Genomic DNA, 144179 nt, shown 5'->3' on the forward strand with positions numbered 1-144179 from the left:
TTTTTTTTTAATTATTTACAAGGTTTTGTGTGTAAGTATAAGGCAATTTGCTACAGCATTGAGAATTATACTGGTAGTTCTGTCTCATCCTCCTGAGAGTAGTGAACTTACACTCATACATTACCAATTCTGCATGCCCTAGAGGTGACTGTAACCTTTTATTGATCAGCTGATTGAAGATAAATGACAGAGATGCTGGTACTGCAGTTTACATCATTAACATGGTCAGTAAAGCATGAATTGTTCAATAAGGAGTTTATCTTTTTTCATTTTACACTGCTCTTTTATCATTTTTACGATAGAGAACAAATTTTCAGACACTAACCAGGTAGATGAACTTTAAAGATCAGATATGTGTGTGTGGTAGTTGTCAGAACAAAGTGAAATCTGATATTTTAAAGATATTTAATAAATGTATTTCACATGAAGAAAATAAAGTTCAATGATCATTTTTCTTACTCTGTTTCTTTTTCAGTTTCCTTTTGCCTCATACTTAATGGATGCTATTCTGGAAAAATTAAATGAGAAGAAGAAATGGGTAGAAGAGTACAGTTCTCTCATGAAGCACATTGTATGATATTGCTAAGATTTATGTTTGCAAAGTGATAGTAAAATTGTGTTGTTTCCTCATGTTTTTCATCTTCTCCTAAAGAACTGTCAATATGCATGTTCAATACATACACAGAAACCATGAACTAATTAATTGTTGAACAAGAGGAATTAATTAAATTTCTATTAGAAAGCAGTATGGTATTTGATTCCTGAAGAGAAAATTGCTGCAAATCAATGCAAAGCTCAAAATTATTTTCCTTGAAATGCATTGGCAGTGAACACATGTCCAGGCTTTGTAGAGACAGGACATCTTTGTTATGATTAATACACATCTGTACAATTTTCAAAGAACAAACAGCAGCCAAGTAACACCTGATTATACTAATCAGAACAGTAGAAGTAGGATTTACAAAGGAACTGGGAATATCACTGGGATTTTGAATACCTAATTTCTTTTAGCTTCTTTGTAAAGCTCGACTTTATGATATATGCTACATAAAAAGATACAATTTTATGTTAGAAAAAAATAATGTAGAATAAAAATATTCTGTGTGGAGTAATACAGGAAAAGCTGTATTTTCTTCTGAGTATATTGGAGCATAATGTGTGCAATGTATTTTAAAAATTCAATAAAATAAAGTTTTTTCAATTATGGTTTTTTTCACTAGTAGGTCCGGTTCTTTCTCAGATGAAAAGTAGCTATAAGCTCTCACTTGTCTTGGGAAAGTAGTGTAGAGTTTAAGTCAGTTATTTCCACCAAGATTACTAATTAATAATTGCTGCTTCTTCACATTTTTGAACTTAGAGTTTGAATTCCTCTGGACCAACCCACCTGATAAAAAAACAAGATTCAGGTTTCTGAGTTCACATGTTAATGATGTTTAGCTCTTATATAAGCCTCATTTATGGATATCAAGTTGTTTTACAACAGATATCATTATCCATATTCGGTGGGAAATCAGAATAAAGATCTATTTGGACTAAGTTCACTTAAATGAAGCATGAAGCAGGTTTTCTGCATGTCAGTCCAGTGCTTTTTCTAGGATGTAATAATGTATCTCCTTATTTATGGAGTTCACTGTTTGGTATCGCTGACAAAAGGAAGACATCTCTAATTTCCTGGTTAGTTGCACCTGGTGAAGACAGGGGCTTGAGAGAACTTTTACTGGAATTAGAGAAAATCATGCAAACATATTCCACCTGCACCTGTAAATTAAAACTGGGATCTAGCCCCATATAAAAAAACCTGCCACATCTTTAGGAATAGTTGACCACCACCTTTTTCAATGCAAGAGGTAAGGGCCATCATATGAAATTATGTGAAATATATTCAAAGTAAGCAAAAGGATGCCACTTACATGCAAATGAAACTGAGCTGATGGAACTGTTTGCTTCAGGTTTTACAGAAACTAAAAATTTACATGGACTCCAACGTCAATAAAATAAAGACAACAAAAATTAAGGAAGATAAATCCATCAAGATGTGGAAACCGTGCTCTTATGTTGTTCAGTAATTCCAGCAAGATGTATTTGAACATAATTTCAACAAAATGGCAGCTTAATGAAAAGAGGTTCAGGAAGCCAAGAATCTCTGAAAACTATCCCCATTGTCTTCGTTTCCACGTTGCTAAAGACCTGCTGGCGCAAGTCTGAGCTTGGTGCTGATCTTCGACTCTTGTTCTTTTGTCATAGTGAAAATGCAAGTAGCATCAGGTAATTCGTGCTGAAAATGTGTCTCAAAATTAGGGAATTTTACAGGCTACTATATTTTTCTCATAACTTAAACATCTTGCTTTACTGTCCCTGCAAATTTCTATATCTCCTGGGCAACTGGGTACGAAGAGATGTCTTTTCTTGGTGCAAGAGCAAACAAGAACACTCCATAAAGAAATTATTATCTACTTCATCTGAAAAGAGAAAGCAAAATGAAATCCTTAAACCCAGCTGGAGACAGATATAAGCACAAATGCTCCTGACAGTATAACACTGCTGTCTTTCTGAACACTTTGATCAAGAGTTTGCCAAATATCTTTGAAGATCTTTCTTAATCTTTTAAAGGTATTTTAATGGTATTTTCAAAAATTATTTTCTTCTCTAATTTGATATAAACAAACAAAAATGGAAATATCAGTCAACATTTTTCAGAGATTAAAAAGTCATGTAGTTTGAGAGATATTTCTAAGGACAACAAAAAGGATGATACTCCAAAGAAATTAAATGTTTGCCTTTTGCTCAACAAATGTTGAGTTCTGTCTGCGATTAACATACTTGTTTTTACTACTTATTTGATCTTTCCTGCACCAGCAGAGAAGAATATGGTCTCTGAAAAGCTCTTTATTACTGTTAAAAGATTTAAAATTATTATTTTGGTTATCTTTTATGAATATTTTTTAAATCCCCTTACACTAGAACCAAGCTCATTACACTGAGTGAAGAACTCATTCTGATTTGGGGAAAAGCATTAGCTCAACACTTCCGAGATGATATTGCTAACCAAGCTAAACATTAAATCTATTAAAGGCAGTGCTTTTTTTAACTAACGATGCCTACATACAACCAGAAAACCCACTTACTCGTTTTCCTTTTGGCAGGGTAGTTTTCTCTCCTGATACAGCCTCTAGATGGCAAACTTCCCCAAAAAATGAGCTCGGTGCTCGGATCCCTGCAGCCCCTGAGATTCTGTCAGGCAGTACTGTCCCTCGGGCAGCAGCCGCTGACGTCTGTGCATGTGAAATTAATGGGCTGTTTACGGTCATTACGTATACAAGGGTGAAATACTGCAACTTTTATAGTCATACAAAAAATTATGTGTATATATACACACAATTGTGTATGTGTCCTTGTGTGTGTTCATGCACACATTCATTAAATGTGAAATACGTGAAGTCGTACGGTGCTTCAAAGTTGTTTTAATGTTTAGTCCTTTAAAAAATCTTCATTATGCACTAGCAGGTCCACGTGAGGGTGCGAGAGACTGAAACATTAATGGTTTATGTCTCAAACAATCGGGTGTTTTGCTGTCGATGCTCAAGGAAACAACTCGTGTGCAGGGGATGTGAGCACCAGAGGATGACCATGACAAATCAGCCTTTGCTTAGCAAGAAGCTGGGGTTTGAGCTAGATAAGGGAAGAGGCTGATAAGCAGATCCTGCGAGGTGGGATAATGCTTTTAATTCCAGCAGTGTCATCCCTTGCACAACTGTTTCAGTTGTAAAAGTCCTCTCCTTCCTCCTGCCAGGAAAAGCTACAAGGACATTCACATTATTCATCCCTTCTGATGGAGTGTAATCGGCTCCATTATGCTGACATGGGAGAATTTATCATAAACCATCAAAGACCCCCAAAACACCCCTAGAGTCATTTCTGGGGCCTTCCATCAGAGGAATGGGCATGATCCACAGTTTTACAACATGATTCAGTGTTGCAGCAGTGTAAAAGTCTGCACTGCAGGGGAAGTGCTTGGATGTTCCACCTCAGCTTGACTGTGTATTAACCCAGTGAACTTTGTGTTTATGGTCTTCACCTGCCTCAGTTTAATAAAGACTGTGACCATCACTGTGACCAATGGATATTGAAATTGCAACAGTGAAGCCTCATTGATGGATCCACAGATGGTGACGTTTTTCTACCATTATCCTGTCTTTCTCTTTCTTTCTCTTTTTCTTCTCCTAACTTTTTCTCAAAATACATTGTAAGCTAGACTAAAAAATTCCAGTCAATGCCTTAGTAAATCCCTTATTGTGTCTGGATATGTTGAAATTGGTGAATTGAAAGTTTTGTAAGTTCAAGTTTGTAAAGTGCCTTACTTACTTTGTTGGTGTTTTAAAATTTGCTGCATTGCCCAAGTGAATTAAACAAGGTCCCCCTAAATCTGCTGAAGGGATCAAGGCATAACTGAGATCCTCAAAGATAATCTGAGGGCTGGAGGGCCTTTCCTGTGAAGAGAGTTGGGGTGGTTCAGGGTGGAGAAGAGGAGGCTCTGAGGAAACCTCGGAGCAGCCTTCCAGTGCCTAAAGGGGGGCAACAAGAGGGCTGGAGAGAAAGGGTATGTTGTAGTAGTAGGACAAGGGGGAATGGCTTTAAGCTGAAGGAGAATGTGTTTAGGTTAGATATTAGGAGGAAGTTCTTTACTGTGAGGATGCTGAGGCACTGGCACAGGTTGCCCAGGGAAGTTGTGGATGCCCCATCCCTGGAATTGTCCAAGGTCAGGCTGGATGGGGCTCTGAGCAACCTGTAGAAGGTATCCCTGCCAACAGCAGGAGGTTGGAATGATAATCTTTAAGGTCCCTTCAAACCCAAACCATTCTATGATTTTGTACTCTAAAACGTCAAAATAAAATGGAAGTATCTGGTAATAGTCACTTCTCACAGTATGTTTCTGTAGTGTCATCTGTTTAACCTGCACAAATCCTAATTTGCCTTGATAGAAACAAAGATACAAGTCTTCTTAAATGTGAATCTCTTGCACAAATGAGATCCATTTTCTTCTGAACTGAGGATTCTCTGTTAGGGGAGGCACTGTGTCTATCTCCCCATGGGCCGCTGGACTTCCTCGTTGGGTCTGAATGGGGTGCAATTTTCAAGGCTAGGTATTCTAAATGAGACTGAAGTGTAAGTGTCAAACCTAATAGGAAGAGATTTAAAACATCTCATAGCATTCATGTAGCCATCATCTCTTTTTTTGTATTCTTGAAAGGAAGAAACTTGTTTGAAGCATTATTTTTTCTTTATAGTGTCTATGTTCTCATACATAGAGTAAGGATCTATTTTTGAGGTTTCCTAATTTGAGAATTCCCAAGGTGTAACTATTTGAAATGCCTTGTAGCATAATAAATGATTGAGAGAGCTGGGAACACTTCTTGACTTCTGCTATAATCACGTATTTAGAAATTAATTAATTTGTGTTGCTGGCTATGTTAAGTTTTTGGCTTTTATCTTCAGGATTGCAGAAAGGCTATGGAGTCAGGAAGGTCTGAATTTTAATTCTGTCATACCTTCAGCTAGTTTAATTATCTTTTCTGTTTCACTTCTACAACTGAATTAATATCTAGCTACACTACAAGCTAAATACCAGAACAAGGAAAACAAAAGCTAATTTCCGTAGTTGTGCGCCATTGTACACTGTTTGAGCATCACCATTGGATTGCTTCATGTGACTTAAAATTGATATGTAACTAGTATCTGAAGGGAATATAACTCCAAATTAGTCCAGAGCCAGGTAAGCAAAGGGTCCAGCTCTTTGAGAATATTGACTCAGTATCTTCATTTTTAGGTCAAGATAACAACCTTTCTGAGATAAGTGGAGAAGTACTCACATCTTGCTCTGATATATATAAGTTCAGCATTCTGTGAGGGTTACTTTACAGCTTGTTTAACAGGCTGGGGAAGTTTAAGGCTCCCATCTTTGTGAAAGAATAAGATTATCAGATTAAGACTCTATTTGTAAACCTCTATCAGACGGTATAAAGGAGAAGTTCAAGTTACTCTGACCTATTGAACCCATTGCAGAGCACAGATTTGAAACTTTTCTGGTATAGGAAAATACTCCCTTGGTAAAGGAATCACACAACACTATCTGTAATTCGACAAATCCCGGCTTTTGAGAGATGACAGATTTCCCTCATGATTGTTGTGGAGGAAAACTGAACTTTTACATAAAACAGTTCAATTGTCTTTAAAAACAGTTCTCAACCTGGGCTGAAGAAATTATGTGACAGAGAACCCAGCAGAGTAGCTCTATGATCAAGAATTCTCACATCCCAAGATTTACAATTGAAATTTTCTAGATTCAGTTTCAAAGCCTGATATTCATGTGTGTCAAGAAAAAAATCCCTCCACACTGATAATGAAGGTTGTGAGCTAGACAGAACTAGTCATGGTGAGCATGTGGGGACAAAGGGCATAAGTGGACTTCAAGCCTTACAAGGCATCTTTGATGTATATCTTTACACATTGCTCATTCTGGAGAAAAAGTTTTTCAAATATGTGTCAAGCAATAACCTCAGTATGTGAAGATAATTATTGAAAAAATAGTGCTATTTCCTTATTCTCTTTGATCTTTCTCTAGTTATACATGCACAGACTACATTTATCCTCTCAGCTACACCTTTGTATTAGGAACCCATGTTTAACTGATGTTTTCAAGGAATTAGCCTTTATTCTATAAGGAATTTTTCTTCTGTTGATAACCACACATCAGAAACAACTATAGCAAACAGGAGCTCTAACTTATCCATGTGAAAATCAAGATTTGAAGGTGTCAGTTGAAAAGGTCATTATTTTTACGCTGAAAATATTGATTTTTTTTGAATGATCTACCTTTTGTGAATGCAAATTGGAGAACAACATTGCCCTTCTAGAAAAGCTTAGGTGAATGGTTAGCTGAATGCTTATTTATGTAACTCACTATCTCTATTAAATTGAATTTGTAATGTTCATGTAGTGAAGCTGCAGATTCTGAACTTGTGTTTAAAATCAGAATTTTTAACATCTGAAGAAAAATAATACATGAAAAATGAAATCTGTTGTTTTATGAGCAGAATACCATATACATCAGAAATTTAGTGATTTTGGGAGTGCAATTCTATGTTCTTGATACTGCCTACCCTTGAGCATCTGGCTCACAACAGGAATTTCTCTTGTTAATGTCATTGTTGTGGCTATTGTTGCGTTCATTTTTTACTTTAGAAGTAATCTGTATTTGACAAGAACGCCTGTGAAGTGTTAATCTGAACTAGAGCTCATTAAAAAATCTAGTACACCAGTTCAACACTGATTGAAGGTCATGATCTTTAAAGAGAGTAAAATTAAATGCCATGGTCCCTTCCTCATGGAAGAGATTCCATGGTATGTCAGTTCAAAGGGAAAATAAGCAGTGATAATTTTTTAAATATTTTGCCAATAAAATTCCTTCAGAGGAAGTTTTTAGTGGGGCTTCTTATGGAACGAAGTGGCCACAGAGTAGGTTCTCAGCCTTCTAATATGGAGACATGTCGCGGTGCCGTCACCGAAGCCCCTCGGCTTCGCCCCGAGCTAGCCCAGGCACCGGAGCAAGCGTGATCTTGGGCTGCTCCTCAGTACTCTATGAGGAGTCAGCTTTCGTGGATTCTTTTTCCCTGAGGGAAGCCTCACGATGATAAAAGGTATCAGGCGACACGGCAGAGAGGAAGAAAGGAGGATCCAGCCAGCCAGACAGTTAAACAGTAACTTTAATCCCAGTGAACACTGTCAGGGCCAGGCGGAGCTGGACCCAGAACAAAGAAATGCAAGGGCTTATAAGGTCTCGGGGAAGGGGAGGAGAAATGGGAGTTCCTCTTTGTGGCCACCAATAGAAACTTGACACCTGGGAAATAAGAGGAGGGGTTGCAAGCTTTGAACCAATTGGGGAGTAGGGGAGGGATAACACAGTGGCGGGAAAAGGAAACATGTAACCAAGGGGAGCTAAGAATAGGAGCTTGTAGGGAGGATGTAGCAACTTATGAATTTCAATTAGGGGGGAGTACAGAACACACAGCAGCATACAGAACATACAATATAGGACCCGCTAGTCTTTTTCTTTTCTCTTTTCTCATATCTAAATCTATTCCACTTGGTAAACCACCCACAAATCTTTCATCTTTACTCTGTCTCAAACTCTCTCTCTTATATCCTTCTTTCAGCACCCTTTCCTTCTTTCTTGAGCCTCTCTTTAAATCTTCTCCCTCGTCTGTCCTTCTTTTTTCCTGACACTGTCCTTCAAGCACTTACTTTCACTTGCTTATACAGTCCAGCTTCCTCTGGAGGGTCCAACTGGGGTTTAACATATAAAAATAGGGAAAGTCCAACTGTCCACACCACCACATCGACAGCCATTCCCTGCAGGTCATATAGGCTTCTCCTCCAAACAATGAATGAACAGAGCGCACATTGTTTGCAACTGATACTGGTTGCAAGCTGCCACTAAGAGAAATAGGATGATCTTTTATTTTTTCAGGGCACATAATTTCTCAGATCACTGTGGTCCTCTTCCTTTTCTATGTTTACCATTTACAACTCTGTAATTGAATTTAAAAACCTAATGTTTCTACAAGATTGTAAATTGTTGTGTATTGGACATATTTGCTATACACTGGGAAAGGTAAATTAGGAATTGAAGTATTAAAGCATCAGATTGCTTTTTAAGGTAAATCACCTCATGTCTAACACTGGATGGCTCTGAACTACACACTATGAAGCCAAGTAGGGTACAGGAAGTGGCTAAGTTCCATTATAAAGCTTCATTCTGCATGGAACTAACTGGATAAGGGGTTTTCATGGTATTAACCTCTCCCAAAATAGTATTTCTTTAAGGTGCTATGCAAAGAGGATTTGTAAGTCGTCTGTGAGGTCTGGCTCAGATTTTATCCTGGCATTATGACAAAAACTTAGTGGGCACTTGATATAGTGACAATTTAAAAATTTATACTGAGAATTCAGGGCAGAGTGCAAACTCTATCCTGACACAATGCAGGCTAAGTTTCTGTCTGGTCTCATGTGAAGCTATCTTACCTACTGACTGACATATGCAGTTTGCTGAGAGTTGAATATATGCTTTCTATTTAAATGGCTATATCAATGTTCATTAATATGAAAAATTTACAGTGGTGCAATCCAGATGAAGATGTGAACTGAGCATGCGCTGAATTTTAAGCACACTAGAAGTCCACTGGGTATTAAATATTCTCTTGCTTCAGAGCTGACCATGTGAGAAGAATGAAGAATGAAGAATGATGCTGCAATGCAAGCATCAGATAACTGTCAAGGCCTCCTTCCTGCCTTCTCATATCTTTGCCTACTGTGTATTCTACAGAAAAAAGTCTCAAAGCATTCCATTTTCGGGTAATTTTGAAGAAATCGTCTAGCCCGAATTTTAAGTTTAGCATTTTTCTCACTCTCAGAATTTCTGTGTCTTCAGAAGTCTTGTATTTGGCAGAGCAATAAAAGGGCAGGATCCCTCCTATTTTGTACATGGCAAAGACCTTGTCAAGTCCCTTGTTGTTTGCTATGACACAGAGGCCATCTGCAGGAGCTGGGCTGATTCCTTCATGTCACTCCCTTAAAAAAATAATATTTCAAACAAGGAAAACACGTCATTGGTGTTGCAAGGAATACAAGTATTTCCCTTATTTCATTGTTCTTTTTGAAACTGTAATGGTTAATTTTTAGTTGTGCTGCTGTTACTCTTGATATTTGTACTACCTTGGAATATGATCCTATATTTTCTCAGAGATACATAAAGTATCAGAGACTGCTCAGTTCATACAAAAAAAAAAATAAATTTCTCGAACAGTAAGCATAGCCCTGTAATAATATTAAGATTATAATTTTTATAGCAATCATTACCTGGATGAGGTCTTCCAGCTTCCTGTTTATGCAAAGTTTATTTTTCAACAACCTTTCAGGGACCTTCAAAACACTTTCTTAGTTGTGACTTCAGACTGGAAGATCCTGTGTTGGCAATATAAACAAATCAAAGCCTAATTTTGGTACCTTTGTCCACAAATTACTGAAATCAGCAATTTTTTTATCTTGTATGATGGAGACTGGCACATGGCAGCAGCATCTGGAACCATACTAGCATCAGCATCTGGCTAGTAATTAATATTTAAACTGACTGAATAAAGCCAACACACAGATGTAAAGTAGTAGAAGATCCAGTAGTATTTATGTCTTACACTCAAAACGTGAGATTTGGAGACAGGACTACTGTGTCCATGCAAAGGTGAGGAATAAGTCAGTTGTAGTCCAAGACAGACATGAAAACCAGAGCTGTGTTTTTCAAGTGCTGCACCACACCAATCACAGATCATAATAAGATACAATAGACTATGGAGTTCCTCTTTCTGATGGACACCCACACTGCTTTTCCTACATTGTAATTCTCCTGTCCTGCTGTGTTGTTGCAGTCTCGTGTGCTGGTAGGTTATACATGACATACCTGACCTAGAAGGCTGGCGATTGTTTTGAATCTGTGATCAAAGAACATCAATTTGTGCAGATGCTATGGCAAGGATGGGAAAACTATCCAACAAGGAGATAAACTTAGAAGCTCTTTTTAGTAGTTAAGAATTTGTCTTACAAACAGTTCCAAGAAAAAAAGCACACTAATATAGAATATGATTTAAAGATATATCTATATAATTCATAAAGTGAGATGCAAACATGTAATAACATACTTTTTAGATTATTCAGTTTTAAATTTGAACATCAGTGAGTCATTCCTTCACTTCCTATTCACTCAAAACTTTTACAAATATTTTGTGACAGGGACAGGGACAAGTAATGGCTATTCACTTTTAAGCTCTATTCTTCTCAAACCTGCCGACTAAAAAACCAATAGTGACTTATTGTTCTTGTGTGTGGTTCTTTGCTGCACGGTATTTTTTGACAGTGTGTGAAATGCCAGATACATAAACCAAAATAAATATGCCCCTCATTATGGTCTGTAGTTTGAAGTCATAAATCCTGAAACACTGCTAAATATGCAGTGACTTTCCTATGAGTGAATGAAAAGTGTCTCACCTTTTCATCAGCTGCTGATGTCCCTAAGTAAACAATTACTTGGTCTAAAAGGATGTGTAGATGGATAGAAAAACAAGCCTTCCTTCTTGTGAGATATCCAATGGCATTTACAGGGGTTACACAGAAGTCTATCAAACTAGGGAGAGAAAAATAAATCAATGGTAACATGTCTATATATTGTCCCACAAAATAATCCTGATCGATGCTCATGAAATTTTCAGTATAGTTCAACCCTGAGAAGCCTTAAATTGTTTCTGACATGGCAGTGGTTTATATATCATTTTTATTGGCTTAATGAAATATACATGTGTACATTCTTCCTTGCCTGCCCTTGACTCTTCCTAATGAGCTCATTTTTTGCAGCCTTCATTTGCCATAACAATCACCTTAAAAAAAAAAGAAGCATAAATAATTTGCTAACTAGTGGAAGTTAAACTTGATATTAAGATGTATAGTAAGCATTCTATGTATTCTAGGCTTCATACAGTCACCCATTCAAGCTATCTGTCCTAACCCTGTTTATGAAAAAAATTAGATTTCAAAGATAAAAAAAAATCTTAGATAAAATTATTTGACCACAATTATGCTGATCATCTTATTTACTGCTTACTAGTATTTATATTAAAATTTTGTAACCCACTGTCAACCCAAGAAAACAATCAGCAAGAAGAAGCTGTTTTTAATAAAGAACAGGACTAAGCTTTAGGTTTTTAATCAAACCCAAGTCACAGGATCAATAATTGTATTCATTTTGAATATGGGATAATGTTGAGATCTTTGAGTTTAGGGAACCAAAAGCAGCAGTGTATACCTTGTTGGTTGTTCAACCAACAAATGACATTCATTTACACCACCTCTAGTATGATACTATAGATACCAGAAGGGGAAAGTGCAAAGAACATAATTAACTTATTTAAATTCTGATGGTATTGCTACATCAGGACAGACTCATCACTATATTTTACTTGCCTCCTTTGTCATATTTTCTGTTTTGCAGTGACACTGGTTTTGCCTCTAGTGTCTGATGCATAAGTGCCACAATTGTACAGCCTTTTCCATTGACAGAGCTTATCTGAGCACATATATGTACAATGAACATGCTTTGTTGATGTTTGTAAACTTACCAATTTTATTTCTTGGTTGATTATCTTGGCTAGTATGAATTGAAAGAAAGAGGGAGCAAGAGGAAGTTACAGTATTTGATCTTCCCAAGTCATAGCTAAATGTCATGGGGCCCTACCTTCCTGGGGATGGCTGAACACCACATGGGAAGTGGTGAATAAATTCCTTGTTTTGATTTGTTTGTGTGCACAGCCTTTGCTTTATCTATTAGGCTGGTTTTGCCTCAAGCCATGACTTTTCTCACTTTTACTCTTCCAATTCTCTCCCTCATTCTGCCAGAGTGGTTGTGAATGATCAGCAGTTGGGACTCAGCTGCTCACTAAGGTGAAATTTGGCACCTGTCTTTTCAGATACTGTTTCTTGTCAAATTGGATGCTCAGTTACAGAGTGCTGTGAACTCTTGCATAGCTCCATTACAGACTCTGACTTCCTGCCCCTGACAGTCTTATTGCTCTGTCAGAAATTCATTGTGTTTGCTGCCCCTCACCTGATCCGTGACGTTTCTGAACTTCTTGTCCCAGAATCTGCTCCTGATCTGCTCTCTCAATAGGTGTTCAGTCCTTCAAAATCACAAGACTGTTTCTTTTTTAGTGAGGTTAGCACATGCTCTTTTTAGCCCTTTCCTTAAAATAGAACATTTTTCTTACATTTCACTTTCTGTATGAAGTGCTATTCTCTCTGGTTTCATGGAATTCAGTTACCATTGCCCAACAACTAAAAGGCATTTAATTTATTATGTGCTTCAAAACCAAATATCATCCTTTATTCTGCTTGCACAGTGAGGTTTTGTTTAAAATTTTTTCAACACTCATGTCTACAGCCCCAAAGTCTGTACTCATCTCTACAAATTTTAAACTATATTTGGGGTATTAGCTGCTCCATCTTTCCCATTAGGATTTCTTTCCTCTGTAAGTGATGACCAGGTAGTATGATTTTACAGTCTCCCTAAACCAACAGAATAACTGTTACCATTAAAGATAAAGATCTCTCCATTACTCCCCCGCTTTGGCTGCACATCCTGCTACTGTCTATGGCCTGGTGCTAGCAGCTATCTAGATAAGTGAAAACTCATCCTTTTTCCTTTTCTTTAGCTTCTTTTCAGCTGTGTAAGTTTCCTGGTCCAGACTGTTGTACAGATGCAGAAATCCAGTCTGCCATAGCATAGAGGAAATAGGAGAGAAAGCAGAAAATCCACAGGCCTGGGGAGAAGGAAAAAGTGTCAGAAACTTTATGTCTTAATCTTTCTGCTAGAAATCTGTACAGCAAGATGCCTCATCGAGATTCAGATAAAATACACAGCTTTTGAATTCTGTTTTTTCTATGTGGCAAGTCTTTTGACAACAGATGTAAAAATCCTTTTGATTTAAAATTTCACTTTGGGCAACACAGAAATCAAAGTAGTCCTTGTTGGTTGTTGTGTGTCTAACATATTTCAATCTGTTTAGGCATGTTTAGACTGCATGGGCAGGAGAAGATCCTGCAAGCAGAATTTGGAACCTGTAGAAAACTAATTAGTTTGCATATGACATGGGCAAAGTAGTTCAGGCAAACTGGTTTCATTGTTAATACTGAGCTTTATAAACACAGTCCTCAATTTAGCCTTTGGGTGTATGGATGGCTCCACCTCTGATTCTGACCTTGTGGCTATGTCTACACTGCAGATTTTATAGGTCTCCTCACAGCAGTGTAATGGCATAGTGGTGGATACCCAGTGCCCTCTCAAGTTGCTGCATCCCCCCCTACCCCAATTCCTCAGCCAGATGGGAGAGAGAAAATACAATGAAAGTCTCACAGGTTGGGATCAGGATGGAAAGAGATCACTCACCAATTACCTTGACAGGCAAAATAGAGTCAGCTTAGGGAAACTGACTTAATTTGTTGCCAATCAAGTCACAGTAGGATAATAAGAAATAAAAACAAATTTTAAAACACCTTCACCCCATCCCTCCCTTCTTCCCAGGCTCAACTTTTCTTCATTTATTTCTCTACCCCTCCTCAAGAGCAGCACAGGTGCACTGGAAATGAAGGTTGCAGTCAGTTCAAAACTCATCTGTTCAGCTCCTTCCTCCTGTCTCTTTCCTTCCTCCAGTGTGGTGTCCTTCCCATGGGAGACAGTTCTCTATGAACTTTTTCAACATGGATCCTTACCACAGGCTGCAGCTCCTCACCAAGTACTCCGCATGAGTCCCTCATGGTTTGCCACTCTTCAAGAACAGGCTGCTCCAGTGTGGGTTCCCTGCAGGGTCAACAGTCCTGCCACATACCTGCTCCAGCCTGCACTCCTTTCCATGGGGTCACAGCTTTGTTTGGGCATTTACCTGCTCTGGTGTGGGATTTTGCATGAGTTGTAGCTGGGTATCTCCTCTGCCCTGGGGCACAGCTGCCTCATCATGGTCTGCACTGCGGGCTACAGGGGAATCTCATCTCTGCTGCCCAGAGCACCTCCTCCCCCTTTTCTCCACGGACCTTTGTGTCTGCAGGGCAGCTTCTCCCACATGCCCTCACTCTTCTCTCCAGCTGCAGTTGCTGTTGCACAGTTTGATTTCACTCCCTGCTCTGCTCCCCCTCCTTCCACTTCTTACACAAGTTATCTCAGAGGTGCTGCCACTGCCACCCGAGTGGGCTGGCATTGGCTCTGTCAGACATAGGGACAGGTGCTGGCAGCTTCTCAAAAAGTCAAAAAACAACCAAAACCTTGCCATGCCAACCCAAGACAAATGGCAAAAGTTTAGCAGGAGCATCACAAAACTTTTCATGTGCCTTCTGCAAGTGTACCATCACGTAGCAATGCCCTGTGAGGTCCTAGTTCACAAAAGAACAAATCAGTCTCAAATTCAACAGGAAAATTGTTGCCTCCAGGAAGTTTTGGATTAAGTAGGACCCAAAGTTCTATTTCAATAAGTTTTCAAAATAATGATTGCATCATCTCATTAAAAAAACAAAACAAACAAAAACCCAAACAAACAGAAAACTCAAAAGCAAATGCAAGAACAAGAAAAATCACCACTGTTGCTACAGCAATGTTAAAAAGTATTTTGTGACACAGTTTCAAAATGTTTTACTCTACCAGGACAAAAAAAAATTTGTATCTGTAGAACTTTTTTTCCTTTCAGATCTGTTTTCAAAACACCGAAAGAGTGCATGTTTGGTTTTCTTTTTCCTGGAGAAAGATATTAGAGTCCAAGGGATATATGAAGATTTCACATCCTCACTGTAACGATCATGACACAAAGGACTGTGCCTTAAGGTTAGCTAACGTTGTTGTAACTGCTCCTACCTCAGCTAGCTGTTTTAATTTGAAATCTGAACACAGAACACTGCTGCCGAATTTGTAAATATACAGGGAATAGAAATGAAGGAAAACTATTCTTCATATAAGTGTTTAAAAAGATAAATAGAAATGTTTTCTTTCTCTATTTCTGGCTGAAAAACAAAGTTGCTCATCCACTCATAACTAGTTCATGGCGGATTTGAAGCTGGTAAAAGAATTTTTCTCTTGTGCTCAGTTTTCTCTCTGGAAGCTTCATGCAGATTATGAACACTGCACAAATCAAAGAGGAGACCACTTTGGGAACCATCCAGTAATTCTCTCTTCCCTTTGGAAATTACCAAATCTTACAGAGGTAATATCCTATTTCTTATATTTAACGAAACATTTAGCAGTATTCAAAATCTCTCACTAATCTTTCATACAAAATAAGGCAATATGTAAATTTCCATCTGAAGCCTCTCCATACATTGACTTTTATATTAAGAATAAAAAAATAAGTTGGTAACCATATCTGATAGGAGCACATATATGAAAATTTTACTCATGGGATGAGTGAGACCAGACACCACAGTAATCCACTTCTTCTAGGTGATAATGTGTTTGGTGCCACTAATGCCATTGCTTTATCTCTCAAGGAACCCATAAACACGGGGCATTATTTTTAAGACGTTTGTTTGATGACTTGGACATTCATTTTTCTAGTTTTCTTTCTACCTACCATTAGAAAGAATGGTATCATCCCAGGTGCAGGTAACTTCCTACTGCATCCTCGTGACTGAAGGGAAAGAAACAGAAAGATCAAAGATGGCATACAGATGAAGAAAAATCTATCATGTAAATTGGAGAGCAAAAGAGCTGTCAAGATGAATCAAGACAAAAGTATAACAGTGCACCAAAAAGATAAAATAAACAGGGAAAGAATGATTATGAAAGAACAAAGAGAAAAAGACAGTAAGAAAATAGTTTAGTGAATGAGGGTCAGGAAAAAATACACAAGGGAAAACAGATTTCATGGTTGTGGATTTGTCAACGACTGCTTTGAAAATGTATATGAAAGACTGTTCATTGAATGATTAATACAAGTTGGGTGTCTGATATGATGCATATTTTAGCCTCTTTCTACAGTGGCATAACAGAAACTGTCTAATCTCTTGATAAAAATAATGTTAAAAAATAATGTAGTAGAGAGATCAGAATAGGAATAGGCAAGATTTGGATTTGGGGCTCTTCTTGAGTACTCCATGGAGTAACAATGGTGTTTGGTCTTTTCCCATATGCTATGAATAACTTCTGAAAGCACAATGTTGAGATTTTGGAAGTGATCTAAGGGTGTGTTAATAGCTGTAAGAACAAAGCTGCAAAATTTTTAGCCTAATATTCTTTGAGCACAGAATCCCCATATACAGTTTCAGTACTTAATCTCTCTGTGGCAGTTATTCTGTACTGTTTTTTGCTTTCTAAACATGTCTACTAATTGTGATGATATGAGAGTTTAATGCACTGAGGGTTTTTTTTGTACTGTTAATGCTAATCCACTGACCTTAAGCAGCTTGAACTGAAGATATTTATAGTTTAGCACTGTCTGAATTCTTGGATGTTGAATGGGAAAGCAGTAAGTGCTTCCTTCAATTGTTTGTTTCTGACTATCACCTTAGACTTTTGACATTCAATCAACATCTAGGAGCAGGTGGCCTGCTTTGTCTTGTATTCACTAATGTTGCTGAAGTATTTAAAATTACATTAGCCCAGAATGGTCTGATGACAGCACTGTGCTACATGACCCATGATTCGAGGTCAATTTCCAATTTTCAGGCATTATGACAGAAGCAAGTGCACAGCAGTTCTACTTTGAGCAGTTCTGAAGACCCTAGGGGGCTCTGAAATACCAAAAAACAGATGGAAAAGAGCATTTAAGTGCTTCTCTTTATAGCAGGCCTAAGGCAAGTCTTCTTATTCTTTTTCATTGTCCTTCTTCAAAAGAAAATAAAGAATTCCTTTTTAATACTTGAATGAATTTATTGCAGAATCCGCTTTTTTATTGTTCTTTTTTGGTTTTTTACATTTAAATTCATGAAGCCAAATGAAATCTTGGCAGATAAAAATGATTCTGCACAATTTCTATCTCCTCTGCAGCAGGTCTGACTTTCTCACTAGTCTTAAGTTTCAGTTTCAAATGAAACTGTGCACAAAAATAGGGATTCTTAAAATGGATCTTACTTTTAATCTGGATATTTAATTTAAGAATTATAGACAAATATTAGTAGAAGTAGTAGAAGAAGAGTTTGGGGCAGAATGTCAGTAATACATTTTAGTTAATCTGCTGAGCAAGGACTGCACCCCTGAAAGTTTAAAATCATCTTTTAGAAAGTCCTTCAAGTCTGCAGGGAAGACCCTTATATTGGATGTCCAGACTGGCCTACTTGGAAAAATAAGCCTTCTGCAAAAAGTTACTGACACTTTAAATGTACCAAAACCCTGCCTGATTTTGCCAATGTTATCATTTGTTCTGACAACCTACTTATAAAATATGGTCTGTGTGCATTTCAACAAAATATTATAGGTACCTTATTAAATACCATTTACTTTTGGTTTTTATGTACACATCTTATGGAAGTCTCTTTGGGACTTCAGCAAAGCTTGCCTCTCTTTGTTTAACTGGGATGGGAGATACCTCCCATGTTAACCAGATTTCTCTTTCCTTCCTCACTCCCACATAATATTTCATTTACAAAATATTTTCAAAATAGTTTCCAGCAAAATTATTTTTTCAAAATGTTGAATGTTTATACCAACATATTTTTATTGATTCTGAGGTGTTGTTTTGGCAGTTTAGCAGTGCCTCAGCATAAATTGCTGCTACATTTAAAAGACAAATTGACTGATTGCAGTGAATGTGACATTACTGGCAAAGAGGTTATGTTTCATGCATAATAAACCCACAAAAGATCTTTCTTTCAAGCTATGAGAAAAAAGAGATGATTAGAAAGAGATTCTTGCTTCAAAAAGTATAATAAATTTTTAAGTTATTGTCTTATTTTTTCTTCTAGAAGGCAGCCTTCAAAACTTACCCCTCTAAACTTGCTATTTAATAAAAAATAAAGGTCACTTACAAGTTAAAAAACATCAGACAAGTTTTTCAACAAGCAGCTGCAGTCTTGTAATGGCAAATTATGAAGACTATCTGAAATAGATGCAAACTAAAAAAGGAAGAAAGAAGTATTGATGAAAAGAGGGGAGGAAATTTCAGATTACAAGGATTCCCCAAATATTATAAAATAGGCTACTCAAATTAAAATGCTTCTGCCTCTAACTATTTTTATAATTAGCTCTTCAGTCTCTCTTTTCCCCCTCCATCATTATGAGGTTTTCAGGCTATTTTTGTAATGAATTATATAATCTCTTTATAGCAGTTTGCAGTCTTTCTAGGGAAACAAAAGTATTATGAAGATCCAGAGGATTTATCAGGTAAGCTGTGAATTCTGTGCCTTGAAAATCTAATGTTATCTGCTATAAGTGTGTCAACAACTGGTTTAGTTACACAACCTTCAGTTAGTAACAAGTGGAAAGATCTGTCTACATTTGTCCCATTGTAACAATCTGTTTTCTGCATATCTTTTGGTTTTTTAATACAATAAACAAATGTACTTCCCTCCCTCTATCCATGCATTCTTCTCTTCTACTCTGCCCCCAGAAATATTATAATTTTGCCTAATTTTAGGCATTTAATTACTAAAGAATCCACATCTAAGGTAACAATCTAGTTATTTTTTAGACACTACTGACAGAGTGGAAGGCAGTCTTGTCACCTGAAAACAGACATGAATTAGCTAACTTCTGCTTTAGAAGTAGAACTATCTCTTAGCTAATTAAATAGGTACAGAGATAGCTTAGATGTACCTCCAGTGACTTTGCAGATGAAAACAAGGTGAGTGAGGTAGTTGATACTTCAGAGGGAAGAGATGTCATCCAGGGGCACACTGACAGGCTTGAGAATGTGAACCTCATGAAGTTCAACAAGGACAAGTGTAAGAAACTGCATTTCTTTTGGGGCAAACCCAAACATGAATTAAGACTGGGAAATGAGTGGGTTGAGAGAAGCCCTGCAGAGGACTTGGGGTATTGATGGACACAAGACTGAATACAACCTGTAAATGTGTACTCACAGCCCAGAAAGCCAGTTGTGTCCTGTATCCAAAGCAGTGTGGTCAGCAGGATGAGGGAGGGGATTTTGCCCCTCTGCTCTGCTCTGCTGAGACCTCTCCTGCAGTGCTGCATCCAGCTCTGGGGTCCCAAATAAGAAGGACTTCAACCTCTTGGAGCTAGTCCATAGCTAGCTAGTCATAGGAGAGAGAGCCACCAAGCTGACCAGAGGACTGGAATTCCTGTCCTGTGAGGAAAGACAGAGAGCTGGGGTTGTTCAGCCCAGAGAACAGAAGGCTTCATGGAAGCCTTATGGGAGCTTTCCAGTTCCTGAAGGGGGCTTACAAGAGAGCTGGGGGGACTTTTGAAAAGGCATGTAGTGGTAGGACATAGGGCAGTGGCTGGTGTAGATTAGATGTTAGGGAGAAATTCTTTACTGTGAGGCTGGTGAGGCACTGGAACAGATCGCCCAGAGAAGCTGTGGATGTCCCATCCCTGGCAGTGTTCAAGGCCAGGCTAGATGAGGTTCTGAACAATCTGCTCTAGGGAAAGGTGTCCCTGCCCATGGGAGGGGCTTTGGAAAAAATGATCTTTAAGGTTCTTTCCAATCCATTCTATGTCTCTTCTGTATATATCTAAATTTGGGTGAGGAGATCATTATTCCTCAATATTTAATAACTTTTCTTGTTTTCAATGCAATTTGCTTACAGGAATTGAGAAAATTCATTTAGTTCAAAGTTAATTTTTTCCACCTTAGGGATTTCCATAGTCTCCTATACTGCAGCAGTTTTATGTAAATCAGAGTTGTACTAAAAACGTAATATGGATTTAGCTTTGTGACACTGGACTTGAACAAAAAGAAGAGGAGGGCTATTTACACTGAAAAAAATGGGAAGATGCTTATTAGTCTGCTAAATACTGTCTCTTTGGACTGTATAATGCGCCAATGACTTGCAAAACCCACTTTTTTCCCTTTTTTTTTTTTGTGCAAGGCCTGGTGATTCAAATATGATACAGAAGACTGTGAAAGAACAAAGAAACGTGATAATGGCATGTGGAAAAAATGTATGGTTCTCAAATAACAAGTGGAAGTGGTTGTGAATCCCTGCTTGGTTGGATATTAAACCTCTGACATAAGCATATCCATGAGAACTAGCTAGTATCTGAATTGTTCTCAAAACACTATCACTCTCTGGCATAAAGATGATTGTTGTGGGTCTGTATGTCAGAGATAAATCAGGAAACAAACAAAAAAAAAAAAGTGCCTTTTGCTAAAATCTGAACAGGAATGAATGAAATGAGCTAGCCACTGTGCTTCAAAGAAACCATGTGTTACAGAGTTCCAGAGATGATGTAATATTATAAAATATTGTCTAGGTAACATTGATTGACCCCTTTAGGGGTCTCTTTTACTCAGAAAGAGATGAGTTGAGGAGTTTGAAGAGTTCTCAAGATCCATTCTTTTCTCATTGATATTCTGCTCCCACTTCTTTGTGGGCATTTACATTTATTGCATTTTAAATGCTAAAAGGCTAAAGACTGCAGCCTTTCTGGAAAGATATTGTGCTCTGCAAGGAATCTGCTGCCTGCTGTTATGATGCTCTGTCTTGCCTACAATGCAGTGCAAGCTCATAAGAGACACCAGGAACTTTGCCCATTTCACCCTGTCTTGCCTTCTGAGGTTGCAACTGAGTCCCTCATGCAGGTATAGAAAAGGTTATGAGAAAATACATCTTGATAATCCCACAACATTTTTGTGAGTTACTTTGTCATGCTTTTGGGGAAAATGCCTGAGAGGTCCTGCAGAGAAGAAGCACAAGCTGCAGAGAAGAGACAGGTAATCTTTGTTTCTGCAGGGTAAGACTGGGTTTTGTGGGTTTTTTTATAGTCAGTGGAGCAGAGGGACTTGTTTGTTACCTGTTTTGTGTTTGTAGAAGCAGAAAAATTCATTAAATTTTCTTCTTCTCTCTAGTTTAAGCCTTGAGTTTAGTCCAAACAACGGCTCCTAATCAATTAAAATAAACCAATTTCATTAATTGTATGACTTAACTTTAGCTGTAGAGGCTTTGGCGGTCAATTTCATACAACTGTACAAACACTGTTATAACTCAAGCCCAGTCATGCAAATGGTGGACAAAAAACCTACCTGGGAATTCTGAAAGCCCCTCTTGTGTAGGGAAGAGAAGGAATATGAATCATCTTGACAGCTGAGAGAAGTGTCCCGGTTACTTAACTATCAGAAAGGAGTCTATAAAGTGAAAGCTGTGTGGGTGATGCCAACCTATGGCTTGGATGCTCTCTCTGTTTCAGCTTCTCTTACTCAGTGAGGGGATGGAAACACAAGGCTGAGAATCTGGGAAGTTCTAGGTTCCTATTAACACTGGTGCTTGTACAGTAGCAAGCCTAGTGAGTTTAGAACAGTCAGCTTAATGAGGGCATGATGTACAAAGGCTTCTTTCTTTCCAGCTTGAACATCAAGGCTAGAGAACTCAAGGCACATGTATCTGTGATTGAGGTCCCTGGCTCAGTGCTTACCTGGGATCAGTTACATGGTGCAGTACATAGCATTATTAGATGATAATTATTGCAAGATTTTTAGTGAAGCTCTTAATCTTTACGTAACTAGTGGAAGGAGAAAAACAGACAACATGAACTCAGAATGGAGTGAGAGGGATCTGGATGCCTCCCTCACAGTACTTAACATCCAAAGCAAAATGTCAAAATCAAGGTGTTCAAGGATCATCTTGTTTCATGTGAAGCATTTGAGTGCACCAATCACCCTTGCATTGTTTCTTTTGTCCATAGTCTGGCCTTTTTGATCCATTCAAAAACCTCAAAAATTATCTTTCTTCAATTAGGTCAAACCCATGTTAATTTTCAAGCTTGTGGAGCCACAGACTTGCTTTGCATTATTCTTTCAGTAAGGACTGCTGGGAATAGGTCACAACATCTGTGAACTTTGTTGCTAATCTCTGTCAAGGGTGGCAAATAAGCACAGAAGGGGTAGCCTCTATACCCACAGACAGCAAGATGAACAGCTGGACACAAGACTGACAGTTACTGGATATTCAATAGTACAGAAAGGCCAGTTGGTGCCGAAACCTCAAACAGATTTGTGGTAATTGAAACACAAATATCTGGGCGAGAAATTGTAATGACAGAAGTTAAGAGTTAATGGCACATCACTGAACCAGAATTCATTGCTTCAGTGACTGCTGCAAACCTGAAAGATCTGTTTGTAATTTAAAGCTCATATTCTAATATAATTTGTTATGAAACTTTGGATGTTTCATGCTGATTGCACTGGTTATTTGAATCTTTGAATATTATTTTCACTGTAATGAAGTCCCTCAAAAAGGGTACATTGGAAGGTTCTGCAGTTTCATCTAGTATTTTTTAATTCCCTCCCAAATATCTCCCAACACAACTTGGCTGTAATGTTTTGTCCTTACCAAACAACCTATGTTTCCATAAAAGAAAGATTTGAAAAGTGAGCAGAATCCTAGAATGGTTTGGGTTGGAAAGGATCTTAGAGATCATCTAGTTCCAAACCCCGTGCCATGGGCAAGGAAACCTTTTACTAGACCAGGTCGCTCAAAGCCCAATCCAACCTGGCCTTGGATGCCTGCAGAGAAGGGTTATCCAAAACTTCTCTGGGAAAGCTGTGCCAATGTCTCATCACCCTCACAGTAAAGAATTCCTGTCTAATATCTAATCAAATCTACTCTCTTTCAGTTTAAAGCCATCCCCCTTTGTCCTGTCACTACATGCTCTTGTAAACAGTCTGTCTCCATCTTTCTTGTAGGCTCCCTTCAGATACTGGAAGTCTGCAACTAGGTCACCCCAAACCCTTCTCTTCTTCTGGCTGAACAATGCCAATTCTCTCAGTCTTCCCTCATACAAGAGGTGTTCCATCCCTCTGATCATCTGGGTGGCCCATTCTGGACCCTCTCCAAGTTCCATGTCCTTCCTGTGCTGGGACCCCAGAGCTGGATGCAGCCCTGCAGGTGGGGTCTCAGCAGAGCAGAGCAGAGGGGCAGAATCCCCTCCCTCCCCTGCTGCCCACGCTGCTCTGGATGCAGCCCAGGACACGTTTGGCTTTCTGGGCTGTGAGTGCCCATGGCTGGGTCATGTCCAGCCTCTCATCCACCAGTACCCCCAAGTCCTTCTCAGCAGGGCTGCTCTCCATCTGTTCATCCCCAGCCTGCGTTGACACTGGGGGTTGCCCTGACTGAGATACAGCACCTTGCACCTGGCCTTGTTAAATTTCATTAGATTACCTTGGGTCCACTTCTCAAGCTTATCCAGGTCCCTCTGGATGGCATTTCTAGTGTCCTAAGATGTTTTTTTAGCAAGTGGAGAAAAAATGGCTTGTCATTTATTCTCAAGCCTAAGAATCTCAAAAGCCAGAATTTTCTTTAGAAGGTATGCATTGGCTTGTGTTAGCTGCTTGTGCATTCTAATGAGACAAAGACAAATATCTCCACTGGGATTAAAAATAAAAGTAAATTATAAATATAAATATAAAAATATAAAAAAAAGTAAAATAAAAAAAAGTAAATATAAAACAGTCACTTTGGTACAACTGGAATTACAGCACAGAACTGAAAATCTGAGTAAGATTTTTTTCAACATGAATAGAATTGTGATAAGTTCTCACTCTGTATGATCTCTATCTCAACATAGTTATACATCTATATGAAATGAAGCTGTTATTAAGCAAACAGATGAAATATATCATTATGCTGACATTAGATTAAGTCATCTGAAATAGATCTACCCTTGCTGCAGTGCTTTATTTTTAACAGTCTTGCTGATATGATATTGCAGAAAACTGCTTACCAACACAGAGATCAGAAGGAGCACTCATTAATTTATGAAGAACAAATGATGCTTACCTTTCCATGTGCTCAGGTTCCTGGGAGTTGGGGACGTGGCCACGCTGACATCTGTGCAGCTTAGTAGCTCATCTGTTGCAAGGAGACAAGGGACAGAATATGAGCAATTTAGCCTAACTCTTCTGCTGATTAAAATTTTTGATTCAAAAATCTAAGTTAGCTGCATGCCTAAGGTATGCTTCTTGTTTTTTTGTATGCACACAAACACAGATATATATGTGCATGCCTCTTGTCTACACCAGAAACAACCTGAAGATATACAAAATCCACTTTCAGGACTTCTGGCTACTAGGACACAAGACAAGTATATATCGAGTATACAACTGTGTAAGGTGCTCCAGCATCTCTGAGATTGATCCAGGTTATTCTGTGCTGTTAGATGCCCCAGCTGTAGACTGGTTCTAGGTTTATTGGCCAAAGACTGTGTCATGTTTGCAGGTATTTTTCTGATATTTCATGGTTTTTGTGCTGAAGCTGCCGCTCCTACAAAACGCAGCTAAAAGCTGCTGCTTAAAGAAATGAAGGTGGCTGAAAATTAATTTTAGATGTGATTCTTAAAGATCTATCTATTATCCAGACTAGGAAGTATTTAGTAAATGAGAGCTCTAACTACTTATTTAACTTCTTGCAAAATCAAAATTACAGATTTGAAGCTTGAAAAGAACCAGTCCATGTTCTCTCTTCATAATTAATAGAGCAATAAACTTACTAGTTTACTGCTGGTAGTAAACCACAAAGACAAGATTCAAGATTGCATTGTCCTGCATTTTTCAATCATGTCATTATAATGGACAAGGCATCACCATGCAGAGCAGCAGGATTAATAGCACACCTCGTAGAACATGGATTGGAAGTAAATAGGTATCTTTGGGAACAGACAGGACAGAGCTCAGTAATAATCTTATCAGAAGCATCCTGACAGAAAAGGTTCTCAAAGACAACGGTTCTCAAGACAAACAAAACCTGCTTGTTACTAAGGTACAATGGAAAGAACACAGACCTTGTTTTCTTTAGAGCATGGAGACAAAAAAACTTGCTATGCTTTAATGAACAGTGCTTGAGGAAGAATACTGTGAGAGTAATGGTATTGTGTCCTGTCAAGCTTTTCGCACTTTTATAAAGGAGAACTCTTGGACATTGTAGGCAACGTCATCTGTTGATCACCTATTAAGGAAGAAAATAGAAGTTGTAAATTCATGAGACCGGGGGCAGATGATTTGGGAGGGTGAACCTACCAAACCTGGATAATCTATGTTATGTTTGAAACACAAAAAAAATCAGCTATTCAATATATATCTACTAGTGGTTGGAAGAGTAATAATACTTAACTGATAAGGACAATGCCATTACTCCTTCTTTATTTTATTGGTTTGTGTGAAATGAAATTAAAGGGCTCCTGTAATCCAAACAAAACACTAGGGGATTTTGATATTTTTCTGCCTTGATTCTTTCCTTCTTGGATGTTTCCATCTTCCCTTGCTTGTAACTTATTACCTATGTCTTGTTCAGTTTTTTACCTTCACAAGCTGACAAAATATTTCCTAATCTGCGAAGGAATTATTTTTTTAAAACATAATACAATATCAGGGGTTTTTTGTTTGCTTCCTTTATATCTCACACTTACATAGCCATTGTTCACTCTTTAAAAGTCAGCATTATTTTAATGTTCATGCAATTATTCACTGCCTGATGATTTACAGAGCTTGGATTTAGATGTCTTTGCCAGCTGACCTGTAGTAGTGTAGCCCAGGCTAAATTTCAAATGAGGACTCAGATTTTTAATTTCTGGCTTAATTTCTGACTGAGATCAGTTGTGGGTGCTTGACCAAACTTTCTGTTGAGCCTTTCCTATTCATAAGGATGTTTCTCTGTCTTACACATGTATTGTGAAAATATCAACAAATATTTCATATAAAATTATTGATGTAGCACCACAGAGAACCTTATAAATACCCAAATTCTTCCCCAGTAAAATATGAATGAAAGCTCTAAGAATATTTTGATATTTTTTGGTATACTTATCTGGAAAAGTTCATATTCATAATGCCATTTAGTTTCTTTTTTATGTCATTATATTACCTTTGGTGTTCAATGTGATTTTATTATGCAAATTCTGCACAGAGTGACTTGCTTCCACTACAATTTCTGCAAGGACTTAGCATCCATACCATCTTCTCCTTGAATTAGTTTTGTGTTTTTGCAAACACTTTTGCTAATGTTTTAATTGGATTTTTAGCATTTTATTTTATTTTGGTAGGCAACTCATCAAGTGGATTTTATTATGCTATACATGAGTTTATGCTGTTGAAATATTATCTTTTTTAAGATAATAAAAGAGAAAAAAATTTAGAAAGCTGTATAAATTGAAGTATGAATCAAGTTCCTGAAGACCTATTGAAGTGAATATTTCCTCTTATTTCACTAAATTACTGTCAGAATGAGAATGCAGTTCTAAATTTGCAGATTCAACTCTATGTTATGTAAGAACTACAGTGATTTACAACCTAATGTCATAACATTCCATGAAAGAAAAGGACTAGGCTTGCACCTACAAAAGTCTTTGTCTTTCCTGCACTTGATTATTTCTTGCAGCTGCAACAATGGCAACGTTCCTAAGTTATTGCTAGGTTTTTTTTTCCCCAAGTGAAATAAAAAGAAGTACTTAGCCTAGTACACTTCCTCATTTTAAAATGGGGTTTGGACTTATAGGTATAGATCTCATAAATACATGAAAATATTTTAGAATCAGATGTGATACATTGTAGGCAAACATAAGTTGCTATTCTTTGCTATAGTTTATTAAAACCAGAAATCATCTCACTAAAGCTGATTTCAAAGCATTATTTAGATTCCTCCAGGAGAAGAAATCACAAATGACATGTTACACCAAAGAGCAGGCACTAAATAAATTTCCCTTTGTCCAAAAAGTATCAGTATTTAATTTACACAAAGGGGTTTTAAGTCCATTGACACTGATACACACAAACTGTGTTTTAATAAAGATAATACTTTCCACTCCCAGAAATATAGATATTCAAGAAGAAGACAAAAAAAAAAAAAAAAAAAAAAAAAAAAAAAAAAAAAAAAAAAAAAAAAAAGTGTGAGCAGAAGTAGAAGTGTCAGATTCAACTATGAGAACACACAGACAATAATATAGGTGAGTCAGGGCCTTCAGCTATGATTTGGGCTGACTTATAGCCAGGCATTAACAGGCAGTGGTAACAAAAGGGGTCTAATATCCTTGAAAATGAGGGACACCTTGTATCTTCAGCTTATCACCCCAATATTGAATTTGGCAAACATTTACCTGTCTATTTTTCTATTCTTTATTTATAAAATTTTCACATTAAGTTTGTAGTGGACAGGAATGTACTCTTTTGAAATAGCCAGCAAAAGTTAGATCCTGAAATGTTATATCTGAATTCCAGTTATTTAGTGACATACAAATATATTTTTAATTTTACAAAAAAAAATTTAAATTATTACATTTATAAATATCATAGGTTTACTTATTAGTTCTCACTGTTTTTCCTGACTGAAATGCCCTTTCCCAAGTACTAGGTACAATAGGAGTTTTCTATTAAAAGTACAATGACTGGCACAAGAGACTCCCACTCTCTGACTAGCATCTCCATATGCTCTCACTTTTCATCCTTTAAAACAATATCACTACTAGAGTGGATGGAAATGTTTCTGTGCAGAGCTGGGACTAGGCCAGATAGCAGTGCTCAGCACGAGTTTGTTACCACCTCGCACTCTCCAGTGAGAGGAGAGGTACTCTCATTTTGCCATTCTTGATGATGAGCAACTTTATAACGCTTCCAAAAGCACTCACAGGACTTCCATTTCCTTTTCTTCACTTCAAGTCACTTCCAGGCACTGCACTGTATCAGTGATCTGGAGGCATGGCTCTGCCTCTGGATGCCCCGAAATGTGGTATCATCCCTTTCCCCGCACCTGGTAAGGCTGAGATGGTTATGTGTGCCCAGAGCTTGGCTAGGTGCAACAAGCCTGCGTGGAGCACCATGGCAAGCCCTCAGAGAGTTTATAAACAGCTTTAGCTGCTTCTGAAAATGCTGTCTAACTAGCTGGAGTGATGAGTGTTTGTTGTGATGGAATTAAACACCAATGGAGCACGGCTGCTTTCGAACAGCTGAGGAGCTGTGAGTGTGCATCTCCGTTGTGCTAATTTGCAGCACACATACGCAGTGACTGGTTCAGCCTGCAGAGAAGGATCATTGTGTTTGGATCACATTGCTCATGTTGTTTAGTCTTTTGCTGGCAGAGCCTAATAATGGCTAATGACTGTTCTGCTAGTGTTTGTAACACTGAACTGCTGAAGTACATGACTTTTATCTGGGTTCTAGGCTTTTACTCTCCAGCCAACAGCCACACCAGCAAGCTGGAACAGTCAAGAATTAGAAGTGCTTTTCTATGCATCACCGACAATCTGACGGGAGAAGAAAATAGCATTTGTTGAGAGAATCCCAGTTAACCGGGGTTTGACTACCAACTGTCCTCCGATCAGACCCAAAGAAGCTGGCGTGGCTAGAAGCGTTTTTTCAGAAAGCTGGCCAACATACTCCCTTTGCTACTGCTTTCCTCTCTTGCCCCCATTACTGCTCCGCCAGTTTCTTTTCGGGTTCATTTCCACGGATGATGTCCCAAGGGGACGAGTATCCCGATCCCTGCCGAGGAGGCTGCTGAAGCCAGGTCCGCGCAGGGTGGGGAGGATGGACAAACCCCACGCCCGTGATCCGGACATACACGGCGGGGCGTGGGTGCCCATCCCGGGGGTCTCTGCACCGGACGAGCGCTCGGTCCACTGCCCGGACGCGCGGCTGCGAGCGCTGCCCGCCACAGGGGGGGCGGGCGGGCCGCGGGTCCCCGGGCCGGCGGCGGCGCTGCGGCGGCCCCGGGAGCCCCGCGGCGGCCACAGCCGGGGCACCTGCGGGGCGGGGGCGGCCGGAGGCGGCGCGTCCCGCCCTGACGTCACGGCGCTCCCGCATCGCCGCGCCGTCTGACAGCCTCCGCCGGGCGCGGTGTGGGCAGGCAGGCACAGCGTCCCGGCTGCGCGGCGCGGCGCGGCTCGGCTCGGCTCGGCTCGGCTCGGCTCGGCTCGGCTCGGCTCGGCTCGGCTCGGCTCGGCTCGGCTCGGCGCGGCGCGGCTCGGCGCGGCGCGGCTCGGCTTGGCTCGGCGCGGCGCGGCTCGGCTTGGCTCGGCTCGGCTCGGCGCGGTTCGACTCGGCTCGGCTCGGCTCGGCTGCAGCGCGCTGCCCTCGCCATGTCGGTGGCCGGGCTGAAGAAGCAGTTCCACAAAGCCACGCAGGTACCGAGCCCTGTCCCCGCCCGTGGGGCTGCGGCCGGCGTGTGCGTGGGCGCGCCCCGGTGTGCGCCGTGCGGGGCCGTGCGCGGGACTCCGCTCCGCGGAGTGCGGGCGAGGGACTTTGCGCGGATGCCGCGCTCGGCCGTGCACGATGAGCGAGCGTGCGAGGGGCCGTGTGTCCGCAGGGCGGGTGTGCGCAGGGATGGATGTGTGCCGTACGTGGATGTGCCCGGGGGGCGGTGGGTCTGCAGGGGGCTCCATCTGCGGAGGGCAGGGGCTGGCCGGGCCGCCGCGCCGCCCCCGCTCGGCTCCGGCCGCGTTGCGACAGCGGCCAGGGCGGCCCGGCGTGCGGGAGTAGCTCCTGGGCTGCCCTGACCTCCGCGCTTGGAGCCCGCGGGGGCGTTTGCAGGAGCAAATACCCGCCGTGGGCTCGGACCTTCCCTACTGGGGTCTGTGCACCGTGATTCCATAGGCATTGTTTTAGCCTGACCTGGGGAAAACAGCAGTAGTTTGTTTTGTGGGTCTAGACCACAGCTGAAATCCGAGTAATGAGGTTTGATTCTGTTGCTTTAGGCATGGTGTGATATTGCAAGAAGGTCAGAGTGAGTGTTTCACCAGTGGTTGTTTCATAATAAAAAATCTGTGTGTTACGGTCTGCAGGGGTACAGTTTCTGACTCAGTGTGCTTTGGGGCTAAATCTAAAACGGTTTCATAGAAGTCAAAGGAATTGCTTTGGATCTAGAGAGCTGTCACCAAGACCTGTGTAGTTTGTTGAGTTTTTTATTTGTTTGTTTGTTGGTTTGTTTTGGTTTGTAACTAAATACAAAATCTCCAGTTATTTCCTTCTACTTGCCATTGCAGGCATCTTCAGGTAGGAGTCTTGGTCACTGTAAACAGTCCATAGATGCGGGCACACAAGACACATTCAGCTGTAAGACTTTTCAACACCCGTGTATTTCCCTTTCTCAAGCATCACATCTCTTGACCACTATGGGGAAGTACGCCCTGAAAGAATAATCCTCAATCCAAGGACTTGTCCAAATTCTGCTTTTCCATACCTTGCAGTTACACCGGTACACATTGTAGTTCTGAATGCAATGATTTTGTGCGAAGTCCTGCATGGGCGCATGCAGTCATTGAATAACACTGTGTCTCAGTTTTCATGCCAAATTGTGCTGCATCATTGGTAAAATAAGCCTTGCATGAAGACGGCTGCACTCAAAACAGATGCTATTAGGAGTAGGTAAGGATGCCTGAGCCCATCCAGCAGTGCCCATCTGCTGCCACTTACTTTGTTGTTTCTTCCCCTGCTGCCTATGGTGCCACAAGAAGCCCAGGAATCACTCATTACTGCAATGAGTTCTGGTACTGAAAATATGAATTTCAGTGTCTGTACTGTCCTAGTTCAAGAAGCAGGCAAGCTTTAGTCGTAGAAGTCTCACTTTTCCATTAATGAGAATGCAACTGCGGCAGCAGAGGTAAACGTCTTTTTTTGAGGCAGCATGGTGTGAAAGGTCTGTGCGTGCTGTTTTGTTCTTCAGATGACACTCTCACTCTGATTGTCAGCAGTACTGTCATTTAGAAGGAAGAGTTTTAGCTGTATGGAACCAAAATATTTGAGTCTCTGATGCCAGATTTAGCAGCCTGACGTCTGATGACCCAGGGAGTTTTGGCCTCAGCCTTGACTTTCTCGGATTGTTTTCATGCAGGAAAGACACATTCATGTATGAGAATGACTCACTAGTATGTTAAAGACAGATCTGCTTATTGGCTTGTTTGCATTATGAGTGAGAAATCTGTGACATAGTTGTGCTGACCTTGCTCCAGGGAGAGTAATCCTTTTGACTAGCGATTAAACCCCAGGTGAAATACAGATTGACATTGCTGGCATGAGTGAAGCTTTCCAGATAGGAAACCAGACCAATAGGAAGTTTTAAAAATTCTAAATTCTTCTTTTGGTTCTTATTTATGTTTATTTATATGATGTGCTGTTTTAATAGAGTACTAAGTTGTATCAAGAACACCTCTGGATTGTTTTGTAGAATGTAAACTATTTATTTCATCTATTGTTTTCTGACTTGTGAAATGTCAAACTAACCTGCATGAAGTACGGCCAGTTTAGAAGCCGTGCTGAGGAACTTCATGCCTGTCAACTTTCATAGACCAACTGCAACAGCAGTGAGTCACTGAAGAGCAGGAGGATACTTTGCACCTTCTGGAATGAGTCGACAGTTCACCCTATTGCCTTTCAGAAAAACAAACGGGTTTACCTCCATGCAGCAGAGAAATAAAGTTTAGAGAAATATTCCTGAGTTTGTAAAAACAGGGTGAGTCTGGAAGTCCTAATGTTAATATAGAATTGCAAGATGTTAGGCTGGCCAGTGTGGAGCAGGTTAGGTTATTCATTTACTTCTAGTACTCACAAAGCCCCTAAGAAGGAGAAATAGCCCTGTTCGAATGTTAACATGCTGCTGCAGATCTATCATACACCTTGAAGCTAGGGAGATTGATCTAAAGAGTGTTTTTCCAGAAATGGGCAACAAAGTGCTTTGCCACTAAAAGGTTCTTTTTCCTTTAGGTGTGTAGACTCCTTTGCCAGGAGTGCTGTGCCAGTGTGACCAAGAGAATATTGCTTCCTACAGATTTATGTACAGTTTTAAAACTACCACAATCGCTTTGGGTGATGCAGATTTGATGGTCTGGGGCATTTAAACAGCCTTGTTTTAAAATAGCATTAGCTTTGTTTCCACATGACTGCATTGATTGGATAAAATGGCTCTTGTGAGGCACAGTCAAAACCTTTCAGAAAGTAATGTGAATGAAAATAAACATTCAGAAAGTAATAATTTCATAGCGAAAGAGATTAACAAAAAATCTGGGAATGGCCACATCTGTTATTCCATTTGAAACAAATTAATAAATGGGACTGACATTTAAATAGCAGTATGAATGTGGTGATTTGAACCAAAAGCCTGTAACAGCGTTTATTTTCTACCACTGTATTCTGCTTTTATGATGCATCATGATTAAATTTGTCTCAACACCAAGAGCAAATTAACCAGTTTATACAGTTTTATAGAGAAAAATGTGTGATATTGAAAGAAACATCTGAAGAAATTACTTCCACTGCACTCATCATTGTCAGTAGCTTGTGAGATGCCCTTACTTCAGGTGGAGAGTACTGTGCTTCTGTCTTTAACAAAGTAACCTGCGAATGGTGCAGTAAGAGAATGACTCTGCTTAAGATGCAGATGGGACTCCTGCCTAGTTGTGCTGTTTTTCACAAAATTCTGTGGTCTTCCTAGGGATTCTGTGCGGATTCAGAGCCTGTCTACACAGGTTGTCTTGTGAAAAGGAGAATATTTGGGTTCATCTGCCTGAATGTTTTTTTAATTCCTTAGTCAGAAGTACGTAAAATGTTTTTCACTGGAATGTGTGATGCAATCCACTTACTAAACAAACTGCAACTAACCAGTTTTTACTGTTCTCTGTTGATATCAATATCTTCCTAAATCTCTAGCACACTGTGTATTCGTAACATGTTCCTGACTGTCCTGCAGTGTTGAGTGGGAGCTCTGTGTGCTTTTCTAGTGATAGCACATCACCTGTCTTTTCCAGCTGACTGTGATTGAAGCTCTACTCACACTGGGTCTGCATTTCTCCTTCCATGTATCCTCATAGCCTCATCCACCAGATGATGGTCAGTTCCAATGTATGTGAAGGTACCTGTGGGCGTTGGGGTGGAAAGCTAGGCACCATTGTATTTTTATTAGTGCAGATGCTGCACCGTGTGTCGCTTTTGAGGAACTTAAGGAGCTCCCTTCTCATGTGGTGTGTAAACCTGTAAACAGTCTGAGGAAGGCAGAAGGAGAGCTTTTTTTAGTTTGTTTGTTTGTTTTTGTTTGGGGGGGTGGTGTGGCTCTGAGGATAGTGCCCAAACAGGCTGCTGGAAACCTCTGCCCGAGCGGCGTGCACCACTGGCAGTCTGTTCATTTCTCTCAGTGTGGAGCACTACCTTTTGAGATCAGGGAAAGGGAGCAAATTTTGAAATCTGAAAATAAAGACTATTTTTAGAAAAAAATACTTACTTAGCTGCAGAGGGGATTATTTCCACAGCAGGTAGGGAAATTCCTTCTGTTTGTGCACTCTAGCTTGATTGCCAGATACATTATTCACATTTGGCATCATTCCCATGTGTTCTTTCATTGATATTACATAATTGAAAGGGTGAAAAATTGACTTCAATCTAAATTGTCCTTTAGTTGGATACTCTGTAACCCTTCTGAGTTGTTGATAGCTTAAACAGTCTGTGCCAGTTCCAAACCCTGTTTCTAAATCTGATTGGAGAAACTGCTGCTTTGTGTACTAAAAAGATGATGTTTTTTTTTGTTTTAAGATTTCCCAAACATCTATCACCATAGTATCTTTCCAACTGATGGATACACTTTCCACTTTTATGTATGTATTTAAAAGCTGGAGTACTAAATGACACTCATCTCTAAGTTTTCTCCCAGTGATGTCTGAAGGCAAAGAATATGCATGGATGCTGTGCTCAAAACACAGCCTGCACCAGATTTTTGTTTCATATTCTGCCCTCCATCTTAACTGGAATTATTACATAGCAAAGAAGAACTGGATGCTCTTGGTCATTCATCCAAAACTGTCTTTGAGTTTGAAGTGTGTCCTCATGAGTAGCATACTGATAGACAGCATGCTTAATAAAAGTGCTTGGAGCAGCATAACCAATTTCAATTGAAGGAGATTTTGCAGAGTGTGCAGAAAATTCTGTAGTTTTATGTGGCTCCTAATTGCAGATGGAAGGGAGGTGCTGGGTTGGTCTGATGTATTTCTTGTGAAGTATGGAGGATTGAGGAGCTTGAACGTTGACTGTCATGACCTAGCCATGTACCAGTGAAGTCTTTGGCTTTTAAACGCTGGGCAAGAGGGATGGAGTTGAAAATCTGTTTTGCGGGCCCCGAGGAGATGCTGCCACTCTGTGAGTACATCTGAAGAGGAGGTGCCTTGATGAAGCAGACTCTTGGCCCTCTTATCAGTGAAAGTCTGTGGCATGTTCTGGGACAGCCAAAACGTCCTCCAAACCTCTTCTCTTAGAACTAAAAGAACCTTCCTTCTGCTGCTTTCCAGAAACTTCTGTGACTGATTCTCAATTTCTTCTTGGGTAGTGGCCCCTGATGGACAGTGGTGGTGCTTATCGTTTCTTAAGTATATGGAGATAATCAAATGAAAGAAAATTGAGCTAGAGTATGGTATTATTGTGATGATGTTTGCCACAGCACAATTACCTTGCTTTCAGTACTTATCTAATCCTGCACTTAATCTTGGAGACAAAACAGTAGTGCTTTTATAATCTGAGGTTATAGCATGTTACAGGAATCCATCCAATCTGTCATAGAAGTGCTAGGAGTTAAAATTATTTTTTTTTCTCCCAGAGCAGAGAAAAAAATTAATTTATTGTTACTATGCTTACATTTTTCATAAGATTTCGAGGCTCTACAGACCTGCATAGTAGAAAATGAAAAATTAGAAGAGTTTGTTCGAAGTTCAGCATGTTTTCAGTTCATCTGTATGTGGAAATCACTGTGATGGACATGGACAGAATTATTTGTGGGTATGTAGTTGCACTTGATGTGTTAGAGATGATGTTTCTGTGTCCGTGATGGAGGATGTCTCTTTATTAATAAACATATTTCATTTTTTAAAAAATTCTGTAGACTAAAATTGGACTGACGTAGTTGTTGCAGCATCATATGGTTCACACTGAGTGCAGCAGTTTACTCTCACCTTCTTTGCCCGTCATCATTCGCCACAAGAAAGGGAGTGTTATTTGATCCCAGCAAAGGTGCTGCTGAGGCAGCAGCAGTATAACCTTGTGGTTTGGTGTGATGCCAGAGGACCTTTTGAAAGAACAAGAAATTCAACCACTCATTTGGCTATTGCACCTCGTACTGGAGGAGGGCTGGAGAATTGAATGCATATCTATTTCAGAGTAGATAGGTGCCTCTAGCTGGGATCCTTGTCAGCATTGATGTGATTTTCATTAGGCTGTGTGTTGGTCCCGTGTTCCTTAGATTTTTTTATTACTGTCAAAAGTGGTTACTGTGCTGAATCCTTTGCAAGCAGAAATGCTAAAATAGAGAAAAATATTGGTTTTCCCTGCCTTTCCCTCCACAACTCTATGGCAGCAGAACACTTCACACTGTTAAAATGTTCACATTCCCCTCTGCCTTCGTCGTATTTTTTGTGGATTTCAGTTTGATGTTTTTAATAACCTGTGTTATTTATATCTCAATTGTTACTCTTGATTGCCTAATTTGTGGTTTCTATTGGCTGAAAAAGCTCTTTACATGTGAAAAGAGTTGATCTAAACATTTTGATATAGGGCTTGTTTTTCACCTTTGTGTTATGAAATTCAGTGCAGAAACACCAAATACACTGTTTGTCTTTCAATTTAAAGTATCCTTAAGCACAAAGACATCACTTCTGTTCTGCTTCTGTGGGAAGGAGTGCAACTACAATGGAACAGAGTGGTAGGAGAACAAGTTTCATTAGAGATAAAAACTGGGGTTTTTTCTCTAGAAGGAAAATTTTCCTGCAGATCTTCTTGATTTAATCTTCTGTGACTTTTAGTAGACTAACAGAATTTGCTCTTTTAAGCAACACTAGACAGACAGATATTTTTGCTGAGTTATTTTCCAATCTGTACACTTTTCAGCTTTAAGGTATGTGCCAGAAATTTCTTTTCATGCAAAATCAATCTAGATGCACAAAACCAGTTAATAATTCATAAGGTATAAATGTCAAAAATAAATGGTATTTGCTTTGCCAGATGAGTCACTTAGAGCTTGTCTGCCTTGGGAAGTTATGGTTTTGTAATCTAAGGGCTGAATTGGAAGTGCTGCAATTTTACAAGTATAACTCTGCAATGAATGGGTTTTCTTTCTGCTTGTAGAAGAACAGCTTTTTTATTGTCTTTTTTTGAAAAGAGAATTGAGGGCATCAGACTAAGCCCCATCGTTCCACTGCAATGAAGGTGCTTGCACAGAACTGGCTTAGGCATTACAGATGACCAGTTAGAGTATTTTTCTCTACTAATTCACCATATTAATTTGTTTTTCTCTGGGAATGTTATCTTTGACATCCAAACACAGTTAGCTAAAACTGTGGTTTGCTTCAATTGAAGTGAAAAGTGGTTTCAGTACATGCCAGCATGTCCTAACTGAGTCTTCTGTTGGTTGCTTCATCCCCTTTCTTGCATTGGTGAGGCATTAATGGAATTTGATTTTTTCTACTATTATGAAAGGAGTTAAGAACTTCTAAAATAGAGTAAGGCATGAAGAATGTTCCAACCAAATGCAAACTTTTTTTAGGAACCAGAATGTTCGAATGTGGAAATGTACCTTGATGTGCAGAATAACCACACGAGTGCACATTTACTGGCTAGACTCCGTCATCCAAGGAGCCTTTCACTAGTAAGAACAAATGGAAGTTTGTCTTTCAGGAAGAGTGGTTGGATCTTATGTTATTATTTGCAGTCTAAATTTTGGGTTTAAATATGCCCATAGTATTCTAAGGCTGGCAGGGAATCTTCCTTTCTCACAAAATTGCTGAAAAACATATTGACAAATAATGAGACAAATTCACCACTGTCAGAAGTGAATAAGAACTGTTGCAAGCAGTAAACATAATATGCCTTTTTTCTAGACTGCCATAAGTAATGACAGATAAAATAGGAATTTTTGAAGCATGGGAAGATGTAGTTGCTGAAAGCTGAAGCAAGCCGAGATAAATTATAAAAATCTTTAGCTTTTTAATGCAGAAAAGTATTTTTTCCTCTATCAGACTTTTTCTGGTTTTTTTCACCTATGTAAGCTGCGGCAAAAAAAGGCATATAGGAGCAATAATTAAGCTTTGCGTGATAGGAATGGGATTTTCTTACTAGAGAGAGTAAGAGGCAAAAATATATACAACATCAAAACACATAAAATATCAAAAGGTGAATAACTTTTTTTTCTTTATTTTACAGTGTTTTCATTCAAAATATGTAAGTTGGTGATTTTGGACCTGTGACTTTTCAAGGGCCTGAACTGGCATGTTTTAGGAAGGCTGTACTTTAATGGCCAAAAATCTGTAACACTTGAAGTGGAATAACAAATACTCTACAGCTTCTGGAAAGTATCCTGGTTTTTATTTAACGATAGACGTGGGTGAGAGTAAAATACTAGAAAGGAAGATGAGTGCTTATGAAAGCCTGGAGAGGTGCACAACAGAAATCCTTGAAAACTGAGCAGAGGCAAATTGTCTGCTCTGGTATGTATGGATGGCTGACTAGAAGAAGGAATGGCAGATGTTAGTGAATGAGCTAGCAATTTCTGTTTCCCGCTTCATTAGCCTACTATTTTCAGGATTCCAGTTCCTGATCTGCACACAGTGATAATGTGTGTTGTTCCAGCTCAGGAGAAAAGACGACTGTTCCCAAAACCCATACAGCTTAAGTATCACTAATGGGTTAATGAGGTCAGCATGAATTTAATGGTGTCTGTCAGTATAGGTGGAATCGAATGTGGCTAACAAGGGAAAAAGCCAACATTGTTTCTAAGATGACAACCCCAGCTACTGCAGATTTCCTGTCTCACAGGGAGAAAGACTAAGGAAAAGGCAAAATTCCTCTGCTGCTTGATTTCAGGATAGTCTTTTAACAAGAACTGCTGGACAGCCACTGAAAAACAAGATTTCCATGACTTAGTTCTTCTTTCTTTCCCTAGGGAGAGTTTGCTGTTCTGACTGAGCCTTTATGTTTTGTGTGTGGAAAGTTTCCCCAGTGCTGGCTGCCAAAGGTTCTGCTAGGTTTTGATCAGCCAAGTCCCTGCATCAAATCAGTGACTCATTCAGGCAGTCAGTCCGGTGAGTCTCAAAACTCTGCCAGGCAGAAGCTGAGCTCTGGGCTGGCGTGGTCCTGGGCTCCCTGCAGTGCCGTGGTGTGCTGGGGCCCAAGGTGCTGTCAGTGACAGAGAGTACCCAGCCAGGCTGCAAAAGCAGAATGCAGTAACACGTACTGGCTATGCAGATGTATAGCTTTTGGGGAAGAAAGACAAGATTTTCCCAGTATGTCTTGCTTCTCTGTAACCCTGAAGGAGGGGAAGACCCTTATACTTTAACACGAGATAGCATTGCTGCAGACTTTTAAGATGAGTTTCAGTATGTCTGTAGAAAAGGAGCTGTCCTTCTCATCTGTGGTTCAGTGCATGTCTTAAGTGACTGAAGCACATATGTGCTCCTTTGTCAGAAGAACAAAGGTCTCTGGACGTGTGTGCAGTTGCAGTGCTTGAGGTCTAGAGAGACTGGACAGCAGGAGCTGGGGTTTGACTGTCTTGTTTCTTGATGCACAACCTGAATGTATTAGCCAAGGGAGGAGACGAGCATGCTTGTATTGAGCTTCTGAGTTCCACTGCAGAACCTATTTGAATAATAAAAATAAGTTCCTACGACAAAACCAGTTTGAAATGTGGATGGATTTCTATTTGAAAATGTCTGCCGGACTACAGGAGAAAATGCTGATGCCCAAGGGCTGACCTTACACTCATTTCTTTTGGGCTCATAGAATAATTGCTGATTTACCCCTCTCATCTTAAGAACAAGACCACTTCCCAAATTATATATTAAAACTAGCTAGATGGGGTTTCTAGCAATTTCTATAAAATGCAGGCAGTCTTCCTGAGCAAATTTGAAAGCTTCTCTAGAGGCTTACAGACATGGTGCTGTTGTATCTTATTCCTTGTAAAAGACTTTCTCTCTTTTCTTCCACGGCACATTGGAGCAAGAGAGATTTGAAAATTTAATGAAGCTGTAATAAAACAGCCCTAAACAGTTCCATATTTTTCTCATTTCTGTTTGCAGATTAACTACATGTGTGCCCAGGGAAACTTCTTGACCTACAAACAGATTGACTGCTGTAGACTTTTTTTTCCTGATTTCCTCCTGATGTTTCTTTAAAATCTTTGGAAAATATTATTACAGTAAATTGCATTTTATTTAAATGCTATATTAATTTTCTTGCAATGAAATTAAAATTGGGAAGGTAAATTAAGCAGCTGAGGGAGAAACCATGGATGTGAAATGAGCTGTTTGTTAAAGAATGAAGACCAGATCAGGAGTATTAGTAACAGCTTTGTGGATGGCTGAGCCAGAGGGCCAGGGCTAGAAACTTAGGGATTTTTGAAGCCTGTGATGCAGCAGGTAGCAGGGAGCTACAGCAGCTGGGGAGAGTGGGATCAAGTGTTGTCCTTGTATGCTGTGTTGTAGCAATTTTATTAATACTACACAGAGGACTTAGCAGAAGAGAATGTGAAGAATATGTTTTTCCCTACTCTATTGCAACGTCACGTATGTAGTCATGGTACCACAGCACACCATGCCTGTATCACTATCAGAAATCATCAGGTGTCTGTTATGTCCATTGCCTGGCCTAAAGTCCCCACTGTTGCCCTTGAGAATGACTGGTTGTGTAGTTATAGGTTTAAGATGTGAAATATTAAAGCTTAGAAGCGTTAAAAGGCATGGATGAGATAATGCCACCTTGCTCCTTAGTATTCCCAGGTGAGAGATGAGTGCTCTAAAATGCTGTTGCCCTGTTTTTGCTTTCATGGTCTTGCCTTGGAGGTTACTTGCTATGCACTGAAGAAGAAAGTAGTAGTCATTTCTGGTGCCTATGTTAAGCTGCAGGGAATACTTGAGAGAAAGGTAAAGGAATTCTGTCCTATCATAGATAAACCTAAGTCTCTAACAGAAAATCCCAGGGAAGAATGGAAGTGGCTGGGGGAAAAGACAAATTAAAGTACGTTTACAGGTACTTTGTTTCCACGACCTTCCTGAGCCTGTGCCAACAAGAAAAGCTCTGCAGTGCCCTCTTCTGCAACCATTCCTTTTCCTACATCTCTGCTGCAAAGTGACCAGGAGGGCAGAAAAAGTGACTTTTGCTCTTTTTCTGTGCCAGTCTTTGATATCTGAGGAATTTCTTCGTAGGGTTTCTTCTGCAGCAGGTCAGGGTGAGCAAGGAGCTGAGACTTAAGCAATTAATTAATTGTTTCTATTATTGTGACTCCTTGGCTCTACTGAAATACAGTATTTGGTTAGCGGGCTGGAAAGGTTGGGGTTTGTTCTGATAGCTTATTTTTTTTAAAAAAGCAAGAGTCCTGTCATTACCTATTGCTCCAAATTATAAAACAGTGTAGTATAGCTCTTAATTTTTAATATAATATTTTAAAAGATGGATAAATCAGTTAAGGAAAGCAGGAAGCATTTATGTATTATCACAGATTTTGCAAGCAAGCAGTGCATAATCAAGATTTACAAAAATTTTCCCAGTATTTTGTTTTTAAAGGAGACTTGATATGAATGTACAATGGAGGTGACCTTGTTCTTAATATGAGACATTCACTAATGCATGTGATATATGCCTTTACTCAGCAGCAAGGAAACAGTCTGCAGACTAAATTCTGCAGATCTGGGTATTTTTGTTCATTTATCTTAAGTGTTCAGAGGTCATTTTAAACCAAGCTTTTAATAATAATAATAACAATAATAACAACAACAACAATAATAATAATAATATATAGCAGCATACAATCCCAAACATTAAGGAGACATTACAGAATCCAGATGTTTTAAAATTAGTAATGCAGGAGCAAAACCAAAGGGTTTCTTTATAACCACATGGTTATAAGACTTCTATGTTTTGAGGAGGAAACAACACATAACAGTAGACAAATGACAGGCACTGCAAAGAACCATCAGTAATTCCTCTGAGCCATTTTGTCTTCTTAAAGTTTACCTCCTTTGAGAGCTGTTTCAGTTTAAAATGTGTGCCAGATCTCTGACAATGTGTGATTGTGCCCCTCCCTCTTGCCTTCTTTCAGACAGAGTGATGTAGCAGCTGACCTGAACTTCTGAGGCGGTGTCGATGTTGGAAAGTCACACAGTACAAAAGCTTGTGAAAATTGCAAGAAATATTCCAGTTCCGGACCGGTTTTTCTATGTCATGCAAATATTTAAAGTGGTTTTTTTTTCAGGCACCTGTGAAGACCGCTCTGTTCAGCTGATGGGTTGACTTGAATTTTAAATTTAGTAAATTGGTTGGCTGCTACTACCTTCCTTTGCAAGCAAGGGGGTAGGTAGATGCAAGAAGAAAAGTAACATTATGCACACAGAAAAGAAATCATGTAGATTTATGGACCAAGATGTCTGTATTTTAAGAAATGGTGTAACGATGAGTAGATGTGGCAGAGCGGGTTTCTTTACCTTCGTCTCATTTTAAAGAACTAGATTGTACTTTCTGAAGCACAGAAAACACTTTAAAAAGACCAGGATGGAACTCCTGAAGCACTCCCTGCGATCTCTGGTGGTCTTAGTAGCACTGCTGATTTGCCATCTAGGAGTGTCATCTTCAGGAAATCTGAAGTACTGGTACTGGAAACCTGCTGCAGCGCTGATCGTTCACATCTCCAAGGTTTGAATAGTGGCATCCAGGAGGCTGGTGAGGAGCCACTTCTGTGCTCCATCATGAATTTTGATGAGTGAAGTGAAGGATCCTTAACCACTTTGTTTCTGTGCACCCAGACATAAGCTAGGCAGTAGGTAGCTGTGGTAACCTAGGGATCCACACCGGCAGTGCAAGCTTTGTTCAGAATTCCTCTCCCTTTGCATCATGTCTGTCTCACCAGTGTGCAAAAGTTGACAGTGGAAAAGCAGCTGCAAGCTCATGAGGAAACTGTGAATTCGTGATCTCTGAGTATGCCAAAGAGGGTAGCTGTTGTTAATGTGGCCCTGAAGGCAAATGTCTATTTATCCTGCTTTTTTACTTTGTATTTCTTAGTATTTTGGTGATCTGAGCCATTGCTCTCATGCAGCCAGAACCCAGTGACTAGAGTGGTGTGTGACCTTGACTGATGCTGGTCTTGCTGAAGATGCATGCTGTGTAATTCTGACTTGCTAATTTACCCAAATGTGCAGTGCTGGTGTGTAATGGTACTGCCATACCTGTTTCTTGACAGTGATTTGAAATACATGTTTTAAAACCACGCTTTGCAGACAAAGATAGACCTGTGATTTCTCCTTGACGGCAGAACTGTAGTTTTGCTGTTGATCAAGTAATCAGTGGGACTGGAAGAGCTGATGAATTTAATCTGCGCTCAACAGGTGAAGCTCATTGTAGAAACTGAAATATTTTAGGTGAGTATGGGAAGACCCTGGATTCTGCATCCCTCTGAAGAGTCAAGAACATGATGCTTCCTGGCCTCTGGAGGTTCATCTTTCTAGATACTTCCAGTAAAGCAATGCACTTCATCAGAGCCACGTGCCATGAATTTTAATCACCTTCAAATTCTTTATTTGCACCACAACCTGTTTTTGTTGTGTGGTAGCGGAAGGATGTATATCTGTTATTTGTAAGGTCTTATATTTAATTTCTTTAAAGAGTTGAAGATTTAAACGAAGAGAGTGTATTTGGAAAGGTAAACTTTCAGCACTGAGAATGAATCGATCATCTGTTTTAAATTTGGGCTGTTTGGCTGCACTTTCCAAAGTTCACACAAAAGCTTGATAAATTGTAATAAATACAGTTTCTGATGAATAATACTTTAAATAATCAGGGAATTCATGGTTTTGTTCACATGTGTGGGTGAGAGCCATTCTATATTTAAACTGATTGGTATACCTTCTATTTAATCACAGCTTTCCTCATGTCATTACGTATCTGTCTGGTTCTGTAGAGTCATTGTGATCTCTGCAGTCTTGCTTGGTAGGGGCATGGGGATGGCAAAACTTTGAAGGCTGCATGGACTTCTGAGGTTTTCAGAAAGCCCTCTTTGTTACAGAGAGCGGTCATGTAAAGTGGAGAAAGTGGAGTGTTTTTTCCTTTAAATCTTCCTAAAGCAAATGTCATCATTGGTGTACTTTAGTGTCATGCTGCGGAAAGGATGCTTACCTCTACTTATGCAGATAGCCTTTATGGGAGCTCTGTTCCTTCTGTTTATTTGTGTTTCTAGGGCTGTTACAACTTTTCTTCCCTTAAGACCCAATGACATCACTGAGACCATTACAAGTGCTCGTCAATCTTCAGTAGGAACTAAACAGTCACACAGAATTGCCCAAGACCACAACCTGAATAACCTGTGTTGTGTTTTTTCAGTGGAGTGTTCAACAGAGTTGCATGCAGCAAGGTCCAAGATCATGTGTCTTAAGTAACAACACAGAGATTGCTTTGACTTCAGACTGCCATAGCTGATGCTGCAAGTCACTATAAAGATTGATATATCCCAGTGGAATTGTGCATGTACACCCAGCCCTCTACCTGTGTCCTTGCTGCTATGAGGGCAAAATCAGACAAAACTAGACTGTGACAGATACTTTCTTAATATACTTCCATCAGACTGAGCATATATATACACTGACATGGTATGCACAATTTAATGTCTTCATTTCTTGAGTGATATAATGAAAAGTAACTGTCTCCCTGAGACTAACCCAGCTTTGCCTGTGTTCAGATGTCTTAGTATTTGTCTGCTTCTGGGGTGTGACATGTGTGTAGCAATTACTCATCTTCTGGTCCTCACCCTCTCTCAGGAACTATGAAGCTCTTAGGAGCCATATAAATACATTACTTGTACTTGCTTTCTTACACTACAAATGCATTTGCGTTTATAGCATTTCTTCTGCCCATGTAACCTGAATTTTTCCTGCTAATTTCACATACTCATTCTCAGTGGAAAGACAAGTGAGTCAGTCTTGGCTTCTCTGCATTTGCAGATGAATTTGAAATTTTTTAATAGAATTAGGCTACCTGTAGACATACAAGCCTTTTTAATTTCATGTTCTTCTGGTTTACTTGTCCTTGTGAAACTAGCAGTGAAATTATTGTGGTGCATCCCTATTCACATATCTGTATATGGTTATGTGTCAAGCAGCCATTAGGGATGGGAATGTAATATTCAGACAAAGGAGATACATAATTTTGTGTGTATGTCCATATTATTTATGTATCAGTATAGGAGATATTTAGATATAGACACCCTGTCCCTGGAGTCTGAAGGTCCTCTTTAGATGATGAAGTGGTACATCAGAGAGAATGACTAGCTATTGTTACCATCTGACCAGTGCAGAAAATCTGAAAATGGTGCGTCCATTGTATAGATGTGTGCTGCAAACATAAACAGAAAGGCAGACGTGGATACTAGTAGAAAAGAGGTCATCAAGCTTTTTGTAGCAGTCTTAAGCTTGAGCATTCAAATCAAGGGATGAAAGTGCCTTCTGAAGTGATAATTAATATTTTATGTTTTGCATCCAAGTAGCAAATCATGCTAGTTTAATGAGACAAGCAGTACTATTTTGATATATAGTGTAATCAGCTGTGAACATTTAAAAGTCTTGAGGTGGGCCATTATGATACTGGGAGGCTGAATTAAAAACATGATTTTAAAAAAATACACCAGACTGAGTTTGCATTGTTCTATATTTGAAAGGTTTTGTGTTCATGTTTCCAAACCTTTCAAGAAGTTCAGGGTCCAAATGTATAATCTAAAACTCAATGAAGTAGATATTTTCAAGTAAATTGTTTGCCTCCAAGTTCTGAAGCTTTTATGAGAATAGTAAATAAAATTGCAAGATTTCAAAGTTTAAAAATCACAGACATTTCATAATCAAAGTGAATTCCTCTGTAGACTAAGTGTTATATATGGTCTTTTCTTCCCAGTGGTGGCATTGGGATAATGACCTTCCCAATAAGTGACGTCAGCTACTCTTTGGAACTCTTTCTCTCAAGATCTTTCACCCCCATGGACACCTTCCTTGGTCACAAATCTAATAGTTTGCTGTCTTTGAACCGAGGTCCCAGAACTCGAGGTGAGGCTGCACCAGCACAGAGTAAAGAAGGACAATCATTTCTCTTGCCCAGCTGGTGATGCTATGCCTGAGGGACCCCAGAACACAGTTACCCTCCTGGCTGACAGGGCACTGCTGGCTCATGGTTAACTTGCCGTCAATCCAAACTCTCTCTTGTTTTTCCATGAGGCTGCTTTCCAGGCTGCTGTCCCCCAGCTTGTGCGTACACCCTGGATTACCTCATCACAAGTAGAAAATACACCTCTTTGTCTTGGTCGGTTTCATGTAGCTGATGATTGCCCACCTCTCTAGTTTTATCCATATCTCTCTGTAAGGCCTCTCCACCTTCGAGGAAATTCACAGCTTTTCCTCTTTTGGTAACATCAGCAAAGTGCTTGACATACTTTCAATGTCTGTGTCCAGATAATTTATAAAAACATCAAAGAGCACTGGCCCTAGAGCTGAGCCCCATGAAGCCTGCTGGTGACTGTCTGCCAGCCTGATGTGATGTGATTTACAGTAAGCCCTACCCATCAGTCAATCTCTCACCCAACATGTTATCGATTTTCCTATCTCTGTGCTGGACATTTTGTCCAGCAGGCTACTGTGAGAAATGGTATATTCACACATAATGAGTGCTTTCATTAAGTGCTATACTTCACATCCTCTCCATTATATAACGTGTTTTAACTATTTATATTCACAACAGAGCGAGAAACTTCTCTAGCCAGTTCTTAAGACTGTTAAATAAAGTTTTCTTGACTGGTCTATAAAATTGGCATTAAATTCACCTCTTCCAGTTCTACTCTGTGAATTATTTTCCCATGTCTAAAACTGCAGAGATGATTCACCTGTGCTGGGTGATATCTTGACACCAATTAAGTAGTTTTATAAAAGTATTGCATTTTTTTTCTGCACTGAGGCAGATAGCTGCAGATGTGCTGACTGTTGTTCAGTGGCAGAAGGAAAGGGAGGCTCTAGCAAGAGAATGGTCACTGAACCAGTATGGAAATATTAGCATGTGGCACTGATAAATAACTGTGATTGATGTATTAAAAACATTCTGGAATTAAAGCCATTACAAAGCTCTTACAAATAAAATGAACTGTGGAAGAAAAAATTGTTTTGCTGTTTCTGTGTGAGTGGTTTCTTTTGGCAGAGGTCTGGAGATCGTGAGTCAAGTCAATTCCCAGCCAACACTTAGCTGTGTTAGGGGAAATATGCAGTGTAGATCTGCCTGAATGGTGGGCGAGAAAAAGGAGGGACAGGAGTCTGGTCACGTAGTGTTACGTATGCTGGCCAAAGACCCTGAAGCAGTAATGAGTTATGAGCAGCTTGTGGGCAAGACCAGGCTGCAGGGGGCTGCTGAGAGGGTTTGTGTCAGCTTGTCTCATGGGGGTCAACACACATCTGCAGGTTCTTGAAGCATGCAGGGCCTGGTCTTCAGGTACTGTGCATTTAAGAAAATAGGAGGCTTTGTGAAACACTCAATTATGCTTCCAGATTTTTCATCTAGGTTTAAGGTTTTGATTTAAGGCTAGGAAGACATTTAACACTGAAGTAAATCAAAACTTGTGGCGTAGATATTTATACATAACATATCAAACATTAATGTATTGGCACTTTTTCTAGATTAATTAATTCCGACTACAGAAAGCATGCAGATGTTTTAAGTTCTTAGTATCCTAATGTTTATTATTAATTTATTATAATGTATAATAGAACGTCTGTTTTACATAACTTAGGAAAGAAAATGCATTAATTTTCTAACTCAAGTTCTGCGTGTTGTTTTTTTCTTTGAATTGAATTCTCAAGTAAAAGCTTCTTAGGCTTCAGATGTGTTAAAACCCAAATACTTCCAGAATTGGGTGAGGAAATAAAAATATATAAAATAAAATAGTATATCCAGTGATGATGCCAGCTGTTGTGATTGTAGTAGGAGCAACTGTCTGGTATTCTGAGGGAAAAGATAAGTAAAACTGGAAGGTTTATGACATCTTTCACTACTGAGTGATAATTGAGCAATAGTTAAAGCCTTGTTAATCTTGTGGAATATTTAAAGCACAGATATGTATGGGAGATTAAGTATGCTTTTTTATGTCTATGTGAAATACAAGTTGACTGTTAAGTTCTTAATTCAGTGCTTCTTCTTTTTGCTGGTGGAGCCACTGGATGATTTGTCCTGTAGAGATGGTTCTTGCTAATGAATAATCACATGATACAGGAGTTATGTTTTAACACCATCTGTAGAATGGAGCAGTTTTGCTAAGAAATACAGATTTTCACAAAATTTTTGACAATTATTGATAAACTGCAACATTTATCAATTAGATGTAGAGTATGTAGAATGAAGTTCTTATAAGTATTCGACTGGGGAGCAGAAGTTTCAGTTTGTGTTTCAAGCAGTTTGTAAGACAGTATTTCACTGATCTTCTGCTTCAGTTTCTTAGAGTAGAAGAGGTAATTTATAAGTGACAGGCTCTGAAAGCAAGAATGATCTTCAGTGATACAGCTTACTTGTGAGGAAGTAGATGTAGTGTTGTAAGAGCAAAGGAGCTTACCTGCTGAAAAATTCTGTCTCTCCTTCCACAATGGCAAAGAGGACCATATCATCTGGACCTTTGCCTGAAGTCTTCAAGCTGCTGCCATCAGCAAAGTCAGTTTTGATTCAGATGTCCAAGTGAGGGACCCCCTCACCATCAGAGATGCAAGTGGCAGCAGAATCACTTTTGGGAGAAAAGAAGGAGAGGGCTTCATGGAGTATCACTCTTGAAAACACTGTTGTCAGGAGACAAATCATGATGATGATGAGCACAATGGTGAGGATTAGTGGACAGGGCTGGTAAATGGAGCCTCACTGGCATTTTAAACCAAATAACAGTATTTATTTTCCTTCTTCACAGCACCTCGTGTGTAAAGCCCTCTAGTTGTGCAAATACGAGAATTGAGGATTTAATTCAAATAAAAAAGAGATATGGAGTAAGTCCTTTCACGTAAATAATGGCTTTTTCATAGGAACAGGAAAAAGACCTCTTTAAAATTCGTGTTTCCATTCTAAGCTGAATAAAAGGGCAATGCAAACATTCTAAGGACACATTCTGGGATTAAAAAAATTATTTTTTAGAGTTGTTTTGAGGGAGGAAAAATACTGATGCATTTACAAATGGGGATGCAGTATTTATAGGAACTTCTGTTATGCCACTATAATCCCCTTAATGTTCACAAAAGTAACTTTAGGAAATGGTAGTAAACAATTAGTTAAGAAATGAGTAATGCATGGTAATAGACAAATACTTTTGACTGTACAGTCCAAATTACACCAAAAACAATTGGTCTTTCAATAACAGTCTTGTTTTGTGTGATGAGAGTTCTTTTGTGATGTGATGGTGGCTAAAGTTCTGACACATATCAGGCTTTGAGACAGTCAGTTATGCTCATTCTCAAAATGCCACAGCACAGCAAAGCCATAGTGCCTGCTGTGCTGCATCTTTTACTCTGCAACAGGCACAATCCAACTTAATTTGGTAAATTGCTTTAAACTCCTTTTGAGTACTCTGCAGAAGCAAGCACTGTCAAAGAGGTTGTTCATTGTTCAAGGTTCCACTATGTGCAGGCCTGCAGAGGAAATCTGAAGAAAGTAGATCTGGATGGGAGATTCAAGAAAACTGTTTTGTTAGAATGGCATATCTAATTAGGACAGAAATGGGAATACTTTGAAGGATATTTTAGATGTTCACCAGTATAAAAAAAAAAACGATTTTGTAATTAAACTATATATAGAAAAGTCTATGTGATATTTCAGGCATATTCAAAATACCTAATTCTCAGTGTGCATACTTGAGATTTAGGTGGTAGCTATGCCAAGTAGAGGAATTGTCAGTAAACTAACTAAGGGTTAAAAGAGCTCTGATTTATTGCAATCCAAAGGTAGAGGAACACTAAAAAAGGTTACCACATTTGTCACAGAAGTCTTCAAATAAGACAGTAAAATAAAATACATTGATTTGTTGTCTTTATGGACAAGTTTATAAAAATATGAGCTTTTTATTTTGAGCTTTGGCAATTGAGAAATCAGTGTAAAAGATATTCAGTAGAAAAGCCAATACTGACGTGAAATTTGTATCATTATGGTAATGACCCTTTTCTGCAGGAAATTTCAAGGTCGTGTTTCTTCTAGGGTTCCCCCGAACATTGCTGATTTAAAAATGGAGTCTTCCACTGTTTTTTTCCTTTCTACTTGCTTGTGCAGACATCACTGACATTGGAACAGTGATGTCTGTTCTGGCACTCCCATCAAATCTGTGGTTTCCAGAATAGAGTGTGCTGTGTGTTGGAGTCCCAGAGCATATTGCTCCTCTGTGACCTCTCCTTCAAAGAAGCTTCACTTACTTTCAGTTCTTGCTTTTGTTTATTTCAGCCTAAGAAAAAATTCTCTGTCTTTAGTCTGCTTTTGCCTTTTTTCCAGCAGAACACTATTTATTTCACATTCCTTTTCCATTAAGATATATTTAAAATGTCCACTAAAAGAGGGGTACTCAAGGAACTGCTGTCTTGTATTTCCCTGTTCCATCGTTCCTTTGAACTCCCACAATGCTGTGAGGAGCCACTGAAAAAGTATTGATTAGCAGGAAACACTATAAGCTAAGAGAAGAAGTCAGACTTTTTGAGAAGTCTGTCTAGGCATAGTAATGTTTCAACAGACTGGAGCTGACTACAGGAGTGGCTGGTGCTTTGAACAGCTATGTGAACTGGGGCTCCCTGAGGGAAACAATGACGTGGTCAGTGTAAGTGAGTTATTCAATGTTATTTTCCATTCCAACCTCACACTCTTGCAAAGATGTAGAAAGTTAATAACACTTTGCTGTTTGGACATGGTATTTTCAGGATACAGAGAAAACATCTACACGTCCTTATTCTTGCTATTCCTTCTTGCCACTGATAGCTTGGAAGCAGAAGCACTTGGGAATTTGCAGATAAAATGGTTCCTGCAAGGAATCACTAAAGAAAAAGGAGTTCTCTGCAATGCTTTGCCTCTCTTTGCATTTCTGGCTATAGATGGATGAACACCACATTGAAGACTATATTTTGAAATGAAAATATCACTTTTTCAGTGTTAAGTGGTCAATTAATTTTATATGCATATAAATAGAAAGACTTACTGTGGTCTCAGCCAGAAACCTTGGCTCTGACTCCTGCTTAAATGGTGATTACTGTTATGGCTGACTGTAAATGAGGAACATCCATGGCTAAAGGTGCAAGATGGTTTAGCTTAATCTTGGATGTGTAGGCTCCCTGTCTGGGTTTATAGTCAGTTTACATGATGCAGAGTTACAGGATGGGAAGGAGCCAGTGTTATTGGATCAGAGCTGATTCATTCCTTCAAAAAAAAGTTGTACTCTTTGTGGCTGGCTCAAGCTGGGGTGCTGACAACAGAAAAAAATTGCCATTGTTTTTTCTAAGAGGCACAAGTCATTCAGTTCCTGGTGAGCTGTACTTAAAACATATTTCTGCTGTAAAGAGCTTGTCAGCATCCCCATCTCCAGACAGTCAAATATGCTGTTGAGACTGTGTCAGCAGCACTAATTAACATGTTCTCTCCTGCTAGGAGTTACAGCAACTATGCTAAAATATTTTAAACTCATTTCTCAAAGACCCACATTAGTCTATTTTTAAGGAGTTGAGCAGCACATCAGCATTGTTTGGAAAGTTTTAAAGCTGGCACCTTTGATTCCTGCAATGTCTGTACCTGTATGAGATTTATTTCCTATGTCTTGCACTGTGAGCACCGTTTTGCCTGTGTTTGGTGTGAGATGAGGCAGCAGAAGGCAAGGGCTGATTGCTGGGGACTGGCACTGCCTTCCTGGCAGCTGGGAGCTGCTTGGTGACTTCAGCACAGCATCAGTTCAGGCCCCCACTTAACAATTTCTGTTACCATCAGTTTTGAGCGCTCAGGGAGAAGTGGGGCGTGGGAGACACACTTCACCCTGTGTCTAGCCTTTTCCAGTTGATTTAAGAGTATTACAGTGGTTATATAATGCAGTGTCCTGGGAGGCATGGGCAGCAGATCGCGTGCAGGAGGTTGCCTGATCAGAGAAATTGTGGCTTATGAACCATTGTTGGGCAGCCTTGTCTGCTACACTCCTGAACTGATTTATTGTCAGCTCACAAAGCAACACAAGCTACTTTTATTCTCCTGATTTGTCTGATAGGATGTTAAGACTGTATTTAGTCACAGGGTATGATAAGCTCTGTATGGCTTACCTGTAGGTTATGTAATGTCCCACAAACACAGGCCGGGGTCTCAGTTGGTCCTGGGCTGGCTGTGCAGGGCTTGTGCTGCAGCACTTGTCATGGCCCGTATTTATCCATTTATTTAGATACAGCTCATCTGTTTTATGGCCTTTATAAAAGATGCTAAGGACAACTATTAAGAAGCCAAGGCATCTGGAATAAGTCCTTTTTTTCCCGTTTTTAAAGCTATAATGCCACATACATAGAAAGTGAAAAGATGATATAGTTGTCATCAGTTTGCCATTCTTAAACGTCCATCTTTAAATATTTAAGAGCATCGTGATGAAAAGCTGATACAGTATTCAGTAATAAAAGCCTGAATACTTGAACAGTTGACATAAATATCTTTATTGAAATTTAACCCTGACAGGATTTTTAAGCTGTTTTCATTGTGCTTTATGAGCACTGCCCTTTGACCTTTCAAAAATCTGTTTATTAAAAGTGAACACAAATCAGATATTGTTGTGGGTATTTATTAACTTTGTGTTCCTTCTGCAGTTCATTTATCTTTTTATCTTTAGAAGGCACTGTTTTTTTAAGGCAACTTCTGTATTTCCTTGAAGTATTCAAGGCTGATTTGAAGAGTTTTGCTCTTAATTAAAAAAAAGCGAACAACAGATATGGAAAGAGAACAGTAGGTATGGAATGATATTATACTGTTTGGATGCTGTTTAAAGACTTTTCCTGTGAGAAGCTTGTATATGGAAGTGTTTTTGTATATGCATTTTCTCCTGCTTGGTATACACTGCCTTATGATTGTATACCTTTTGGAAAATCACTGTTTCTGAAATACATTTCTTGCAAACACAGCATCTTATGACAGAGCACTATTGTAATGATGCTGAGGAAGAGGCTGTGGATGTTGTCTGCCTGGACTTCAGCAATATTTTTGACGCTATCCCCCACAGCACTGTTCTGGAAAAGAACAGGTTCAGCCTTCATTCTGTTAAGATGGCTGGGCTGGACAGCCAGGCCTAGAGAGTGGTGGTGAATTCAGTTGGCATTCAGTTGGCATCCAGGCACTGGTAGCATTCCCTAGGGATCAGTGTTGAGCCCAGTCCCAGTTAATATCTCCATTGACGATCTGGATGAGGGGAGTGAGTGTGCCCTGAAAAAATTCACAGATGACACGAAGCTGGGCAGAAGTGTTGATCTGCTGGAGGGCTGGAAGGCTCTGCGAGGGGTCTGTTTAGGCTGGAGACCAACCACATGGCGTTCAACAAGGCCTGATGCTGTGTCGTGCCCTCGAGTCACAGCAACCCCAGACAGTGCCACAGCCTGGGTGGAAAGTGACCAGGCAGAAAAGGACCTGGGAGTGCTGGTGACAGTGGCTGGCCATGAGCCAGCTGTGCCCAGGTTGCCAAGAAGGCCAACACCATCCTGGCCTGTACCAGCAATGGCGTGGCCAGCAGGAGCAGGGCAGGGATTGTCCCTCTGTGCTTGGCACTGATGAGGCCACACTTCAAATCCTGTGTTCCATTTTGGGTCCCTCAGTTCAGGATGGACACTGAGATGCAGGAGTATATCCAGAGAAGGGAGATAGGACTGGTTTGGAGGACAAGTCCTATGAGGTGTGGCTGAGGCAGCTAGGGTTGTTTAGTCTGGAGAAAAGGAGATTCAGGGGTGAGCTTATCTCTCTAACTAGTACCTGGGTGGGGGTCAGCCTCTTTTTCTAGGCAATTAGTGACAGCACGTGAGAATACGGTCCTAAGGTACATCACAGGAAGTTCAGGTGGGGCATCGAGGAGAAATTTTTCACAGAAAGGGTGATTAGACATTGGAAGTGGCTTCCCAGGGAAGTGGTGGAGTCACTGTCCCTGGAGGTGTTAAAGGAAAGACTGAATGTGGCATTCAGTGCCATGTTCTAGTTGACACAGTGGTGTTCAGTCACAGGTTGTACAGTGATCTCAGAGCTTTTTTCCAGCCTAATTGATTCTGTGACAATACAAGTATCAACCTTGACAATGTCCTTTTAGATCTGTTGGCTCTTGAGTAATTTCTCCTGGTTCCTAATCTACTAGAAAATGATGCTTCAGCCACAGATCACAATACCAATGTGACTACTGTGAAGGATCAAAAAAAATGAGAACCTGCTACTGTAATACAACCAGTTAACCATTAGTCAGCAGGTTACCAGTGTACAGCAAACATTTATTTCTCCCAGGATTATTTGCTTTGTAGCCATGAGCAATGATAGAGCAGTGGCCCTTCCTGCAGCTATTTATAGATAGTGAATAATGTTACAAAAGCTTTCAGATCTCGTAGAAATACTTTTCATCAGGTTTTGACAGATGAACTTTTGATAGCTGTAATGGTAGTGTGCTTTGGGAAAGTACAATATTCAAATGGAATTGAATTGCTTACCTTTGAAGGCTTTCTGTGGTGTGATTTTAAGTGCTTGTTTATGTTATTAATATACTACTTTCTGTCTGACAGAGAACATTCTTGTATTGAAAAGCTTCTGTTATGCAGTTGCTGTTAAAATCATTGTTTCCAGGGAAATACCACTAGAACTTAAACATGAAAAGTAAGAATTTGTGATAAGAAATTATTATCATCCCACAATTTAAACGATTCTCAGATTCAGACCCAGAAACAAGTTAATACAGGAAAGACTATTTGTTTCCATTGCTGAATATATGGAAACTTTGCAAGCTGCAACTGCACCAAAGTAACATTCTTACTTGTCGTGGACTCTGTACTGTGATTCTTAAGGTACTGGCTTACTGCTTGATGCTTTGAGTACAAGTTATCAGTGTGCAAGCATGGAGATACAAGATTTACAAATAAGACAATCCAAAAGTAGCTGTCATGATTGTATGAAAAAGTGAAAGATGAGTAAGCAGTGAAGAGGTGAAAAGTCAAAGAAGATGCTCAAGATGACACAAAAAGTTCTGTCCATATAAGAAAAGCTGCCATCACTTAGGCTTTGATCAAGTTACAGGAGTGGAAATGTTTTGTGTGGAGATGTTGCTTTAGCCATGGAATAGTTTTTGTAAATATCTTGTGTGTAAACATTTGTAAATATCTTCTACAAGTAATTCAAACTGCAGTAAAGCAGGTGGATAGTCTTGTAACAGTATTGGTACTTTTCCTTTCTCAGCTGTGTCAAAACATTCTGAGGAATTACCTGTGGCAGGATGAAGCCTGGACATTAAAGTGGACTCTTGAAAAATTAAAATATCTAGTGAAGATAGACATGTGGAAGATATGTGGAGTCAAATATGAGTAATCAATGAACACATTTTGCCATAAGCTGAATTTGCCATTCAGCAGAATCTGGTGTCTTGCTTACTGTATTCAGATGGCAAAAAAAAAAAAAAAATCTCATTAAAATCAGAAATCAGAAGATTTTTGTAAAAAGTAGATGGACTCATATCAAATTCTAGGACTTGTACTTTGAATAAAGATTTTTTCAAATCTCTCACTGGAAATGCAGCAGTGAACCTTCTAGTGTTTTGTGCAAGTCAGTGGATAGCCACTTGAGATTTCTCACAGGAGAGGACTCAACAGACATTGAAATTGAGAGAGCTGGAAAATGGAAGTACATAGATTTGGAAGCTATACCCACCCTTAAGGAAACCTATTCCCTACCAGAATGCATTTTTGAGCTAAGTGAGGAAAAACAAACTGTACCGTTGTCTATAACAATAGTTCCTTCACAAAGTCTATCCTCCATGTACAGAGATTTTAGATGGGAAATAACAAATTTAGAGAGTAAAAAAAATATATGACAAGGTATGCTCTACAAAAGTTGAGCATGTCAAATTTCTGTGCATTTAAACTTCTTAAGAGAGATTAAAAGGGACATTAAGAATAGTATTTATTTTTGATAAAGAATTGTCATTGTTTAGGAAATAATGTCTTTTTCTCCACTGGAAAATAGCAGTCTTTTAGAAATATTTCCTTAATGTTCTAAATAGAAAAAAAGCTGGGCACAGCAGTGTGGTTCAGTAATGGCAGCAGTTGTGGCTTTCACCAGCCTAACAGTGGTTATCTTTTTGCGTGTATGAGTAATCCGCAACCTAAATTGAACCCAGCTGTCTTAGCCTGTTATTTAACTGCTGCAGTTTCTGGAATAAGCATGTGTTCGGCAGAAGCTTCCTGGGGATTATCCATGCCAGGGAAAAGGAAATTGCAAAACCCTGGTATGTGCCTCACAGTACTGGAAAGTTTAATTTTCAGTTAATGGTCTGGGCCAAATAGGTAAAGTTGATTCAACTGCCTTCTAATTTTGATGTGTTATGATTATGCCACTCATCTTGAGAGCTTTTCTTTACCTATCCTCTTCATAGGTCTTTAATTTTTTTTTCTCTAGGGAATAAACTTTTTAAAATTGTGCCTATTCAAAAAAAAAAAAAAAAAAAAAAAAAAAAAAAAAAAAAAAAAAAAAAAAAGAAGGATAAACTTCAAAATCTCTGCAACTAGCCAAAAGTAAAAATCCTTGGAAAACTGACATCTTAAAGTTTCCATTCCCTTCCCTCTCTGGTTCTCTGTGTCAACTGGTCTCAAAATGGAACATTGTATATTTGGAAGTTATCCAAATAATTTCTATGATTCTTTTTTAAATTAAAGCACAGATTTTGGGGAAATCCAAAAAGTCCAGATTTTGGAATAATTTTACATGCTTTCTAGACTTAAAAATGTATGAACTTCTTTAGTTTTTACTTTTGAGTCTGTGAAACCTACTGTATGTATAAATAAATGTTTCTCCAACCATCTCATATTTCACCTATAAGAGATACGTGGTTTAAAACAACATTCCTTTAGAATGGCTTTTGTAGTCTTCCTAAGCTCCTGTCTGTTGATTTCTTGAAAAGATTTCTTGAAGATCTCAATGGAGCTTCATTTTGAAATTACATTTTATAGCAAGAACTGTGTGGTGCATGTCAATCCCTTATCAGTTAGTAATGACTTCTAGTTATTGCTAAAGTTTGACTCTTCCACTCCATTATTTTTTTAACCTGCATATAAATAAACAGAGCCACAAGAGGATTTTTTCCTTCTTATTTTCTAGGATTCTGATTTGTGTTCCATCTTAATTGAAATCATAGCCAGACGAGAAGTTAGAAGATGATGACCCATAAAAGTTTTCCACTTTACAATAGTATAGTTTGTGTTCTTGACTTGATAGAATACATAATGATCATAGAGCTTGGGATGTCTCTTTTACAGACACAATTGTCTTCAGAAGGAAAGATTGGTTGTTTTGTTTAGGTTTTTTTGCCCCCTCAGCATTTGGATACAGGTTGTATTTTGCATCTTTGGTGGGATGAGGGGGGGATTTTTGTTCTTTTCCACTCAGTGCAGGGTCAGTGATCTTCTCTGGAAATTAATTCACAAACTGTTCTTCAGTCTGGTACATGGGATTAAACAAGCAGAGTTGGCATGCTTGTGGTAGAACTGCATTTCTGCCTAAGTTTTTTAATTTTTTCCTAAAAATAAAATTTTCAGTCAACTTCATTTTCACAAGAACTGTCAGCTTCTTAAGTAAAATATTAACTTCTTGATTAAATATAAAAAAGTATGATCAGAAAATTTCAGGGAATTTAACTCTGCAGATATATTTTGGATGTGTTTTTCCCTCTGTGGGCTAAGTTCTCATGTGGGACTAAGTTGTGTGAAAATGGGTATGGTCTGGTATGCTGTGAGTTACTTTGCTTAAAGAGCCTTCCAGAGAAGGGAGGCCTGTATGAGGCTCTTAGATTTAATTTAAGGACACCATAATACATTTTTGAGTTTTCTACCTAGAAAAAGGTAAAGATAATGTATTTTGACTATATTTGATTTGATGAATATCAAAATATAATTGATTTGATCTTATAAGAACATTTTAAGGTAATTATCGGACAGTAAAACTACCTTCATTCAGTTCAAGACAGAGGAACATGAAGATGATACTTCAAAAATTAAATATTACTTCTCAATGAAGTCCTTTAAATTAAAGTACTAGTAAAACTTTTTGTAGAGTACTGTCGTTTTTCAATCTTTATACAGGAAAAAGACCAATTTGCTTCAGTAAAACCTTGCCAGTTAGTAACTGAGAAAAACTGTGGGCAATTTATTCAGCTGAGAGCAGGCAGCTCTGAGTTTAAATCACTTGGTAATGTGGTGGAAACACCACTTTTGTGACACAGTATTTCAGTGTATTTTCTTTTCCTTGTTGCTGATTTGTTTCTCAGTATATGTAGACAAGTAATGACTGTATCATCTCTGCTTTCCTAAAACATAATATCTGCTAAAATAATGTGTCACATAGATGTCTTTCAATGCCTGCCATCCCATAATTTCTACATTTATCTTCTGCACACTTACAGCAACAGAGACTTTTTTTTTACACGCTGGCTTTGGATTTACCCGCAAAAGTCACAAAGTCAGTGTGTATATCTGTCACCTTTGCATTCCCTGCTTAGGTCGAGTGTATTCCAGTACTTGGAAACATGTTTGATTGTAGGAACCTGGATATTTTGGGGGGATGTAGTGCTGAGTGTAGAATTATTTAATTGCCCAAATGAAGAGATTTGAAATCTGCCATGAGCTACCTCTATCTGTTGTTGCTTTATTGAGACATAGGTAACAAAGAACCCCAGGTAATGGGAAAAAACTTTACAGCATTTAATATCAGGATCTATTCATGGCATGCTGCTGATTTTATATCCAAGAGCAAACCAAATCATCCATCTTTTCCCCCACTTTCCCACTTGGAAAATTAGTGGGATAGCAATCATTCATTTTGAAATCCTAGTTGCACTGATACTTGGATGTCATCCACTGTACCTCTAAAATGAATATTTTACCACTTTCTGCAAAGAAAAATATAGACAGAAGTAATATTAATGAAATTCCTCATTATATAACATAATGTGATGATACTGTGAAAACATTAGGGAATGCAGCAAGGTGTATCTACTGTGTAGGTAATTTTAATTGCTTATACAACTAAGTGTACCCATCCTGAACCTCTTTGTAGCTCATGAGAACTTCAAAAGAACCATTTGGGCTTTTTATCTATAATTTTTAAATTTTGTAGATTGTTGTTGTTTGGTTTTGGTGTTGTTTTGTTTGCTTGATTGTTTGTTTTTAAAAGAGGCAATGGAGACATGTTTTTTTCCTTGGGCTTTTTGTTCAGACCCAAATCATAATTGAAAAGCAAGGAGGAAACAGACATTATTACTGCAGTGGTGTGAAGTTTACAAATGCAAAACATCCTATTATCATCTGATACAGTCTTTTCTAGGCTCCTTTGAGAACCAAACTTTCTGCCATTTAGAGACTTCAGTAAATGCTTATTTTGAATTAAAAAAAAAAAGGAGGAAAAAGTTTGAAACATTATGGATACTCCAGAACAGATCTCTGCATTTTACAATATGAAACTTTTTGCCATAGGTACTGTGTTAGGAGAGAATATGACTTACCATACTTACAAGTTATAGCAGAGAATCCATCAGTTGTTAAGAAGTAATTGATTTTTTTGGACTAAAATAAAGTGTGTTTTTGAGATATTTAGAGTTTTATCCAGCAAAATAAAAATGCACTATGGAGAAAGTGATGTGGAGTTTATTGCTTGGCTGATGACAGTATTTCAACAAATACAAAATCATTGTCTCACTACAAACTAGCAAGTTTTGTCTCTCTGAAAGCTTTCAAGTTTTTTGTTAGCTGCTATATTAAGCAAGACAACAGCTGCTAGCTGGGATGCATATAGGTCTGTACTTATGCTTGTAATGAGTCATTCTGATTATACTTACCTTTGGGTTTCTTAAAATAAGTTATCTCACCTAGTTATTCCTGTATCTGACACTCATTTGCTTATAATACCATTTCTTCAGTCTGAATTTCTTGCTAGAAGGTACATTGGCATGGCCTCATAGCAATGAATCTTCTTAAATTGTATTTTTCGTTTCAAGGGATAAATGCTTATAATTCTTTTTCAGATGGTAAAAATTCTGCATTCAAACTGCTTGTAGGGGCAAACTGTCCACTTAAGGTTTGATAAAAAATTTAGGATTTCACAGAAATTTGACAATACACAATGGTTTATTATACAAATCCAATGGGACGTGAAGCAATAGATACTCTGTATGTTTTGGTATTGAGGAATAAAAACAGAAAAAATCCTGTCTCTGTTACTGGGCTGGTTCCCCTGTAGTTTTTCCTTGTCTCTTTGGATGCAATTCGCACTGGTCTTGGACAATAGCTCATCATTTCTTTTGGGTGAAATCATATCAATTTGCTTCCTCCAATCAGAAGATGAGTCAGCCACAGTTGCCTGACAGTTGATGTTTGGGCACTTCTCAGAGTAAGGTCAGTCTTACTGTCTTTGACTGAGGAGCTTGTGCTCAGGCATTGATGAGCACAGAGATCAGGAATGAAAGAAAGAGCCATCTGTTATTTTTCATTTGTTTCACATCAGGGATAACAGATCATTAACTTATAAACCAGTTTTATTCCTGCACAGGTTTACTGTTCTCTGAGTGCATGGAAGGAATTAAATTCTCTGTATAATATGACCTCTTGGCTACGTTTTGTGAAGGGGCTGCATGTTGGTGTTAGGAGATGCATACAGTGCAGTTGACATTTTACTTCATAAGGTAGCTAAAATTGTCATTTATAGCTTGGATTGTTTTGGCATCACTACAAAAATGTAGTGATTTTTCTAACTTAAAAATATCAGGCTTACTTTGATAAATTCAGACAGATTCTGTTCTCCAGTACATACAGGCATACGGTAATGTTGCGTGTTCTGAAGGCCATTTGCCCTTACACCTGGATCTGAAAGTGGATGTAGCTGAAATCTGTCCCTCAAATTCCAAACTTTAAATCCTGAAAAATCCTATTCTGCTTACTCCTGGGCCAGAATGCCTGCAAAATTTTACTGGTTTTTAAAACCTTGTCTCATCTAGTCTTTAGTTTTGTGACTATAGTCTGCCAGTGACTTTGGTTCTGTTTCTACAAACAACCAGCTGAATTCTAAGCTTTAGGCAAGTTAGTAGCTGAGCACCTTGCTTTTAATTCAGAAGAACAGGAGTTAAAAAAACTTCACTCTTATCTGTCTGAATCAGTCAATGCTTCATGCCTTCCATGCACTAAGATTTGGTCTCGTACTCACCTTGAGACTGTCATCTCTCTTTTTGTGGTGGATTCATTGTACCACGTCTCCTACCAGGACCTAAAACCCTTATTCAGAAACTGGGAGAATTTTTCTTAAGATTAGTAATGTTCAATGTCTGCACGTCCTGTTTTTCTTAGCAGTCTTTCAGTCACCAAAATGGGAATATTATACCTTATTTTTGAATCAGATCTTACAAACAAATATGTAATTTTTTGAGTGACTGGGAACATGGCTGTGAGATGTGATCTTCTCTTACCTGGTTTCTCTATATTGGATTTGGAAGATTTGTCTATGGACTGAGAATAAAGCAGTGAGTCAACATTTGCAACATCTCTTGCTTAACTTATTTTACTGCCACATAATTTTTGTTATACCAAATTTTCATTTAACGCTAACCAAGACTCTGCAAAGGGTCTTAAGGGTTAGTGTTATAATTAAAAACCTAACATAAACCATAGATGTGCACAATTACTGAAAATGTTTTTCTGCACTCCCTTCCCTTAACATCCTCCAAGATTTTTGAAAGCTGCAAATGGAACAGAAAGCTGTTCTGCCTGTGGAAGGTAAAACACAGGAAGAACAAACAAAAAATTGTAGTTTGAAAATTGAACTTTCTCTGATGTATGTGGGTGTTAGTGGAGCTTCAAGTGGTCTCCAGATGAGTTATTAGTACATTTTCTTTTCAGCAAAACATCATAAACAATTCATTCCACAGGACACTAGGGCCTGCTGGCATCTCTAGAGGGAAAGCAAACAGGTTTGAGTAGTAAGTGCTGTAAGAAAAGGAGGATTGGGGTTGGGGGCAAGGAAGTGTAATGTTTTGGCTTCCTCACAACAATATTTAAATGCTGACTGTGTCCTAGGCCAGCTGCATTTAGAGCAATCGGGTCCAACATGTTGTGGAGACATCTGCTGCAGTATAGGAGCAGGACAGTGGGACAAGGAGGGAAATCAGTTTATAGAATATGCATCAGTGTGTCCAGTCCCTGTCTGTCAAACAGTCAAGCAAGGAATTTATGTATTTTTCCTATGCTCTTTGATCATGCTGGTGTAGCAAGGCCTCCATAGTAGGAAGTCAACTGCTTTTCCTCTTTTTCTGACAGGCAAATGTGTAACATAGGGTCTGCTGAGTCTTAAATTCACTGACAATTTGCTTTACATGAAGGAATTCCCTGTATTTTCCACTGCTTCTGTGAATATTTGTGGATACAAAGTTCTAGAAATCATGTGCAATCATTTTTTAAAGGCTGTTTTTAAAAAATGAGGAGAAACGTGGAGAAAATGGCATCAAAGGAGACTAGGAGATTTAATTGAACAAATACTCTTTCATAGAGCAGTATCACTTTTCTCTTACAGTGCCTCCTGTGACAGTGCCTAAAAGATTTTATCTCTTTTCAAAGATGAGGAAACTGAGGCAATTGTGTAGGCAATTTACTTGGCTCTCCTGTGCAAGTATCATTTATACAGGATGTGCATTTTAAATGAGTAAAATCAAAAGCTATTTTTTTAATGCTTTTAGTAAGAAAATGGGTCATGCAGAGCTGTGTCAGGAGTTTGGGTGCATTGAGATCCATTTCTGTGTATGTAGAAAAACCTAATAAACATAGTTTGCTTAGCAAAGGTGTATCATTGTTGCTTATGTGCAGACGGGGAAGATGCTTCTTATGTAGTTTTTGCTCTTACAGTTTCATCTGTAGAGTTAAAAATCAGAATAGGTTAAGGACATAAAGATTGCTACAAGGTTAGTTTTAACCTCCTGGACTTGTGGAAAAGGGAAATTGATCTTGCTAATAATGTTTCAACCTTCAGTTTAAAGGGATTGTATATGGAGAAAGAGAAGGAAGTACTCTTATTAATTCCTGGTTTTGTTAAAAAATTTACCTTTTCTGTTCTGATACTGATGTCATGATCACAGAGACACCTGCACATTTATCACTGTTTCAGTTAAGCTGCATAAACTTAGCACCAGACAGGATCACTCTAAGAAGTTTTATTTAAAGAGCACTGTGGGCCTGATAAAGTCTGTCTTCTGAGGAAATCAGGGACAGACATAAGAATACAAGTGGAGGTGTGATTATCTCACAGCTACTTACATCTGTATTAGTCAAAATCCCTGGTAAAATGCCCAAAAGCACTTGTTCCTTTCCAAATAAATAGACGTTGCGTGTAAGTGAACAGCTTGTGTTAAGAACGTCAAGCTGCTAATTAAATTCTGCAATAGTTTTTACATTTATTTCATTTAATCACCCAGTGAATATAATCCTAAGAAGTATATTGCAAGAAGGAAATTATACTTTGTGAAACTTCATATCCCTGATGGAACCAGAATGGTTCCTGACATTATCTCCCTACCTGCATTAAAAGAAATTGAATCTGCAAGTACCTGACCTTACATTTGATTATTCATGTGTCATCCATAACAAACAGAAGCAATAAAATCTATCCAACTTTGATTATTCTTTGTAATATTTACAACTCCTTAGAACTTTCTAGAAATAAACATCCAACAAGTACCAGAAGGACCACTCTCTTTTCTCCAGTTTTTTCTTTATGATCAGGAACTGGATCAGTGAGTTTGAAATTAACTAATAGGTGGCACTGAGAACTCATTAAAAAATCAGTGTCTTTGAAATTGAACATGAGTAATGTCCACCCCCCCTTACAGACTGTGCCACTTGAGGATGGCAATGACAGACTATGATCATAGGAATTGCCTTGTGATGAAGACATAATGCTGTGTAATTAAAGACTGTGTCTAGGTTTCTTGAGATCACTGGAGAGTATTAGCACCTGTTACCAGAAACTTTTTACTTGTTTTTCAAAGAGACCAAATATTCCAAAACAAATCAGTTGCATAATTTCATCACATGTAATATCAGAGGAGAGCATTGTATGAAGATAATGTTATGCAGACAGGAATCTTGATAAGCATTCTGTTTCTTTTGGGTCTGTCTTTAGAAGAAAGATTTCATCTGTTTCTCTTCCAGGAACAATTAAAATATATATCTTCTGAAAACCACTGAGGACTAGTAAGTGGTGCTTTTCCACATCTTGCTGTTGCACCTTGTGTCCTTAGAGTGTTTGTTTTTCCCCTGTTGCACTGTATTTTGAGTGTGTTACTCCAGAATAAAAGGAAATTTATGAGAAATTTGAAAAACATGTTCTGTCTCATCTTTTAAGTGCAAGTGCATAGATAAGGAAAGAGTATCTGCTGTTGTGGTATTGTATTGTATATTGTAAATTACATTTGTTCTTCATGCACTGGCTTCCATTATGGCTGGCTGCTATGAAGAAGGGCATATTTCCTTATGGAGCCATTAAGAAAGAATAACTGTAGAATAGTTATTTGGTCATTCATCCTTCAGAGAGGAGGTGATTACATCAGATCTCCTTTGAGCAAGACATCCTTGAGAGCTGTATCACACCAGTGTAAATGCACAGTCTTTCTACAGCTACAAAGCACAGTGCCCTACACCTGCACACTGCAGATGGCTTACCTAGGTGGCCAGGACACATTTTAAAATGCATTTCAAGTGGCTGACTGTCCGAAAACACAGCTGAACAACAGTCAGTGTCCTTGAAGTTGACTCTGGATTTAAATGAGGAAGACAGCAGTTTGCCTGGCTGCATGTTGCTAGATTTTTCTCCTTGAGCAAAATCTAGAAACATGCTGTGAGTTGCAGCTGCTGCACCACTCTGCTTTGTGGTGGGATTTTTCCTTTAATGAGAAAGGGGACCATGGCCAAAATGATCTGTTTCTGAGACAGTTTGCCTAAGTTGAATTCTTGACACTTTTAATAGACAATAATGTAGTTGCATACATAGCAAGAAAGTGCACATCTAAGTGCAGATCTGCCCACAGCTTTATCACCAATAATAGCCAGTGTGAACTGGCACTTTTTTGTCCAGATTAGTTATATCTGGAAAGAAAAACTGGTTTTTTGATGGTGCTTCCATGTCAGGACATTCACGGCTAATGAGGATGCAAACTCATCTGTTACATAGCAGGTATCTGGGTTAGTTTGTGTCCCAGAAATGTGGGTTTGGTTTGGGGCACCTTGTTCATATTTGTTCTGGTAGTATCCTGAGAGTGACAATATCTCTACGATGATATGTTCTTAAGAGATTTAAAAAGCAACTAAGATTTTGCTGCCGCAGTAGGACATTTGGGACCCAGTAACTCGTATTGCACTTTACAATAGCACCCAAGCCAGACACTCTAATGGGACATTGCAATGCAGTAACTCTCACTAGGACCAGATGGAGCTGCATAGTCACACTGCAGTTGCCAAGAGTAACTGCAGTAAAGGCAAATGCAGTATTTGGAGGCCTGAATTCTGTGTCTCAGTATTCCCGTGGGATGTCTGGACCCAGATTCTCTGCTGCCTTCTTCCTCCTGTGATCTGTCACTCACTCCTGTGCTCTATATTCTTACAAAGTAATGCTTTAATTCACTGTTACAGTCTTTCAATAGTATCTAAAGGTATTTTGCACTTGATGTGAGGAGCAAGTACTAAATGATCATTTAAGATAATGAATGAGCTTGGCACAGTGCTGTTGAAGTTGTGAAGAGCATTCGAAGTCAAAATCAGCTTTGCTTTATACCCTTTGCCTTCATCCAAAGTCAGGAGTGACAGTTGAAGTTAGCTCTTAGGATTCTCGTTTGCTGTTTGTATCAGGAGCATTTACAAGGTTAGCTTTTACTGAAGCTGCTCAATCTGAAGCTAGAGGCATGCTGAACAGGCTGCCCTTTTGATACAGTCAGTAACTGCAACATCCTGATCAGAAATTTATTGAGCTATAAGATGCTAAGAGTCTTAAACCGATGAAGAAATAGAGCTTTGCTACACTTTATGTAGCGTGTCTCTTTTTTCTGTGCTTTGGGACATTGTCCCCTAAACCAGAAGAAAACAGAACAAGAAAGGAAACATAGCTTCTGCATGGAATAGTGTCAAGTCTCCACAGCTTAAAAAAGCAACTAGTACAAGTCTTTTTTAAAAAGCATACAGCATTATCAGGTAGATCATTCCATCAATCATATCAGTCATATTCAGAAGTGTAGCTTGCTTTTCAGCTCTTTAATGCAGAAGCTAGAGAGTTCTGGTAGACCTTATGGTAAAGTCCAACATGCATCTACGAAATTTAACAAAATCTTTACCCCGGGTGATTTGTTTTCACCTCAAAATGTCCATCTTCTTTTTTAAGTAGTATCTCTCTGGCTTTCTGCATGTCAGTGTTAAATATCTCTCTAACAAAGATGGTGGTTACTATAGATGTCTAGCAGCCATAATATCCTAATATGTTTCAAAGATTGGTAGTTTTGTGCTGTACATCCATTAAACAATAATTATTTTTATAAACTTGCTGCAAATTATATATATATGTATAGTCACAGATCCACAATATTTTTGGAACATAGTCTTTTTTAAGAAAGGCTTGTTCTGGTTTGATTTAAATAATTGTAACTCAGTTCGTTTAAAATTCCATTAAATGTTATAAATACTGCAGCCACTTAAGGTAACCAGACTCTTCTTACAGCTAGGTAATCCTTCTGATGTTGGTTTGGAACACACTGCAGGCCACGAATAAGAGAAGAAAGGTCTTGACCTTTCCTTTAATACTCAAAGATAGCCCCCCAAAACTCACAGAAATGCTTCTGCACAGCTCTTACTCATTGTTCTGCGGAACATATCTTCAGCAGGTAAGGCAAGGAACAGGAACAAGAATGAAATAGCATAAATAGTAACCAGCCTAACCAACAAAAGTGGATTTATGTTCTCTCCAGCTGAGACTCCCATCAGAGTTCAACTGATGTAGAAATAGTACAACTTAAATTGATATCACAGGGGATAGAGCTCACAGAACTTCAGCTGGGAATTGAACTCTCGGATTCTAAACCCTCTTTTTACTGACTGTGGATGCCCTAATAATATCTTTAGGAGGAAGAAATGTGCATTGAAAGGAGTTGAAGGTAAGTTAGGGTCAAGACCTAGGATAGAGTCATGTACTTCAATGCTGTAGTGAGTAGCAAGCTTTTACGTATTCCATTAAAAGGTAATGAAGGCTCCAAAATTGGCAGTTCCATCAGGGAGACATCCCCATGACTCATCTTGCGTAAGCAGAGCTGAATCCTCATGCCAAAAATAGAGTAAAATACACCCATTCTATGAAGTTAAAGCAACATAGTTGTGGAATTTTTTTTTCCTTTTTATTTTTTCCTTTAGCTTTTAGTTGTGATTTTGTGGCTCTTAATTAAGCAAGATTTTCAAAAACTAATAAAATCTCAGCATGACATTTAAAAAAAAATCAGGTGTGCTTGTATGTGTAACAAATTGTTACCACAACCAGATCATTCAGTACCAACTGTTTTAATAGCGATAATTTTCAATTTGGAGGACATCTTATTAAAAATGGACATTAACTGTCCTATGTTCCATCATGGTTTTACAAACTGTGTCTTTTTAAGGACATTAAGGGTTGCTTTTGTTAGATGCATGGAAAAACGATCTAAGTTTTTTCTTTTATATTGTGTGACTGTAAATGGTTTGATTTAAAAAAAAAAAAAAGAGCCATATTTTTACCGTGCTTTCATAGCACCATGTCGAAAAATGTATTTTTTATCTCTTATATTTTGTCATAATACTATTTTTAAACATAAGATGTTAGTCATAAGAAGTCAAGACTTTTGAAGTAGCAGTAGCCATGACAACCTTCACTCCTGGGGGTGCAGTATGAGGTCTGTCGCTGTGTTGCTGGACGTATACTACATGTGACTGGATGAAATGTTACTGTGTAGGGTAAAATTACTTATGACTTCATTAAAGACTACTTTTTCTAGGTCACGCAACAAATTAGCCGCAAGCTGCAATTCAGGAAATTAGTTGTCTCTGCTGTGCTTGTTCCATCAAACAGTACATAAAGACACTGCTGTGCAAGCAAGGTCTATTAAAAAGGGCGTGCTTTGTGGATTATTCTTTTTATTTCATTCTATTTTCAGTTTTCTTCTCGCAGTCTTCTTTTCTTTATTTTTCCCTTTCTTTTTCTTATTTCTCTGTTTTTCTTTTTCTCTGTTTCTCTGTTTTCTGCTCTTGATCATCCTTTGTACTTAGTACTGGTGAATTTGTAAAACAAGTAAATAGACTTTTTTTTTAACTTACTTGGAAGTTGCACATTTTTTAACCCCATCTGTATTGTACTGATCTTCAACTGCGTAATTCTCACTGCAGTCAGGTGGAATAATTGAGATGTCTTGCAATACCTACCTTTAAGTATTTCAAAATTAAAATACAACACGTTTTCTGAAGATGTGTTTTCCCTGAGGACATTTGGGCTCACCAAGGCAATATTTAGATGAGTGATGTTTTGAGCACCATCAGTATTCAGCAATGCAGTTAGAAATGTCTGAGAGAAACTCAGAAGCCCCTGTCACTAACTATACTGCAAAAAAAAAGTTCTGTGAGCAGGGTTTAAGCATTGTACATAACAGCAAAGGTGTTTATAATCATGTATACTTATCAATATATAAATACCAGATTAAAAGAATATCAAAACTGTATTTAGCAAACATAAAAAGTAGGGTTTTCTACAGAGTTTTTATCAAAATAAATTCAAACTTTTTTTTGCTCTCAAGTAGTAATTAATATAGTGGGAAATGATGTAATGAAAAATTTAATCTTTATGCAAGTTATGGTTTTGTTGTAAGACAGTTCTCTACAGATTGCACAGTAGAGCTGAAACAAAGTAAAACCCATGGGTTTTTAAAATTATTGCTGCCCATTCTATGTAGTGAATGAGAAAATGATAATGAAACTGGAATTAGTTGAAAAATTGTAAAAGTTTGTATACTTAGTGATATATGCATAGAGCATATTAGGAGCTAAATTAAAGTTACTCAGAAAGTCTAATCGTGCCATTTCTAGTATTTTTGAATGCATCTATAAAACCTTCCTTATCTTTAAAACAATTTTTTGTGTGTGGTTTAGTTTATGTTTTTATGTCTCAGTTACATATACAGTATATTAACAATAAATATAGATACAGTATTTCAGATACAATTTTTGGTTGCAAGTAACTCATTAGAAATACAATTTATTATTAAAGATACATATAATTATGTTTACATGCTATTATAAACTTACATACTATTATAATTTTAAAGTATTTATTTAATTTAAAATTTTATATACATATATATCAAATCAAAATGTATCTTAGGACAACTGCTGCATTATTCTCTGAATGTTAAGGATTTTTTATTTTCAGTTGGACAACTAGAACCTAGAGCTAACCTAGATTTTTTATGAAGTTGCTTGGTAATGAAATAGGAAAAAAATTGTATCCAAGGCAACAGCATCTTAGATCTTAATAATTTTACAGTATCTTAGGTCCACTTACTCAATATTGAAGCTGTCTTCTCATCAAAAAAGAACAACTTACGTAAACTGCTTGTTTTGTATGTTGTTTGTATGTCTGGATTTCTGGTAGATGTGGGATTTCCTCACATTAATACACAGCTAACAAGAAGTTAACAGTTAGTTTGCTTGTGTTTATTGTTACAGGTATACACATCAAGCTGCACTGACAGCAGTGCAAAGTGAGATGATTTGACAGGCAGTGACCTCTGTACTTGAATGTAAATATTACATTGGCTTTCAAATGGCAGGAGGAGGTTAATGTAAAAACTGTCCTCTCCTTTAAGGATCTGGTGGCACCTGCTTCTTTGGAGAAACCAGTGTGGGGACATTCTATTCTTGCTCTGTTGAGGTACCAGAGATGTGAGGTCTCCTGTCCTTGAGCCTGTGCATGGTGACCCTGACTGGGAGGATGGTGGGGCTTTTGCTCTAGTCCCCATAAACAGTCTTGGAGGGCAGGGGACAGGATGGTAATGCACATGGACGATGATGTTTAATGAAGTTACGTGTGCTAAACAAAACAGCTGGGAGGGAGGAAGAATTTGGAGAAGAGCTAGGTTGATGGGGGCATTTCACATTATATAATGTGAGGACAGATTGGGCTTTTCCTCAAGGGAGATGAAGGACAGCCGGGCAGTTCAGGATGGTGCTGTCCAAGAGCTGTCAGTACCAGCTTCTCTTTTGGCCTGGTCAAATCGGTCTCTAACACAAAGAATCACAGAGGTGACAATCTTGTTTGTGATGCAGCATCTTCCGCTAGAGTTTGCATTTCATTTTTGTTCATTTGTACAAATTAAGGGATAAATCTGGTCCCAGGAGAGTTTCTTGTGATCAGCACAGAATATTCTTGTGCACTGCATAGGCCAATTGCATGCTGCAGGTTTGTATCTCACATGACAGTGTGAGCAAACTGACTAATCAGATGGTAATAGTGGTACATCTGTGTCATGGGTTAGCACTGGCCAGATGTTAATGCACCCATGAATATATATTTTTTCCTTAACAACTACTGTGGGATGTGATCAGGAACAGAGCAGAGCAGGCTTAAATCTTGAAAACAAAAAAACCCCAAAACTTTATTACATTACATAAGAACAGAGACAGAAAACTCTTAAACACACACAGAGACAGAAATAAAAACTTCTCAGAACATTTCTTCTCTTCTCCCAGTTTCCAACCCCCACACATTACTCTTCACAGACCAAACCCTTTGGGTTTTAGATCAAACAATCACCACTCAAAATGAAACCAATCTTCAATTCAGCAAGGGAGAGAGGAGTCTCTCTCGCACTACAGACTGTTCCTCAGAAAACACGGGTCCACCCCTTATGTGTTCCCATGTCACCCGTGGCACCGCCCAGAGAGGTCTGCCAGGGTGACACTCTCTTTTTCCTATGTCCAGCGCTCTCACTGCTGTCCATAGTCTGAAGCTGCATACAGGGCTCTTTTAAGGATGCTGCATGCCGAGCTCTCCCCTTTTTACCCAGGGGCCGGGGTTCCGAGAGCAGGTCTGCCCTGAGGGCAGAGGGCGCCACCTCACCCTCCCCCTCTCTTCTCTGCTCACTCCACTCTTCAAGTGCCAGTCACTGTAGCAAAAGCAAGGGCAGCTGTATCCACCCAAAATGCAGTTTATGTTCAAAAGAGACTTAAGTTCAGTCCATGGCTAACATTATGCAAGAAAAGTCCAGCTCAAAAGCCACTCCTCTTCAATCTCTGCCCATCTGGGTTTTTTTTTTTTTTTATCTCCTTTTATCATCTCGGTCCCAGGCTGCTTCCCTCTCTCCTCCGAAACCACCAGTCATGAGAATCAATGTCTAAGAAAAGTTTCTTTCTGCCCAGCAAGGGTTAACAGCTTTTTCTCGGCAGGGCTGCAGGCTCAGGCACTCCCAGGGTGGGCAACCCCCACTTGACTGGGCACCTTCTCCCGGAGTTTGGGGGGAAGGGGGGTGAGCACACACAGAAGGAACTTGCACAGTTTTCCACCCCTCCATCCTGGACGGGGCAGCTCAGTTCCAGTCCTGTCCATTCTCTTCTCCCCCCGGGTCCCAGCTTACTTCAGTTCCACCGTGTGGTTGTCCTGAGCCCCGCCACGTGGCTCCCCTCCCCCACTCAGCCCAAAGCTGAGCAGGGGAGAGGAGATGTTTCCCTGCTGAAACCCGAATCCAAAAGAGCCAAAATCCCCGGAGTCCTGCTTTTAACTCTTTGTGTCCTCAGAGGCGTGTCCAAACCTCCGAGTAACCAATCCAGGTGCCAGCAGAAAAGCTGATCACTGATTGGACTGCCCACATCCCCCTGGAAAAATTGACCTCCCCCCGCAACCACGACAATCTGGCATATTAAGTTATGTAAAAAGCCTTACTTGATAGCTGAACTTGGACATAATCATGTCAATCGTTCTGGTATGTTCGACTTCATATCTTCAAGATAGATCAGTAATTTCTGTATTTCCAGAAAAATTTTCTCTAAAGTATACAGTATTTGAGCATGTGGAAGGTGAGCGTGGACCACTTTACGTTTATTCTAGAAGATGATAGTTGGGTTTTTCTTTTCACTTGTGGCAGATGTGGCTACTCTGTTCCTTTCTCTTTGGCATTTATACATATTAGAAATTCAGTGATAGGCCATGTCTAAATATATCTGTGATAGAAGGATTGCTCCCCATATTGCTTTTTGTCAGGACTACCAACTTTTGGTGCTTTTCTTCTGAAACATTGAGATGAAGTTCTGTACTGAATTTTTTTTCATTTACAAGACTGTACCTTGGATTTGAAGGTGGTCATTTTTAATTTTTTTTAAACTAGAAATCCAGCTGAACCAGCTTAAAAGAAACGTGTCTCATAAGCCAAAAATAACGTTAATCTGGAAGACAAAATGTGGAAAGGATAAGTACAGTTATATATTGAGATCCTATGCTTTGTGGTGGTAAAGGGCTCATTATTTCTTGAGAGCAATACCATAGAGGTTTTTTTTTTAAGTTGGTTGTTTTCTTAGTCTGTATTTTTGTTGTTGTTGCTTTCAGCTAATTTATTGAAATAAAATGTTCTGAAATTTTCCTGAGTATATATGAATGACTCAGGAAGCTTATTAAACAGCCTAGAACAATGCTGAGGTACAACAGTGGAAAAAAAACTGTTCATAAATAAATTATATTTACTGACAGGAAGTCAGTGTACTTCTCTGGTAATGATTCTAGCAGGATAATACAAAGTATCCTGTACTTAAAGGATAGGGGTGGTGTGGGGTTTTTTTGTTTGTTTGTTTTTGTGGGGGTTTTTTGTGGTTTTTGTGGTTTGTTTTTGTTTTTGTTTTTGTTTTTTTTTTTTTATTTTTATTTTAGAGCTGCTTGAGAATATCTCATTTTGTAAGAATTCTTTATTTTGGAAGAATTTATCTGTATCTTAACTCTTGTGTGAAATATTTCTTTCAAATTCCACTTCCTTGAATGCTTTTAAAGCCACACTGTTAATTTAAAAAACAAGTGATTTATTAATGATCAGGTAATGAGTTCTATTTAGAAGGTAGTAAGCCTTGTTCATGGCACAAGTGATAATGTTGAGGTTGCAAGTCTATGTAGACATATGCTGTGTGCTGCACAGAGCAATCCCATGTTATTTATTCTGAATAATTCAGGGAAAAGAAGGGCAGGGAAGCTGTGAAAGGTCTGGAGCCCACGTCCTGTGAGGAGTGGCTGAGGGAGCTGAGGGTGTCTAGCCTGGAGAAAAGGAGGCTCAGGGGAAACCTTACTGCTTTCTACAACTGCCTGAGAGGAGGGTGTGATGAAGTGAGGATCGGCCTCTTCTCCCAGGCAACCAGTGACAAGGCAAGAGGAAACAGCTTCAAGCTGCACAAGAGATTTGGATTGGGTATTAGGAAAAACCTTGTCACAGAAAGGACGACCAGACATTGAAAAAGTCTGCCTGGGTTGAATCACCATCCCCAGAAGTGTTCAAAAAGCATGTGGATGTGGCACTTATGGGCATGGCTTAGTGATGGACTTGGCAGGGTCGGATTAACTGGTTTGGACTTGATGGTGATATTTGAGGTCTTTTGCAACTTAATTCAATCTATGATTCTAAGATTACCTGTGAAAAAGATGTATTTTTAGTAGTAATTTACCTAAAATCATGAAAAATTGTCAATAAAATAAAGCCATCCAAAACTCAAAATTAGCTTCTGGTTATCTGTGCCGGCCTTCTCACTATTTCAAAGGTATGAAGCATCTGTACTTGGACAGTGTTTGCTTCAGAGACTCCCAGTGCTCACCTACGCTCTCTGCTTCGTATCTGCATGAGCAGCATTGCACTGCACTGCTCGGAGACACATCACATGAGATTCAGGCTTGGTGGAGTAATTCCCAGCCTCAGTGGGCCACGTTCTGGTTTTGCAATGTGAAAAGGATTCTGGAGCTCTAGAGCAAGAGCTGTCATAGCTTACTGGATTCTATATGTTTTTTCAGAAAACCTGTTTCCTTGTGACATGTATGACTCCTATGAAACTGTGCCAAGTTGTGAGGGAGATGTGGGACCTCCATCCCTGATAATATCACAAGACAATAATTTAATCTTAAAGGTAGTTCAAAACTTCAGCAGAAGAGAGAGAACAGACCTGACGTGCTGTTCCAGGTGAGGAGCTGATGAGCTGTATTATGTATAACTGGAGCTTGTTGAAGTCCCTCTGAGCCTTGCAAATACTGAATTGCAGTAGCGAAGCTGAGAAATAGCAGCAAATCACTGTCCCAGGATAGTGCCAAATAGGCACCACAGCTTGAAAGCATTCTGCAATTGATTTAAGTGCTCTGCTCAATGCTGTGCTGGAGAGCTCTGAGAAAGCAGATACTTCCTGCAGAAAACAAAGCAGAATTTAAAACCTCTTTAGGGCTTAGAATGCATCATCCCTGTTATCTAAGTCAGAAAATTTTTATAAGGTGAGAACAAGGACTGAAAGTTTACTGAAGCAGAAATCTGTTAGATATAAAGAAAAGATGATTTAACACTAAAAGTTGATACTGTAGAGAAACAAAGATTTGTCTGTCTCAGATTTTATGTCATCACCAGTGACAGTGGGTCTCTGTAAGCATAGTACATTCTGTATATAATGTGATCATAGTTATTTCTCTTTTTCAGATAGTGGTAGGAACAAATTTGGGTTATGTTTCAGATTTTGTGGTTCAGTAAAACACAAAGGTTGTAATTCTTACACTGCTCCAGAAGCAATATTGATTTATAGTGTGTACAGGAAAAAATCATGGAAAATTGTTCTGGTAAGTTAAATGGAAGCTTACATGTTTGAAGAAATTACTTCAGGAAAGCTGCGTTAAGGGATGATTGTGTGTTCTCCAAAGTGGATGTAAAACAAACCAATTAATGTAACTGAGGATGACATATGATCTGTAAATATGTTATTATGAGTTATTAAGGTAATTAAATGACGTGTCTCAAGGTGCTTAAATAACTCAGTACTGGTAATGAGGTTAACAGAGTTTGATCTAGAAGTCACCAAATTGTATCAAGATGAATTGTTTAGGTGTAGCTAAAAGTAAGGATGTTCCTGGTCTGCTGCAAGGCAGTCCACTACCCTGCATTAAAACAAAACTGACCATGTTCAGGGAATTAGTCTCCTAACTCCCAGGGATGTTGGTGTGAACACTGAGTACATAGCATCTTACTAACAAACTGCTGTTACCAGTCCAGGGATTTCTGGCCCCAGAAAAAAACAATTTCTCTGACAATTCATGCAAATTTTCAATTAAATAATGACAAAATGTTATGTCTAATGGATTTTGTTTAATAATATCTCTGGGATTGGGTGTTCTACTGTGTCAAAAATATTATTCAGTGCAGGATTTTGTGCGGCTTTGTTAGAAATAGAGTGAGATAGTGTAGTATAATTTCATGACGATTTATGTAATTAATTTGTTTTGCATGATGTATTAATGTACAATTATATCAATAACTGATTCAACATTTACAGAACAAGGGCACTGTTTTTAAAGTCATGTTCCCTGTGGGCCAGTTTCATAAATTGAAATCTCTTGCTAATGACTCGACTTTTTGTGGTTTTTTTATTCAGCAATATTGTATATAGATCCAAGGTTTCTCTGCTGTAGAAAGAGATTGGTATTAGCTGGAAGCATATTCTAATATTTTGTTTTGCAGAATTCAAAATATTGTTCACTTTTCCATTTTTTCACATACACCTCCTCTACATTTTCACCGATGGATAGAACTGACCTTTGCTGAGTTAACTGGTAAGAGAGCCAGCATTTGCTAGACTTATTCTAACAACTGTACAATTAATTATCATTAAAGCTAATATGATTTAGGAAAATGAATCCAACTGTATATTTAGTTGCCGAGGTACATAAACAGGTTTTAACCTTAATATTTATAAGTGAAACAAGAGCTATTCAGCTTTGAGTAATAAAATGCCAGTAAACGCTTCAGAGTTAGAGCACAATGCTAGTGTGAGAAAACCGGTTTTGGTAGCTGTGATGTGTGGGGGCACTGCATCATTTTGTTACAAAGGTATCTTCTTACCTGTCAGTAGCTGAAGGGAGTGTTTATTGTGGCCCTCACTCTCTTCTCAATATTTTGTATCAGTGTAGCAAGGTGGAACCACAGTTTATTTTCTGAACTGAAATCCTATGGGCTTGCAAACTGATGCAGTTTGCAGATGCTTTCTGCAGGACAAGTGATGATAAGGCCAGTTATATAGGTGATGCTTTGGACTTTAAATTTAATGAATTAGAAGTCAGTTGTTTTGGGACATTAGTATGATATAAAGATTCTTGCTAGTATACTCTGGGATTGAAAATACTCCAAAAACTATAGTAGAGTTGTGAGGTTTCAAGTATGTAATGGAGAAAAATTTGGGGAAGGTTTTATGGTCTAATAACTCTGGGTTGACATTTTTTCAGTTCTACTTGCGATCTGTGTGCAGTGCTTTATTTGTGAGGAGACGTGTACTCAAGTGAGCAGCTGTTGACCTGGTATAAGTTAGCCTGCTAGTTAACTGCTCATCACAATAAATGCAAAAAACCTACCAAGGATAAGGAAAAGATCAGAGGAATAATGGCAGGCTTGGGAAGAACTCCCATACTTTTGAAATTTTTGTGTTGGCTCCTGAAATTATGGGCAGTGCCTCTTTCTGTAGGCAGTAGTGACTGGGTCATGTCCTTGATGCTGCAGGTCTCAGGCCAGGCTGCTTGGAGCTATTGCTGTCTTTCTCTAGCTGAATTCCAGCCAACCTTTCCTCACTACCCAAATCATTTTGATGTCTGTTACAAAGGTGGATTTAGCTTCTTACAGAACTATGAGTTGCAGTATAGACTTTCAATTTATAAAGAGAGGTACAATTCACCCCAAGAAGAGTCTCTTTGCAATGAAAGTACTTAAAATTTCCCCACCTGTCCAGTTTAGCTCTGTCCACAGAGTCTAGATAATTGCACATAATCTCTTAATCTAGCAGAGATTTTGCTTGTATTGCCTCTCTACCTAAAAACCACCAGCTGTCATTTTCTATGCTCTCTCGGACCTTCCTTCCTTCCTTGTGTTCAAACCACCTGGACTGGTGTTTCACAGCTCCATGCTTACATTGCAGTTTCAACTATCCTTTTCCATTTTAGATTTGTGTATCTGAAAATTCCCTGCATGCATTGACATTTCTTTTGTTTCATGTCAGATGTATTCTTGCACTCAGCAATTTCTCTTCAGTTTTCTGTTTCTGCACTAGTTTAATTTTCTTGTTTGGATTGTTCTAACTTTCATCATTTGTTTGATACTAGATGCTTTTCTTTATATCTATTCTTGGTTATGGTTTTTATTGCCTTTACAGTTCTGTTCTAAGTGGGGTTTTGCTTGCATTTTCCAGTAAATTTATCTTTCATTTCATAAGTAAGAAAAGGTAAAATTTTAGGTTGTTTTTCTTAGAAACAATATTATTGGTGACTTTACTGACAGTTCAAGAGTTTTAGAATGACACTGTAGATTTGAAAAGCATTATAGAACCATCCTTGGACTTACTTGAGACACTGCGTGTGTGGTTATTGTCTGTTACAGAATGAAATTATCTACTGCTGGTTTTAATTTTTGTTTTATAGTTACTCTCTGAAAAGTTTACACAGGGTTTACCAAGTTCTAAAAAACCTGTGAGTTTAACAGTGGTCAATGTTAGCAATGTGGTGAACTTCAGATGAATCAGTGACACCTCCAAGAATTAGAATACACACCACCATCTGTAATGAGGAAAGAGCTGTGTCCTGATCATCAGAAAAGGCTCAAAGATAATATACTGTGGTATAATGGAGCTAATTCTCCGATATCTGGAGCTAATTTGGTAGCTCCACCAAAGTCTGTATAGCTGGTGTAGCTGAAACTAAACTGTGTATAGTGATATATCTACAAATTTTCAAGTCAGTACAGACACAGCACCTTGCAAAACAAAGCTGAAGCGTGATTCCTCCTTAACAGTCTTCAGACATAAAGACTTTCAACATGTCTCTAATATCTACATCAGACAATAACAAAGTATGATCTGTGTCTTTAAAATAATGAATAGAGAGCTTCACATAATGGTGATAGTGTCCAAGAAAATAAGATCTTCTCATCATCCTGAATATCAAAGAATACTTACAAGGTCTCCCTGTTGCTAATGGTAACTGGCAAAATTGACAGCAGCCATTACAGACTGTACATCCTTATTATGCAATTTAAAGTTCAATGAACACAGAGTTACTTTGAGGAACTGACTGTGATAGAGATTCATGGTAATGGTGCCCCTGTAAAGAGGGAGGAAGGAAGGTGTCGTAGGGAGTCAGTTACTGCAGTCCTGAATAATGTAAATCGGGTAAGAAGTAGAGTTAGGCCCCTGAATTTAAGAAAAGCAGACTTCAGCTCTTCAAGGAGATAGTCAATAGGATCCCCTGGGAAACTCAGGGAAAAGAGGGCAGAACAGAGCTTGCAGATCTTGAAGAAGTCTTCTGTAGAGCACAAGAGCTGGCAATCCTCAGGAGCAGACATTCAGGCAAGGAAGGCAAGAGACTGGCATGGCTGAGTAGGGAACTGCTGGGCAAACTAAAGGAAGAGAAGCAAATGCAGCCAATGAAAACAAGGACTCATGACCTGGGAAGGGTATAGGAATCCCTAGGTTCAGTTGTGTAGGGATGGGGTGAGGAAGGACAAGGCATTGCTGACCTGAAATTGGCAAGGGAGATAAAGAATAAGAAGGGCTTCTTCAGGTATGTAAACCAGAAAAGAAAGGTCAAAGAAGGTGTCACTTTCCCTCTGCTCTCCCCCACCCCCTTAAGGCTGGAAAATAACTATGGACAAGGAGAAGCCTGAGATACTCAACTATTTTTTTTTTGCCTCAGTCTTCAATGGCAATCTGTCTTGCCACACCTCTTGAGAGGATGGACAGCTGAATGGGACTGAGAGGTCTAAACTTTACTTACAGTTTTCCCAACTGTTCGTAAATACCAGGTTCATGATCACCTAAGGAACCTGGGTATACATAAGTCTGTGGGACATGAGCTGAATTCCAGAGTGCTGAGGAAATTCAGTGATGTAGTTGCCATGCTGCTCTCCCTGATATTTGAAAAATTTTGGCAGTCAGGCAAAATCTCAGGGGAGCTAAGATACAGGCAGGGTCAGGAGGTGGTTTGAGACATCCAGCATGGCTTCACCGAGGGCAGGACCCCACCTGGAGTGCTGTTTTCTGCTCTGGGGTCCCCAGCACAGGGAGGATACTGAACAGTTGTAGGATTGCCATTACAGTGATCAGAGCAATGGAACTCCTCTCCCATGAGGAAAGGCTGAGAGAATTGGGATTGAGCAGCCTGGAGAAAGCTTTGGGGTGACCCAATTATGGCCTCACTGTACCTGAAGGGAGCTCCAAGAAATATGGAGAGGGACTGTTTACAAGAGCATGTAGTGACAGGACAAGGAGGGATGGCATCCAACTGAAAGGGAGTAGGTTTAGATTGGATATTAGGAAGGGATCTTTTACTGTGAGGGTAATGAGGCACTGGCACAGGTTTCTCAGTTCAGGGACAGAGTGGACGGGGTTTTGAGAAGCTTGGTCTGGTGGAAGGTATCCCTGCCTTTGGACTAGATTGGAATTGAGAAACAAATATCCACAGGTGAAATAATATGCCAGAGCAATGAATGCAGCACTAATGAATGGCTGAGATTTGACATAGGTATTAAAATATTCCCATGTTGTTTTGCAGTAGTTTCCTGAATTTCCTATATTTATGTGTTCCATGTGTAAAGCAAAAAACTAAAGTGATGTAGTATTGATAACTAAGGTTGCTGGTTACAGCATGTACAAGTAAAAGTTTCAGATATACAATTAATATGTATTTTTATGTTAATTTATTATTCTTTCTCTGTGAAACATATTAAGCTCTGACTTTATAAAAATCATTCTGTCACATGTCTTTGCAACTCTCTTTTTGGTGTAAATCATGTATAAGTATGATCAAATTGCAGGGCCAATCTAAAGGTTTCAGTGCATTTCCTTCTGTGTCATCAGAGTAGCAAACTGCATATTTGGAGCTGCACTGTTTGTGATTTCTTCTCTCTAGCACTATTTCTGAGGTACGTAGATTGTTCACCAGAAGTGTAGTTAGTAAAGTATTTCAGTAGGTGGGATCAGTGGCAGATAATATTTTTTTCACCCATTTGTTTTTGGGAGAAAGATCTCTCAGAGGGTGGGAGAGAAATGTCTGCAGTATACAGCAGCTGGGATTCCAACAAAGGAAATGTAAGCTTGTGGAAGGGCTGGAAACAGAACAATTACATGTAGACAGTAAAAAACTACAGAGGAAAATCAGGGGGAAGACTAGAGTTCCATAAGCACTGGACATTGGATTGTTATTTTACCATAGGCTAGTGGTACAATATGGACAGCTAAGAGAGCTGGCCACAGCTGAAAGTTTTTGGGGCTCAATATCAAGTATTCTTATAATACCTGCTATCTTGCATCTTCTACAGAGATACCTTTTAAAAACACCCTGTGCCTCCTGCTTGGAATAAGAAAAGGTCAGAAAACAATTACTTCAGCAGCAGGCAAGTTTGTGCACAAAAACAATTTCAGGATACATTTTGTATCAGGACTGGGACTGTTCCAAGATGCTTCAAAAGTTATCCACAGAGATTGAGCATTTTTGTTCTTTTTTATTCCTTCATCCTGTTTTGTTGGGGTTTTTTTTCACAGATTGTATAATATTTCTCTTATGACTCATGACTTACCTGACATCTTCCCAAACAAGACTACTACAGCTGAGGCTGACCTGATAATAAATTGGACTAGGTAGTAAGAAATGCCACTTGTGTGGGAAGTGAGAGCAAGCTTGTTTGTGTAAGACTGGATTATGGTACCTCAGAGAATATCCCTCAAATCCAAACACTAGTGAGAAAGCTGTCAGGATGGATGTATAGCTGACAGCATACCTGTGACTTTCCTGCTCTTTAGCTGCCATTGAGAGTGCTTGCAGAAAAACAAAACCCAGTTGTGGTGTGGATAGTGGATATAACCCTTCATATCCTATATCAGTAATATATTTCTTCTCTGAGAGAATAGTATTTACAAAGCATAAAATTGTACAAGTGTAAGAAAAAGTGAAACAAATTTTGAATGATGGTATATTTTACTTCTGAGTTGTTGCAATAAAACTCTATGCTGAATTCTGTCCAGTAATGGTTATTAATTACATGGTAAAAACCTTGCATGGTGAATACTGTCCTGTCTGTGCAATCCTTAGATCTAACTTAGATCTATCTAGGAGTGTTTGTTGTTGTATTTTTGTGGTGTTTGTTTGTTTGTTGGGGTGGTGATGTTTGTTTGTTTTTTTATATATAAAAGTAGGTTACAGGTAGATTTTAAAAATATAGCATATGTCTACTGCTTTTCTTGAAAGCTCACAGGGAGCTTTCTGGACAAGACTTCACTATTTTTTTGAAATCATTAGTGCTCTTTTAAGAAAAAAACATGAAAAGGTTCTCTCTTCACTCATTTGAGGCACCTGTCTTTTCTCCTAGGTTTTACAGTAGGCATCAGTGTTGGGAGTACAGCTGTTAAAAAGGTGGTTGTTTGGGGGATTTTTCACTGGCCATAATTTTGGGTCTTAGATCTCTCTTTTTATTGTTGCACCCTCAGTTTATAAATCAGTAGAAATGTGCTGTGTTTCTGAAACTTTATATTAACCTTTGGTGCTTAGTGATTGTCAGCCTTGAAGCCAGCAGATTTCTTTTTCAGCATGCATTTTTGAGGTGATGCTTTTGTAGCTCTGCATTGCAGTTGTGGCTTAGTTATACCCTGCTTTCTTAAAATTTCTTCTTCTCTAAATATTTAGCTTGATAAAAAGGTTGTTAACTTATGGTGACATCCCAGGACAGACCTTTGAACACATCCAATTGTTATCAGGCTGTAGGTAGAGTATGAACCATTAGCCTGTGAGACTGATTGAGCCATTCTTTCATTCATCTGCTTGCTCATGCAGACAGTAGAATCTCTGACTAATTACTGGGATAATCTCAAAATGTTTCAGTAACAAGATTAGGAATGCTAGGCATTCTGACCTTATCGACACCCCTTACAGTTGTTCCCACCCTGTTCAGCAAGGGACCTCCATTTGTCTCTTTATTCTAATACAATGAAAGAAGCTTTTCCTGCATTTCTTGGTGTTCTTTGCCAGTTCTGGCTTCAGCTGAGCTCTGAAGATTTCCAGTGCTGACCCTGTATATGTAGTCAACACACCTTCCTTCATTACTTCTTTGCAGCCTCTTGTAATTGCCATTTCCTGTGCATAGAATCTCAGTTGTGAGTACCTGCTTAGTCAAGCCAAACACCTGATGTGTGTGGCTGTTCTCACTATGGAGACCCTGCTTGTTCTCAGAGGTGGCTGCCCTTCAAGGTGTGCTTGCTGCACTCCTCTGCCTTCCTGTGCTGCCTTCTGTGCAGTCACAGCTATCATACCCTGGCTCTTACTGATGAGTCAGCTTTCCCAGAGGCAGCTGGGTGTATTAGTCTTGGGGCTGCATTTTGCAGTTCAGACATACATATGCGCCCCAATGGTGTCAAACAGGATATGTTTGATACTAATTTCAATTTCACAGCTTTGTCAACACCCTTAGCATCATCGAGTTTTGTTGCCTCTGTTCAAAGTAAAAGAATAAATAAAGTAAAGAATATTTACCAAAGTAAATACTTCTACTCTGGTGAAAGTATTTCTCTGAGGTAACTAGAAATACAGAAATGAAAAGAAAGTGTGAGACTGGGATGTCTAGACACAAAGGTTTCACTGACTGACTTAGACCTTAAAAATTTTTACAAATACTGCACAGTATAAAAACCAGCAATCCTTTGCACTGCACTGACGAAATTGTCTCAAATATCCACAAAGCAGCAAGACCTGTCTGAAAACTCTTATTACCATTTTCTCCATTGATAAGACTGACAGATGTAATGTGAAATTACCATTATTACCTTATCCTTCGTAAAAGCAAAACCTTTAATTAGGTAAGCAGGCTACCATGCAGTAATTTTAACATCTCAGTACAATCAAAATACATAGTTTATAGCTTTTGGTTACATACAAAAGAAAGTAAGATGTCCTGTGTCTTAGGAGCAGCAAAGTCTGTAATGACAGCCAGATTGGCTTTGCCTGAGTAAGAATGGTTGGTCATTTAACTCATCAAGAGCTATACATTAATGGATTTTTACTGGGTAATTAAATTAAGAAACACTATATCATTAAATTCATGGATAATGGAGAATATTCCTTGATATTTTTGTTTTGCAAACAAGTTGTCTCTTTCTTGTGTATTTAATTACTTAGCACTTTCTGGTACCTTTTTAAGTGGGAATCACTAGATGAAATCTCACTGATGCTATGATAAATCAACCAGACTTGGTGGTTTTTACACATATGGAGGAATTCACACTTTCTTCATTTGTAATGTTGTCTTCTGCCTTTCTTATTTTACTTTGTAACCCGCACATGTTTACTGATGGCTTAGTTCTCATCACTGCCAATATCACTGTAGAAAAGGGGTTGGTGAATTAACAGGTCATCAGCCGCCAGTGCAAGGCGTCTTCCATAGGATCTGTTAAAAACTCAAGAAACACTATAAGATACAAGTTCATCAAATCAGGAAGAGCACGATTTTCTTGCCCTGTGCAGCCTTGCAAGATTACAGAAAATTTCCCAACTTGCATGACACTGAATATAGTTCTGAGGTAACAGAGAATTTTTGTGGAAAAAGCTGAGAGCAACCTACTTGAATGTGTACTGTCCATGCAAATTTCTTCTGTGCATTAGTTGACCTTAATAGTTTCTTTTGGACCTCCTCCACTTTTTGTGAGTTCCTTCCTCCCTTCACTTGCTTCAAAATTTTAATTCAAACTGTTTGAGAAATTCCTAAACATGCCTAAATCTACTCTATTGTGTACTGGCAGTTACTATTTATAGGTATTGTTCAAATGCCCTGAACTACAAAAATCTTTCTGCAGTTATTAATGGTGCTGATCTTGTGGATTCCTAATTGTCTTTACAAAGGGAATCTGAATCAGAAGCTATTATGTAGAAGAGATTGCAGGGAAGAACAAAACATCATCATGCTGTATCGTTTGACCTGTTTGAAGAGAGCCCAGATCAGTCATCTCCTTGACTGTATCACGAGATGGCCAGTGCCATAAAAGCTTCAGTTTTATTGCTTTTGTCTGCAACTTGCAGGAGGCTTGATAGCTTCATGAGAAACATGAGAGGCTTTTAGACGTACCCTTTGCTGCATTTTGTATGTCGAAATTGAGGTGTACCTCTCTTCAGCACAAGTGCCTCAGCAGTGGCAAGCGTACAGTTCTGACAGATTTAACTAGCATGATGATGTACATACTGTGTGTAAAAATAGTCCCAGTGTTCCCCAGGCAGACTTACAGCTCCAGAATCCAAAAGAGAGAAAAATGAAAGAAGTAGATACTACTCTTCACACAAAGATCAGTGACATAGAAACTTAGCAGCCTCATTTCAAGAAATGGCTAGTTCTGTCAGTTTCTGGGTTAACCTGGTCCAAATCCTGCAGTATTTAGAGGTAAAATTTCTCAGAATTTTAAGTAGGATTTTTTTCCTGTCTCAGGAGAATGAAATGGTAACTTGATATTGTTTTGTGTTGATTTTTTCCAGTTTCAAATTTTAGGAGGATTGTAAAATTTGTTATGGACAAAGCTATTTCAGGGCATAATGTCCTTACTTTAGGGTGTTTTTTCATACTTGAAACTTACGGGGTTTTTGCTTTTTTTTTCTGACACTCCCACAGGATAAGAGAAGGGAGTACTCATTTGCAATTCTAACTGTTCATTTTGCTCTGTTTGACAGAAGCAACATCATATGTTAAGAAAAAGTGTGTTGGAAAAAGCCCAACTTCACAGAAGAACTTTATACAGCAAATAAGAATTAGAAACTTATCAGTTACTCCTAAAGATAAGTAAAATGTTTGTTATAAGAGCAAATTACATGCTCTTTTCCATTAAGCACAGTAATTCTTCCTTTAATTTCCTCGGTAATTTAAAGCAACATTATCCCTCAGAGTGGCTGTGCTGTGGTAAGATAAGCTTGAGAATGAAATAGAAACTCACCCCCCCACTTTCTACTAAATAAAATGGGTCATCAGTCATGAGAGTGATGTGCACTGCCAGGTTATCTTAGCAATGGTTGTACTGCTGCTGAAACTGTAAAAAGCAAAGTCAAGGTAGCTTGTGGCAGAACTGATGCATAAAGAGATTCTACTGTGGTGTGTAGTGATCGGGAACAGAAGCAAATGGTTGGGTGGACACCAGAACAAGAGCTCGTAATGGTTTTTCTGACAGCTTCACAAATAGATGCTGCCTCATGTTTGTGAAGCACAGGAGACTAGGGGTAGCTACTGGGGATAGCCTTTCTTCCCTTAGGAAGAAGACTTTGGGGTGTGCAATTTTACCATCTTTTGACATGTTTAAAAGGAGATGCAGTTGGTTTTCCTAATTCCACCCCCCATCCCCCCTTCATACACATATCACTGTCCCCTTTCGCACGTAATGGCAAAACCAGTTGTACATTTCTGTGGTGCTGGAAGGAAGTCTTCTCCAAGCCCCTGTTTTCCAAGCACTGCAACAGCCACAGCTTGCTTTCCCATGTGTCTCTTCTGAAACTTCTAATACAAGCAGGATTCAATGGATCATAGCCCACCTTGTCATGGGCCACGTATTTGTAGTGGAGAAGCTAAGAGTTGAAGAGTAAGAAGTGAAAAGTAACTCTTGAGAGCACCAATAGTACATGTATCCACTTTTTTTCCGCGGATGTGTCAGATTGTGTCTACCAAGCTAATTTTCACAGTGTCATTATATGTGATGTTCTTTTAGCTTTTGGGCAGTGCTGCTAAACTTGTGTGTCAAGAATTTCTCTTGTACCTCTTGTTTAGCATTTGTCCATGTTTATATTGGCATAGAGTGTCTGGATATGAGATTTGTGGACCTTAATCAGGAGGCACAGCATGAAAGATTTGCAAATCCATCACAACTCTTCATATTTTACGGAGAAGATATAAAAACGGTTTATTTTTCTGTATCTTAACAGTGACAGAGTAGCTAAAGAATTGGGTCACAGGGAAAATGTTATTTGCAGTTCATCCATATTCACAACATAGCTTATTTATTGTCCACCAGTCTACACAACTTCAAAGTGAGTGACGTATTCAGCATAAACGGAGTATGAAAAATGAGATATTGCAAAATCCAATATGATTTGTCTGTCTCCCTACCTTCTAGTTTCATTTCTAGATAGTTTTCAATGACTAAAATCCTTGATTTTGAATTGCCATTAGCTAATGGTGAAAGAGAGAATACTAGCACTTATATGTCTACATTCATACATGTATTATAGATATTATTTAAGTTTTTTTTATTTAAAAATCCCCATTCATCCGTATTGATGTGTATTGTAATGCCTGTATTACTCTGCCCCCAGCTTGTGGTACTGCCTGGGATTGTTGTAACCCAAGGGTGGGACCCAGCACTTGGCCTTGTGGAACCTCATACACTTAGCCTTGGCCCATCAATCCAGCTGTTCCAGATCCCTCTGCAGAGCCTCCCTTTCCCTCCAGCAGATCAACACTTCTGCTTTGCTTGGTATCATCAGCAAACTCACCAAGGGTAAACTCAACCCTTATAATTAAGATATTAATGGCCCCAGATCCGAGCCCTGAGGAATACCCCTGGTGACCTGCTGCCACCTGGATTTAGCTCCATCCACCTGGAGCTAAATCCGTTCTCTAGGCCCAGCCATCCAGACAGCTCTTTACACAGTGAAAAATGCACCCATCTGGTTTCTCCTAGCCATTTCAACAGCTTTACTAAAGTCCAGGTATAGACAACATCCACAGCCTTTCTTCCCCATCCACAAAGCAGGTCACCGCATCACTTCTACTGCTTTGCTTTCGTAATGTCACTGAGACGTTTTCTGCTGATCTCTGTGGTAAAAGGTCAGTTCTGGCAACTACAGCATGTTTCCTAAGAAGCAAGTTCTGCTACATTTCTGCTGAGAAAATTTGTACTTGGCAAACATTCTAGCTCCAAGATGTGGTGGTGACTGGGATCCTCATTAATCCATCCTTCTGCTGATGTGGTGTAGGGAAGAATGTGTATGTGCTGAAATCTGGTTGCAGGTGATTACAGGACTTAAGTTGCACTCATTCAGTGAGATACCTCACTGTAAAAACATTTCAAACACAGTGGCACCCACCCATGTATGAGAAGAAGTGGTGTCTTAAGATGTCTGTAGGGGTACAGTTCCAGCTGTAATACAGGGTTTCCTTGTTTACTGTTTTTCTAAAGACTGTGAGGATAAATTACTTTAAAATATTTTTTAAATTATGTGTACATGAGACGCCATCACAAGGAGATAATAGTGCAAAGTCTGTGCTCCTCACAGACTCAACAGCCTTCAGGTGGTACTGTAGAAGATAAAAGGGGCTTCTGCCTGTCACTGAATGGTTTGTGCAGGCTGGTCTAGGATTTTCTCTAGATGTAAGTTCAAAACCAACAAAACATATAAATATGTTCAAAGCTGACCACCTCTGGATATAATTTTTGCTTGCATGTTTCTTTCAGAAACTAATTTGAATGTAGTATCTTAAAGCAAGAAACAACAGTGTAAAACTTTTAGGACTTCTCAGGAATTACTTTTTACTTCAGATTGTGTATACTTCTAAGCAACTTCCAAGGGAAAGGAAACCAGTGAAGTATTTAGTGGCCTTTTAAAACTCTGTGTTTCTTTTGCAGCCAACTACATGTCTCCAGGCTGTGTAAGAACACAGTCCAACTTATTCTTCCCCTCAACTCACTTCAAGATGAAACTCTTTGGGTGAAATGAGCATGTTAATTGTCTGCAAAATGAACAGTAGCTCAGAACACACTGATAATTAGGCTAATTACTCTCATTCATTAATTACATTAAGAGGCTACTGCTGTATTTTTATTTGTGGTTCTGATGTTCAAATTTTGAATTTGAAAACGTCATCTGGTTTGCATTTTTGTTACTTTTTGCTTTTACATAACCACAGATGAACACATGGTAAATTTCATATTGAACAAAAATGTTCTCTATTTAATGTGGAGGTTAACTCATAAATGCTTTGGTATCCCATGCAGACTGCAATGTGTTTTTATCCTAAAATTGATGACATATTTTATTACTTGCAGATATGGAAAACATGGAGAGGACAGAGGGAAGAAAAAGTTCTACTAAATAAACGAATCTAATCTAAATAAACTATTGCTGTGTAACTGGACTTGACATGAATATGCAGCTGTCTTTGTAAAAAAAAACACTCTTAGGATAGCTCTTCATCTGCATTAAATGCTGAAAGAATCAGGTGGGGCCTTAGCACCAAGCAGTATATTCCTATGTCTACATTTCTGCACTCTTAGTTGAGAATATTCTTCCCTTTATGCAGGTATGATTTTATTCAGTGTGTGCTGTCTAACATATGATTGCCCATTTTTCAGATGAAAATGCCTCTGGTGTGGTTTAGGAAGGATGAAATGGCAATATTTATAAAATCTTACCTTTATTTTTTGTGAAGGCTTCAGTATTTTTCAGACTTATTTTATCTTATCTCTGAAAATAGTCTATTTACATGTATGTATGGATGTGCACATTAGAATCTACTTTGCTTGTTTTGTTTTCTGCATGAGCTAATTGAGTTTAATTACACTTTCATTATGGAGTTAAAAACCACTTTGGTTGTTGGTGATGGACTTCCAGACACTGAGAGCAGGGAGTGGCCATAAAAATTAATGAAATGTGAAAGACATTTCAGAAAAGAATCTGTTATCACTTTTCACATTTTTCTAAAAATTAAGAAATGTAAGCAGTTCCACATTTGCATCTTTCAGTTCAGTTTTTAAAATTGATAGTTCTAATTTTTAATGAGCTTGCACAGCTAGGTGTTGAAGAGATCATAAACTGCCATAGTTTATTCTCATGAACTGTTAAAATTACAGGGAAAAGACAAAAGGCAGCAACTGAACTTGTACATGAAGAGGAACATTCCTCTTTTCTGTGAAACTTCAGGTATGTTGAAACTTCAATACCTCAGAGGTTTGACTTCTGTGTAAGCCTAAAAGACTGATTATAGAAGACTGCAAATATCTTGAGATTTTCAATGTAAATTTTTACAAGTTTTGAGATGGCCACAGATCCTTTGAGCAAGGACCTGTGTCCTCTGTTGTTTGGGTTTTTTAAAGTTCTGTTGGTTTTTTTTTTTAATCACATTTTCATCAGGATTCCATCAAACAAGTTGTGAGCTAACATTAGCAAAAATGCCTTTTTCATTTTATCTCTCAAAAATCTGTACCTCTCTTCTAGTACTGAGATTCTGCTTTGTAAATTAGTTAAAACATTCTGGAAGGTTCTAAGTTTCCTTTGTCACAGGAGCCTTCTTAAAGCATCAATATCTTGAATACGAGCTAGAACCACAGACTCATTACTGCAACTAAGGCAGAGATTGTTGTGTTTTTCTGTGTTGCATTGTGATCAGACATGACAGTAGTCATGAACCAGTCTGTTAGATCAATGCAACTGTATAATTTATTTTCAGGGGGATTTTATGGTAATTTTTCTCATTTCTTTGGTACCTCTTAGAGAGCAGTACCTATCAGAGAGCAGCGCTCAGCTCTGCTTTAGCTTAATGCAGATATATGCTTCTGTGGCTGCATGGATGTCAGAGGTGCTTCTGGTGGGTCTCTTGTCTATTTATGCAGGTTTTGCTTCCTTACATTTTAAAATGACATTTATCATTGGTAGCTGATACATACAGTGTTGAAGAAAATTATCATCTTTAAATTTAGATATTAATCCCTAAGGCTGTGGCTATGCCTTCATTTTGGTAGGAAGGATATGCTCATCCTCCAGGCCAGGGATACTGACAGAATCCCTCTGCTGACCTTGCCACAGCTGCAGGAGAAAAGCTGCCTCTGCTCTCTGTGGTAGTGTGCTCATCACACAGTACAGTGTCAGGCTAAGTGGTGCCTCCAGTCATTTCTTCTTCTGTGTGGGCATGTTTCATCCAGTCCTAACTCACTCAGCCCCCCTTCTCTTCTTTTTCTCTTGCATGCATCTCAGAAGCACAAAAAGGCATGCCACCATTTCAGTCCATCAAGGGGGTCACCCCAGAAATGCCCAGTGGAGCATTACTGTTGTATTGTAGTGCTCTCCAGCCCCAAGAACAGGCCAATGCTTTGGGATATATTGCTTTTATGTGGTGAGTTGAGACACAGGACATCAGTTTAATGGGAAGGCATTCAGTTTAATTTATATAGTGCTTATGAAAAAAAAAAAATTAAGCTTAAAGCAGATCTCAGCAATTTCTAAATGTGCTGCTATCAAACTGAAAGTGTTGGATGGGTTTGGCTTGTTATGTATGCAGTTAATAAGCTATCAAAACTGCCTGCCAGCAACATAAGAAAATAGTTTGGACTGGCACTTTGCTGTGCTGTGTAGACTGCGTCTTAGATGTAGTGGCAATAGGAAAGCCAGAAATAAAATGTACATCAATACTAGCAGCAGCTTACAGACAGGATTTTCTTCACAAACTCCTTTTAATATCTTCTCGTAGATGGGTAACAATTAATTCAGTGAGTGTTTCCAACAAACTCCTTTCCAAATGTAGCAAGAGCAACTTCACAATAGTACAGTTTGTATAGCTGCTAAATTGATAAATCATATTCAAGCCATCTAGCAGCTTCTGAATGTTCCCTGCATTCTCACATTTCCAGATGTTAAAGACATGTCGCATCAGAAGACATGTAGACTAATAAACATTAGGTAGAGGTGTAAACGATGCCCTAAATGGAATTAGTTGCTGTAAATTTCTCATGCTGTTGTTTTGCCTGTACTTTGGCGTTTTGTTTGTTTGTTTTGTTTGCTTTTACTTTGTTTTTGTTTATGCCAGGTTATGCCATATTTAATTCTGCTAAACTTTAATTCATTCCTGTATTGAGAGGAAAATTACAAGGCTTTAATGCTCTACAAAAATGGGCAGTTGATTTGCATAACAAAGTCATGTCTGCTTTACCAATCAATGTTGTTGCATCGCTGCTTGCATAATGCTGATCAAATATTTGGACTCTGTATTGTGGAGATCTTAGCAAGCTGTAGACTGTGCTCTAGCACTCTTTACCTGCTATGACTGTTTCTCACTGCCTGTGAAATGCTTCAGTGTTTTTCCAAGTTGATGTCTAGCACATGTAAGTCAGCTGGGTCAGTAGCCAAGACTAAACATTCTTCATGAAAAGTGAGCAGGAGCTCAGCCTCCCAGCTGGCAGTGTAAACCACTGCTGCAGGGAGCACAGTTTTGTGCTGGAGTAGGTGAGGACAAGCAGTCTGGTGACATGGTTAAAGAAACCATAGGGCGCTTTCAATCCTGTCACCTGTACCCAGATTGCATCTGCTTTGTGGTAAGGTAGGCATGTGCCAAGTGAAGCAGTGGGCTGGTAGAGATCATTGGTTTTGCTGAATTTGGAAGCTACATGGATGAAGCAGGTGTGTCAGTGGGTGTAGTTTAGCTAAGATGGATCATGACTCATAAACATGCTCCAGATTAGGATGCATACTAGATGGATACATGGTCTGTGTTCTTTTTACTCTCTTTTTCCACTCCATATATTGTCATAATGTGCTTTTGCCACTCATCTGCCTAAAGTACAGCAACAAAATTTAAAGCTGCAATTCTGTCTATGTAAAGAAAACAATTTCCTTTGAAAGCCTCACAAAATTGCTTTGGAGACATGAGAGTGGTATGGAAGTTTGAATTAATATATCATTTTATGGTGTACACTCTTTAAAATACAAACCCTATATTTATACATGATAGTAGAGCATGATAGGTCAGGAGCTGGCAACTGGTAGCATTCCAGATGAGAAAGCCAGTGCTGTGCACCTTTCTAAGAAGGAAATCTGAGAACTCCAGAATTTTTAGTGGGTTTGCACTAGTTTTGCTACTCTCTCAGAATCTCCTTATCACCATCCAGCTGAATGAGCTGCTTACATTAAAGAAACAGGCAGGTACCAAATTTTTTGGCACTCTGAGAAATATAGCACAGATGTCTTCTTTCTCTGTGGCAGTGCCGTGTTGGGCAGGGCTCCCACTACTGATGTGTGGTGAACTTGTAAGAAACGTGGGTTTGAATGCAGATCCCTTTGCACAAAAGTAAAAATCTTGTGGGCATTTTATTGCCCACCGATTCAATATAGAGACTGACCAAATTGGTACTGTTGTCATCAGAGGTAGAGATATCATATAAGAATAGATTCTCTGCTCCTTTCCTGTACTGCAAAAAAGCAGAGATTGGCATGTCTTCCAGCTAACAGCCACCTTTTTAATACCAATTGCTTCCTTTTCTCATACTGGTGTCCTGCTGGGGACAGAGAGTGTTGAAAAAAGCACACAGTGTTCTGACTGTCTTCAGCTCTCTGTCAGCTTTTGAGCTTCTGCCAGCTTCTCTTTGTCAGCTCCCAAGGCCTCTCTAAACTTCAGAGGTGCTGGGGTTGTGACCAGCTTTCTGGCTGAACTTAAACTTTGCAGAGAGCCAGCCTCCTGAAGTGTGTGTTTGGTAAACAGGCAAGACTTCAGTAATAAGTTTAAATGCATGAAATTAATTCTGTTACTGTGGATGCATTGCGGCATCACTGCTGTCAGCCCACTTCTGTCTGTCACAGCAATGCAAAACATTGATTCCAATTCCTGCCAGCTGTAGGGTAGTGCCCTCCTTATCTGTCGTGGTGTCGGTGCCTCTAGACAGGGACTTTCCTTACAGAGCTGCAGCATGGGGCAGTACTACACCAGCACTTCCGCAGCAGTTCCTTCCCTGCCCTCAGCCTGTTTGATCCACTTGCCAGAGGACAGCCTCCGGTGCATTGCAGCAGAGACTCTGCAGTAACTCCTGTCAGTGCAGAAGCTTGCGGCATGCTCTCATACTGTGCACTAGCGCTGAATGAGAATGACTTCCCCTCGGTCGCTGGAGTTGCAGAAATTCTGCAGTATGGTCCTTGGTAGTAGTTACGAAGCAAAAGGCTGCATGAGATTGAAGAAAGGATTGTTCCAGCCACCCTCTTCCCTCCCCTTTGAATACTCTAGCTGAAGATGAAAAATAAAAAGGGATTAAATCTAAATGAAAAGAGTAAGAACATGGGACAGGTTCGCAATGCATATTTCTTAGCATATAACAATGCTGGAGATTGGAATTCTGACCTTTATCCTTCTTGAGGAGATGTTGTTCAGCTGAGATATTTTGCTTTTGCTTCACACTGGCATTACTGGAGAGCCTATCCCACAAAGGGTTTCATTCTTGGTTTGACAGGCTTTAGCAATGGCTTGTCTTGCACACTGACAGTTCCTGCATCTTACGTATGTCACATCTACAGCCAATTTCCCTGGCTTTCTGACCTGCCTTCAGACTGTTAGTGGAACTCATAAACAGGGCTGTGGGCCCTACTACTAGCAGCTGTGAGGACTAGCAAGGCCAAGCTATTGTATATATATAAAGGGTATTTAGAAGATGCTTTGTGAGAGAAGAAGGCAAGCCTTTTAGAGTCCAGTCATAGCCTTCCCTGCTTGAGTTTCCAAAATTCAGTTTACTTCCTGTTCTTTGAATAGCAGACGTTATTGTTCACACTCGGAATCCAACAGCAGAGTCAAGGGAACTTTTAAGGGTGAATAAAGCTAGAGAGCCTGTGGCTAGTTTGGTGTTGTGGTAGAACAGGCCAGCAAACAAAGATTTGTAGCAGGAAGAAAATGATTTCAGTTCCATCAGGGGACAGAGTATATTATTCCCTGATTAAATATATCTACTGAGTGACAGACGGGAAAGAGAGAAGATAATCTCAGGCTTGTCTGGCAGATGCTTACGTAAAATACATCACAAACGTTTCTGCTAGATATGCTGCTGAGGGAAAGCAGCAGCAGGTGCAAATTAATGCTAAACATTTTCCTATGTGCTTTGCAAGTGCATTTCTTCATTTTGCCATGGAGAAAACAAAGCCTCAATGGCATGATCAGAGTCTCAGTGAAAACAGGAAATAAAAAATTAAGTTCTCTGGAGATTCTTAGATCTCTAGGTTTTTTTACTTTTGCCTTTCACACTGTCTTCATGACCCATTACAGCTTTTATGGTAGCAGTGGTGTCACTGTGCTCCTCAGTTCTGTATGGGAAAGATGTTCTGGTGCTGAGCTCCAGTTGGAATGATGGCTGCCATTGCGGCTGTACAGTTGAAGAAGAGAAATTTACCAAGGAAATGTAAATGGACATTACTGTAACTTAAATGTATGTTAAATCTGGATCCTATTTTCATTTTACTACTGAAGTGGCTTTTCTAGATGCTCATGTTGTGTTCTATTGACAGTCTGTATTTTGCACAAGTTGTCTACATATGTAAAAGAAAAAGCAGAATAAAATTCAAGTAATTTCAAATGCAGTATTGAGTATGATAAGCTTTCCTTGTGAGATCTGTTGTGTTTAATGGAACCGTGGGGTTTGCTCAATTTCACTAACAAATAACTACAGTGTGAATGTAAGGCTTATCCCACACTTTTGGCTTCTTGTGAGATTTACCACGTTTGTTGAGTTTCTTGAAGTTTTCCAAAACTAATGATACTGGGTCATTTGGCTTATAAATGAGGATTGCCCTTATTTAGATGGTTCTGGAAGAATTGAGTGAGATTGCTCTATATCAGCTGAAATAATTTTCAGTATATGATAAACTGCTATGAATCAACACTGATGTTTTTCTACATCCTCTTAATGTTTCTCAGATAAGGTATCTCCATATTAATCTGGAAAAGTCCTTTTATTATTCTATAATTTAATGCCAGTTGAGAAAGAAAAAGTATAAAATGCAGCTAATTTACATGTGCTTTTGTGGTGGGTTTTCCTTACAGTTCCTATTCTAATTTATCTGAATAAGCAGAAGAGCTCCTCTCTTGCTGACTGTTATTTCCAAGAATGTGATTTGCTACAAGATGCTTCATAATGTACAGAGAACCAGGGTTATGATCATAAATCTAAATTGTAGATGTCACATGCTTTCTATGGTAACAAATTCTGATACCATAAATGCCAAACAGTGCAGGATCAGCCGGACACAAAAATTAGCTGCAAGTGGCAGTTTTTTTCTTACTCTGGTGTGTGGACTAACAGCATTAAAAAAAAATTTAAAAAAATAAAATAAAAAAAATATTTAAAAAGTCTTGGTTAGAGACTGTGCTTTTTTAAAATAAAAGTGTTCCTTTTCAAATGTTTCCTTCTGAAAAGCCTGCAATCTTGGAAAACCTTCACCATATTTACACAGACTTCTTCCCATTAAAATGTGTACTTCTCACCACTTTCTTTTGCAAGTCAGCCATATCTTCATTGTGTTTGAGAAGCTCACAAAGCTCACAGCATTTTAGAGCCTATTTGAAAATTTCAAACAAACCTGAAGATAATTCTGTCCCTGTGCTTCCTTATTGAGACAGAAAAAACTCAAGATGGCAAAAACAGCATGGAAGAACTGTAGAAACCTGTGGAAGAAATATTGAGCAATCAGGAATTAGAAATCAGTAGGGTGACTTGAATTTAGTGAGCATGAACTACAGAGCGCATTCTCTTTCTCCATTGTGAATTTGTAAGTTTCATTCATTACTCTTTCCTATGGCTTTCATATTCATAAAAAACTTCTTTCTACCAACCTGCCCACTGTGTGACAATTTGATAGGACTGTGCTGTCAACAGCCTTCCTTTGAGGAACAGAAAATTGTGCCATGGATACCATGGTGCCATTGGAGTTAGGAATGCATGCAATAAGGAGACAGTTACTTTTCAGTCTTACTGTGGTAAGACCACTTTGCAAACAGGGCGTTCAATTTGCATCAGAGGGAAAGGCAGTGTATTGTGTTGGTAATCTATTTAAAGCTGTTTTTCTCCTCCTCTATAGAAACAAAGCTGCTGTCTATGCTTGCTGCCAAACTAGTATGTCATTAAATTAATCAAGCTGCAAACTCAGGTGACTTCTAGTGTAGTTTAATGCAGTCTTATTGCACCTTCACGTTTGGGTAGTATTGTATCATACTCTTCAGGATTTTCTGGTAGCGGTTGTTTGACTTGTGAGTTGTTCAGAACTCTGATACAATGCAGTGTCCTGGCTGTCTAATGTGTGTTTGATTTATAATATTATTTGGTGAATAGAGAGACATGACAGCATCAGGGACACATGTTTAGAGGACTGATGTATGAGATAGTAAGTGATCATCACTGTATTCCATAAAAGGTTAATGGAATTTTCAAAATATTCATAGTGAGTGCACAAGCATACTTTTGTCCTTTGACATGCTGCATCATAACACAGCAATACACTAAAAAAAAAAAAAAAAAAAAAAAAAAAAAAAAAGTTATTTGCTCAAATATATGAAAAATGGAACAAATGGCTTCATAACTATGACTTAACAAGCTTTGTTGTTTCACGTGAAATCCATCTACTAAATCTCATTCCTGGTACTATGGCTTATGTTCCAGCTACTGTCAACATTTACCAAAATCTGTGTTCCTAATATTAACTACCAGGAAAAAAAGAAGTTTATTTTTCCCCGAAGTGTAAGAAGTTTTTTGTTCCTACTGAAACCATTCTGACCAGCAGATGTCAGAGTCATATTCTGCCTGGGTGGAAATAAGATCGTTATAAAATTGGAATTTACTCTAAAAACTATATAGCACTGGTTTTCAGTCAAACAAAGTATGAAGATATCAACAGTAAAACATGACAATATTAGGGGTGGAAGAAGTCTGTATATTCTTGATTCATAAAAATGTTTTCAGCATATCCCCTCCTTCCTTAAAAAGCCAAATTTTAAATCTCTTGAAAAATAAGAACCAGAATGTTGATACCTTGAAATGATGTGGCCAGGGAGATTTTTAGTCTCTGGGTAGATGTAGCTGTTAGCTGACGATGTTCCAGAGAGCTTCTGAAATCTTTGGCACGAGAGCAGATCCTGAGCTGATGGAAGCTGGCGTGGCTTCATGACCTAAGATAATCAAATCTGACAATTTAGAGACTGATGGAGTGGTAGCCTTAGTGAAATGCTTTAACAATTGATTTGGAGGATCAATGTGATAAACGCCAATCACTCGCTTTTTGAAATTTATGAGAATTTAATAAAGAATAAAAATTGGTTACAAAAAAATTAATACAATAATAAAAGTTTAAAAAGTTTTCAGAGACAGGACAAATAATGAGACAATAAGAGCAAAGAAAGGTAGCCTGGGACTACGTCCCCCCTCCCTCCCAGACAAAGGCTGTGAAGGAGAAGGGCCCCGTTAGGGAGAAGCCTCTCTATTTTTAAGGACAAACTTTAATGATTATGCATACTTTATCTAAGAAAAGCCCGTTTGCCAAGAGCCTTTTGCAAAACCCCTGGTGTCCTGGAGTCTGGCTTAACCAGGTAGCTTTGTGGATTCAAGGAGATATGCATGGTCTGGCTTGACCAGGGTGGTTTCGAGGAGATATGCATCTTTCCCTCTGAAACATCCAAGAGGGGTTTTAGTCTGGCTTGTTGTAATTGTTCTCTCTGTGTAGAAACCTCTGGGTTATCTTCTCTTTGCTCTTGAGCTAAGGACAATACCTTACACACAATTCTTACTTAGATTCAATGTTAAAAACTACATTTACTATATTATTTAAAATGTTAATATTGCATAACTTTTCTACCTAGCATATTACATATAGTAAATATCTGCGTAGAGCCACACACACAATATACCTTTTTCACAATCAATATAAGCAGACTGAAAAATATATCTTAAATTTATTCAATACTACTACAATGGCATAGACATAGGCCCTATTGCAAATGCCTTTCTCAGGCCTAAAGGTCTCTTGACCACTTTCGATTTTGGCCTTGAAAAGGGAGAATGACACCCTCCTTTGAGCCGATTACCCCCTTCTGCTTTAAGGGGCAAGAACTGTTGAGGGTTTAATTTTTGTTCTTAAATCTGAATTCTTAATTTGAGTTCTCATCTCTGACTGCTTGAGTGACTGTGATCTTCAAGGAAAAAAAATCAAAACCAAACAGGGCTTAAATTTTTAAGTGGCATTTTAGTTCAGCTGGTTGTTTTTTTTCTGAGGTCTGTCAGTGCTTCTCCAAAGCAAAGGTTTGTCTGGATAATGGAGGTGAACACAGTTCCTTGAGGGCCTGTAATGTAACTATCCTGAGAAGAGACTCCTAGCCCCAGAAGGCCTGAAGACTTAACAGCTCATCTCTCTCTTCTTTGACTCACCCCTCTTTTTAATAGTACTTGTCACAGAGCTTTACAAATTAATTTTCTGCTTACCGCATAGTTTGTTTAGCCACCTTAAATGAATGACTCTTGATGGTAACTGTGAGCTAATATTGACAAGGTGAGCAAAAACTGAAAGCAGTTTAGGAGAGAGGGGTGACCTGCCTTTTTGACTATGCAGTGACACTCCAGAAGACTGTTGGTCTGTGTTTGTGTCATGTGTTCCACAGCTAGAGTAGTGATAAATGCGAAAGAAAGGAGCAATTGCCATGGTTTATAGATGTGAAGTAGGACATTTAGGGCATCTATGGGGATGAGAAGACATGTCTTTGCAAATCCTCATCAACCATGAAGATATTTCAAAATGATGAAATGTAGAGCTACAGCCAAAAAGGGCTAGGAGATTAATTACTTTCGATTACTTTTAGCCTTAGAGTTGAACTGCAGGTATTAAAAATCTATTTTAAATATTTAAGTGCTAGCATATTAGCATACTGTTATTTTCAGGGATGTGGAATCTTTATGGTAGAAAGCTCCTGTGCAGATTTAGCCATATTATCTATATAGTAGGATATCCATTTGCAGAAGATTCATTCATGAAACTAAAAATTAATAAAAACTTTTAGAGCACTGAAACTATCCCTTGTCCACTACTCCTGACATTACTGTTTGATTCTCTTGGGGCTCTTCACTTATCTCTGAAGGGCACAAGTTTGGTAGTAGAGATCACACAAATTCATTTGTATTCAGATTATTGATAGGAGGATGTCTCTCTGGTTTTGCACATCTCTTTTTTACAGGAAAGATGGGATAAAAACAATTCCTTGGTTTTTGTCATAGTATTGTTGTTTTGTTAGTGCACCATGTTGGCTACTTATTTGTGAGATGCTGACAGAAAACAAACAGAGCTGATAGCTGTTTCCTATTGCACAGATAATTACAGCCTGCATTAGTAAGTGCTTAGCCATGATGCACTTGCAGCTTTGTTGTAGTGAACTGAAGTGAATTTAAAATCATACAAATGTCTGGATTTTACTAATTGCATGTGAGTGACCATGGGTATTTCTCCTCTTTATACTAAAAAATAGTAAAATTACTTACCACAGTAGTTAAAACCAAGAGGGGAAAAGTGAAAATTTTCTTTTCTTCTTCTTTATTGCCGGAATCACTTCACTGAAATCAGCAGTTAATAACTTGCATGGTGATTCATTTCTAATGACAAATATCATCCCAGTGAAAGATTTATACATTCACTGGATCATATGCACCTGATTTAGTGGAGGGATTATACCACTAAAAGACTTTGTGACTGACAATACAGTTGTTAAAATCCATTTTGAATGGTGCTGCAGTACTGTTCAAGTCTATTGTCAATATTATTGACTGCAAAGGCAAACATAGTTCAATGTATTATATTGTATCAGGGAAATGAAACAGTGGCACAACATAATTTTCCAATTAGTTTTCAAACTGAATATTCTATAAAAATCCAGAGTGTTTGCTAAAGTCATACTACCAAGAGTTCCCTTTATTTCTTTCTTTCTAGATAAGCGAGTTGTGTATTTTATATATAACTAACATAACACTCATGCTCTTTCATGGTGTGAATATAGGGGGTTTTTTTCATCAATCTCTCTGTCTGTCAAGTTTATATATAAACTCTTGATTTTGACTGATGATCTATTTTGAGTTTAGTCAGTATCTGAAAGTTATCAGGCATGGGTGCCTCTTGCCTTCTGGATGGCTAGAGCCACACCTTGGGAGCTTCTTACTGCTTTGTGCCCAGGCATGGTTTCTATCCTTGGTCAAAGATTGGGTCTCTGAGGCATAAGCAGTAATATGTCAGTAATATGTTATTTCTGAGTGTTTAATTTTAGAGTGTGTTTGAAATAAGTTTTTCAGAAGGCATAATAAGTCTGACTGTTGTATTGAACAATTGACTGTTGTATTAAGAGGAAAAAACTTTCCTCTTAAGAGCATTTCTACAAGGAAATGTAGTTAGATTTTTCAGTTTTTCCTGAATCTGTTTGTTGTTCTTTTTTTATTTGCAGAAAGTGAGCGAAAAAGTAGGAGGTGCAGAAGGAACAAAGCTAGATGATGATTTCAAAGAAATGGAAAGGGTAAGTCTTAAGTACAGCGTATATTCATTATTACCATGCATTTTTTCTTTCTAGGGCAGAAATTTTAAAGATTTTGTCCTGGAATCATTTAGAGAATTTTGAAATCCTTGATGTTTACTCAGCAGGGTGGAGAGGGCTGAATTTTCCATTTTCTATTTATTTTTGTTTTCTATCCAAGGGATATGTAATGTATAGCTCTCTATAATGCCAGTATTTCATTCAGAGATTGAGGCTGAAGTCAGCTAGAAATTAGCTGCATGTAAACCATTGTAGAGGATCTCTGAAAACTGAGTGAGTCTACAGGACAGACATTTAAGTGGCGAAGGGTGTTGGTAATTCTCAGCTCCTTGAGTATCAAGGCACTGGGCATGACTGTGACACTGGGGTATTCATTCACAGGTTCAGAGGTCCTGTTAGGTAGCCTCCACTGGCAATGTGCTTCAGGTAGAGGGGTCTAACCCTCCAACAGGCTGCTTGGTGGGGCTGGTAGTGATAGCAAGCATTGAGTGTCCCAGGGGAGGGAGAAAAAAAAGGAAAAAAGCCACAGCTGTGTGTGGCAGTGATAGTATTTCACCTGAAAGGGTTTGTAGGGGCAGCATTTTTTCAGGCTTCAACTTCGAAAAGTACTACCAAATCTTGTAGTAAAAGCTTGTGCTAGGAGATTTGTAAGGTATGTATCTAATATATAACTCTGATTAAGAGAAAAAGAAGCTATTTATCTGTACATTTGTATAATGAGGTGGAGGAAAAATCTTGGATGGACAATAAAGGGCATATCCTTTGTACTTCTTTATACATAGAAAGCATAGAGCTGGTTTCTCCCTCTCAGCTTCTGTTTGAATGGGTAACCTGTATAGGCATTCCTACTGGAAGATGTTAACAAGGATTCAGAAAACTAGAGTAAAATTTAGAGTGGAAAACAGGACATTGCAACAGCCAGGTGTGGGTCCCACGTCATGCTTGTGAACAGGATGGGTTGGCAGCCCAGGAGACAGGAGCACTGAAAGCTGAGGAGGGAATGGAGTAAACAGTTGCCTCCACACTCCTCTCTTGGCCCTGTGTCCACTGCCAGCTTTCCTGCAGGCAATGGACATGATCCTTCTGCACATACCTGGCCTTCTGTTTCCTCGCCCCCACTATCCTCTGCAGCCTCCGAGCCATTTCTCTCTTCTCTGTTCTCTGCCAGCAGTTCAGCTGCTTATTCACCCAAGTCTGGCAGACCTCTCCTGCTTCTCTATGTAAAGGAAAGCAAGACCTGGCAGATGGCAGTGGCAACAGGAAACAGAAAGACATAATGACAGCATGATGCAACCAACCTATCTCAGGTGTTCTTTTTTAAAATAGGAACTTGCCATTATAATAAAGGAGTTCACTCTGTGGGACACAAGCTGCCCTGCAGAGAAATGCAATGTGTCCTTATACATACAGAGTACAGGACATTATGGAAATTCCTCAATCTGCCAAAGCAGCATTTTTTTCTGTGAGACCTGATCCTGAGAATAAGAATAATTGCTTACTTCGCTACATTTAGTCTAGGATGTGGATAGGAACTGCTTCCTAAGAAAGGAAGATTTCTTACTACAAAATAAAGTAGAAGAAAGTAACACTATTCAGTTCTAAGTTTTTGGAAGTCCTAAATATGGGAATCAGTCAGGGAGAAATAAACGGTCAGTGCATTCATGCTGATAGGTTTCTTGAAACTGGGAACTGAGTGATATTTAGTCTTCCTTACCCCAATTTTACCAGACTTTGCTCTGGAAGGAGTAAACAACCCATTTTATTGTTAGCAGTGACTTCTGCTTTCCTCTCATTTTGCCAGTTATTAGGCAATCAAAGATGGACAGTTTTCCAAAAAGTTGTCAGTGACTGGTCTATCAAAAAGATGATATTGTGGAGCCATCCCTCTTGTGGATGATTCCCAGGGTGATATAAGGGATTAGCACTGTACAATGATCAAATCTATCTAAAGCACTGTACAACGTATCAAATTCACATATTCTAAAGTACTAAATTCTGTACTAATGGCCTTACTTGGGAATGGACCTGCTACAAACTGAAATGGTGGACTCATGCTTTAGTATTTTTCCAGATATTGCCACCATTCAGGTACCATGGCTGTTCTGAAGTACATAAATATAAAATAATAAGAGTTAAAAGAATTTACAAGAACAAGATGAGAGAAAAACTTCTTCCTTGTGTCTAACTTCCATGTTTCTTTTTGTTTAACCCTCTGTCCTCTAGAAAGTGGATGTTACCAGCAGGGCAGTTATGGAAATAATGGCAAAGACAATAGAGTATCTTCAGCCAAATCCAGGTAACCTACTTTCACAATTTTACAATTTTGCAGCACTTTCTGAAAACACTCTTTCTTACTGGCATTAAGTCTGACAGATCTCATCCTCACTGGTGCAATTAAGGTTGACACAGAATTGGTGAAGTTACCCTAAAGTAAACAACAGAGGTGAATACAGGCCTCTGTGTTAGGGTGTTGTGGTGAATGGAGTCTGGCTTTGGAAGGCTTGTTTCCCTTTTGAGTCTTCTTTCTTTAGGTAAGTGGGCAGCACGTGCCCATGAACCAGGTGCACTTACCTTTGGGAACCAGCATGTCAGCACTGTGATGTCGGCGACTGAAGAGACCACGGTGTGCATGCATGAAGCCAATTTTATTGATTACATAGCTTAATAGATATACCTTTCCAGCTATAGCTAAAATTAGCAGTGATCACATCATAGCTTTTGAGGGGGACTCCCCTGGAGCTGGTGATGTCTGTGGCTGGCCTGCAGGAACTGGAGGCACTGGGGCAGCTACAGCCCTGGCATTGGGCACAGCCCTGGGCATGGGGCAGGTGAGGCCCAGCATCAGCCCACCCCTGGGGATCAGGAGAGGCATGGTAGGACTGTGTGCATGAGGCAGTTCTTTCCTTTACCTTCCCAGTCATGTGAAAGAAAAGGACCAGGAAGCCCTTGCTGACCATGAAAAAGCAAAATTCCAAAGAAATTTCCTTCATGGCACAAGAAGAGGTACCACTTTTCCTCTGGTCCTCTGGCAATTCCCCATCCTTAATACAGAAAAGGGATGGTGTGAAAGAGCTGTTGATGCCATATTGGAGAAATGGAAAGAAAATCAAGTGTTATCAAACACGTCTAAATTGAACTCTCAAAGTAGAAACCAATGAGTCTTTTCCATAGAGAGATGAAAGAACAGGTTTGATTGGGCTGGTGGAGAACTACATGTCCCTCTTCTGCCAAAGGTTTCTCACAGGGAGGGGTGATCTGGACCTGGAATAAACAAGTAAACCATTACAGTGAATATTATGGAAAACTGTAGGGATCTAGGAACATAAAGTGTTTTGATACTAGCGTAAGTCAATGCCAGCATCACTGCCAAGGTCAATGGAGTTAGCTTGTGATAAATCACAGAATCACAGAATATGCAGAATAGGAAGGGACTTTCAAGGATTATTGAGTCCTGGTGCTGTACAGAGTCATATCATATGCCTGAGAGTGTTGTACAAACACTTCTCAAACTCTGTCAAGTTGGTTCTGGGATCACTTCCTTGAAGGTAAAATTTGGTCTACCATAAGTATCTTAGCATTTTGTGGAACTACAGACCAAAATCACACATTTATGCTGAGAATTTTTATTCCTAATAGCTGGAAATAAATTTGAACTGCTGTGAAATGTTTCAACTCCATTGTGGTCTGCTGATGGACTGTTGCTGGTACAGATTAATTGGTGATATTTTTATGTTAGACCACAGAAGAGAAGATAGTATTTTGATGCTGACAGTGGATTTAAAAAAAAAAAAAAAAAAAAAAAAAAAAAAAAAAAAAAAAAAGGACTAGTATTTACAAGTTGAAGAACTTTCAACAAAAAATTGTTGAAAAACTTGAAGAACTGCTAAAGAGAAAATAATAATAACCAGAAGACTTTCTGTGTCAGCAGATGAAATTCTGTTTCAGACAACTTGAGTCCACAGCTTCACTGCTCATTGTAATGTACTCTGCAGGAAAAGCAGCAGGATTGGCAAACATTATGAGGATAGTGATAAAATTGTTAACTGCTGTCAGACTGCTGTTAAGTAACGCTGTGTAGACTGAGTAATAGACTTTGGCTGTTTAGTGCTTATTTGACTGCCTTCTTGACACATCTGAGTGATTGTGATTGTTGTGAACCATGAAAAAGGCTCATGGCAAAAGCAGAGAGCAAAATTTCTGCAGGTGGCTAAGGGTGCGATTCCAGGCACTTCAAGCAGATATCACTTTGCAGTGCTGCATTAAAGAACAGTTTCTGTAGTCTAGTTTCATATCCCTTCATCTGCTTGTAGCACATACAAGTAGAATAAAAAAAAATTAACATCGTAATAGGCAGGAGGAAGATATCCTTTTGTTTTTCAACACTTCATGTTGCTCATTCCACACGTAAGAGAAAAGGAGGACCAAACCTTTTCAGCACTCATCTGATCTTAGATTGTTTTAAGTCAGTTGCAAAAGGGCTCCCTATAGTGAGAAGAATTGTAATTTATTTTTTCAATTAAATAAAAACTTCTATGTTTTAAAATTCTCCCTACAGCTGTATTCTCTGTTACATGGGTCACCAAAAATGTCAGTTTTTAGTATTTCCCATTTGGTTTCTCACTTTCATAAAAATTAGGAATATTACATAGGGAAAGGGGAGGGAATTTAATTTAAAAAAAAAACACCAACCTAAACCCAAAACAAGCCACAAACAGGAAAAAACCTCTTTAACAGCAGTATTTTAGATTAAAAGTTTACCTGAGTTTGGTAGGAAGAAGAGGAGTTCGGATGTAGCACAAATTCCTTGATAAATAAGATGTGCCTGGTAGACACTTAGATAACATAGTACTGTGATACTACAGATCACCTGAGTCTACGGTGTTTTGAAACATCAATAAAAGAAATATGTATCATTGTCTAACTTCTGCTTTCTACTCTTATCTTACTGTGCAAAATATAGCCGCTTCATTTCTTCATATTCCCTCTTACATTTCTTTCTTTAATTTCTGAAAATACTCTCATTTGCTCCTGATTTAATTCAGGTTGCCTCTCCATTCCCCTGACTAATTTTTTGTGCCTTTTTTTTTGTTCTTCTGTATTTTCTTATTGCCACCATCATTTCAATGACATTTAACTCTGTAAAAATGTAGTTTCTTATACTGAAGAGTCAGCAAGTCTGCCAACGGTACTTTTGTAGTGAGTAGAAACAGAAGGCATCAAGAAATTCAGATGCTGAAAAACATAATCTGATGGCCCTCAAGGGTAGCGGGAAAACTAAAAAAACCATAATTACTAAATGTTAAAAATATGTTGCTATTTCATAGCTGCTTTTCAAGCAAAATAAGTACTGTGAGACTTCCCTGATCTTCCTGTTTCCATGTCTGTATGAGTGACAGATAAACAGATACATAAGCTGCAAAGTGAAACATACTCAACAACAAGAACTCTCTCTTGATATGCACTTTTAAGAATAAATCTATGAAAAACATTTGTTGACTCCAGTCTGCTAATATTTCATTTTGCTAAAGCAATGTGTGTAAGGCTGAGTTTTGACCAATGAAATCAGCACACAACAGTGTGAACTATTAATGTTTTGTAAACAGGAAAACTAATTTTAAGAGAACCTTAGAAAGTGAACCATTTGCAAAGGGGAAGGTAGAGGAATTCATAGCTGCCCTCCAGTAGCCCACACAGTAATGTAGATAAGAAACATGCTCCAAGTCTGCATTACTAGCAATAGGATTTAGCTGGAAAAATTTGAAGTCAAGTGTCATTAACTAATTCACTCTCTTCAGGCCATTCACATGCTGTAGTTGCAAAAATTCACTAAAGCACATCAGCAAACAAATTAGTTCTTTTATATTTGCTGTCTTTGTTTCCATCCATTATGGTATTTGTGTCCCTTCTTTTAATATTTATTCTTCAGTTGGGTGTCTGAAATAAAATGCAAGCTAAAGTACAGTTGAAAATATGATTAAAGTAGGAGTTTCCCTACATCCCCATAAAAAGCAGTAAGGGTTGCAAAGGTTTCTGCGTCATGTTTGGGGACATAGGCTTTCCTTAATGTTCTACAAAAGAAACACTTTCAAACATTTAAAAAATGGGGGGTACCAGAATTCAATCTTGAGTGTACCTAGTCCAGAGCTTTCCTTGAGGGGAAGGCTGGCTCAAGCTGGTATCCATCCGGTACCTAGGGATTTTAAGATTAAGAAGAATTTGGAGATATCTTAAAGGTTTTCTTTGTCACATGTCAAACATGCTATCTTGGGAGTGTTCCTGGGCTTTCTTCTGTCCAAGTCACTTGAAGGAAGCTTTGACTTAAAAGTTCAGGACAGAGACTCCTCTCTAGTCTGCCAGCATAATAAAAATGGTATTGACCAACAACATTTCATTCCTTTGCTCTAAAAAGAATTGATGAAAAACAGTGCTTAGTCCTACACTTAAATTTTGTCTTTAAAATACATTTTTTAAGTTGCTCAGATAAATTTAAACACAAGAATGGATTCATGCCTGTATAGGCTAACAATTGCATCTTTGTAACCTCTGTCACTTGCCTTCTTCAGCTTCCAGAGCTAAACTCAGCATGATCAACACTATGTCAAAAATTCGAGGCCAGGAGAAGGGACCAGGCTATCCTCAGGCAGAAGCCTTGCTGGCAGATGCGATGCTGAAATTTGGCCGAGAACTTGGTGAAGAATGCAACTTTGGTAACTCGTTTACTTCGCTTCCATTATAATGCAATAAAAATGGTAGGAAATTTTTCATATAGCTTTCATTATTACAGAGCTGCATTTTATAGGGGAAGAATATCTGCAAGAAGCATTAGAGTTCTGCTTCGTCTGATGTTTCATTTAAGGTTGGTCTTAGGCCTGTTTTGAGTATCTTTTGAAGATTTCAACTAGAGAAATTTTTCTTACAAACGTAAGTCAAATTATTTACATTTGGACCCATAGGCTTTAGCTCTCTGTCATAAATTGTGATATTGGAGCTGTGTTGGATTGAAGTATGTACATGTACAGAAAAATTATTATTGTCTATGCATATACAGAACAAAGCGCTTTTGTCTTCAGAATCCTTAAACTGTTACTGTCATCATTGCAGGCAAAGAATAAAAGCTAATAGATTTCAATAGGCTTTGGCCTTTTTCTTTGAAATTCCACATTTTAAGGCACTAGTGAATACTTCTGTTTCATCTTTTAACTGCTCCTTCCTCCAAGCCCGAAAGAGTTTACAGCTGTCTGAGTTACAAATGTTAAACTGACTCTTAAAACTATGTTCAACAGTAGAGTTCTGATTATAAAAGATGACATTCACAACAGCATACTTTGTCTTTCTGTCTTGTTTGTGTGGACTTATCTGTGGCCATTTTTACATGACAACACACAGGACCCTCAAATGGAACTGTGAAAATCCTATTCACCATTTGAACCATCAGAAAACTATTTTCCTGACATAAAGACATTTAGAATGGAAAAAGTACTTTCTTACTTGTTTTATGTAATTCACTAGTAAGCTTGACAGATGTAGTTTGATTTGTGCTAAATACTACTGATTTTTTAAAAAATTGGTTGCCTCTCATTTACTAAATTTCAAACACATTTTTAAAAGGAAAATGAATAACTAATATAATTTAGTTTCTGCAAATTGCTATATATTCTGTGATAGCTGCACTACCATGCAGCAGAGCAGATATGGCAATTATTTTCACATTCTTAACTAATAGCAGCTATTACAACTATTTGTCACTCTTTGTCCAGATCTGGAAGGCTCTCTCATTTTGCAGTGCATTACTGGCATCTGCTGCTTGGGAGACAAAGCTTCTTCTGATTTCTCACATATTTTGGTTTTCAGACCCTTCGTATTCTTTGAAAGTGATTTTTTTTTTTATCCCTAACCTATACCTCAAACCAGAAGGGTATGTTTGAGCTTCTTGCTTTTCTTTTTATGCAGCCAAAGTAAAACAGAGTGGTAATTTTTGTGACCCTCAAGTTAGTCTTGGAGGAAATTTCAAAAGGCAGTTAGGGTTATTGATGTTTATGAGCTTCATACACCTACACTTCAGTAGTCTGTGTAGTAGACCTCTCAAGTGTAGTAGTACTATAAAGTCTATAGTCTCATCAAAAACAGCTTTCATTAAAAAAAATCTGTGAAATTGTTAAGAATTTCTACATTTAGTACTGTCACCAGTTGCACTAATAGAAATGGGGAGACTTAGACTCAAAACTATTTTTAATGCAGTGTGGTGATGATACCACCGAGTAAATACAGTTATTTCTGTTCTAGTATATTTATTTCAACAGAGTGAGGAATGAATGAAGAATAAGGGATGTGGAGGAGCCTGTCTTGACACAGAACCAGAAATTCAGCTCTATTACAAGGCATGAACTCTGGCGGCTGCAGGAGTGTAAAATCTCTGTTGCTCCTTCACATAGTGCATCATCCTCTGTTTCTTTCCTTAACTTGAGACCTAAAATGAAATACTAACTGAAGTTGCTGTGAAGTTTCCATGACTCAATTTCGTTCTACTGTGATTCAAAACAAAGTGATTCTGACTGCATCTTTTCTTTCAGGACCAGCACTTGTTGATGTGGGAGAAGCTATGAAGGAGCTTTCTGAAGTCAAGGACTCTTTAGACATGGAAGTGAAGCAAAACTTCATTGACCCACTTCAGAATCTCCATGACAAAGATCTGAGAGAAATACAGGTGTTGCCCTCAATGCAGCATTTTAATAATGCCAAATGTGTCTATACGTTTAGAATTTTTGTTAGTTGTATAGTTTAAAATGCGACATTCAGGTTTGAAAATGACCTGATTTTTGTCTCTTTTGGTTGGAATTTTACTTGACAGTTCTCTGTCTTGTTGATTCTTTAGAAAGGAAAAGATAAAAATTTGAACATTTTTTGATGGCAAAATTTTCAGTCTTGTGCAGGCATGAACACAGTACTCTAATTTTGCCGTTTGAAAGCTCATTTCACAAAATAGGTGTACCAATGTTTGCATTCCATTTTCTACTGTATGGCAAATGCTTGTCTGCGTAAGTAGCTGCTCTTCTCAGCTCAGTAAGGCTTTTTTACTGTTAAATATATATGGATGAAAGATATCTTGGACTGTTTGATGTAATTTAGAAAATGGGTAGTTATAAATACCATAGTGGATGATAAATTGCTTTTTCTGAGAGAAAGTAAACACCTCAAGTAATCATGATCATGCCAGTACCATTAATTTCTGGCCAGCTGTATGTGGCAGCTGCTAAAGTGAGGAACATGAATGTTATCCCAGCTAACAATCTAGGAAATCTTCAGTATAAGATAGCATTAAGATTGTCAGTGGTATAATAGAAATGATAAAAATATTTTCCATGTTGCTTTGTCTATGAATGCTATTACACAGACAAAAAATGTTCTAAGTTGTGCTTTTGAAAGAATTTTCTCCTGAACATCTAGGGAAAAAACCATAATGTTCAGGTAATTCTTCATTAGAGTTAAAAAGCAAGAAACACGTGTATCTTTTATATAGATGGCAATTGAAGTTGTCCATTCTGTGTGGCCTTTTGTTAGTGTTGGTCTGTCATTTAGATCATTCCTTCTTAAATGATACATAAACCCACGTATGTCATTGTTCCATATTTCTGTCTCCCCTGGGAAAGGGTTAGTAGACAACAAACACTGTATGCTTCCAAGTGTGCATGGACTACCTGCTTACAATATCAGGATGCAATATCAGGAGAGTTGGGGACAGTCCTTTATTGTCTGCTTGCAATTGTGTTTTTTTTGTTTTTTAGCATCACCTGAAGAAAATGGAGGGTCGACGCCTGGATTTTGATTACAAGAAGAAAAGACAGGGCAAGCTCCCTGATGAAGAACTTCGTCAAGCTCTGGAGAAATTTGATGAATCAAAAGAAATTGCTGAGTCAAGCATGTTTAACCTTCTGGAGATGGATGTGAGATAACCCTTGTTAATCTTTGATCAGTCTTAGAAAGATAGTGGAAGCACTTTCCTCCTTGGTGAACACAGTGAAAGGCTCAGAAGCTATAGGAATGTACAGTATGTTCATGTAGGAACAATTTCTTAGATATTTTGTAGGTAACTGAGCTGGAGAATGTAAGTCTTCTGTAGCATTGATGTGCTTCCTAACTGCAAAGCATTACTCACAAAACTGAAGTATCTTTCTTCTTAGAATTATGTAAAACTAACTAATTATATTTACTTGTGGTTATAGGGTTTGTGCCAAAGCTTTTTTTGTTACAGATTTGTTAGGATTAAGCATTTCCTAGGTTTATCTAATGTTCTATGTATAATTAATGTTGAAATTGTAAAATTAAGCAAGAAAAGACATCTCTATAGCATGTCAGCTGAGGTCAGTCTTACAGAATATTCAGTCAAGAGAAATTAATTTAAAGTATTTCTGTTGATGTGAATTATTTGACTTATTTTAAGTACATACCTATTCTAACTCCTCATTTTTTAACCAGAATGCTGTAGAGGAGCAATAACAAACCTGAAAATATTTGTGTATAGAACTTTATAGTTGCATAGGCATTAAACATAGCTGCACTGAAATGAAAGAAATATAAAAAGTTTGTTATTTTAATCTTTGTTGTAACATCCATGCCTGTGTGTGCAAATAGTGCTGGCCAACATTACACCATTGTGGCATTGTGCACTATGAAAACTGCTAGCAATTGCATCGCCCACAAAGTGAGGGTCTGGGTGTTTTTTCCCTCATGTATGCTCTCTGCCCACACTACAATTATTCTGCATCCCAGAGTATGTGGTATATTTCTGTTTTGATCTGCTTCACAGGTCAGAATACAACAGAAGCATGACCATAGTCCCTATGGTTCTGCACTCTTCAAGGGCAGGGAGATAGAAGGTGCATTATACCCTCATTATAATATATATTATATATTATAGTGAGAGTATATATATATATATTATATACTCTCAGTCTCATTTTTACTTCCATAGTGTTTGCTGAATGTGGTAGGTCTGTAGGCTGCTGCTCATGCAAATCAGCCCTGGAGAGATGATCAGCGGAGAAGAGTTGCAGTTACCATTCCAGATCAGGTCAAAACCAGACGTGGTAATGAATAAAGACTGACATGTAAATATTTATTGCTAACTGAAAAGATGAATCAAGTTTTTAGAGAGATAAGTTAAACTGCCTTTGCAGTGGACAGTGGTCTTTATTCTGTATTGCCTGAGCTGTTAGTATTCACCTAAGATCTGATGTTTTAATGTCAATCCTCAGATTGAACAAGTGAGCCAGCTTTCTGCTCTCGTGCAAGCCCAGCTGGAGTACCACAAGCAGGCCACACAGATCCTACAACGAGTTACTTCTAAACTGGAAGATAGGTAATGCATTTTTTGTAAGTTTCTTGAATGGCTTGTTAGTTTTAAAGAGGTAGAAAACCAATGAGTAGAATGTAGTGCTGTTATCTTTCTTGACTTGGAATTTGTACTTTTATGAAATCAAGGGCTATTTCATTAGGTGATTGCAAGCTGAGCTTTAAATGTTTTGGAGATGCATCTACTGCTGAGTTCAGGAAAGCACCTCAGCTGAGTAAAGCCACTAAGTGTGAGTTAACTGAAAGTAAGTGTTTATAAATACTCAATTCAGTGACACTTGCAGCTTTGGATTCCTTACTGTTTGTGCGTGTATTCACAAAGAGTGTTCATTCTGAAAGAAGAGATTAAAAATTGATTTTGCAAAAGAGCATCTTGTTGCACTCTTGCCTACCTGAAGATCTTCCTGAGCCAGTAGTGAGACCCTCATTATTAAACACTTTATTAAATACTCCTCCTATTATCAGATCAAACTTGATAAAAGACTTGAGCTACCTCTTTCATCCCCGTTTGTATAACTGCATATGCTATCAGAATTTCTACAACATCTTCTTTAAAAGAGTTTCATAACTTTCACTTTAGAATTTTTGTTTCCATCAAAACAGATTGATCAGCTTCTCACACACACATGGTTCTTCAAAGAAACTTAACATTCAAGAAAGGTTTCTCTACTGATGTGGTTCTGGTAGAGTCTTAGTAAAAGCCGGATATAATTCCCAAGAGAAGGCAGCTGTTTTCTGATGTCATTAGTATAGAACAAGTTGCTAATACTGCTGGATCTGTCAGTATTAGTTTTCTCAGAGCGTGCATCCTGAAAACCTCATTCAGTTCTAAGTCTTAAAGTCTTTGTGACTAGGAGCAGCACTTACTTTGGTGGTGGGTAGGATGTCCAGCTGACTGTTCCTGGATACAGTTTGCAGGACTGTCTAAGCAGCTAACAGAACCATTTTTAGCACTTGAAAAACAGTACTGCAATTCACTTCCTTTACAGAAGCAATAAAAATTCCTCAGGAACAGGTGTTTTATCTGATAGTCCATAAATTATGCCATTAAGTGAACATACATCTCTACATTAGATTTCTTTTCCTGTATCAATTCGCATGATCCTTTGCCTTTTTGAAATTTCTACTAACTGGTCAGTATTTTCTGCTTCAAGATTCAGCTGTGAATGATTTTATCTTTTCAAGGACCTTGCATCAGAATGCTATGGTAATTCAGTTGAACTAATGAACTAACTTTTGCATCCCTAATTGTAAAGAGGCTGCTGGCTACATCATACTTTATCCATGCCACTGGACACAAATTGCGTGCTGTGATGTGTACACGCCAGAGATGAGTCAGGGATGTAGAGCTGTTACTATCCAAACTACTAATCTTTCCCTGGTGGTGATAGGCAGGTAGCAAGCAAACCCCATAACTCCTGGGGTTTGGGGTTTTTTTTGGTTTTGTTTTTTACTACATGGACCAGAAAATAAATTATTATTTACTTTTAAGCTGAGCAGATTTGTTACTGTTGACTGTCAGTGATGTCTACAGCACATACTGTCCGTTTTCTAGATATTCTTTAAAAGACTGAATGGAACCTATTCCTGCTGGCTTCTGGCATAAGCAATACCTTATTACTAACAAGACTGTCCTGTGTAAAATATTCACAGAAGAATTTTTTATAAGTATGAGAGAGACTGCAAAAACTATGAAAAAATTAAACATGCACTTTTCTTCCATTTTTTCTGGGTTATCTAGATTAGACTTCAAGACTTTCTTCAGGAAGGACAAGTGAAAGGATCTAATTTTTTTCTGCACATTAGTGGAAGGCATAAACTTCCTTAAAATACTATGATTCCAGGAACTGGGAAACATTAGGAGCTTGGGGAACATTGGGAATATTTTAGTAAAATTAATAAAAACTGGAAGGTCAGCAAATAATATTTTAGATTCCTTTTTTCAACAAGTGAATTGAGAGTGCAGTTTTCCCAACACAGTATCGTGACAGAGCAGCTGGGAAGCAGGAATGGTTTCCATGGAGGTATTTATTTTCTTAAGAAACATGGCTTATACTGAGCTTTTGGGTAATTTTTAGCAAGTCACTTTGACCACTTCAATTATTTAGGTGTTTTGAGTGGTTTTTTTTTTATGGGTTTGGTTTTTTAATGTGGAAGGAAAGCACTCTCTGGGAACTGACTTATATTGGTGTTTTGGATGGTGAGGAAAACCTTGTTATGAGGATCAAAAGTCAGTAAGTTAGATGCAGATCTTTTTAATAGATAAATCAAAATACGCTACCAGCAGCAAGTCTAGGGTACAAATAGAAAAGGTCAGAGAAATCAAATTGTCTTTTAAGTACAGATCAAATGTTCTTTCATTAGAAATAAATTGTTCTGGTAATTGTTCTGCATAAGCTGTTCTGATTCTTTTTATCCCCTCCGTGGATTTTACCCTGGAATCTGTAAATAGACCCTTCCCTAGAAACTCTAGATTTCTCAATTAGAAGAATAAGTTGAAATTAATAATAAATAAATGGTTATTTTGAGAGTTGGGAAGACTAGACTTTTTTCCCTTTGTGAAACAAGTATTCCAAAGTGCAAATTAACGAGCAAGCAGCTGAAGCCAATACATTCCCACAGAGTCTTCTTGCAAAATAACAACAGTTGGCATCAATCAGCTGAATAATTAAAGCTTGCAAGGGTTAGAAGCAAAAAGTCATGCTAAAAATGGGGACACAGATGTTTGTAAAGCACTTCTCTAAGCATTGATATTCACATAACAAGATTTTCTTTATTATGAGCTCTTTGTTTTTGTTAGGCAAAAGGAAGATAGATAAATTACTAGGTTTCTAAAAGGAAAGAAGAATTAACAACTTCAGTCACGTCCACTGGTTTTGGTGATTTAAGCTACTGTTACAAACAAAAAAAAACTACTCCAAATGAATCAACTTGTTTATTATGGATGATTGGTGGATGAGAACTTCAGCCTTGGAAATAAAGCTATTTGGCGCATCTAATCTGCTATCAAGATGATAACTCCTGACATTTAACCTTCGTGTTTTGGCAGAATAAAAGAGGCATCATCTCAACCCAGGCGAGAATACCAGCCCAAACCTCGCATGAGCCTGGATTTCTCAACTGGTGACAATACACAGCACAATGGAGGAATATCCCATGCCACCACACCCAAACCATCAGGTAGTTCAGAGTTTTGTGTCAATGCAGGAGTTCCATGCTTTCTTCTGAAAATTAGTTTTTCCATGAGGGAAAATGACAATGGGGATTGTATATAGGAGAGAAATGTTTGAACTGTTGTTTCTTTGTGAAGTGTTCATATCCTCAGGTGGGAGAACAGAGATGGATTATCCACTGCTTTAAATGTGTCTTTTGGTCAAAAATTTCTTTTGTCCTAGAAGATTACTCTGAAATACATATCCTGACAAAATTGGCATTTAGAAAACCAAAATAACAATTGAAACTTTTCCATGAAAATGCAGAAACCTCAAGCCAGATAGACCTCCATAACCATATCCTGCTTTTTAAAATCAGGTATTACAACACAATGAGCCTGAAAGTAAAAATAACTGAAAAGAAAAACTAAGCTATGAGCTACTTTCTTTGTCCAAGTGGGAGCAGCACAAGCCAGATTAAGCACTAGTAAGAGTGTGCATAATTCCTGTTTTAAAGGATGGTTTATTTAATATCAGCACATACCATGGAAGGCTTATTATTTGTTTTTTGCACAATATTGATCTGTTGTTCCGTGGTAGAATGAGGGCTGGCCTCTTTCCAGACCCTGACTTCAGTTTTTCCATTTTTGCTCAGTGACAGTTGCTATCAGGTTCCACCTTGCAAGACTAGATTTTTGTCACTAGATTTTTAGTCAGGATTTCCTTTCTTTCAATCACATCCTGATGTGCATGTTTGATTTTCTTCCACATATAGACAGGAACAGTATCTCTATTTGGCACTGGCAACTGGAAATTATCTTACACAATCTTGCAATCTCCTAGCAATCTCCTAGCAATCTCCTCACTGTGCTAACAAAAGTAGGATATAATACAGATTCCTTGTAAATGAGTGTGGCTCGAGTCTTGCATGCTGGATTTCTCCTCATTCCACCAGTAATTTTCTTCTTCACACCTTTTTTGTAGTGTCATGAACACTTGTCTGTGCTAAGCCAGAGCAGACTGATGCTCATGTATCTCTCCAGCATTTATATTTCCCTCTTCAGAGAATAGTATTTAACATTTTCTTCAATAGGAGTTCTTTTTTTTGAAGTGTTTATTGGCTTCAGAGGAACACCTTCTTTAAAAATTCTTGAATATATATTTGGGCTGATTATTTCAAAGAGTGCTAATTCTTCTAAATTTCATCTGGTAGCAATGAGGATACCAAACACGCTGTAAGGCTTGTTGATATCAGCACAGTAGTCTTCGTGACAAAGAAACCAAAATACACTGTGAACGATATGTAAAGAAAAGAAAATAAGATTTCACTATAGAGTTTAGTAAATTAAATCTGGTAGCTGAAAAACTTGCTCTATTGAGATCTATAGAAATGGAAAATTTTTGTCCTAAAATAACTCAAGCATGGGCCTCCTAACCAGTGTGAGTGTTCAAAATGAATATGCAGATTGTTTGAATCTGAAACTTAATCATCTTTAAGCCAGTATTCATGAAAAATTAGAATATATATTCTTAGAACTATCACTATGGTGAAGTGGCATGTGTTGGTTCATTCAGACCACTGGAAATGGGTGAGCTTTTACTATGGAAGTTCAGGTGGGAATATTATTTCTTACAGTTTAGTGCTGCCAAATCCTAAATATTTTGACCAGTGACAATTTTGATTTTGGTAGGCTTGAAGCTACAGAGACTTCTGGGGGTGGGAAGAGGGAGCATATTTGTTAATTTCATATAACATATGAAAATCTGATCAAACCAATGACTTAAAATAGCATCCATTAGCCATCCTAAAGAGTTTATGGTCAGATGTTCATGATCTAGCATATTAGAAAGCGCTCAATTTCAAACTTTTTCTGAATCTATCCTGATGATCCTGCAATAAAGTGTTTTGTGGGAATGGGGAATAAAAGTCTTTGGAAACACGACACTAAAATTCAGAGGCTTAGGAGCATATAAAGTGATATAGCTGTACAGTGAAATTTCCAAATAAAGGGCAAACACACAGTTATATCTTCACTGTTGTATTAAGCTACCACTTACACTACTTACCTGAGGTAAATAGACAAAGCGTCCCTTTGCCAGTAAAGCTGAAAATATGTTAGGGCTTTTGCCTAATTTTTTGTGTTTTATAAAGAGATAAAAATTAGATTTCAAATTGTTCATAATTGTGCTTTCAGATCTGGGCTTGACTATAGCTTCGTTCTTAAATATTGTTGAAGAATGTCACTTATATCAGAATATAAGTGATAAAAGAAACAGGAACAATATCTGTCACAGGTACAGCAGTAAAATGGGTACTCTTAAGTGTTGAGATTTTTAATCATGTTGTTTCTGTGTTTCTCCTCCTTAGGTGTTCACATGGATCAGCCATGCTGCCGGGCTCTGTATGACTTTGAACCAGAGAATGAAGGGGAGCTGGGATTTAAAGAGGGTGATATTATTACCCTCACTAACCAGATTGATGAAAACTGGTATGAGGGGATGCTTCATGGCCAGTCAGGTTTCTTCCCCATCAATTATGTCGATATTCTCGTTCCATTACCCAATTAGGAATGCTGACCCACCACCTCTGACACAGATAGCTGTGTCAGTACCACTGCTTTCAAAATGCTGCTTCTTACACCTTACAAGTGCAAACTGCAGTGGTTAGTTACCAATTCCTAATGAGCATCTTTGGTTTACGTGTTGTCATACTATGTGGTGGTGATGCGTTGTATCTTCAGAGCCAGCACAGCGTGGATTAGGTTATTGACTGTGCAGGCCTGGTAGTACCAGAGCCATTAGTGAGATGAAATGGGGAAGATGATGGCAAGCAAAGCTGATAATTCATAGTGAGGTAGCAGGAAGTGAAGGTGGTGTTGGGAAGATAATGCCTATCACCACTGTATTACTTTTTCAGTCTTAGTTCTCTATAAAACGAGGGAAAAGTTCTTGCCATTACATCTTTCCCTTTCTAATGATACAGTTCACACAGGTCTAACATTGACTAACCAGAATTGTATCTTCCAACCAAACTGGCTGGCTGTTCTCACAGAGAGAGCTTAAGTGTAGATCCTCTGGTTTCGCAGAAAGTGAACCACTGTACTGTGTGTCCTGCTGCTCTCTGCTAAGTTTTATATTCTTAATTATTGTTAAAAGGCCTATTTCCCTCCAGAGGTAAACTGTAAGCTATGAAATGGGGATTCCTGTAGTAGAAATGTTGGACCACAAACCACCTGAATTTGCCCTTCAGGAACTTTTAGCATGCTCACCAAAATGCCAGTAAATGGGCAAGATGGGGAATAAAACTGGCATTTATTTAATGTTTCTTGTCAAGTCTTGGCACAAAACCTTGCTGCTTAAGCACCAGATATCCTTTGTAAACTCATTCACTGAGGAATACAGTAACCAACCAAACATAACCCTCATTTCATTTGTTTCTGTCTGCCATGTGTTCTTTGAACATCATTTGTGCATACTCTCTCCTCAATGAGGACAAAATAAAACATGTTATTTTTCTGTTGAGCAACTGAAGACATGTGGCTGTATATACAAGAAACATTTCCCATCTGTTTAGTTGGTTCTCCTGTGTTCCTCCTTCCTGCACTTGGTGTGTACAGTGCTGTGCCTAGCTTCTTGACATTCTTTTGGTAACAGTTGCAGAAGTTCTGTTAGTTTAGTTATCCAGAGTTCTATTTATCTAAATTGTACAGACTCTATCAGAGGTTTTATGTGCTGCTTCGAATGTGCCACTTCAGTACTGGATGATGTGAAATGAAGACAATTCCCTACTGCTTAATGTATAAACTATATCATGGAAAGTATTGTTATTTCAAATAAATGCTGAAAGAGTAACTAGAACAATGTTGTGGATTATTGCTTTGTTGCTGTATAATCTCTTTTGATAACTTCAGATAACAAGAATTTTATTTTAGGAAGCATATTCCTCATTTCCTGCAAATGCAAAATATCTCTTTTTTTTTTTTTTCTGTCATTATCATTTTACTTCAGTGAAATAAATCTAATGCATATAATGGCCTTTATAAGCAGGATGAACTTTACACTGGCCACATTAAATTAGTGTCTCAATAACTAGCATGCAGTCCAGTAGATACAGGCTATTTCTTATCAAAGAATCCTGGTGTCCACAATGCTAAGGAAGCTTAAAGGCTTTGTTGTAGCAACATGGGATTTAAATGGTGGTTGCTGCTGCCTATTCTCAATAAGCATCTCTTCTGGAAAGGCCAATTGGGTGGGCATTCAGGCAAAGCAGTCAAGTCCACACACCACACACACCAGGCTGGCTGGGCAAAGAGAGCAGGAAGGGCCTTTATGATGAATTCCAGGGAAGGTTTATTCCAGCATGCTGGAGGCATCAGGGAGGAAAGACCCGGACCATGTGGTGCTCAGTGGTTAAGTGGGAGGTCAGAAACCGATGGTCTGAGGGCACAGGGCCGGTACAGAGGGCAAGGGAAGGGGCAGGGCCCTGTAGGGGACTCGGGGGCAGGCCACTGGGGGATACCACAACCAGTGGGAAACAGGGAAAGGAGAATCCACGAGAAATAGGGGCACATGGGGAAATGAAAACTGAGGCAGATCACATAGTGTTACAAGGCACCATGGGGGAAGTCTTTTCTTTCAGCCTAGGTGGGGAGACTCTATGGTATATTTTTCAAGGGATTCCCTTGAGGGGTTCAAAGGTTTCCACACTTGATAACTTACAATTTATTTATGGTTTTAAGTAAAAACAGCGATATTGTCACAGGCAAAACAGACTGGACTTGGAGAAAACTAATTTAAACCAATTCAAGTCTTTTTGTGCAGTGAGAACAAAAAACCTGACTTTTCCTGTCCCAGTTCCAAGCTCCAATTCACTCCTGACCCTCCCCACCAGCTGATCACTGGCATGGGTGCTTGTAGGTGTACAGTATGTCCATAAAAATTCCTCTCTGCTGCTTCCCCCTCATTTTTTTCCCCTTTTTCAGTGGTGAGTTTAGCACAGAACTCATTGTGAACATCTGCTGGTGTGTCACGGTCTCCACTCATCCTTCTTCAGCCTTGGTGTTCCCTTTGCTAAGAGTGTTTCTCACTCTTATTTTCCATCTCATCTGCTCTCTGCCACATGTTTACATCCCGGTGCAAATTGACAGAGACTGACAGAATAGAAGAGTCTTTCAGAGATGGCATCTCATTCAAGGCTCAGTTCAAGGTCAGGCTGGACAGAAGTCTGAGCAAACTGGTGTGGTTGAAGATGTTCATTGCAGGGGCCTTGGACTAGGTGACATTTTACAGTCCCTTCCAACCGAAGCTGTTAAAAAATATAGATACAAATACAATTCCTGTAACTTTTTATTACAGTTCAGTCCTATATCCTGTGGCTGGGCACTAAAGAAGTTTTTGTCAGTGATTAGAAGAAATCTGTTTCAGACTCAATGGACCTGAAACCTTTTTAAAGGTGCATTAATGGTGCCATACTACAGTTGCTGTTAGTTAGTATTACTATAAACAGTTACAGAACTATTAATTATGCTAATTATCAAGGCCTAGCAGTCACAGATATTGCACTGGCACACCTGTTTTGTCAGATTATTCTGTAGCATTTATAGAGAGCATGCAACCACAGGGTAACAGCCTCAGAGACAAATTTACATGATTTAGAGCAAAAGAGGTGTTGGTGTGCAGTGCTGCCCCACCATGAGGGGCAGCTGGTTTTTAAGGTGTAGGGAATGGTAGTGTCTTTCAACCACTGGAACCAGAGGGATTGTACAGAGTAGTCATCATGATGACATAGGCCCGGTCTTCACATGTTGCACAATTCTTAACGCTTCCTTATTGTTCTGTTCTGCATCTCCTGCAGGTAATACCTAAAGAATGCTTTATTCCTGAGCTGGTAGGATCAAAAACTGACTTGGCTAAGACAGGAATTACCAGGGCTGACAAAAGTTTGCATCTAAACCCTCAGTAATAGGACAAAGAGGGTGATCAGAAAAGCAGGAGGGTGTTTGCTTTTGCACATGAGGTAGTTCAAAGCTTTGCCTATGGAGCTCTGTGACTCTTTCATTCTAGAATCACATAAGATATGTTGTTGATGGATACAATCTTTTCCTCTGGGAGACTTACTGTCATCCTGCTTGTGTATGTTTTCAGAAATATTATAAAAATATGACATGGGTTCCTAGTTACCAAACTTGGCTGCAGAACTGCCCCTCACAGAGGAAATTAGGAAGACTGCCAGCACTGAGCTATCAACTGCCAAATATAGCTAAATGTTTTGGGTTTGATGTTGGTTTCTTTTTTTCTGATGAACTGTAAGGTTCTTAGCCTGCTTTATTTACTGCAGAGTTAATCTTCATGAAAAAGATAGCAAAACATCCCAACAGCTCCCTGAACAGTTCTCCATTTAAATAAAGAAGTGATTGAAAATATGAGGTTTTTCTTCTTTTAAAATAACCTCTTCCCCCCCTCCAGAAAAAAGATGGTAGTCACATCAGGAATTTGTTTTTGGATCTGGTTTACAGACAATTCTCCCTTTCAAGACAGTCATGCTTTTCCCACATGGACTACTTTAACAAAATGGCTATGAGAAGGTATTCACACTTCTAGGTCCTGCAAATCTTTATGGCCACTTATACGCTGAGTAATCGTTCTGCTTCAGAATGTAACGTAAACTTCTCGTATCTTGTGAAGGCAAGGATTCAGGAGCGTGTAGGTAAGTGGAAATGGTTCTTCTTCCCAGCACGAGAGTAGGCTGACTTTGTGATAGGCAGACGACACAATGAATTTGGGCATTACTTGGGTAACGCTGTTTAAAAGCAAGTACATTCTATACATACTTTTCATTTTCTGTAAAGCGCAGTAGGCTGTCTTAGACTTAAGCTCAGAATGTCTAGAATGTTCTGTAATTTTATTTGATATTTTTTAAACTTCTAGCAGTCTGGTAGTTCAAGTACTGACTTGGTGAAAGTTTCAAAAGACTTTACTGTTTTTCCTTGGAATTTGATCTAATGTATTGCAGAAGATGGGAACAGATTTGTCATACATATTCTTGTTGTTCAGAGTAATGTACAGACATTTTCTAAGTTATTTTTGTTAGTATTTCCTTGGAGATGCAGCACAGTGGAGCAGTCAAAGAAACAGCAACTTCTGCTATACCTTCCTAGAGCTCCTGGCTCTTGAAAGCTCTGGTAGCTCTGAGACACTCACAGAAAACATCCCCCTTCCAGGTGCCACTAGGGCAAACAGTGGACAAGCTGAAGTCTTTGTAGTGAGAGCCATCTCCTGGGCCACAGCTCATTTGGTGGGGTAATGGCAGCCAGCATCATTCTTCTTGTTCTCCCTTGTGCAGTGCTTAGGACTTCTGTCTTTCTCTCCACCTTTTGTAAAACACAGAATTGAAAAGATGCACTAACAATGCAGGGAAAGATAAAGAGGCTCAAGGTCCTCTATCTCTCCTCATCTGTGAATGGAGAGGCTCCAGGAGAGGCTGGGCCTCTCTCTGACAAGATCTGCTTTCCCAGCACCTGCAGATACAACTGGTACTTTTTGGGTCACTGTCTGAAACTAGAGGATTCTGCAGTTTATCCAACCACCATCAACAGTGCTTATCTAGGGACTTTCCTGTCCCTCAACAGTCCCTGACTTGTGGCATGTCATGTGTGGGCAGCAAGGTCCTTCAGTAAGCACTAGCTGTAATGCACATCACCAAGATAGCTGTTTTAGTAGCATTTCTAATGATCCCCATAGTCACTCTGTCTCACCCCAGACCAGAAGTTTACAACGTTATGCAAGAGGTTTGCTAAGGATGTGATGACTGATGCAGAGAGAAAGCATGACTTCAAATAGGGACCCTGTGCCAGAGCGTTGTGGGGCTGCACATCCCCGGACTATGCATATAGTGCCATGGACTTGGCACCCCGCAGCTATTTCCCATTTCACCTCCCACTGCAGTGAGCACCAACACCACCCTCTGTCGGCTGCAAGAGTGACCTTCTATAGCTCCCTGTTAGCTGTGCTGTGCTTCCACACCACAAAGACCTCTGAAAGGCATCTCGCTTTCTTGAGCTTCATGAAGCCCATTTCTCCCACCTGTTCAGGTCCCTCCAGATTCCGGAACAACCCTCTGTACCAGCCACTCCTCCCTGTTTTGTATCATCTGCAAAGTTATGGACAGCCTAATCTTCCAAATTATTAATAATGAAATCAGAGTGTTATAGAATGTTTTGGGCTTGAAGGACTCTTTGCAGACTGTCTAGTTCCAAGCCCCCACCATGCCATGGGCATGGATACCTTCCACTAGATCAAGTTGCTGAGAGCCCTGTCCAACCTGAGCTTGAACATTTTCAGTGATGGGAAAACTACTCTAGGCAATCTCCTCTGATGTCTCACCATCCTCCTTACATCTAATTTGATTTTTCCTGTTTCAGTTTAAACCACTTTCCCCTTGTCCTATCTCTACAGACCCTTTTAAAAAGTCTGTCTCTATTTTTCCTGTAAGTCTCTTCTATAGCTGAAAGGCTGCAATAACATCTCCCTAGAGCCTTCTCCAAGCTGAACAACCCAAATTCTATCAGCCTTTCCTTGTAGAAGATGTTCTCCAGTCCTCTGGCTGTGTTCATGACCCTCTTCCAGCCCTACTTTAATGAAGATGAACAAGTTGAGCAAGATTGGACCCATTACCAGTGGTCACTGGTGTACACCATTCATGTCTAATCACTGGGCCACCGAACACAGCTGTCTGGGCCTAGTCATTCATTAAGTGTTCCACCTGCCTCATGTTCCCTGGTCTGACAGAGTTTATCAGTTTGAATATTACAACATAAAACCTCAGAGAATTTTATATCACATAATAAATTGTATATATTGCTGTAGCACTTATCTGTATGTAGAGCTGACCATGGTATCCTAAAACACTTTGATGCTGAAATGATGGCAAGATTCTTAAATACTGAGTACGGTAAGTATGTAATCTATTTTCATGTTAGGTGGTGAAGCAAATTTTCTTAGAACCAAGGGAAAATTTAGATTTGTAGAGTCTAATTCAACCTCCTTCTCAGAGGAGGTATGATTAGATAATGCTGCTCGGTGCCATGTCTGGTTAAGTCTTGAACATATATAACTGCACTGGAAGTGCAGTTTTCCCAATTTTTAATTTTTTTGTTTTTTTTTTTTTCAAGAGAGGCAGACCATCGTTTGATTCTGTTGGAAATAGTAAAATCATAGCACTATAAAAGTTGGCTGGTATATGCTATGCGCTATGACTTTGAGCGACTGTTACAGCTATAATGGCTATCTGAAGTATTTGAGGGGTAGTGAGGCATCTAATGGTGGATGTGACATTATACAACTTGCATAATTGCACCAAGTTGACTGCATAAGAAGAATTCCACAAATAGCTTGGCGAAGTTTCAAACATTTAACATGTATTTGAAATGCCTTTATTTAAAGTTTGGTTTCTTGAAGTGCCCATTGAGTTTTTATTTAGCCCAGTTGCCATGACAGGTTTTGTTTCTAAAGTTCCTCAAGCTTTTGTATTTATTATTGTGAAGCAGCTAATCTTAGCAAAACTCATCTGTGACCCTTTGCAATTGATAAGCTAGATAATCCTCTGCCAGTTCTACAAGTAGAAGTCAGTGCAGTATGCAGTTAAATTTTGATGATAGAGATCACCACACATCTGTTGTGGTGGCATGCGTGGATGGTAAATGCTGCAGTATTCCCCAAAAGTGTCTCCTTACACGAGGCCACCTGGGCAGGCACACAAGCAAGCACACTGTCCACACAGCCACACACTACATGCAGAAGTCAGCACGTGAGAGGCAGGAAGGGTCTTGTGTGTGGGGATCTGGTCGAGTTTACTGAAGTTGCACCAAAGGGGTCCAGAGACAGAAAAATCAAGACGAGGGTATAGGTTTAAGAATAGGGCAAGTGGGGGTGGAGCACAGCATCATATCCAATGGTCTGAGGGTACAGGGGAGGGGTAAAGGATAACAACTGTCATGGGTTGGCACTGGCCAGATGCTAGTGCACCCATGAGTGTATGTTTTTCTTAACAGCTACTGTGGGATGTGATCAAGAACAGAGCAGAGCAGAGACAAAACTTAAAAAAAAAAAAAAAATTATTAAACTACATAAGAACAGAAATAGAAAAGAAAAAAACACACAAAAGCAAAAATGAAAACTTTCCAGAACATTTCATCTCTTCTTCCAATTTCTACTCTTCCACAGTCAGACTAAAATCCTAGGTTCTCAGTCAAAACAATCACCACTCACTAAAACCAATCTTCAATTCAGCAAGGGAGAGAGGAGTCTCTCTTGCACCACAGACTGCCCCCCAGGAAACACGGGTCTACCCCTTCTGTGTTCCCATGTCACCCATGGCACCACCCGGAGAAGTCTGCCAGGGTGACACTCTCCTTTCCATGTCCAGTGCTCTCACCACTGTCCATGGGCCAAAACTGCATAGAGGGGTCTTTTAAGGATGCTTGGCTAAGTCTCATGCCAGGACAGCAGTCCCTCCCCATCTTTCCCCTGGGGCCGAGGGTTTCAAGAACAGAGATCTCCCCTGAGGACAGAGGGCACCACCAAACCCTCCCCCTCTCTTCTCTGTTCGCTCCACTCCTACAGTGCCAGTCACTGCAGCAAAGCTGAGCCGACTGCATCCATCCAAATGCAGTTTATGTTCAAAAAGACTCAGGTTCAGTCTATGGCTAACATTATGCAAGGAAAGTCCAGCCCAAAAAGCCACTTCTCTTCATCTCTGCCCATCTGGGATTCCTTTCATCTTCCTTTGATATCTCAGTCCCAGGCTGTCTCTCTCTCTTCTCTCAAACTACCAGCCAAGAGAATCCACGTCTGGAAAAAGTTTTCTTCTGCCAAGAAAGAGTTAAAAGTCTCTGACTCCCAGCAGGGTCGCAGGCTTGGCACTTCCCTACACAGCCGGGAACTTTTTCTCCCCCCTGCTCTTTCTTCGCTGCCAGCTGCTGCCAATACCAATTCCCAAGCTCTGAAGTGGCAGCTTCTCTGGGGGGCGGGGGGGAGGAGGGGGGGGAAGAGGAGAACGGGGACAGAGGGCACCTCCACAGTTTTCCACCCTTCCATCTTGAAGAGGCTCCGTATGGCTTTTCCCCTCCTCCACCCAGCCCCGCAAGCTGGGGGGAGGGGGGAGGGGAGAGATGTGTGCTCACCAAAACCAAAGAGCCAATCCCTCTGAAGTCCTTGCTTTTAACTCCTTGTGTCCTCAGAGGCGTGTCCGACCTCTCAGTGGCTACTCCAGGTGCCAGCATAAAACCTGACCACCGATTGGTTTGCCCACAACTTTCCTGGAAAACTCACCTCCCCCTCAAACCAGGACAACAACCAATAGAGGATGCTAGGGTAGATAGGCGGGATACGGAAACCAATGAGGACCAAAGGAAGGGAGAACATTCCAGGAACATACATACATGGAAAACAGGTGGAACCAGGGTGACATAAGCTTACATCAACTTAATGAACCAACAGAGTAACAGAACCTAAAAGGTATTGATATATTGCTGCAAGGGTCCATAGCAGAGAGGCCCTTCTCTCCATATAATAAAAGCATTTCTCTTACATCAACAAATCCTCTAGTGGCAAATTCTCCTAGGGTGCCACAACTCCCCCTTTCTGTTTAATTAAGAAGAAGGCTTCTGCCATGGATCTTTACAAGTATACAACACAACAAGATAACAAAAACAATTCAATAATAACAATGAATAAAACTTAAGAATCTGCTACAGTCAAAGGTAAAAGCCAACCCTGCAGTCTCTAATCTTTTAAAGAGTTTTTGAAAGCCAGTCTTAGATTGTGTTTCTTCTTCTTAGGGTTTCTTCAAGAGTGCTGGTTTTGTTGCAGATGTTGCCATAGTGGTGGTAGGCATGAAAATTTAAAATGCACTTAAAAAGACTTTAGATCAAAATAGGCAACTCCAACAAACAACAAAGTTTGTTTATATATATCTGATATATAAAATTTAGTTTACAGGTAATTGCAAAGTAATATTAACTTTGTTTATGTTTACTAATATAAAATTAAAGCAAAACTAGAAGTCAATTTAATGGAATGCAGGATTAGCAAAACTTCTAAGTCAAATAAAAGATGCTGAAATATAAAGCCTCTGCTGTTATAAAGTAAAATACAATACTCTGATTTAACATTTAATGTATTTTAACAAGGATGCATTTAAAAGAACTTAAGATTGCTATTACTAAGTCTATCAGTAACAACAAACAATAACAGAAATTCTATAAATTTTCCATATGTTTGCTCATTCCATAAATTTTTGTTCATTCCATATTTGTATCATCCTTTAATGTTTGTAAACTAGGTAACTTTGAGCAGCAAAATCCATTAGGCAACCTTGAGCAGCAAAATCTGTATAAAGCCAGAAGTAACTAACCAAAACCACAGCCAGACACCAAATTTGTTATACTGAAAGAACACACAAAACCAAAATTGGGTGGAGATTCCCCCTGGCCACCCCCCCAGGACTAAAAGACTTCTCCACAAACTCTTCCACATTCTCATATATGAACGACTACCACGCTGAGCCCAGACCCCCACCCCAGGTCCGCACCCACCCACTCTCGACAACAGCAGCTCTGGAGACTCAGCTGATGGAGCTGCTGATGTTGGGCTCCAATATGGGTCTCCCCTCTGCAGAGAAGGGAGATCTGTTGACAGGGGTGCAGAGCCTCCAGCTGGCCAGTGGGGCCCAACAGCAGGGCCACCAGCAAACAAGGGGGCTTCCTGCTGGTTGCCATCATAGCCACTTCCAGTCCCGATGGGGTGGGAACTGGGAGTGGGCAGACTCGCAAGGGAGGGACCAGCCATGGAAGGGAAGGAGTCAAGGGAAGAGGAGGGATCGGTGATGGAGGGGGCATTCCTGATGGAGGGGGAGGACCCTGTCGAAGTTACACACAATGATGATGCAGAGGAGGAGGAGAGGCTGGGCGCGGTGGAGGACACCTGCACGGTGGAAAGGCAGAGGAGAGGTGGGAAGGCAGCCATTTTGTGAGGAAAGAGCAGGAAAACCTGGTAATGGGGGGAACAAAATGGCGGGGATGGCCACATTACCGGCACCATTTTGTGAGCTAGAAACAATGGGATTTGGAACCAGGGATTTGGGTATGAGGAGAGGTTGAGGGGAAGATCCAGGGCAGCAGGGCCCTTGCTGTCCTGGCCAAGGGAGAGAGAGATTCGGGAGGCATCAGGGAGATGGCAGCAACCCTGTGCTGAACAGTGACAACCACCTGCCAATTGCTTCTCAGATGGGGAAGAGGGTTTAGGAACCTGAGGAGTGAACCACAAAAACTGGGGTAATAACTGGAGTCCCAAACTCTTCCCCAAATCCTCACCACCTCATATATAAAACTAAATGTCAAGTAAACTCTCCCACCCAAAAATCCCCTTTATTCTGTTAAACATGCAATCTTTTCCTAACTTTGCCCCAAAACTCAAAAGATGAAACTGACACCCATGACACACCTATAAAATATTTAAAAGCCCAATGAACAAAAGATTTTAAATTCTCCTTAGAAAACTTAGATTTCTCTTTGTTAATCAGGGTATTCAGAACTTGGAAATAAATTTCCTGCTCCCAGATGGTGGATGTTAATCCCATTTCACTCCCTCTCTTCCCCTAGATTAAAATGCAAAAATAAAAGAAGAAGGTGACCTGTACCGTATTCACCCCACCAGTGGGTCTACTGGAGAATCTTATGAAAGTTTTGTCGATGCAACTGATCCTTCCAGCTCCATAGGACTTCCTCATCTGTGCCACGAGCTCCAGAGGTTTGCCCGTTGTCCCTTCTGGATTCTTCCAATAAAACTTGGATTCTTCCCTCTGGGAAATAAAACCCAACTGTGACTTCTATCCAGTGACGACAGCAATCAGCTGCTGGAGATGCCTCTCCCACAGGAGAGTCTTAGAGCCAGTGAACCACATCCTGCTACACCAGGTTATGCCTGTGCCCCACATGAGTACCATATGCTGCAGTGACAGGCACGGATGGTAAATGCCTCAACCTTCCTCAAAAGTGTCTCCTGACATGAAGCTGCTTGGGCGGGCAGGCACCCAAGCAAGCACACTGACCACACAGTGTGTGATGTGTCCACACATCAGTGGTGATGTCTAGAGGGAGCTGCAGGTGCATCAGCTTCATCAGTCCCACAGTGATCTTCAGATCAAATGTTGCACCCAGTTCCTCTGTGGGGGATATGGAAGTGTGGTGCTAAGGCAGCAGATCAGTTTCTGCAATTCCTCTAAGCAGGTGCTTTAAAAGTGTCATCTTCCAGGAGTAGAACAAACTACAGATATAAAGTAGATAGAAGGCAGATGGAATGTTTATCTCATCATTTTAACACTTCTGATCAAGAGGATAAAAAGCCTGGTACATGATAAGGTCCAATACAACAGAGCAGAACCAATATCTTGGCTATGTGTAAATCTGAAATAGCTGTTAAAAATGAGTACACTTCCAGAGGCAGGACATTATAGATCATTTCACCACATCCTCAGCATTTCTTCTCCCAGAAACTGCTCCTTGCTTTCACTTTGGAGCATCATGAAGTTACTGTTTGCTTTGGCCTGGAAGTCTAGCAGTGTCTCATGGGATTCCCAAAATCAGCAGGTCACATGCTAGCTGATCAGTTTTAGGTTCTAGGATGGAACTCAGCATTGATTTCCCATGCTGACAGAGAATTGTTGTCTGGGTATCTAGTTTTGATTCTCCAGCAGTACAATAGGGTTGATAGTTATTCCATATTTCACAGAGTGGTTGAGGATAGATATGAACGTACATAAACCACTCAGAGTTTACTGAGTTTACTGTAGACTTGAGAAAAAAAGCTGTTGTTTTCTTTGTAAAACTATTATATTCATCAAGCCAGAACAAAAGGTTTTGCATTTATTCAAGGCAAGACATTTTAATTTCGAAAGTTTAAGAATATTTAGAAAGCATTCATACTCTAAACTTCGGCTTAGAGTCTGTAAACAGAATTAAGCTGAAGGTGTCTTCCACTGAATACTAGGATGTTGTTTGTCAACAAAGAACTGTTAATACACTGCAATTTCATAGTTATCTGGAGGTCAGAACATTACCATGTCACTAGACTGTGCAGCTAAATTGGCCTGTGCTCTCCACACCTTCATGTTAGAGGACCTGTCAAGTAATACTACAACAAGCATCAGTGCTTCTTTTCTATTCTGATTCTCAGCTTGAAAAAGTAATAAATAATGTCCAGCTTGCACATTTTTAATTTCTTTATGTCTAAAGGAACTTCATGGAATTACAAAATTACCTGTAACCCAAGAAAATCTCTTGCTTCCTGCTTCTCTGCAATATTGAAGCATGAAGAGAAGTATTGAGAAACAAGTCTACTTATCTGGCTTTTATGCATACTTTGAGAGATACTAATACTAATACTAATACTAATACTAATACTAATACTAATACTAATACTAATACTAATACTAATACCAATACCAATACTAATACTAATACTAATACTAATACTAATACTAGTACTAGTACTAGTACTAGTACTAGTACTAATATTAATATTAAAACCCTGGAAGAAACTGGAAGCACAGATGTGTTGAAGTCTTCCTCCACATGTCAGACACTGCATGCTCACAGTCAGCAATCAGCTTCTGCTACTCTGGAGCAAGTGTTTCCATTTTGCACAAGAAGTTTTCACTTGATATCTGAGGCATCTTCTTTTAATTGATATTCGTCTCCCTCTTAATAGTGTGCAACTGTCCATCTTTTTCTAAGCTTAACACAGGTCAGCAGACCATTTTTGTCACAGCTCCTGTGGGGAGCAAAATTGTGCAGAAGCAGGAATTTCATAATCCTTGCTGAACTTGTAGGTTTTCACAAGATGTACAAAAATTAGCAGAACATGCTTGGTTTGCATTTTGCTTCCCGGGAAAGCATGTCAGTTGATGATGCACAACCTTGCAGCCTTGTTGGTGCATTATCATTGCAGTTCATTCTGACATGCACTCAGCAGCCACTGGAGAAGACAGTCTGTTTCTTCAAGCTGCATGCAGCCTATGGTACCACCACCTTTTCAAGACATGGGAGGGTTGTAAATCTATTTTTGACGAGTGCAAGTTGTTTGAAATGAAATGCAGCAGTCGATCTTTCGTATTTTGGACCGTGGTGCATTACAAATGCCTCAGTTTTGTTACTGTTTGGTGCTACGACTGTGAGACAGTAGAGGGCACCCTGACATTTAATTTTAGTGTTACTAACTTTTAAATAGGTACCCTGTCTTTCTGAAATTTAAAATTTTAAAGGATACTATTAAGAGACGTAGACACTTCTACAGATAATGGCTATTATAAAATGACAATTTTGAAAGTCTGCTTTTTCAATATCATCAAAACCTGAATATTAGGATTTTTAACTCCCGAGACAACACAAAAGCCCAAGCTGTGGAAATTGCTGAAGCTCACCCTACTTACTTTCATCTGTCACATTTTCATAATGCAAGCCTTTTTTTTGCCACATTGACCTTCAGAATTGGCTAATAAAACACACCTAAGGGTGGAAAAGTCCAGTAAAATTGTTGAATAGCATCCACATCACCAATCTGTCCTGTATAATTTTAGTTGTCACCTCACTATAGATCATTCTAACATAAAACTTTATTATTTCAGTCAGACACACACACACTTAAACTTAGATTTTTTTCTCCCTTCTGCCTCATATAATAATAGCATCACAGATACTCACCTTCAGAAAACATAAAATTAAAACCGAAAAATCTGAATACCTTCTGAAACTGTTCATTCAAGAACAAACTGTCATAAAATCCATCTGTCAGCCTTAAGCTAGAAGGAGAGTTCCTTACTTTAGACCAAACTGTCTCAAAGAATGCATTAGAACATGAGAATTTTGACAGTTCATAGCATCTTTCATCTGAAGTTCCCTGAATATTTCACATATATTAATTGAGGTTCCTTCTAGTAGCAGAATTTTTATTATATCCAGTTTATATTTGAGCCCTTGAGGAATAAGTGATTAAAAACCTCTTTTTACAGAGTGTGTTCTGAAAACATTGTATCAGTGTTCAATGTGAGCATAAGGTAATTTCATATGTGTGGGTTTTTTTTTATTTCTCTAAAAATGCATGAAGAATAAGAGGAGGTGTGGGAACTAATACTGTCTAAGAATTTAACTAATTTGTAACTTGACTGCCAGATATAAGTGATAAAATAAGGAACAATATGTGTTTTTTGGAGTAAAGTTGCTTTCTCCAGGGACATTCTGAAAGTTATTCCTATTGTTATAAACGCCAGGACAAATTTATTGCCAAATTCAATAGTTTGGTTTATTAACATCCAAATCACAAAATTTAGAATCAAATTATAACAATTTCAAACAATAAAAACAAAACAATACGAACCCCACGAACAGCAAACTTACTTGACTGAAGTTCTCCCGGGAAAAGTAGAGCCAAGGGTGACCCCAGAGACACAGGACCTGGCAGCCGGTGTCTCTAGCTGGGTTCACAAACTTGCCCACCTAAAGGCCCAACTTAAATACCCTTAGTTTCCCTCTCGGCAACTTTCCTCCCATTGTTTCTCTAATCATCGACCATTAACTTTATTTACATTAAATCCCGAAAGGGTCCCCGGGCACATTCAATTGCTAATGTCCAGAGTTAGTCCTTGCTTTGAGTAACTGTCGTAGAGGTGTGTGATGACCGATGTAAGTCCTCGCTGGCACGTCTTTGCTGGCACGTAGCGTTTGACCGTTGCGAGTCCCGATGAGTTGAGCTGCACGTAGGCAGGGGCAAGTCGTTCTCACCTTCCATTTTTGGAACCCGGAAGATCAGGGAGGTGCTTTCCAGAAGTTCGTGAAACGTGCGGGTTGAGCAGACACACACATACCTTTATATAATATATATCACAGTTCCCAATCTATAATTATTTATAGAACATGAATTAAATAACCATATTTCCCATACTATTGATAAACAGCAAAGATGAAAATACCTTTTAAAAATGCTGAAATAAGTAATGAAAAATCTTAAAACTATCTACATAACTCTACTGTAATCATATCAACCTTATGCCCACATGCAGAAGGAGAGAGTACACAAAGCAAGGGCATCATAAACTAAGCACTGGAAACTTGGTATAGATAAGTAAGAAAAGACAGTTGATGACAAAGGTACAGGGGCAATGATAACAAATCATTGTCATATGTCCCTGCATGACTCCACCCGAGATGTCATCATCATCAGTGCCAAATGTCATCATCATTGTCAATGCTTTGTAGAATGTGTCTTTGTCCAGCATCATACAGAGACACATTTTTTCCTAGACTTCCACTATTCCTAGCTATCATTTTGACCATTTAGAATTAATTAAAAAGAAAACAAAACAGTCTGACAAAAAGAAACTAGGGTGGGTTTTTTTGTCCTTACTGGAACAGAAAAATAAGTGAAGAACACAAGAGTGGGGATAGAGCTCCATGGATACAGACTTCTACTTCCACCAGCACACCGCTGTGGGAGGGAAGGCTTACAAGCTCTGCTCCAGGCATGACAGTGTCAGCACATTCCTTGCAAGTATCATGAATTTGCAAAGTAGAAAACTTTTGTTGATGAGCTCTGGAAAATCCCTTCTAGCAACCAATCTTTGCTGTCTTTATTCCTTAGTCCTTTCAAAGCATCATTAGTGACACCAATTAGTGACACCAATCAGCTTGTTCTTTGTTCCTAAAGACCTAAGGAAATTCCTTACAGTTAAACCCATGTGGCTTACAAAACACAGCGTTTCCAAGGAATGTGCAGTCTCAATGCCAAATTATTTGAATATTCTGTGCTGTGATAGATTCTCAAAACTTCTGGACAGTGCAGATGGCAAAATATCTTGTAATGGCTGGAAGCAAATCCTTTTTATAAGATGTTTAAATTTTCATGCTTTTCCAAATATTTTTGTCTCAAAGTATTTTTTAAATGCTGCAGGATTATTGTAACCATTTCCCTAAGGTACCTAAGCATAATAAGCTTAGGTAGGTGACAGGCAGGTGACAGGCAGGCAAGCAAGAAAGAACTGAGTGGAATGAGCCATAGTATGGACCATGCATCAAAAAGTGCCAGGAGAACAATCCCTGAAACATCTGGGAAGGCCTAGTGTGACACCACTGAGACACCACACATTTGAGACAACATGTGGCTATAAACATCCCCAGCAATAAGAGCTTGGGGAAGCTGGTATGTGGACATCTGGCACCATGAAGAAACAGAACATTCAGAATTCAACTGTTAAGACATTGTCTGCCAAGCCCTCAGGCAGAGCCCATCATGGAGCCACTAGACAGTGTCACTTTTTCTGCATCCTCAGCATTTTAGCACAAAATTCTGTGCATGTGCACATGAGTGCACACTCCTTTACCTAACACAGTCTATCCTGCTGGTTTGTTCCACTTAATAAACAAGTCAACTCATCTATGTCATGTTATCTGGTGTTCTTTTTCCCCCATGGGTTTCTTATTATCAAAGAATAGAAGTTACTTTGCTTCAAAATATTTTCTCCCTTTTCGTAAGAAAAGCCTACATATTTTCTTACATATAAATGTAAATTTTAATTCCTTACATGTAAATGTCTCAGCACTGGAGAATTTTTTCTTTTCTTCATTAAATTCATGCTTTTGACCCACAATGGAGAGTGAAAAGATTCAGTGTTCTGCTATCTTGTTTTTAAGTGTTCCACTGAAGCAAAATGACTGCTGTTTTTTCTTCCTTATGCATTCTATATGCCATTTTTCCTGGGTTTCAGCAGAAAAAACAAACAAACAAAACCCTGAAAAAACTAGTATTTCTAGCTTTATAAAAATATTTAAAGCTTTTACTCTCTTCAGGTATTTTATTCTGACTCAGTATTGTAAGAGAAAGGTCACTGGAGACAGCTTGTAACTAAATAAGTCATAATTTTTATGAGAAAAATAAGCTTCAGCAAACAATTTTCAATAGGCTCTTGGGTATGTTGTAATTAAAGATGTGACAAGACAGCAAGACGTTCTAGACCCAGATTGAAATATACAGAACCACAGAATCATAAAATGCCTTGGGAAGGGACCTTAAATATCATCTGGTTCCTGCTCTCCTGCCATGGATAGGGACACATTTTTCTAGATCAGGTTGCTCAGAGCCCCACCTAACCTAGCCTTTAACACTTCAAGGAATGAGGCACCTAAAACTTCTCTGGCCAACCTGTCCCAATGCTGTATCACCCTCTGAGTAAGGCATTTCTTCCTGATACTTTGTCTAAACCAGCCCTCTCTCGGTTTAAATGCATTGCCCATTTCCTGTCACTCTCTGCCCATATAAAATGTCTCTCTCCTGTTTTATGAGGCACTTTAGGGTACTGAAAGACCACAGTGAGGTCTGCCTACAGCCTTTTTTTCTCCACTCTAAACAGATCCAGCTCTCTCAGCCTGTCATTATAGGAGAGTAGCTCTAGCCTTCTCATCATCTTCACGGGTCCTCCTCTGGACATGCTCTAACAGATGCATGTATTTCTTGTATTAAGGACCCCAGAGCTGGACACAGCACTCCAAGTGGGGAATCACAAGGGCAGAGTAGAGAGGGAAAACCACCTCCCCTCACCTGTTGGTCACACCTCTTCAGATGCAGACCAAGGACTGGCCTTCTGGGCTGAAGGTGCACACTGTCAGCTCATGTCCATATTTTCATTCACAAGAACTCTCAGTTCTTCTCAGCAATGTCAGCCTCAATGACTTTTCTCCCACTCTGTATTTATATCTGTGATTGTACCAAACCAGCTGCAGGACCTCATATTTGGACTTGTAGAACTTCTTGCTGTTCTCGTGGGCTTATTTTTGAAGTTTGTCTAGATCCCTCTGGATCCCATCTTTCTGTTGTGTCAACAGTGCCTGTTGACTTCAGGTGATCTGTAAATCTGCTGGAGGTAGACTCAATCCCACCATCAATGTCATTGATGAAGATATGGAAGAATACTTGTCCCAAGCAGAGACCCAAGGGACATCACTTGTCACCACTGGACACAGAACCATTAACCCCAACTCTCTGGCTGTGTACATCCACCCATCCATCCATCCGTCCGTCCGTCTGTCCATCCATCTTCTTGTCCACTGAATTGTTGTCTTGGTTTGGAAAGACAGGTATCTGCTAAAGGAGGTAGGAGCCTCCCTCTGAATTATTATAATTTTGAAATTAAAGGGCTCTCAGGCAAAGATATGGGAATAGGAATAACAGTTCTTTATTAGGAAAATTAAAATAAAAATGTAGTAGTAAAAAAAAAAAATCATACAAAAAGAAAACACTGACAGAGTAAGAATGCAACCTGATGCCCTGTTGGTCAGGGTATGGGTAGCACTCCAATCAAGTTCTCCTGGAGTGACAGATGTGGTTCTGTTGGAGCAGAGATGATCCTGTAGAAGGATTTGGTTTTCCTCTGGAAGTCTACTGGTGGGGAGGTGGGTCTGATCTTCCTTCAGGAATCCAGTGGAAACAGGCTGTCCTGGTGTTCTGAGTATCAGTTTGAATCCAGGTTGGAATGCTTAGCTCCTCCTCCTGGGTGGAGCATCTCACAATGTGATGATGTAATTTTATCAGTCATGCAGTGAGACTCAATGGCCCATTAACAGAAGGTGTCCCTAACAGAAGGGAGGATGGGTTGTGGAAGAGATAAAGAACAGTGACCCACCTGGTCGGAACGGTGCATTAAGAGAAGACACACCTCCCCTCAGAGTTATAAGGAATGGAAGAGATAAAGAAACATTACCCCACCTGGTTTTAACAGATGGTAATAGAGTACATACTTTTGGTTACATCTTGTATTGCAACCTAAGACAATTGTCCATGAATCAACTCTGTATTTGGAGATAAGGATTGTGGGATTGCATTTTATGGAAATGGTTTGCTCTGGCTCACCCCTGGAAAATGTATGGTTTATCCCAAGTCTGTACCCTCCCTGCAGTATCGTGTATCTGTAACTCTATTGGCTGGGGAATGTTACCGCGCCCCTTTGGACCTCTGTGTTAAGGGTGCAATCCGGGAGGGCTCTTTCTCTTTTGCCCTGGTGGTCTTCGGGGACTGCTCCCTCCCCATCCCTCTCCCCTTCTCCCCTTCCCCCCTTCCCTTCCCCTCTCCCTCAGTGAATAAACCCTCACCTCATCAGCACCTCAGCAGCCATCTGAAGTCTCTTTGCCTGCCAGCACGGGAACAACCACGACCCTAAGACCCGGGAGTCTCCCGGGGGGCAATCCCCGGGGACCCCCCTCAAAATTTAAACAACAACAAAGGATATCTCCAAATGGTGGTGGGACCATATTGAAGGCCTTGCAAAAGTGTAGACAGATAACAGTCATCCCTTGTTGACTGTTACTATGATTCCATAATAGAAAGCCACCAAATCGGTCAGGCAGGATGTGCCCTTAGTGAAGGGCTGTGCTGGCTCCCTCAGATCACCTCCTTAGCACATCTCTTAGTAATATCTGCTCCATGATCTTGCCAGGCTGGTGAGGCTCACGAGTCTGTAGTTCACTGTGTCCTCCTTTCTCCACTTTTTAATCATGGGAGCAATTTTTCTCTTTTTCCAGTCACTGGGAACTTCACCTGATGGCCACGGCTTTTCAATTGTGATAGAAAATGTCTTGGTTACAACATCAGCTAATTCTGTCAGGACCCTGTTACATAAGATGGTGTCTAGAGATGCTTTGATATGGAAAATTACTGTACAACTTGCATTGTGTCTTTTTCACTCTACAGTTTTCCAGTCTACAGATTGAAACGGCCTCAAATTTTATATTTTGTTCATGGTTTATGTAGGGTAACCTCTGTTTATGTAGAGGATGCACATCTACTTGTTAAGAAGCTTGTCCTGAAGAAGAAAATGTTGATAAAATAATAGCAATTTCTGAATCCCTGTTATCAAGATTATTCTTTTTACTTTCATTTTTTTCCTGTTAATACATCTCTCCTGCATATACTCTGTAAACCTTGAGAACTGATATTCCAGAGGACACTAAAAATAGTTACTACTTTTCATTTCTACTGGCTGTGTATTAGAACAGCATCAGCAATTCTTTTCCATTTGGCCTTTGTCCTTATCTGCTTAACATTCTGTAAAAGTTTATGTAGCTTTTCTATTTTTTTGTAGATGCTCACACAACAGGGAATTCATTGAAAAGCACTTTTTAAAAATCCCCTAAATTTGTAACTCCTCCCTGTATTTAGCGGTGCACTGCCTCAGGCTGCGTGTGTCTCCTCTCTCAACTATTTTGGTTCTATGACTCAAGCTATTTCAAATTTATTTCCACAGGATTCAGTACAGAAAAAGGAAAGAAAATATTTTTTTTAATCAAATAAACATGGTGTTGTTCTACAGTAAGTTTTGCATATCAATACTTAGCAGCTGTAGACATAATCCTACATGATACCCATTATATCTTAAACTTGTCTGAAATAGGCTTTTCCATATATTTTCTATAATATTATATTGTTCAGATCTGCTTCAAAAGTTCTCCTATATTAGGGTCTCTAAAAACAATCTAGAGTGTAAAGACAGCCTTTAGATGCTCCTGCTCAAATGCATAGAGAAAACAAGTAACAGTCAAAGTGTCTTGCATTAGCAGTGTTCCCAAACAGCTAATCCTTGGTGTGGTTGGTATACTTAGGCTCAGCTCCTGTGCAAATTGGAGCCTGCTAGTGGGGGTATCCACACACAGAAAGAGATGGAAGGAATGCTGAAGCCCAGGAATCTGGTAAGGAAATGTAATTAGATATTCCTCTCTGGCTGTTATCAAGAAGAATGCCATACAATTCCTGCTCAGTTTGACACAAAAGAAATACAAGACATATGAAGCTTCTAACTTAATATTCCTCTCTCAAAGTAATAAGAGGGAAATTATTAGGATATGTTCCTCTCTTCCAATTAGGTCTGAAAATATCTTCTTGTGTGAACATCTCACCCAAGTTCCTGCTTTTATTATTTCCAGTTAAGAGCAAAAAAGCTAAGCCTTCTCTCTTGCTTTTAAAGAAGGGTGTCTGCCAAGGAGGGCAGGAACCTCCCTTTGAATGGAAAATATGATCCCCCTCCCTCCAAATTATTATAACTTTGAAATTAAGGGGCTTTCAGGTAAAGATATGGGAAAAGGAATAACAGTTCTTTACTAGTATGTATGTGTATAACAAGCCAAGCAAACAAGAACAGAGGCAGCAATAACAGACAAAACAGAAAAAACCAGAATGTCCAATGAAGTCTCTTCCCGCTCTCGAAGCGCTTTCCCGTTGGGTGCAGTTCCACTCACGGCCGGCAGGGGCGCTGGTGGCGCCCGGCGGGCAGGGCGGGTGCGGTGATTCCCCCGCGCCTGCAGGGGGCGCTGTGGGCAGGCGCGGGGAGCTGCGCAAATGGTGGACGAGCCCTGAGGGGAAGGGCAGAAGGAAAGCTTTCTTTACAAACTCCCACGGGCAGTCGATCCCAGTGCCCCAGCAGGTCCCTTGGAAGCAGCAGTGGTAGAAGAAAGGTAGCAGGAGACGGAGCCCAGTAGTGGTGACAGATTCTTCTCACATCGATCAGAGCGTCTCTCCCCTCTGAATGCTGAGAGCACAAGAGAGGAAGGAGCTGCCCTCAACCTCTTTTCCTTAGCCCTGTTCTCCTGGTATCTCTGCCCTTCTCAGAGAAACCCCCAGGTGTTGGGGGTTAGATTTGGTTTTTTTTTCTTCTCACAGAATTTTTTCCCATAAGTTTCCAAGAAGCCTTAATGACTACTTAGTCAGAACAAAAAGGGGTACTTGAGGGATATGGCAGCACGAGGCTACACCTATTGTTTCTGAGTCCCTGGGAGTGTCCCTCAGAGGGGAGAGATGATGAGCTTTGGGAAAGGCAAAAAGACAGATCTGGGGGAGGGGGAGGCACTCTTGCTCTCAGCGCCGAGGAGGACGGTCAGGCTGCCCTCTGCCTCTGCCTCATCCTGGGAAATCTACAATCATCTGCTGTGTACCCGGGAATCCTGAGCTCACTTTCTCCAGCCTCCCCCCACCGCCGCTGCTTCTTCGGAGCTTTGAGGTTCCCCTGCTACTCTGTAGCCCTGCCCTGCCCAGCCCTGCCGGGACACCCCTGCTGCTCCAGCTGCCAGCGCAGAGCTCCTCATCTCATCCACTGGCCCAGGACTTTCCTTCCTTCCAGCTCAGCCTCTCGGAGTCCTGCAGGGGCACCGAGATCAAACTGCTCTGGGCTTTTGTAAAAGAAAGCCCTCAAGGTTCTTGGTTCTGTTTATTATTGATGCTGTAGTTGTTGTTTGTTTGTCGTTTTGTCATATATACTAGTAAAGAACTGTTATTCCTACCCCATACCTCTGTCTGAAAGCTCCTTTAATTTTTTTAATTTGGAATAATTTGGAGGGAGGGGATTTGAATTCTCCATCTCTAGGGAGGTCCTGCCCCTTCCTAGCAGATATCTGTCTTTCAAACCAAGACAGATTATTGGTGCCCAACGTGCGGCTTGAGGGCATTGAGAGGAAAAGGAATAACAGTTCTTAAGTGACCTTGTGCACTGGGTATAGAAACCTCCCTAAATAGCATCATGTGGTCTAGCTTACCTTGGTTTGGGTGGCATGTGGTTGTGGCTGTGTTTCTCCCATTTGCAGGCTCCTATTTAAACATGGGCCCTATAACTAAGGCTACTGTGGTTGTTATCCAGTTTGCACTATGGGTTAATAAGGTGAGGAATTCATGGATTTTTAACTTCCTCTGGAAGGCAGGCACATGGATACATGGCTATCACACTCTAAGTGTTTGTTTGTGGGGTTACTTTAACAATGGTACCTATTCTGAGGAAATGACACCAGGGGAAATTTTTTCCCAACCCTTTACTCAGCTGTTTGGGTCTATTCCACCAGTTTTTGAAGGGTTTAAATCTTCTCTGAATGCTAATGATATCATACAATGGCTAGTATTGCTCACAGGCCTATCCTATTTAATATTCCAAGATAAGGGGAGATTGGCCTGGATAACCACCCTGATACCTACCCCAGAGAATAAGGATACTGCCCTAGAGACTGAGGGTGCTGCCATGGAGCCTGACACTGCCCCACAGACTAAGGATGCTGCCCCACCACCTGACCCTGACATAAAGCCCACCTCAGGAATGAACCACCCAGATGTGGTAGGAGTTCTAGTGAAAGAGATAAGCCAGGTGCTGAAGGAGCACCTTTCCCCAGTGGTGGCCTCATTGGCCTCATTAGCCCCAGCTGGTGGCAAACCCTCCCCCTGCCCTGAAGAGAGAGAGTCTGAAGGTGCAGCAGTGGAACCCAAAGACGTTACAACTGTCCAGGTTCCAGCTGAACCACAGGGGCAGTCACAGCCAGCAGCAGTTGTCCCTGTGGAAAGGAAGAAATATAAGGTGAAATCAGAGCACCCAAGTGATAAGGATAAAAAAGGAAGGACCTCACAACCCACAGGGGAGCCAGAAGTTGAGATCATCACTGAGTCCCTGTCATATGAAAATCTCCGTACTCTGCAAAAAGATGTTGCACGACGGGGACGTGAGCCTTATACAGCCTGGTTACTTAGGGTTTGGGACCTTATGGGTAGAGGTGTGCAACTGGATGGTGGTGAGGCAAGGAATATGGGACCCTTGACCCAAGACTCAGGTGTGAATCAGGTATTTGTAAAAGAGCAAGGACCCCTTCACCTTTGAGAGCGGCTTTTAATGAGTGTAAGGGAGAGGTTTGTCCACAGAGACAGAATGCAGGAGCACCACCTTAGCATGCGCTGGAAGACTGTTGAGGAAGGGATCCAACAGCTGAGAGAAGTGGCAATACTGGAGGTAGTTTTTCGGAGGGATGGACTGCATAACAATGACCCCGACAACGTCAGGTGCACAGGGCAAATGTTGTGGAATCTAGCAACTAAAGGGCCATCTGAATACAAAACATTCATGTCAATGATTAATGCTGATACCAGCCGAGTGACTGTAGGTTCTGTAGCCAGCAAGCTTAGAAATTTTGACAGTATGATCAGTGGCCCAGTGCAGACTCAGGTCTCTGCTGTGGTTAAAGAACTCCAAGAGGAGATAAGGGAGGTGAGAGAGGAGATGAGGAGGAACAGTTCCCATGTGGCACCGGTGCGAGCCACAGGCCCCAGAGTCAGAACCCAACGTCCCTCAGCTAGAGAGAGAGGGTACATCCCACGAGCTGACCTGTGGTCCTTCCTGCGTGACCATGGGGAAGACATGGGAAGGTGGGATGGGAAACCCACTTCTGCCCTAGAAGCACGGGTGCGTGAGCTCAAAGAGAGAAACACTAACTGAGGGGGTTCCACTAGAATGAAGGTAGCCTCAGCCTCCCATGACCAGGCTGTCAGGTATTACAGAAATGAGGATGCTCTGTCAGACCCCCTTGAAGGAACCTCTACTATGTATACACAGGAAGAGAGTAGTAACCGGTGCTAGAGGGGCCCTGCCTCTAGCCAGGAAGAGGCACGGGAAAACCGAGTCTTTTGGACTGTGTGGGTTCTATGGCCTGGCACATCAGAGCCACAGAAATATAAAGCTTTGGTTGATACCGGTTCTCAGTGTACCCTAATGCCGTCAGAACATGAGGGAGCAGAACCTATTTCCATTGCCGGGGTGACAGGGGGATCACAAGAATTGACCCTGTTGGAAGCCAAGGTGAGCCTGACCAGGAAGGAGTGGCAGAAACATCCAGTTGTGACTGGCCCAGAGGCTCCATGTATTCTGGGCATAGACTATCTCAGGAATGGCTATTACAAAGACCCTAAGGGGTTCAGATGGGCTTTTGGAATAGCTGCTGTGGAGGCAGAGGGCATTAAGAAATGGAACACCTTGCCTGGATTATCAGAGAACCCATCTGCAGTAGGACTCCTGAAGGTAGAAGAGCAACAAGTACCTGTTGCCACCTCGACAGTGCATCGCCGGCAGTATCGAACGAATCGAGATGCTGTGATCCCCATTCACAAGATGATCCGAGAGCTGGAGAGCCAAGGGGTGGTCAGCAAAACCCACTCACCCTTCAACAGCCCCATTTGGCCTGTGCGCAAGTCTGAGGGAGAATGGAGACTGACTGTGGACTATCGTGGCTTGAATGAAGTGACTCCACCGCTGAGCGCCGCTGTGCCAGACATGCTGGAACTCCAGTACGAGCTGGAGTCCAAGGCAGCAAAGTGGTACGCCACAATCGACATCGCTAATGCGTTTTTCTCCATTCCTCTGGCTGCAGAATGCAGGCCTCAGTTTGCTTTCACCTGGAGGGGCGTGCAGTACACCTGGAACCGACTGCCCCAGGGGTGGAAGCACAGTCCCACCATCTGCCATGGGCTGATCCAGGCTGCACTGGAAAAGGGTGAAGCTCCAGAACACCTACAGTACATTGATGACATCATTGTGTGGGGGAACACGGCAAGGGAAGTGTTTGAGAAAGGAGAGAAGATCATCCAGGTTCTCCTGGAAGCTGGTTTTGCCATCAAAAAGTGTCGATGTGCTCACAGAGAGCCAATGGGCTCTGTCACAGCTAGCCTAGAGCAGCGACAGGTGTCTTAGGGGGGGTCAGTCTGCGAGCAACGCAGGCAGTACTGACCCTGTGGGTTCTTTGCCTAGCAGAGGCTTGTGCGAGCGATGGAGATTCGACAGGCAGTGGAAAGAAAGGAGGAAACAAATTCCAGACGAACAGAGGGTTTATTGCAAACACCTCCTCAGCCCGAAACTGCTCGGGGGGAGAGGGGTGCGGGGGGTTTTTGTCCGAAGGATTCGGAGGGGGGACAAAGGGGGTGGTCAGCCGCTGCCAGCCAACCAGGGCAGGTTGCCAGGGGATATGGGGGTACGGGAACATAACTTGGACCAATCAGGAGAAAATAGGAGGGATTTACAAAGGCAGGAAAAATAACAGACAGCTAACTGTGTGCCGCATAACGGGTGCAGGAGTCATGTGAGTTGAACAAAGGAACAATCGAGGGGTGGGGAACAGAGAACCCAACGAGTACAAAAATATACAAAGCATAACTGATTAAATTAACACACTGCCACAAAAAAGAGCAAAGTCAAGGGACCTGCTAAGGAGATCCAGTTCCTGGGAGTAAAGTGGGAAGATGGGCAGCGTCAGATTCCCATTG

General features: G+C 39.5%; 2 protein-coding genes across 2 annotated transcripts in view; both read left to right on the top strand.

Annotated features, from left to right (window-relative positions):
• The window catches only part of CNTLN (centlein), a 197219-nt gene extending 196532 nt beyond the window's left edge, over nucleotides 1-687 (top strand). Inside the window, 1 exon segment of the mRNA XM_063423407.1 lies at nucleotides 476-687. Within this exon segment, the coding sequence (XP_063279477.1) occupies nucleotides 476-577 (102 nt within the window). The 3' untranslated portion in view covers nucleotides 578-687.
• A 28878-nt stretch (nucleotides 688-29565) lies between these two features.
• Nucleotides 29566-118378, top strand: SH3GL2 (SH3 domain containing GRB2 like 2, endophilin A1). The gene is made up of 9 exons (XM_063421605.1): nucleotides 29566-29851; nucleotides 100444-100512; nucleotides 102754-102826; nucleotides 107094-107237; nucleotides 109101-109234; nucleotides 110313-110471; nucleotides 111783-111886; nucleotides 114929-115059; nucleotides 117400-118378. Exons 1-9 carry the CDS (start codon nucleotides 29807-29809, stop codon nucleotides 117597-117599), a joined length of 1059 nt encoding a protein of 352 aa, XP_063277675.1. The 5' UTR covers nucleotides 29566-29806; the 3' UTR covers nucleotides 117600-118378.
• The last annotated feature ends 25801 nt before the right edge of the window (nucleotides 118379-144179 follow it).

This window comes from Prinia subflava, chromosome Z, assembly GCF_021018805.1.
Source record: "Prinia subflava isolate CZ2003 ecotype Zambia chromosome Z, Cam_Psub_1.2, whole genome shotgun sequence".
Taxonomy (NCBI): Eukaryota; Metazoa; Chordata; class Aves; order Passeriformes; family Cisticolidae; genus Prinia; species Prinia subflava.

What these genes read in the sequence shown, in the direction of transcription:
- SH3GL2 (XM_063421605.1), top strand. Translation starts at nt 29,807, where the DNA reads ATGTCGGTGGCCGGGCTGAAGAAGCAGTTCCACAAAGCCACGCAG. An exon ending in ATTTCAAAGAAATGGAAAGG is followed by an intron (nt 100,513 to 102,753) that starts GTAAGTCTTAAG and finishes TCTGTCCTCTAG; the next exon opens with AAAGTGGATGTTACCAGCAG. An exon ending in AAGATCTGAGAGAAATACAG is followed by an intron (nt 109,235 to 110,312) that starts GTGTTGCCCTCA and finishes TTTGTTTTTTAG; the next exon opens with CATCACCTGAAGAAAATGGA.